This window comes from Cryptomeria japonica, chromosome 1 (assembly GCF_030272615.1).
Source record: "Cryptomeria japonica chromosome 1, Sugi_1.0, whole genome shotgun sequence".
Lineage (NCBI taxonomy): Eukaryota > Viridiplantae > Streptophyta > Pinopsida > Cupressales > Cupressaceae > Cryptomeria > Cryptomeria japonica.
In genome coordinates this window covers 442,680,036-442,824,214 of record NC_081405.1, presented here as the reverse complement: position 1 = coordinate 442,824,214, position 144,179 = coordinate 442,680,036, and positions in this window count along the sequence as shown.

Sequence of the window (144,179 nt, the reverse complement as noted above, 5' to 3'; positions counted from 1 at the left end):
TGAACGACAAAAGATACAAGACCATACGACAAACTAGGATTTTCACATGAAAAAGAATAGTCTCGTACGACAAACTTTTTTATGAACCATACGACTAAAGATTAATCTCATACGACAAATGACCAGTCAATACGACAAACTTTTCTAAACCATACGAAAAGATAAATGCCTCGTAGGACAAATAACAAAACAAAGGTAAATGTGTTTGTTTGGTCGAATTTTGATCAATGAGTTCTGATGTTTTGTTTATGTTTTCTAGTTTTAGATGTCTAATTTTTTGATTTAGGGATGAATACACAAAAAACACGTGATATGATAAGTGACCTCAAGCATGCTAAACTCTAAGGAAGTTGGCCGAGAGAGAAAACCTTTTCTTACAAGCTTAGGCACACACCCAATAGCTAATCAAAATACGACCGCTGAGTCTCATGCAATGGATTCTCAACGCCGTATTATCCGACTCCAAACACTAATGGGGGCACGATATGGCAAGTGTCTTGGGAGAGTTACTATCTCTCTTGCACAAATATTATCACCCTTTCAGAGGTGAATTGGGTAGCTCATCGAGGTATAATACTCAATTAAGAGGTCTCTCAGCCTTGAAAACCAAGGTTTGCTATACCTGAAGTTACGAAGGAGAGCTATTCCCGAGCACTGCCGTTGACTTGATTTTCATCAAATCACATTTATTTTATAGTGGGTTGGATTACTTGGCATTAGTCGTTCCCACTTTAGTCATTCCCCTCTCACCAGACTTAATGGCTAAGAGTTATTAGCTCCTCGGGAGGGCAGGCCCGCTAAAGATACGCACTAAAGAAAGTAAAAGATGAGTCTAGCTTTTTTATCACCTAAGAAAGGTGAGAGCATACTCGCTTATCATTAAAAACACAAAATACATGATTGTTCATTCCTTTAGCAAAAGACAAGTGTGCCTAGAAAAATTTAAGAAATACACAAAGTTTTGTTGACTTCTTCTTAGGCAACCTGCAAAATAGATCCATTAGTAATCATGATGTGTTTGGTTGAAATAAGTCTTTGGCTAGCGTATCTTCAACAATCATCCTACAAAACTAGTTAGACTGCCAAAAAGCTCCTAAACAAACCAAGGTTAGCATTAATAATGATCGGATTAAAACCTGAAAACCCTAAAATATAGTCTATTTAAAGAAAACAGAAGCAAAAATTCGTACGACATGCTTTACTAGATCGTACGAGAGAACTTTAGATCTTGTAAGAATGTAGAAACAGGCTCGTACAACAAAGAAATGAGCTAATATGAGTAAAGAATGACTATCGTGCCAACTCACAAAGAAGTTTGTATGAGCTAGCAAAGGAGCTCGTATGAAATTCTGATTCAGACCCAAGCAGAGAAGAATTTTGATGAAGCTTGAGAGGCCAAAAATGATAATTTCGGCCTCACGGTGGGTGCCAAAATGTCGTACCTATGAAGTGTGATACTTGCAGTTGCAACACAAAACACTCAATAGATCATTGCAAGCATGGTTAGCAAATTTAAAATAAATAAAGATAAAACCACGGCTAATCGATCTATTGCCTCCTAATAAATGCGAGTGTAGATTTTGCTCTCAGATCTGGATAAGTAAATTCCAGTGACTTGACTACATCTAGATGGAGGATTTAAGATGATAATGATGCATTGAAGCTAGAAAAGAGAATGATAAAGCTACATGATTCAACAATTATGCTAGAAAATAAGCTAGATCTAAGATGCAATTGCCTATAATAACAATGCTCAAATGATTTGCTAAGAGATATTATGCCTATAGTAACAATGCCTGAAATGCAAATGAGATGGGATGATTATTGCTCCAAAATGAGGGATATTTATAGGATTTCCAAGGCCAGGGGTGAGGTGGCAAGAATCAACAGTCAAGATTGAGTTTGAAGATATCAATGGTGAAATTGGAAGAGGTTGGAAAAGAGGTTGGATGAAAGGGAACATTTGCCATTTGTATGGTGACAAGTGTCAAGAAGCTTCTAGAGAGGTTGGATGAAAGGGAACATTTGTCATCTCTATAGTGACAAGTGTCAAGAAGCTTTGCTCATGAGAGAGCAAGTATCTAAGGAAAGGGGACATGTGGCCCAAGAATGCCATGTGTCTCAAGGGGAGAGTATCCACACCATAGGAGGTTAGGATAAGGAAGTTAGGATGTGCAAGATAAGGTAGGTTTAATTAAACCCAGGGTTAGATGGAAGGAGTTAGGTTTAGAAGTGGTTAGGTTAGGTGGTTAGAAGTTAGGAGGCATGTGGGTAATTTGAATTTAAAATTCAAATAAGACTAATTAATTATCAACAACTCATAAATTGATTTGTTTTAATTAATTAGAAGATTAGAAGAATTAATTGAAGATGGGGGGGCGGGGGAATTAATTAATCAAAGGGGATTATGAAAATGAACCTATTAAATAAATCCTTAGATTTATTAATAAGTAGATGAAGGGGGAATTTAATGAAATTGCTTAGTGAATTCAATTAAATTGGGGCGGGGGATTAATTAAATAATTGGTTATTTAATTAATTATCTTCAGACCATTTTTAGGTGTATATAGAAACATCCTGGTATCTCTGATGATATGATGATCTAGAGTGAAGAACTATGGGATTCAAAGCTTTGGACTCTGTCTTTTGTGCAAACAACACATGAAATCATCCATGTTTCATCTACCTCTCAAATGTCATTTTATGATCTCATTAAGCATGTTGACAATTGTTACAACCTGTAGTCTGTCTTATCCCACTTTCAAATGATGAAAAGCAACATTTATTTTTATCGTTCAACATCTAGCCCTTGAAGCATGGGCATGTTTGCAATGTCCTCTTTTGCGTACAAAGTAATTGCCCTAATATAGCTTCCATTTTCCAATACCCTACTCAAATCTCTTCCTTCTCCTCAATTCATATCACCATCTACTTGATTTCTTCTTTTCATAACCCTCAATTATAATTTGCATTAGCCAACACCAAAGGTGTGGCAAGATAAGAAACCCAACCAAACTCAATGCAAAGGCAACATTAAGAATAAATGCAAGAAACATGATTGCTAGAAGAAATAGACGTCATAAATAAATTTTATCTAATCATATTTAGTAATATGTTTCCTGTAAGAGACACAATTCTTCATGAATTATTTGTATTTATAGATCCTTGTGATCAACCTTTTGAACATAGAGCAAATCTATTCAATTATCAATTTTAATATTTGATATCAGAGCCAAGTTAGTTTAGGGAGATTGAGACAACAATTGAAATGCAAGCAATGTAAAGGTTTATTTTTCTGAGTTTTGAGCAGACGTTGAGGAAGAAAAGGGGCAGAAATATGAAGTGCAATTCATATTTATTTTAGAAGGAAGTCAGTATTTATGTTAGAAGGAAATATGTGCAATTACATGAAGAAGATATGAATATATTTTGAAGGAATAAATTGATATTGGGTGCAGGATTGTGTGTAATGTTGAAAAAAGATCAAAGCATAAAGAGATAGTGCTATTCAGACAAAAAGGTTGCAATCATAAAGTAAAAATTGTTGTCAAACATATAATTAAGGTGATTTTAATTATTTATTTTAATGGGAAAGAGTGGTAAGAAAACTAAGAAAGAGAATGAGAATTTAACGAGTGTGAAAAATACTTTGGAAAATGAATTAGAGAAAATTAAAAAAGAAAATAAAGACTTAAAAGAGGAAAACATGTTACATAAGGAAGAAATATTGAAATTGAGAGAAGAAGCTAATGTTTTCAATCAATTACAATGTTTCATGTGATACAAAGGATTTGTTTTATTCAATCGACGAACCATGTGATATCGTTAAAGAACTCTTTGATAAAAAATGTATTGTTGAAGATAACAACACAATTGAATCTACTATTCCTATTATTTGTGAGGTTAGTTGTGTGGATAAAGAACAACGATGTTTTTCAACAAATGTTGGGTTTAAGATAATGAAAAAAAAGGGATATGAAGGTAAAGGTTTGGGAAAATTTGGACAAGGGATTGTAGAACCCATTGAAGCAATAATGAGACTGAAAATTGAAGGGCTTGATATGTTGATAGTGATAAAAATAAAATCAATGATGCAAATATTACAAGTTCAAACAAAGAAGCTAACATAATGCAATACTTGCAATGTTTTCATTGTCTAGTTGAACTATGTGATGAAATAAAGTTTATGAGAGTGTTAGAAATAAACTTTATCTAATCATATTTAGTAATAGTCCTGTAACAGTGCATCTATTCAATTCCATCTTTGAAAAAATTAATGAAGTGCGGTAACAACACAAAAGTGTCCAATGTCGTCTCCAAAAATGTGTAAATCAGAAAGAGAAGAAAGAGCACAATTTTTGACTCACACCCAATGATGATCCATCTTTGCCTTGCCATTTGTATTTTGTTCCATTGTTATGCAGGCAGAAATGAGCGCAGGTTCATCCCATTTGCATTTGCTTAAAATCATCAAAATGACTTAAGGCATTTTGTCAAACACTTCACGCACCTTACCTGTGATTCATATTTCGCATGCATGGCTCCAGGGCAATTTTCAATATAAATCCTAACAAAATTTCCCCTTCTATTATTAATTGATGGACGTCTAAATCTGAACCACGACTCCAGTTTAGGACGGTGGCGTAAGTTTTGGAATTTGGTTTTGCACTTGCAGTTTGCAGTCACCATACACCAAGAATGACGGCAATAGCTAACTACAAGTCTTAACTACTTTTTATAAGATATGTCTGCAATCTGATCCGTTATTTCATGATTGCGGATGAAAATAAAAATGAAAATAGATCTTTTTTATAATATATGGTATTTGTAAGGAAGCAAAGGTGTGCGAAAACGCTTCCTACGCTAATCTTGAGAGGATGATTATGTAAATTTCAACTTAACTATTACAGAGATCATAAGAAGCACATAGAGTAGAAATAAAACAATAAACACATAACACAGTGATTATCGTGGGGAAAACCCATACGGGTGAAAAACTCCACACTCTAAAACCTGCATAATATATTAACAAATCAACAAGAGATTACAATACACTTGCAATGCAAGTTCTTACAAGAGCATCACCTCAACTCAAGCTCGGAGAGACTTCACTAGCATCCTTCTAGCACCCAGCCTTGCAAACCAAACTCCATCATACAAACTCCTCCCCAAGCCCTCATTATATAGGAATTTTACAACCTACAAACCATTTGTGGTTTTACAATACTATGGGCAAAACCTCCATGACACGTGTTGCCCATCCTTGACATTTGTTTTTCCAAGATAAGAAAACCAGGTTAAAAATAGTTACTCACATCCAAACTCTTATCCCCTATTGTTGACCCTCATAACTAACATGAAATGTGTCATATAATCTTTAAAAATGGCCCTCCTATATTATACTATGGACAAGGCATCTTTTGACAACTCATATACCTTTTTCCAAGGCACTGACACATGGGAAACCTCCCAACTATATTTGAAACTATTTACTGAAAATTGCAAGGTTGAGACACATGTATCTCAATAGTATTTAACAAGCAAAATGGAAAAGCCAAAAATTTGATATTAAAGAAAGGTTTGTATAATTACAAAAAAAAATTAACAATCTGAGTGCCCTTTTAGGTCTGCCATAGCAGAGGAGATTTTCCTGATTACGTCTATTATCAAACCACAAAAATTCGAAGAGTTCATCAAAAGCACCAATAGTCTAATATACAAGCTGTTGTTGAATTTATAGATTATTAGCCGATAGGCTATTTAACGTGGGCATAGCCCACCGGTATTGTCTCACGCTCCCCGGGAAATAGTTGATTTCAAGCCAGTGGTTTTCAAAATTCTGGCAGTTTGGTGGGTGTCTCTTTCATTGTTCACTAAATTAGCGAGCACAATAACACTTTGCCACGAGAATACATTTACACACTTTCATAAAGACTGAAACTTTCCATGGGGATGTTATAAAGAAAAGGTTTGGGCTAGCGTGACGCTTTTACTGCATCGAACATGACATACTTTTTAAATGACCATCGCCTGGGTTGAATCGTGCTTATATTCCTGGACTTAGGGAAGACTGGTTAACTACTGGAGAGAGCTGGAAGCTAAAAAGGTAAGCAAGGATCAAAGGTTTATTGTAGCATATCAGTGAGGTGAGTCAATTTTTGTTGGTTTTCAGTGATTTATGGTATTTAAGTTTCATATGAGAGTATAGTAATTCCAAGGTTGTTCTGAAATCCAGAATGATCACCTGCTTCTAATTCTTTGAAGCACTGCTTCTAAATGTTGCAGAATAAACTTAATGTGACAATTTAAAGGTAGAATGTTAGCATTAGGTTTTATTTGGAATACTACAGTTTTGTGAATTATGAGATAGGTTCTTCTCAATACTTTTTAGTTTTAGAATTTTCAATTAAATGTTGTAATTTTTATGGATTACATACTGCTAAGATTTAAAAAAAAATACTATTCTATATTATATTTATGAAATATAATATTATATGTAAAATTTGTAATTTTTTCCAATTTCTATTTCCTTTACTCCAGGCATTGTTACTACTGATATTAATTTATTCGAGAACACTTCTAACAGATTATAATATGTGAATTATCTTAGCCATATTTCATTCTTTAATTTTATAAAATTCAATGTTTCAGCACCACAAGTAGATAGAGTTTCCTATTCTAAGCCTGTAACAATAAGTATAAAGTTTGTACAAGATTTCTCCACCTCTTCCAACTACAATTGTAAAGTATTTAAAGGCATACGTTTTAAAGATGAATTTGTCCAACAAATTTCTCACAACCCAAATTTTTAATGAGACAACAACTACGGTTGCGAATAATATGATTTAAGAAGGGATTGTTATAAATAATATTATTTGAGATTTTTAACTATTATATGTTGTGTTTTTTATAGTATGTTGTGTTTTTAACAATAGAAAGAGTATTTCAAAATATAAATTCATTTTTGCAAATTCTAAAATTATATTTGTTTCTGTATTTATGTAATAATTTTTCAATTATATATTTGACAGAGTTCATATTTTATTTTATAGATTAAATTTGTGTTTATTACCGTATCCAAACAATATTCCTGCTACACATTTTACTAATAAATGCAACTTTTACATTTTATAATTTTGTACCAATATATTATTCAAGGTAGAAAATTATATATCTTAAAAACCAATTTATATGTGCATTTAGAACTTATTTAAGGGATTTATTCAATTTTATTTTAAAATGCATTTTAATTTTAAATAAATGCAATCAATCAATACACAATTATTCCAGAAGATTGATTTTAGATTAAGAATAAAATTAGAATATCATGATAACTTTTTTTTTCAATAAAAGTGGATTATTCCACTAAACTTTTTTTATTAATATTTTTTTATTTTTTACATAGGATTCAAAGAGCATATAGGAGGAAAGAACCCCCAGAAGAAAACCTCCGGTCACACCTCATAAAATAAACCTATAGTATCTAACAGATCAATTTATACATCCTACCCAAAACCACATATAAAATGCCGTCACAACACATATAATATGAGTTTTACATAGAGCCCATATGGCAATTTGCAAACCCATCGGATAATTTTCAAATGTAGACTCCACAACTACTATCAATGGAAGAAGACAAAATTTTCCAAAGCCCTGTGCCAAATCCCATGAGCCAAAAACCTTCCTGCCAAAAAAGAAAGTATCAAAAAACCTTTGGAAAAATACTATTGTATCAAATACCATGAGATCGAACTCTCCTCCAGACAATGAACATGAATACTTGAAATGAAAGGGAAAAGCGGGAATAATTATCATCATCAAATTTTACATCAACATTACTCAAGAAAATCACATAACTATTGCTGCAAACCTTCCCATACCCTAGAAGGAATTTCCTCAAAACCCACCTCTCGTTGATTAGCATTGCTATCAATGGCTAAATTTGCCAAATAATCTACAATCTTATTAACTTTTCTGTAACAATGTGATAACAAAAAAGATTCAAACAATTCTAATTTTTGTGAAATGAGATCAAGTATATATACTGCAAATTCCAACAATTCGATTTCTTTTTCATAACACATTGAATAATCACCATAGAATCACCTTCAATTATTAAGTCCTTAATTCCCAAAGAGATTGCCATATCCAATCCAAAAGACAAAACATGAAATTCCGCATAATTGTTAGTTTTAAAACCAATAGCATGATACTTAGCTCGAATAAAATTTACATTGTGATCATAAATTACCATGCCTACCCTAGCCGGCCCAGGGTTACCACGAGAGGCCCCATCAAAATTTAGTTTAAAGTGCCCCTGTGGAGGAGGTTTACATCTAGCAGAGCATCTTTTACCTATTGCATCATTGTTTTTTAAAATTGAACCATGAGAGGGTAAAACCGACAACATCTTCCAAACTCTAGTAACTCTACTATTCTAGTGCAAAAAAGAAGTAAGATTGTCCAAATTCTTATAAATAAACGACAAAGCAACCTCAAAGATTGAAGACTCAATTTTTAATAGAACCTCAGACACGGGAGAACTTGTTTTTTTAAATATCCAGTTGTTTCGCTCTAGCCAAACATTCCAAATCACAATAGATGAAAATATGATCCAAAGAAATGCATAAAAAGATGAGGCAAACATAAAGGGCCAAGATCTAAAATGGGAAATGAGATCCTTACCAATAAAAAAAGATATATTTAACTTCTCAAACAACCACTGCCAACATTCATAAGCATAATCACAATGTAGGAACATGTGTGAAGAAGATTCTAAATTTTTGTTACAAAGGACACAACGAAAAACAACAGTAATACCAAGTCTGTCTAGTCTCATACCTGTAAGGACTTTGCCCTAAACTGACAACCAAGCCAAGACTCTAGCTTTAGGAAGACAAGCCGAATGCCAAAACAACTTATAAGGCCAGGATGATAAATCTTTAGCAACCATAAGAGAGTTGTAACCATCTTTAACAATGTACTTACCGAAAATTTTCTTTGTCCAAATAAGTTCATCCTCAGAATCAGAAAGAAATACAATTCTATCCCCCAAAATCTTCTCAAAATCTAATTTCATACTTTGATCAACATCTAAGAAATCAATCGACTTCCATTTAGCTAGCTTAAGGGGTCCACTAGTCACAATTTCAAAATAATCTGCTACAAAAACACCCCAAAGGGAGGAAAGAATAGTGATTAGAGGAGAACAATCCCTAATATTCACCAAAGGTGTGTGTCCATTCCATACTTCATCCCAGAATCTGACCTTTCTATCATTATGAAAAATCCATGAGAGATGAGGCAAAATAATTGATCTACATTTACAAAGGAAATTCCAAATAGCAGAACCCGAAGACAAATTTGAGACTTTAAAAATGTACTCTCTCAGTCCATTATTTAAATATTTGGCAAACATAATCTGTGCCCATAAGGAGCTAGGCTTGTCATATAATTTCCAAACCAACTTAGCACCTAAGGCTAAATTCTGATTCTCCAGACTCTGAATTCCTATTCCCCCAAGTTCCTTAGGAAAACATACCTTATCCCATGCAATTAAAGGGAGTTTCTTCTTGCTATCTTTATTATTGTTCCAAAGAAAATCTCTAAGAGTGTCCTATAAACTAACAATAACTTCTTTTGGAGACTTCAAAATAGACATGAGATATATGGGAATGACATCTAAAACAGACTTGATGAGAACAATTTTACTCGCCAAAGTTAACCATCTATGATTCCATGAGAGAATTCTTTTAGAAATGACCGAAATAATCTTATCCCAAAAACCAATCTTATCATGTTTAACAAAGAAAGGAATCCCAAGGTAAGTACATGGAAGATTTCCAATCTCAAATCCCCAAAAGGATTGCAACCTATGCTGAACTAGTTGTGATGTATTAAGGAAGAAAATCTTTGATTTATCACCATTCATTTTCTGACTAGAAAACGATGCATAATTCTGTATTATTCCTTCAATCACTTTTGCCTCAACTAACGAAGCATGTCCAAATAAAAAAGTATCACCTGCAAAGAGACAATGAGAAATACTTTGAGGAATATTCTGAATCCTTATACCTTTCCAAATCCCCCCACTTTAGCAGCCCTAATAGCCCAACTAAAGGTTTCAGCTAGGAGAATAAACAAAAAGGGAGAAAGGGGATCTCCCTATCTCAAACCCCTGGAGGAAGTGAAAAACCACAGGGAGAACCATTAATTAAAACCGAGAATCTTGCAGAAGAAATACATGCACGGATCCATTTGACCTAGGCTTTGGAAAAACCTAACTTCTCAAGAATAACACATAAAGCCCCCCACTCTATCTATCATAAGCCTTCATCATGTCTAGTTTAAGTATCATGGTCGGGGTTCTTTGGGTGGAAATAGAATGTAGCACCTCATGTACTACAATTGCACCCTCTGTCGTCTCCCTTCCAGGAACAAAACCACCTTGCTCCAGTGAAATGATCCTAGGTAGAATTTTTGCCAACCTAAGGGAAATTGCCTTCGTAAATATCTTATACAAAGTGTTACATAAAGCAATGGGACAAAAGTCAGCAAAGTCTTAGTAGTCTCTTTTTAAGGAATAATTGCAATCATTGTAGTATTAAGTTCTTTTAAAACGGATCTATTTCTCCTAGCTTCCTCGAGAGCCAATAAAACATCATTTCCCACAAAATCCCAACATTTTTGAAAAATAAAGGAGTAAAACCATTTGGTCCCGAAGCTTTATCCAGATTCATGGCAAAGACAACACTCTTAACTTCTTCTAAGGAAAAGGGAGACATCAACATCTTATTGTCTTCCAAAGATACTAAAGGAGGAATATTAGATATAATATCATTGCTGAGATTTCAATTTTCCGATGATAATAATGACTTAAAAAACCTAACTGACTCTGAAGCAATGTCCTCCAACTCTGTCAATAAATTCTCATTCTGACATTGAATACAAGATATCCTATTCTTACATCTTTTAATCTTAGTTGAAGAATGAAAAAAAATTGTGTTCCCGTCACCATCTGAAAGCCATAACTCTCTAGATTTTTGTCTCCAATAGATTTTCTCTCTAGCTAACACCTCCTCAACTTGTAATTTTAGTGACTTCAATTCATCAAAACTTGTGGCACCATACCATGTTGAAGCACATGAGTATTAAGACACTCAATCATATCTTGAATCCTTTGTTTCTCTTGAAAAATGTTCTTAAAATGTGAGATATTCCATTCCCTAATATTCAATTTCAAATAACTCAACTTCTCAGCAATCTGAAACATACGGGACCTAGAACAAAAAGGAGCAAAATTCCACCATTTCATAAGCAGAGGCAAAAAGGAAGAATCCCTAAACCACATGGGCTCAAATTTAAATGAAAACTTAAAAGAAGCCCTATCCTCAATAACTGAAAGGGAAATTGGAAAATGATTAGAACCCAAGACCGGTAGAATAGAGGAAAATAATTCAAAATTTGAATCAATACAATTCTCAGATAACAAAAACCGATCTAATCTCTCAGCAATCTGAGGAAAATCCCTTCTCATGTTTGTCCATGTGAAAACCCTATTCTGAGACTTATAATAAAAAAGGCTCATATCAGAAATGAAATCTCCAAAGTCATCCATAATCCTTTTATTAGGGACAACACCTCCTCTTTTCTCATCTAAATCAGTGATAGCATTAAAATCACCCCCGAAGATAATAAATGAACCTTGTCTTAAGGGAGAAGAAATCCTCTTTAATTCACCCCATAACTTACTCTTTCCTTGAATTCCTGACGGAGCATAAATGTTAAAAAGCCAAAATTTAACCTTTGAAATCTTGCTTATAACTAAAGTCAACATCCAATTTGTATCAGATGCCACTAACTGTAGCTCAATATTATAATTATTCCAAAGCAGTGCCAAACCTCTTGAAGCACCACAAGCAGGAGAAGAAAGAAAATTCCACCTTCTCCAAGATGAAAAAACCAAATCAGCAGACTCCTTTGACAACTTTGTTTCTTGTAACATAAAAATATCACACTTAATTAAGTCCATCTATCTGGGACTTAATTAAGCGTCTTTTGTTAGGGGCATTTAAGCCCCTAACATTCCAAGAAATAATTCTCATTGTCCTCGAGGGGAGGCCGAAGCTCCCCTCTTCCCATTAATCGGAGAAGTTTTGCTTTTCCCAAAGCAACCTTGCAAATTATGTTTTACAGCCCCTAATCTTATCACAGGAGGACTAGTCACAGATCTTTTACTCCTCCTTCTTTTTACACTTACAGGAGTTAGGCATGTTTTCTTAGGTCTATCAAGAGAAACCGAATGCCTCCCTTGCCCACCAGCAGGAGAAAGGGACAAAGTCTTTTGAATTCTAGCATCAATTTTCATTTGAGTCTTAAGATTATTTGGGGGCCTACCTCTCCCAAGAGAAACCACTGATGGTGAAAAAACTAGAGTTGTTTGGACAATTGGTGAACTCTTGCATGACTTTGGAGAAGCCAGGATAATTGGATTATCTTCAAAACCCAACTCTATTGTAGCCAAAACTACAAAAGGATTAGCAGATGCAGAAATTGGAAGGGCCGAGTTTATACCCCCAAATCATTCTCAATTGAACAAACAACTCATATAAGGATAGAGGAGGGTCTTTATTTCAAGATTTGATTTTCTTTTAATAATGATAAAAATATTTCCAAATTAGTATCACATCTTACACAGTCACTAATTTATATTTACATTCTTTAATTATTCTACCCTTGGTTCTATACATTTATATCTTATGTATTTAGAATTAAAATGATGTTAAATAAAGTTTAATAGGTTGATAATGAAAATTACCTATCCAGAATTAATTGATGTTAAATAAAGTTGAATAGGCTGAGAATGTAGAGAAAACTGCTCATATGTGTTTAACAATATTATAAAATGATTTCTAGGTTTTACTCTTCATTCATTTCCATTTTCCATTTTCCAATCATATTTGATTAAGAGATGAAAAATAATGTTGATTATTAGTATAAAACTTAGATTTAGTTATTAGTTAAAAATGAATCTTAGATTTAACTTTTTAACATATATTACTATCGACTTTACCATTGCACCTCCATTTGATGCAAACGCTAGTTATAATATATGAAATGAATTTACAAATGATTAGATGCAGAAACATTAACTGTAATGTACATACCGATTTGCATTTATGACTTTTTTCCCTAAAGTAAATTAAAATAAGTAAGACAAAAGAAACACAACACTAACACATTGATTTGCAGGTCACTGTCTTTTCACCACCTGTGTGCTCAGAATTTGAAGAATCAATCCAGCTGTGTCCAAACAAATCCAGACAAAATTCAACATCAGGCTATTCCAGACAAAATTCAAAATTAGGCTAACCCAGACAAAATTCTATATCTGATTCAGCTCTGCAAAACTATAGCCTGTCAATTCTGCCATTGAACAGGTGAATAGGTACACTTTTCTTGTTAATATTCAACAGGTGTGCAACTATCAATTCCAATTTCTGCGGGTTGTTTTACGATAACCAAAACAAAGCGACATGGCAATTCTTGACATATTATTTCTGCTCCCTCATATAATAAAAATATCCTGCACGGAATCAAATTAAAATGTATAGGTAGGGGAGAGGGTCCCATTGTGACTGGATTATTGAATTTTATTAATGTCTACCAGATAAAGGGCTTTAAGAGATTATTTCTTAATATAGGAGTTGATGAAAGTGAAGTTCATAGTGGATTATTAATTAATAAAAAATATTTATATTATTTTTAAAAATTATATAAATATGTATTAATTATTGTTTAGAAAATATTTGTTTTATAATTAATATATATTTGTTGATAAAGGTGGTTGACATAAAAGTCTTATAGATTTAATAAAACATAATATTATTTGACACTTATCTTGATGATAAGATTTGGAATCTTTAGGATAGTATTCAGTCCATATATTAAAAATATAGAGTTTAATTATCCTAACTACATATACAATGACAAGTCATAATAAACAATTATTTTTTAAATACAAATTCTTTTGTAAACAAAATCCATGACCAAATATCCCATTTTACAAACATATCCATCCCATAATATATTACCATTTTTCAAATATGAAATCCTTCATAAACAAATGAATACCCAAGTATCTTATCCATCAAACTGATACTCCCAACTACTGGTCACTTCCTCCATCAATACTTGCATGTGACACATTCGAAAGTGTAAGACTCACCAATCAAGCTGTCAAAATAAAAAAAAAACGTCAAATAAAAAATTCATACCAGCAAAATTAATCAACTTTCAAACTTATTACCAAATTCAAATTTCTGAATGCTTGCAAGTAACACAAGTGATAGTGTAGAACTTACAAATTATGACAAAGAAACAAAAAGTTAAAGACATATAATAATATTATTAAAATCCAATTTTTTAACATCTATCAAATTCATTCATTTATCTCTAATGAATTGATCCACATTTTTCAGTGTTCTTGGTGGCAACAACGTAAGAGGCATAGAAGAGGAGGCCACAAAAGAGGATTGAGAAAAGACGATTTCTTCTTCTTTTTGTTCATAGAATTCATCTTACATGTGCAACATTTCTTCATTTAGCACGAGTATCCTTGAAGATACTTGTCCAAGCTTCTTAAGGGAATCTGCAACTATCCATAGGAGTGTTGAGTGCAGACAGTAAACAAATTTATGATCATCCTTGATAAGATTTTCAAGTTTGATCAGGAAAAAGTTTAGTAGCAGATTATCCATCTTTATCTCTACTTCTATGCCTTCTGTACTTTCACAGTTGTAACTTTACGTCCCAAAGCAACAAAAACTTCATTGAGATCTTTTGGTGAATAGTTTCCACCCTTGGGCTATATCTGGGTAAAGAACCTTGATAGCCACTGGGGTATGATCCAATGTCCATTTCTAGACAAAACCATATGATCTCTCTCCTATCTTAAGGGATTCTTGTTGACTCTTCATTGCCCTTGACGAAAAAAAAAAGGGTGACATCTTGAAAGGCATGTTGATAAACCATTGGCATATTTTTATTAATAATGCTATCGTGCCTCATCTGCATATTGTTCATAAAATTTTTGATGTGTACAACCACGTAATGACTTGGCATCAACTTACCTGACATTCTTGCACGAGACTCTATTGTGGACTTCAAATGTTTTGAAATCCCATTTTATATTTTGGTTTCTTAAGTGGTAAAAGAAAAACAATAAACAACAGTGTTTTATTTTGTTGCACAAACCCTAGAAGGTGCCGCCATGGGTAATTTGAAGGCTTTAACAATGATTTTTCTATTTCAAATTTTTACAAAGCAGTAAAAAATTGCAAAATGTTTTTCTCTTTTGTAAAAGGAGATGAGCAGGAATAAAGAGTTTGATGGTTCTTTTTTTTTTACAGTCATGTAACTATTTTTTTAAGATAACAAAAGTTTTACAAGGGTTTTATATGCTATAAACAAGAGTTTCGTTGTTCATACGGATTTCAGCTTTCTGGAGCAGATTTATAACTATTTTAAAATGTTATACAAAAATCATGTTTCTGTTTAGAAACCCTAACTAATACAGTTACCTTATTTTGGAAGGTTGTTTTTTCAAACAGTTTTGATTTAAAAAAAAAATAGTTCATTTCAGTTTTGGAATTGATTCTACATCTTTGGGCATTTATACATATCATGGCCATGACATTTTGAAAAATGTGTGAGTCTGAAGAAAAAAAATAAGGTAGGGAAAACTGTGCGTTACTTGCTGTGATCAGTGAAAAAGATTGAAAGGGTTTTTCATTGCATATTGTGAAAACTCTGTTTTCAGAAGTTCAGTGTGAATTTGATTTTGGAAATAAAGGGCAGAAAGGATTATTGTATTTCATACAAATAACAGAGTATGTGATTTCTCTGCACTTTATAGCAGTATATTTGTAAAAGGAAATTGTTTCAGTTGTACTCTTATAATCTCAAAGTTGCACAAGTATATTTCTGCAATTATGATGTGGTTGTTGCTCCTTGAAGATAGTGTACAGAGTTGGTTTTCATTGTTATAATAAAAAGGATCTTTACGAGTGGTTTTTCTACCCCAAGAGGGTTTTCCACTCATGAAATCTTTGTGTCATGTGTCAAAAGTTTTCCATTAGTTTCATGCTCTAATATGTTGGATTATTTCATTTGTTTTGCATTGTGCTAATTCATACAATTGTTGTTTTATATCTGCAAGTTCCATGTTACTGTGTCATTTATAAAATTAAATGTTATTTACTTCATTTTTGAAATTTCAACTTCTCTTTCAAAACTTCTTGTATGAGTTAAGTTTTTAGACTCTAATTCACCCCCCCCCCCCTCTTAGAGTCAATTCACTTCCAACAAGTGGTATCAGAGCGTAGGATCCCTCCATATAGGTCTTTCCTAGGGATTGTTCCTGGTTGTTTGGAATTTGAAATGGCTGAAAATCAAGAAGGTGCTTCACTTTCCAGAGCTCCTCTTTTTGATGGCACTGATTATGTGTTCTGGAGAATTCGAATGGAAACATATTTGATCTCTGTTGATCTTAATGTGTGAATATTGTTACAATTAAGTATAAAGTTCCTGATATTATTCCTACAGACCCTGATGATAAAACAAAATATGAATTAAATGCTAGAGCCAAACATGCACTCCTATGTGGTCTTACAAAGAATGTGTTTGTAAAGGTCATGCATTGTAAGTCTGCCCATGAGATTTGGGATAAACTAGAAACAATTTATCAAGGAGATAAAAAAGTAAAAGAATCAAAGATTCTCACACTCAAAAATCAATTTGAGGCATTGAGAATGAAAGATGATGAAACTATTGCAAGCTATTTTCTAAGAATTGATGAGATAGTAAACTCTAGAAGAGGTCTTGGTGAAACAGTGGATGAACAAGATGTTGTTAGAAAAGTCATTAGAACCTTATTGCCAAAATTTGAAACTAAGGTTTCAACCTTAGAAGAAAAGAAAAGCTTTTCTACAATGACTCTTGATAATTTGCAAGGTATTCTTACTGCCTATGAAATGAGAATTGGCAGCAATTCCTCTACTTCAAAATAAACAGCTTTTAGAGTAGAAAAGAAAGAAGAACCTGATAGCGAATCTGAACTTTCAGATACTATTGAAGCTCTAGTTGTTAGAAAATTGCAAAAGAAATATAAGGGTAAATTACCCTTCAAATGTTTTAATTGTGGGAAAACTGAGCACTTTGTTGCTCAATGTCCTCTAAGTGATCTAAATAGCGAAGAAGAAAAACCATAAAAATTCTACAAAAAGAAAATGTGGAATCCTAAAAAGAAATTCAATACCTTTAAGAAAGAGAAGAGTCTCTTCACAAAAGAAGACTCTGAAGGAGAATCAGATGATTCGCCTTGTGAAGGAGATGGGACACTATTTATGGCAGAAATAGAATCTTCTTCAACTAGCAAATCTGAAAATCAATCTGTTCTAGACCAAGGTGAAATTGATCTTGAGGGAGAGTTACTCTGTGCTCTCAGAGAAATAAAAAGATTAAAAAAATTAGTAGTCTCACATGAAAGTTCAAATCAAATTCTACGAGTTGAATTGAATGACTCAAATTTAGCAAATGAAAATTTAAAATCTCTTCTTGAAGATAGAGATAAGAAAATCAAAGTCTTAGAACAACAAGTTTCTTCTCTGCAAAAACAAGTTGGTCAATATGAGAGTACTATGCATCTAAATGATATTCTTGATAAACAAAAACATCACAAAGATCTGACTGGTGTTGGTTTTTATAAGGACAAAACAGAAAATCAGAATTTTAAGACAACAAACAGAAATCCAATATATTCTCTTAACAGATCTTTTAGATTTGGTTTCTTCAATGGATATTGTTTTTATTGCAATAAATTTGGTCGCAAGGTTAGTACTCGCAGATTTATAAAGCACATAACTCCTATGTTTGGACACAAACAAAATTATGGATTTTCAAATATGGTAAAATGTTTTAAATGCAACAATTTTGGGCATACTACTAAACAATGTAAATCAAAACAAAGTGATGAAAAACAATGGAAACCTAAGTTTGTGTCTAGTACCGAGCAATCCATGTTGGTACAAACTGCACTTCTTTCCAATAGGAGAACCATGTGGGTGTTGGACAGTGGATGTTCTCACCATATGACAGGTGATAAGGATAAATTTCTTCATTTGGAAGATTAGGATGGTGGACTTGTTAAATTTGGGGACAATTCAGGTATTCACATCAAAGGTAAAGGAACATTATTCTTAAATGATGACACTCCCATTAATGATGTATATTATGTTGAGGGTTTAAAACACAACCTTCTTAGTGTCAGTCAAATATGTGATAGTGGGTATAATGTATCTTTTAGTTCTCAAGGTTGCACTATCACAAAAAGTTCTGGAAGGGTTGTTGCTATTGGATTGAGAACCTCTGGTAATATTTATAATCTACTTGATTCCACTGATTATGAAAATCATAAAAGTATGTGTCTTGTGAGTCAGATTGAAGAAAATTGGCTTTGGCATAAACATCTGGGTCATGTGAATTTTGACAATCTTGTGAGAATTAGTAAGAATCAAAATGTCAGAGGTCTACCTATTCTAAGCAAACCAACAAATGTGATATGTAAAGAATGTCTTAAGGGCAAACAAACAAGGGTATCTTTTAAATCAAAAGAGCATTCTTCTACTAGGCCATTACAACTTGTACATATAGATTTATGTGGTCCTACAAGGACTCAATCAATCAATGGAGATAAATGTTTTATGCTCTTTATTGATGATTATACTAGAATGGTCTGGGTTACTTTTCTAAAACACAAATCTGAAGCATTTGATAGATTTAAAGTTTTCAAGAAAATGGTAGAACGTGAATCAGATTTGAAATTAAGATGCTTAAGATCTAACAAAGGTGGTGAGTTTACATCACAGGATTTGTGGATTACTGCGAAAAACATGGAATCAAAAGGCAGTATGCAACTGCACGAACACCTCAACAAAATGGAGTAGTTGAGCATAAGAATAGAACTGTGAAGGAGATGGCTCGTACAATGCTAAATGAAGCCAATTTGCCAGATAAACATTGGAAAGAGGTTGTTCATACATCAGTCTATATTTTGAATCGTGTGCAAATCAGAGTAAAATCTACTTTTACTCCTTATGAACTCTGGTATGGTAAAGCAGCTTCCATTAAATATTTCAAAATATTTGGTTGCAAATGTTATATTAAGAGGGATGAGGAAAATCTAGGAAGTTTTGATACTAAGACTGATGAAGCTATCTTTCTTGGATACTCTACTCAGAGCAAAGCTTATAGATGTTTCAATAATAGGTTGAAGAAAATTGTTGAAACAATAAATGTGAGATTTGATGAGCAGTTTCTGTTAAGTAATGATTTGCAGGATGTTGAAGAAGATGCTCCAATGAAGCTTGATCAAGTTCCTAAATCTACGGAAACAGAAAAGAAAAATGAAATGAGCAAATCAATCTCTAATGAAGAGGATTCAAATGTAGAGGATTCATATACAGAAATAAGAATTCCTCAGTATACTCCTTCAAGGATTATTACAAAGAGACATCCTCAAAATCAGGTTATTGGTAACATGGATGCAGGGATTTTAACCAAAAGAAGAGCAAAAACTACTGAACAAGCTCAAATAGTTGAGCACTATTGTTTGGTAACTGATTTTGAACCTAAAAATATTTTTGATGCTTTATCTGATCAATGTTGGTTAAATGCTATGAAATATGAAATTAATCAAATAGAAAAGAATCAAACATGGGTGTTAGTGCCTAGGCCAGATGATAAAAATGTGATAGGAGGCAAATGGGTGTTTAGAAATAAGCTTGATGAATCTGGACAGGTTGTTAGAAATAAAGCACGTTTTGTTTGTAAGGGTTATGCACAATAGGAAGGGATAGACTTTGGTGAAACATTTGCACCTGTAGCTAGATTAGAATCAATCAAAATATTTCTTGCATACTCTTGCTATAAAATTTTTAAAGTTTACCAGATGGATGTCAAAACTGCTTTTCTCAATGGCTATCTTGATGAAGAAGTTTATATGGAACAACCAGAAGGTTTTGAATCTGCAGATAAACCTGATTATGTGTATAAATTAAAAAAGACACTCTATGGCCTCAAACAAGCTCCAAGAGCTTGGTACTCCAAATTGGATGCTCATCTTACAGGAAATGAATTTACTAAAGGAGGAGTGGACAACAATTTGTATATTAAGGTCGTAGGTAATGACATTTTAGTTGTTGAAGTATATGTGGATGACATTATTTTTGGCTGCAATAATGATTCCTTGTCTAAAAAGTTTTCTAAAATCATGGAATCTGAATTTGAAATGTCCATGTTGGGTGAATTAACCTTCTTCCTTGGTCTTCAAGTAATGCAGCTTAAACAAGACATTTTTCTGTCACAAACTAAATATGCCAAAGAAATGCTTAAGAAGTTTAACATGACAGACTGCAAACCAGTTAGCACTCCAATGGAAACTGGTTGTAAATTATCTAAGTCTGATGACTCACTTGAGGTAAATCAATCAGAGTATATATCAATGATAGGCAGTTTATTATATTTGACTGCATCTAGACCATATTTGATGTTTGCAGTATGTTTGGTTTCACGTTTTCAATTTGCACCAAAACAATCTCATTTGAATGTTGTGAAACGAATTTTCAAGTATATTCAGGGTACTTTAGACTATGGTTTATGGTATCCTCGCAATAATGATTTCACTCTTGTTGGTTTCACTGATTCTGATTGAGCTGGCTATATAGATGATCGTAAGAGCACCAGTGGTGATGCCTTCTTTCTAGGTGATTGTCTTGTTGCCTGGCACAACAAACAGCAAGATTGTGTTACTTTGTCCACTGCAGAATTTGAATACATTGCTGCCACTGCATGTTGTACACAACTGATATGGATGTCCCACCAAATTGCTGATATGGGTATTTCTGTTGCTAAGCCTGTTTCAATTTTTTGTGACAATACAAGTGCTATTAGTCTTTCCAAAAATCCTTTTATGCATTCTCGCACTAAACATGTTGCTATCAAATTACATTTTTTGCGAGACCAAGTGTTGGCTAATGAGTTTTAGCTTTTGTATGTGCCTTCTCAGGCACAAGTGGCTGATATTTTTACCAAAGCTTTATCCAAAGAAACATTTGAAAGGCTTTGGGAAAGGTTGGGAGTTCCCTCTCAATCTGGTATTCTCACTTCGTGCACAAATTGAGGGGGAGCTTTGCTCCTCTAGCAGCCATCTGCTGCTTTGCCCTTTGTCCTTGAGACAAAAAGGGGGAGAAACAAACATCATTGATAGTTATATTTGGATTTCTTTATACATGATACACAATGATATTTATGGTACAGTGAATATGCTGGTTATGAGATTCAAGTCAATGATGGCTTGTTTTTTTTTGCCATCAAGGACAAAGAGGGAGTTTGTTGACTCTTCATTGCCCTTGACGACAAAAAAAAAGGGTGACATCTTGAAAGGCATGTTGATAAACCATTGGCATATTTTTATTAATAATGCTATCGTGCCTCATCTGCATATTGTTTAGTGAAATTTATGATGTGTACAACCACGTAATGACTTGGCATCAACTTACCTGACATTCTTGCACGAGACTCTATTGTGGACTTCAAATGTTTTGAAATCCCATTTTATATTTTGGTTTCTTAAGTGGTAAAAGAAAAACAATAAACAACAGTGTTTTATTTTGTTGCACAAACCCTAGAAGGTGCCACCATGGGTAATTTGAAGGCTTTAACAATGATTTTTCTATTCCAGATTTTTACAGAGCAGTAAAAAATTGCAAAATGTTTTTCTCTTTTGTAAAAGGAGATGAGCAGGAATAAAGAGTTTGATGGTTCTTTTTTTTTTATAGTCATGTAACTATTTTTTTAAGATAACAAAAGTTTTACAAGGGTTTTATATGCTATAAACAAGAGATTCGTTGTTCATATGGATTTCAGTTTTCTGGAGCAGATTTATAACTATTTTTAAATGTTATACAAAAATCATGTTTATGTTTAGAAACCCTAACTAATACAGTTACCCTATTTTGGAAGGTATATTTGGAAGGTTGTTTTTTCGAACAGTTTTGATTTAAAAAAAAAAACAGTTCATTTCAGTTTTGGAACTGATTCTACATCTTTGGGCATTTATACATATCATGGCCGTGACATTTTGAAAAATGTGTGAGTGTGAAGAAAAAAAATAAGGCAGGGAAAACTGCGCGTTACTTGATGTGATCAGTGAAAAAGATTGAAAGGGTTTTTCATTGCATATTGTGAAAACTCTGTTTTCAGAAGTTCAGTGTGAATTTGATTTTGGAAATCAAGGGCAGAAAGGATTATTGTATTTCATACAAATAACAGAGTATGTGATTTCTCTGCACTTTATAGTAGTATATTTGTAAAAGGAAATTGTTTCAGTTGTACTCTTATAATCTCAAAGTTGCACAAGTATATTTTTGCAATTATGATGTGGTTGTTGCTCCTTGAAGACAATGTACAGAGTTGGTTCTCATTGTTATAATAAAAAGGATCTTTACGAGTGGTTTTTCTATCCCAAGAGGGTTTTCCACTCATGAAATCTTTGTGTCATGTGTCAAAAGTTTTCCATTAGTTTCATGCTCTGATATGTTGGATTATTTCATTTGTTTTGCATTGTGCTAATTCATACAATTGTTGTTTTATATCTGCAAGTTCCATGTTACTGTGTCATTTATAAAATTAAATGTTATTTACTTCATTTCTGAAATTTCAACTTCTCTTTCAAAACTTCTTGTATGAGTTAAGTTCTTAGACTCTAATTCACTCCTCCCTGTTAGAGTCAATTCACTTCCAACAATTCTTCCCCTCTTAAACAATAGCAGTCGCAGCTTCTTCTCTTGCCTTTGCCACCTCTAGTTTGTTCGACGTTTGTATGTCTATTTCCCTAGCCTTGTATTCTGAATTGATTGCTTCTTCAAAAACTAGATTGTACATGTCCCCTGTTTCTTTTGGTTCAAACTCCAGGATTACTAATTATGTCCCAGCTTGTGACATGCTTCACAAAGAGGATGAACCTGAACGCATATGCCATGGTGTAGATGGCTTATCACTATCCTCTATGGTCATTATGGTTACTATTGTCGTATTCTCATTTTGGAAATTAACATCACCCCAATTTCTTCTTGAAGCCTCTGACATAGGGGCAAAACATGTAATGTCTCCTTTTAACGCATCATAGTGCTTTTATGCCTGTTTCTGCAACAGATTGGAACTTGTGCTCTAAATGATAATGAACTCCCCCCCTTTTGGAATTATAAATTCCTCTTCGGTTTGTATAATAAATGTTGGGAAAATGAACTTACTCACTTCCAGTTTCAGCCAATGAGTATGTCGAAACAAAAGAAAAGTGAGAGGACTGTAAGCTGGAATTATCTTCATTTGGCATTTTTATCTGCATTTATTTTACTATGTACTATGACTAGATTTTGGATTGAAAGATCCTCGTATCTCCGATGATATGACGATCTGGAATGAAGAACTACGGGATTTAAAGCCTTAGACTCTATCTTTTGGGTAAAGAATACATGAACTCATCCATTTCTTCCACCACTCAAAATGATGAGAGGTCTCATTAAGCATGTAGATAATGGTTACAACCTGCAATCTGTATTGTCCCACTTCAATATGATGAGAGGCAGCATTCACTTTTATCCTTCAACATCTAGCCTATGAAGCATGTTCATGTTTGCAACATCCTCTTCTGCATACAAAGCAATCAGCCAATATAGCTTCCATGTTCCAAAACCCTACTCAAAATTCTTCCTTCTGCTTGTCTCATATGCCCATCTACTTGATTTCTTCTTTTCATAAATCTCTATTAAAGTTGCATTAGCAAAAACCAAAGATGTGGTAAGATTGAAACCCAACCAAACTCAGTGTAAAGGCAACATAAGAATAAATGCAAGAAATGTGGTTGCTAGATTGGTAGAAGAAATAGAATGGTGTTCTCGATCTTTCAAGAAATTAATGAAGTGTGGTAGCACCACCTCGATAAAATGTATAAATCAGAAGAGAAGAAGGAACTTGCAGTTGCGAGCACCGACATAATTTTTGACACACCCATTTTTTATCCATTTTCAATATGTGTCCTTACCTTGTATTTTGTTATTTTATAAAGGTAGAAATGGGCGCTGGTTCATTCCATTTGCATTTGCTTAAAATCTTTTACATCAAATCCATTTGGTTAATATCCTGCCAGACATGGCACCATGAGACCACATCAACTTGAGGCATTTTGTTAAACAGTTCACGCGCCTTATCTGTGATTCACATTTCGCATACATGTCTAGGGTAATTTTCAATATAAATCCTTAAAAAAAAACCCTTCTATTATTCTTTTATAAAATTATATCTGCAATCTTATCTTTCATTTTTTCCTTTTTATTAAAACTCGTGTTTAAATTTTAATGACTTCCATAAAACCAGACAGTCAAGAGACACAACATTGGCACATTTTGAATTCCTTTAATTAAAAAAAAAAAGCAATGCAAAACCTGAGAAACAAGTCACAAATCTTTTCGCCAACTGTGTGCTCAGAATTTGCAGAATCAATATAGCTCTGTCAAAACGATTCCAGACAAAATTTAAAATTAGGCTACTCCAGACAAAATTCTCATATTCAATTCAGCTGTCATAAATATAGCCTGCCAATTCTGCCATTGAATTGGTACAATTTTCTTTATAATATTCGACAGATTGTACAACTATCAACTCAAATTTCTGCGGGCTGTTTAACCATAACCCGAAAAAAGCGACATGGCAGTTGTTGACATATTATTCTTGCTCCCGTCTTCTAAAAATATCCTGCACTGAATCAAATTAAAATATGCGAGGGAGAGAGTCCCATAGTGAATGAATGATACAAAGGAAATTTTTTATATTCACTATAGTGGAATCTATGGGGAGCGTACCCACGTCTTAATTTGCGATCCACAATCGGGCAAGCTAGGGCCAAAGCCCATACAAAGGAATTTGTATTTAAATAAATGGTTTATTATAGGTGGTTATTGGATATATAGTTGGGAAAATTAAATCTTATATTTGTTAAAATATAGAGGATTTTTCATTTATAAAGTTGTTTTAGTTATCTAATATAAGAGCACAAGGTTCAGTCTCATCCATTGTAATGTGCACTCAATAAGATTTAATCCTTGGTGGTTTCATAAAAAAAACTTTCAACTTCACTAAACCCTATATTTTTTAATATGTAGATTAAATATTTTCTTAAATATTTTAAATCTTATCATTAGTGATGCTCTGCAAAAAGGATTAGAAAATCTGTTTGATGGCAACACACACAAGAGCACAAGAAACAAACGTTAGTGTTAGCAACAAAAGATTATCCTAAACAGGCATATCAAGAGAGATATTAAGCATGAAATAGAAAGCATATAAACATAAAATGAAATAGCTAATCAAGATGCTCATAGTTGCTCCTCCCTTGTTCCTCTCCTCTCCAAGTCCCAAATGAGTGTAGCTCTCAGCAGCTTTTTGCACTATGGATGCTTATGGAGGATTGAGATTTAATACTAAGCTTCAAATATGAAATGAAAAGCTAAATACTATGCTAGAGTAGATAGTGATGCTATGAAAAAGCTCTATACTAATGCCAGTATAACAACAATACTCTAAAATGCTTCCTTTTGCTTGAGGAGAAGGGTTCTATTTATAGAAGAAATGGGGAAATGAAGGGTTAAGATTGAATGGTTTAATCAAGGGCCAAGCTTGAAAGTTGGGGATCCATGTGCACAATTGGCACCAATAAAATGGTGACAAGTGTCAACATAGGATTGGGTTGAGAGAAGAGGTTGGAGGCATTAAAGGCCTGAGAAGACCTCATGGTTATCTAGAAGGTAAGGGTCAAGTCTAAATTAGGATTACCCACTGGATTAGGAGTTAATGCAAGGATAAACCTTTGTGCAAATGATTAAGAGATAATCATGGTCAAAGCATTAAAGGCTTGATGAGACCCTTGGGTTGGGTAGAGGTTGAGTCAAAACAAATGTTTTAACCATGTGGGAGGGTTTGAGGTAACCATTAATGGTTATTGGAGACTTTGGGGATTAAGTGGTTGAAGGTTGAAAGCCTTCAATGGTTATCAAAGACTTTGAGCCATTTAGTGGTTGAAGGTTGGAAGCTTTCAAAGGTTATCCAAGACTTTGAGGGTTAATTTGTTGAACACACAAAGCATTAATTGCTTTTCAAAGACTTTGGAGTCTTTGAGAAGTGACTCCAATTTGCTTAGGTATGTGACAATATTTAGGGGATGGATTAGGCTAATTAGGAAGGGTTTAGAAGAATCTAGAAGGGGTTTAGGCATACAAGTGGATTTTGTAGGAAAATGCAAGTGGGAGAAATTTTGGTATTTTCAATTAAAATAAAATCATTTATTTCAATTAAATGGTGTAATTTGCATTTGGATAAATATTCAAATAAATATTAATTTATTTAAATGAGAAAAATGAAGATAAAGCATTAAAATGCTTGAAGACTTTGAGGGAAACCATTAAAGGCTTGAAGACTTTAAGGAAAACCATTAAAGTCTTAAGAAGACTATAGAAGGAAGCCATCAAGTTTGAAGACTTTAAAGCCATCAAGTTTGAATACTTTAAGGGAAACCATTAAAGGTTTCAAGTGGGTGAGGATAAATAGGATTTTAAATAAATAATTTATTTAAAATAGTTGTGCAACTTGCTTTGGTAGGAAAATACAAGTGGGTGGAGGATAAAGGTGATTTAAATAAATTGTTTATTTAAAATAATTGTGCAACTTGCTTTTGTAGGAAAATACAAGTGGGTGGAGGATAAAGGTGATTTAAATAAATGATTTATTTATTTAAATGTGAGAGGTGGGATTTTGGGGGATTTAAATAAATATTAATTTATTTAAATGTGAGAGGAGATTTAATTAAACAAATATGATTTATTTATTTAATTAATGGTATGAATTTGGTTAAGTGAATTAAATCAAATAAATTGAATAATTTATTTAATTAATAGGAGAATAGGGTTAAGATGAATTAATTAAATATTAATTTAATTAATTATTAATTGATGGTTAAATAATCAAATAAATACTAAGTATTCATTTAATTAAGTGGACAGATTTATGTGACTACATTTGCCCCTCTTTGAGACGGTGCGGTTTATCGCGTCGTTTCAAAGAAAGAAAAATAGGTGTGAAGAAATGCCCCATAAAATGTAAATTTAATGGGTGGTATGCCCCCTCGAGAGATGGGCCGAATGTTTTTTGAAAAATCGGGCGATCTCTCGAAAAAGAATGAAAAGCGGAGGGTAGGTAGAATAGAAGAAATTAGAACTAATGATGAAAGAATGGGAGAAAATGGAGTGAATATGAAGAAACAACAAGCCAACGAGTACCCTGAGGTCATGCAAAAGATACATAGTAGATGTAGTGTGGGGTTTGGATTGATGCTATACAATTGATCAAAATTGGTTGGACAATCTGGTGCAATCGGTTGAATTGCCCCGGTCAAGTCAAAGCGTGACAGTTGATGTCAGTTGGTCGCTTGGACATGATAAAGTCTGAGTAAGTGAATCAAAGTGACCTGATGGTGACTTAGACAATTGATGTAATTGTCCGATGAAGTCAAGGTATATGAAGCAAAATACTCGTTGAGACGTAGACAATTGATGTAATTGTCCGTTGGATTGTGTTTGATTGGTTGATCAATTGATAGTGTGTGCATGTGATGGATGGTTGTGGGGAATCATGGCAGCCCCGTTGAGACTAGGTCATTATGATAAATGCCTGCTGTAGTCTAGGTTTGCCATAATCAATTACCTGTTGAGACCCGAAGATACTGGATCAGAGTATCTGTTGATAGTCTAGGTGTGTGGGAGTCGATGTATCTGTGTAGATAGAGTAACTTTCTTGACTTATTGGATGACTTAGGATAGGAAACACAATCCCTCCTATTTAGAGATGGATGGTGATGAACGTGGCTTGATTAGGTTGATTGGGACATGATGTAGGGTATGTGATGGTGATTATCGAGATGGGGAGGGTGAGGGGGGATTCGATGTTAGATAGAAGATATGGAGGACTAGGACCGAGTCCTATGGAAGAAGATGAGTAAAATAGAGTATGCATTATTATGACTATGTATGCATGATATGCAGCTATTATGAATGTATGGATGGGTGGAATGCAATGAAATGCAATATATACAGATGAGATGAAATGACGATCCATAGTGCTTTATTTTTCATCATTGAGCTTTAAAATGTTGTAAGAAAATACAAGCAACTTGACATAAAGATTCAAGATGACCAGAGTATTTCTTACATGGATTTGATATAGCAAGTTAATACAAGCAACTTGATATAATGGATCAAGTTGACCTGAGTATTGCTTGCGGAACAGTCAAGGATTATCTCCGTTCATGCATGACTTGGATCGTCCTCCTTGATCTTAGGCTGATCATATCCTGAGACAAGTGCATACCGTACTAAGAAATAAAAACCTTTATCCAAATTGGATGAGGAGGAACCAAAGGAAGAGCATTGTACCTGCAAACAAACAGTATATACATAAAGAATAAAGAATAAGGATCCTTGGTAATGGTTCATGCTCATATGGTCGAGGTATACGCTGTAGTCAGCAAGCCGTAATGATCTATGACTACATTTGGCATAAGATCACGTAGCTTGGTGAACTTCCCACGTAGACACCATTAGTACATGCCCCAGAACTTCATCGGAAATAATGCGTAAATGATACAAAACAATGCTGCAAGATCCTGATACAGATAAACAAACGATTGTACTCATAAATCAACCAAGTATTTGATAGATTAACATAATTTTCTTGTCAAAGAAAATGTCATCTTGTCTTTGTTTTGATAAGGAAGGATGCATCCTTGTTTAAGACAGTTTGGATTGTTGATGTTGATTGTGTTGGTCGAGTGATAAGTGGTCATTTGTGTGAGTATTTTGTCAATGCTTGTTTTGGTATCGGCATGGATGAGTATGTACAATGTGTTGCCATGTTTTTGTGTGATTTTTGATGGGTTTTCTGATGTTTTTTTTTTTTTTTTTGGATTTTGTGAAACAATTTTGAATGTTTTTGGTATTTTGAGAGTCATTTTTGAATGTTTTTGATATTTTCTGAAGATTGCCTGAATGAAGAGCGTAATGAATCATATGAGACAATGTAGAATCCACTTCCTTCATGAGGGTAAGGGTATTGCCCCCAGTTTGTAGACCTGACTATGAAAAGGTGGGATGCTAGACGCATGGAGTATTTTCTTAATTGCAGATCAAATAACAAGCCATGGTTTGGATGGATGGATGTATGTGTGCATGAATGTGATCGCAACGAGCCTGAAAGATACTGGAGCCATTGCCTTTACGAGTGGCGCCTGTTTGCCAGGTTTTCACCATCGTTCTTACCCAAGGTGCCACCGGAGTGGTTGTTCACCGTTTGGATGCATGATTTTTCTTTACTTTTTTGAATGTTTTTATATTTTCTTCAGGACATTTTTCTGAATGTTTTTTGGTATTTTCTGATAGGCAGGGGAGCCTGATGCTCTGTACAGCTTATGTGTAAAACCGTTTGAGGTGCATGCTGTTGATTGGATCTGCGAGCGGTTCTCCGTCTGATGTAGCCAACTGATATGCCCCGGACCCAAATACAGCAGTGACAACATATGGGCCTAGCCAATTTGATTCAAACTTGCCTTGATGTTCTCTGTTTGGTTGGTTGCGAGGATTCTCTCGAAGAACAAGATCACCTACCTCAAATGTATGAGGTCTAACTCGGTGATTGTAGCTTCTACTCATGCGCTGCTGATAGGCTTTGAGATGGTTGTATGCAGCTTGTCGCTTCTCATCAAGTAGCTCCAAGTCCTGAAGGCGTGAGACTCTGTATGCTTCATCATCAATGAGATTATGCAAGGAAACTCGTAATGATGGTATCTCGACCTCAATAGGTAAGATAGCTTCAGCACCATAGACCAATGAATAAGGAGTTGCACCTGTAGGGGTTCGAATGCTAGTTCGATATGCCCATAATGCTGGATTCAATTGAACATGCCAATCACGACCGGCATCATTGACTGTCTTCTTTAGGATTCTCAATATGTTTTTATTGGATGCTTCGGCCTGACCATTGCCTTGTGGGTAATAGGGAGTGGAAAAGCGGTGTTGGATATGAAATTTCTCACAAAGTTCACGGACATCTTGATTTTTGAAAGGGAGACCGTTATCTGTGACAATGGACATGGGTACACCATACCGGCAGATGATGTAGTTGAGGATGAATGAGGCAATCTGCTTGCCGGTGACTTGGGTAAGTGGAACAGCTTCGATCCACTTGGTGAAATATTCGGTGGCGGTAATAATGAATTTATGGCCATTGGATGAAGATGGATGAATCTTACCCACAAGGTCAAGGCCCCATTGACAAAAAGGCCATGGTGTTGTGATTGGTTGCAGTTCCTGTGCTGGTGCATGTATCAGGTCACCGTGAACTTGACATTTCTTGCATTTTCTGACAAAGTAGTAGGAATCCTTTTCCATAGATGGCCAATAGTATCCAGCTCGCATGAGTTTCTTGGCGAGTGACGGACCACTTGAGTGAGTCCCGCAAATTCCTTCATGTACCTCTTCCAAAGCCTTTGTTATCTCATCTTGTTCCAGACATCGAAGGAGAGTACCATCAAGACTACGTCGGTATAAGGTTTCGGCAATAATGGTATATCGAGCAGTTTGGCGAATGAAGGTTTTTCGTTGGTTATTTGATTGGTTGGGAGGAAGGGTGTGATCGCGGAGATAGGTGTAGAACTCACCGTACCATGGGGATTCAGAACCAACAAGGCGACATATCATTTCAGATTCGGGGATATCATAAGTGGGAATCCAAAGCTGTTCTACCAAGAACTCGTAGCGTGTTGAATTCTGTGGAAGATCTAGGAGAGATGCGATAGTAGCCATAGCGTCAGCAGCTCGATTCTGATCTCTTGGTATCTGTTCAAAAGTGATAGTAGTAAATGACGTCTTTAGAGTGTCCACCATTTGCTTGTATGGCATGAGTTTATCATCTTTGGTCTGATATTCATCAGTTGCTTGTCGAATGACCAGTTGTGAATCGCCATATACTTGAAGTTCTTTTAATTTCCATTGTATGGCTAATCTGAGTCCCGTGATCAAGGCCTCATACTCTGCTATGTTGTTTGTGCATGGAAATGTGAGCCTGTAAGACTTCGGGATGCTATCACCTTGAGGTGTGATAAACAGAATGCCTGCCCCTGAGCCGTGCCTAGTGTATGAACCATCAAAATATAGTTTCCATGGTTGTACTTCTGTGATCATGAATATCTCTTCATCTGGAAAATTGGAAATGAGGGGATGATCACCTATGAGAGGTGCATCAGCCAACTGATCTGCAATAACTTGACCTTTGATAGCTTTACGGTCCACATACTCAATGTCAAATTCACTTAGAATCATTACCCATTTGGCCAAGCGACCTGTCAATGCTGCTTTGTTGAGTAAGTACTTGAGTGGATCAATTTTGGCGATGAGTTGTACCTTGTGTGTCAATAGATAGTGCCGTAATTTAGTGGCTGCTAAGATTACTGCTAGGCAAGCTCGCTCAATAGGTGTGTAATTGAGTTCATAGCCCACCAGTGTGCGAGAGATGTAGTAAATAGCACACTCTTTACTTTCTGCATTATGTTGTGCCAGTAGTACACCCAATGCTGTACTTGTCGCTGAGATATAAAGCAATAATGGTCTACTTGGATCTGGTGGCATCAGCAATGGTGGATTCATGAGATAGTCTTTAAGCGCCTGAAATGCTTGCTGGCATCTGTCATCCCACTGAAAGCGGATGTTCTTGTGTAGCAGGTGTGTGAATGGGTGACACTTATCGGCTAATTGTGCAATGAATCTGCGGATGGATTGAAGCCGTCCTTGTAATGTCCTTAGCTGGCTGATATTCTTTGGAGGTGGCATGTCCATGATTGCTTTAACCTTTGCTGGATCGACCTCAATACCTTTGCTTGAGACAATGTATCCTAGAAGCTTCCCGGAGGTTACTCCAAAGACACATTTCTTTGGGTTGAGTCGAACATGATATTGTTCCAGTCTATCAAAGATTTGATCTAAGATATGGAGATGTCCTTCTCTTGTGAGTGATTTTGCTAGTAAGTCATCCACATAATCTTCCATCATAGTATGCATCATGTCATGGAAGATGGTGGTCATTGCTCTTTGATAGGTCGCTCCTGCATTCTTTAGACCAAAAGGCATTACATTCCAGCAGTATGTGCCCCATGGACATGTGAAGGCTGTCTTATGTTGGTCCTCTGGTGCGATCTTTATTTGATTGTATCCTGAAAAGCCATCCATGAGTGAAAGCATGGCATGTCCTGCTGTCAAATCTACTATGATGTCGATATTTGGTAGAGGGAAGTCATCCTTAGGACATGCCTTATTCAGATCTCTGAAGTCTGTACAAATGCGGATGCCCCCTTTTGGTTTGCCAACTGGTACAATGTTGGAGATCCATTCTGCATAATCAATTGGTCTAATGAAACCAACATCTAGGAGTTTCTTGAGTTCTGTTTTGACTAGCATGGCAATCTGAGGATGCATCTTACGAAGCTTCTGCTTGACAGGTTTGGCTCCTTTTGCTACTGTGAGATGATGCATGACTAAATCTGGATCAAGCCCAGGCATGTCTGCATATGACCATGCAAAGTTGATCTGGCGCTGCTGGAAGAACTCGATAAATTGAGGCTGTTCCTCTGGAGTGAGAAGAGATGCCAGATGTATGATATGAGGGTTTTCAGGAGTCCCCACATTGTATTCTTTGGTCTCCTCAATGAGGATCGTTGATCGTTCCTGTTGTGTATTAGCAGGGAGAATGTCAAACCCTTCATCCTCAGGCGCCTCAGAGAGGTTTTCACCGTTGGATACACTCTTTCTTTTTACTTTTGTTGGATCAAACAGTGCCACAGTGTGGTTTTCACTAGAAGATCCATGTTTTAATGTTATATTTTTGCAGCTGAAGGATTTGGCATCCGCCCCGAAGTATGCTGCGCTATTAAGTTCAATGGCGAATCCAGCTTTGTGATCCCCGCTTGGTAGATTATCCCTTAATTCCAAAAAGTCAATGATAGCCTCATCGTTCTGGAAGAGGTCAAGACATGGGGGATTTGGTTGGTTCCATTCGATGAGTTCAGGGTGGATAATGGGCATTACTTCATCGATTAAGTTAAGTGCGGGAGATGTATCAGTGAGGGTTAAGACAGTGTGGTGAAGGTCGTTGATGGTACTCTCCCTGTCAGAATCAGGCGTAGGATGAGACGTAGGGTCTGTGGAAGATGTTTCCAGCTCAGGTACCCAAGTGGTCTTTATCTGTGCTTCTCCGTAAACAGGGATGTCTTTGCGGGGTGGAGGTGGTGATGTGTCTTCCTCATCTGAAGTGTTAAGTTGCACTGAATCGAATTCCCACTCATGTGAGTCGGTCTCTGAATCACTCTCCAGCATCCGATTGCTATACCATACTGGGATGTCTTTGGAGTTAAACACGGCAGGTGTGATTGGTTTATGTATCCTTGTAGTGATCGGTGTTGCAGGAATTGTGATGGGGTTTAATGGATTTGTCACTGGAAGTATCGGTAATGGTGACTCAGTGGCTTCTGCTGGAACTACTGGTGCCATAGATGCTGCTGCGGGTTCCAATATAGTTGCTGCTACAAATGGTGTTGCTGATAGGATTACTGGTTCGTTTGATGGGATGAGTGACATTGGTGATGGTGGATTTTTGAGCCTTGAGGGGGCAGTGGGGATAGTGTTTGATGGTGCTTTGATTATGAAAGGTATCCTCTTTGCAGTAGGTGGGCAAAATGGTTTGCTGGGTTTTCCTTTGAATCTGAGTTTAGGAAGGATCTCTTTTTCAAAGCCAAGGCCTGTATTACCTTTGGGCTTGAATTCTGGTAGTAGAGGTTCGTGTCGTCCTTGTTTGCAGTATCCCAAAGCACTCTGACCATCATATCCCATTCTTTGCATAATGAGGAGGCCTTTGCCATATTGTTCCGTAGGAAGTGTAACTTGCGGTTTGTCAGTGGTGATGGGATCTTTATAGATCCAGTCCGCCAAGTCCTCATCTTGTGTCTCTTCCTCTTGACTCTTTCCAAGAATGAAAGGCGTTAAGGCACATGGAGGCGTGATTAGTGGTTGCTGGAGCAACTGCTGTGGTTTACCATGTGTTCTAGGAGAAGTGGGCATTTGTCCCACACAAAAGAGCTGACTCAAGTTGTATTCTCCAGGACCTTCCTCTGCGATTTTCATCTTAAGCTTTTCTTGCTTGGGTATAGGGGTGTTTGAACTAGCAAGAGAGGCGGGATTTACATATGATGTGGAGGAAATGGCTTCCCTATTATTAGGAACAGTAATTTCTGGTTGATGGCTGATATTATGGCAAAATGCAAAGGGATTTGCATCGCCCAGGATTGTGATCTCTGTACCGTTATGTGGGAACTTGATACATTGATGGTAGGTAGATGGAACGGCTTGCATGGCATGTATCCAAGGTCTCCCTAATAATAGATTATATGGCAGAGGAAGGTCCAGAACCTGACAAGTGATGTGCTTTACCACGGGGCCTACTCGGATTGGTAGTACCACAGCTCCTTTGGATGAACGCTCTGCATCATCATAGGCTTTGATGGTGATCTTCTTACGAGGATCCACTGATTCTATTGCATATCCCAATGCTGTGACCAAATGAAGTGTGCAAATGTTTAGGCCTGCTCCATTATCGATCAAGACTCGCTTGATCCTGTGTTGGTTGACAAAGCCTTCAATGTGGAGTGAGGCGTTATGAGGTTGTTGGAAAGAAGAGTTGTCGCTTTCAGAAAAAGTGAGACAAGGTGATGACTTTAGATTTCCAACCATGGCTTGAAATTGGTCTGTATTCAAGTTTGCAGGGACTGACGCCTCTTGGAGTGCTTGATCCAAGATTGTTTTATGAGATGGCGATAGGCGTAACAGCTCTAAAATGGATATAAGCGCAGGCGTTTTGTCTAATTGTTCCACAAGATTGTACTGCTTTGGGATGGAGGTGGTGCCTTGTGGAGCTGCCTTGATGGTAACTTTGCCGCGACGCGTAACAACATTGCAATTTGAGGTGGGATTTTTGAAGGTGATAGTTGCAATTTGTTTACTGGCATCATACAGGTGATTGACAGTGTAATTATACGCAGCCTGCGTATAATCAGTGGTATCAGGACCTCGTCTGGAAGTGGAAGGACCCCTTTGATCTTGTGATGGAAGTGGATTCTTGAACATCTGATGATCATTATTGGTTGTTTTTGGGTCATGTCCTTCAATTTCAATTTCTCCTCGGTCAATAAGATCCTGAATGAGATCTTTCAATCGGTGACAATTACTTGTTTTGTGTCCTCTTCCTTGATGGAACTCACAATGTTCAGTATCTCTCCACCATGCTGGTTTGACTTGAGGCTCATAATTTGATAACTTAGGTAAAGTGATCAAATTCTGAGAAATGAGTTGTCGCATCACTGTTTCAATGGGTTCCCCTAAGGGAGTGTATGTGCGTTTTTGTTTTTGTGGACGAGGTCTTGGTTCATCCTGAGATGTGATGCGACCTTGATTAGGAAGAACATTTGTGTTATTTTGAGGTGGAGGATTTTGTCCTGCAAACCGAACCACAGGTTGTGCATTTTGGACAGTCCTGGCATCCACAACTCCATCATTGACGATATTCTTATTCTTGTTCCAGAAGTTCGGTTTATCGCTATTGAAGCGCGGGCGAGGAGCATCTTTGGGTTCATTAAATATTTTGATGAGTCCTTTTTTGATGAGTGCCCTTTCACATTTTATACCTTTGGTGATCATATCGTTAAAAGAATCTGTGTCTTTGACATCCAGGTGAAATTCCATTTCTTCGTTTAAGTTGGAAATGAAAATTTCCACTAGTTCTCGTTCAGGTAACTGAAGAGAACGTCTGCTAGACATTTGGCGCCATCGTTGCAGGAATACTGAGAATAATTCACCTGGTTTTTGTTTGGTGTTACATAGATCAGCCATGGTGATGTCGCGTTCAATATTATAAGAGTAATGAGATAGGAACTTCTGGATGAGTTCCTCAAATGTTCTTATGCCACCTGGTAGTCGGGAAAACCATGATGTGGTTGTTCCTCCCAAGCTTTGGGGAAAAAGGCGCATTAAGTATGTGTCTTCATATGCCACTTCAAGACAAGCGGAATGAAATTCTCGGACATGATCACGGGGATCCCCCTTTCCTCTATATTTTTCAAATTTGGGTGTTTCGAACCCGCGTGGAAAGGGTGGCATATAAAGATTCCTATCAAACGGATAGGGACAGATGTCGTTAAGTGAAAATAGATTGGTCTTAACACCACTATGAAGTTGTTGGGCGAGATTCACGACTTGTTGCCGCAACATCTCCATTTCATTTGGAGGAGGAGGTGGTGGGTTACCTCGAGGGATGTTATATCTGATGGGATCTCTACGCCTTTCCTCCTCATGGCGACTTTGTCTTTCTGATGCTTGTCTTAATTGGGCAAGATCAAAGTCTGAGGGGAGTTTGGCTCCTTCTTGAGCAAGTCTTAAGAAGTGAGCATCCGCATTGCTCCTGAGAATTTCATCAAATAATCTGTTAAAGTGAGGGTTATGCTGAACCCTTTCGATTGTTGAAGGAGTGGGACTACTTGGGTTTTCATCATTTACATTTCCTCCAAGTGCTTCTTGAAATTCATTGAGGTTGTCCTCTTCTTCCTCAATTTCTATTTCTCGTTGCCTTGATCGCGATCGGGTCTGAGCCATTTTGTTTGCAAGTTTGTGTTGAAGTTGATTGAAGATGATGATGAGTTGTTTTGAGGAAAGATGGATGATTAGTGGATTGTATGATATGTAGATCTCTAGCACTCTAAAGGTAGATGTAACCAGAATTCCTTCTTTGAATTGCTTGTTTGTTTTGATGATTTTTGGATGTGATAAGGTGTAGAGAAATCTGAGATGTGTTACAGATTTAACTACCTAGTAATGAGAGGATTCACTCATGAACTAGTTTTAACCTGCGTAGATGTGTCTCTTAGGATGAGCTTATCCTAGATGTAGAAACAATCTAAAAAGTGATGTGATGTGTTTGATTTCAAGCAATATCTAAAAAGAGAATTTGGGACAAGAACCTCTTAATGCTTTGAGAATTTTTGGAATGGATTGATGATGGAATAATGATGTATGAATGAGATGATGGATGTTTTTGTTTTCAACTTTCAATCTTTCAATAAAAACTTTGTGTCACAAATGGAACAAACTCTTCTTCTTCCCTTTCAGGTGTTGGTGGCACTTCTTGAGCTGTGTTGTAGGTGATACAAATGTTTGGGAAGAATTTGGGATTAATCTTTCCTCCTTGATTTTTGTGATAACTCAGAGCTCTATATTGCATAAAAGCTCTGCGGTTCAATGATTTGGAATCAAACTCGTTTGTTTTACCTTGAAGATAGAGACGCATGCGATGTAGAAAGACTCTATGGGAGACAAAGATTTGTCGATTGATATAGAAGAATTTCCTCCTTTTGATCAAAGCCTTTGAGCTTAATGGTCTCCTTTTCAAGTTGGTATTCTGATGACACTTCTTCTTTCGCAAGATGTGAAGAATGGTCATAAAAGTTGTGACTCTGTGTTGTTTGCACTTTGTTTTTGGTATTTTTGTTTGTTTTTGAGAAATGTTGGATGAATACTATGTTTTTGGGATTGATTTTCTAATTTTTCTTTGACAAGAAAACAAAGCAAGCACACAAACACAAGAATGTTGCCTCAAAAGGCACAAATGAGTATGGGTCTAGATCAACCCAATCCTTGGACTTGTTTTTGACCCTTCCTTTAGATTTATTTTAAGGTGTAATTCCAAAGCCTGAAGTCGGCTCAATTTGCACTAGGTCTGTAAAACGAACACACTTCAAACACTCTTTATCCCTAAGGTCAAATGGCCAGTTGTGATAAATTTAGCCCACATCTTGATATTTCTTCGACTTTGGTACTACATACCTTATGAATCCCGCCGTGGCAAGTAAGGATGTGATATACTAAGTCTTGCACGAGCATAACAAATAGATGATCCCTATGATGGGGGAGTCACCACTTTTATCAAGCCACAAGTGACCTTTCAAAAAGCTATGTTTCTACTCAAGGAAATATGTATGGTGAGTATCTTGGGAGCAAAACCATCTATGCTCTTGCACTAAATTATACCTCAAATATCCTCAATCAATAGAACAGGTGGGCTACTACTTAAAGGTGTTTAGTCATGTTCGATGGCTTTGGACATAAGTTCATTCTACAGTGACTCACTTAAGAGCCTTGTAACTGGTGGTGGGGCCCATTTGTCCTTTCGGCCAGTTACACTGTAGGAACAGCTATACCCAAGGCTACAGCTTTCACTCTCACCTGATTTCTATAGCGGCTCGAAGGATTTACCGCTCGAGGTCGTTCCCAAGAGTATCGATCCCTTGGCAGGCCTCTCTTAAAAAGATAAAATTTTGAGTGTTACTAACACTTTTCTCTTGCACCTAGGACCACGAAAGCCAAGGGAGAGGATAGTGTGTGTTAGAAGTAGGACCACTCGAGCAACTCTTTGCACAAGTGTGCCAAGCACAAAAAACACTTGTTCTTTTTAATCTATCATTGCAATGTGATCTAACTATTTGGAGATGTTGCTCCAACAATCATGGTGTTCTTTTTAATTTTCAAAGGCAATTGTTTGAGTAAACTAGAATTTGAAAATCCTGGTCAACTTAATGAAAAACACGTTTGCATGAAGTAAAATTGCTTTGAAAATGAGACAAGTTGATTGTGAATTTTATTTGCACCAAAAATGGAAGTGTGGATTGTGAGTTTTATCTTGATGCAAGAAATAAAATTTGCCTTGTTGATTTTAAGCACCAAAACGAAGTTTGTTTTCTAACTTGCAAAAAAAAATAAAGTTGTTTTTGTATAAGTTTGTGGTTCTTTTTACCTTTGAACAATGAAATTCTTTTTAATAGCCCCAAACAAATGTGTGATTCTTTTTCAAAAGCCCAAATTTGAAATGTGAAGTTAATTTTAAACCAAAATAAAAAGTGAATTCATTTTTAAAACCAACTTAAAAAACAAGTTAGTAAAAAATATAAATCTACTCTTTAATCTAATTTAAATCTGCACAAAAGAGAAAAATAGTTAGTAAAATCCGCCTATTTGGTGGGCTTCTACAAGCCTAAATTTTTTTATTTTTTTTGGTTTTTTTATTTTTTTTGGTTACAAAGTGATTTGTACAACGTTTTGTTACAATAGCGCTAGTCTGCGTTTGAACATAGGCACTATTTAACACAAACGTATTAAAAGAAAGGGAAAGACAGAGAAGGGAAAAGCACTGAAACAGGGGGAATAGCGCCAAAATAATGCCAAACGCACCAAAACAGTGTCAAAATCGCAACCTGTGTGACATTTTCAACATTCAAACATGTTATTGGTTAAAAAAAAAAAAAAAAAAAAATTGATCTTTTTGGTGTTTGGATTCACGTCGGGTTCACCAAATGATGCTCTGCAAAAAGGATTAGAAAATCTGTTTGATGGCAACACACACAAGAGCACAAGAAACAAACGTTAGTGTTAGCAACAAAAGATTATCCTAAACAGGCATATCAAGAGAGATATTAAGCATGAAATAGAAAGCATATAAACATAAAATGAAATAGCTAATCAAGATGCTCATAGTTGCTCCTCCCTTGTTCCTCTCCTCTCCAAGTCCCAAATGAGTGTAGCTCTCAGCAGCTTTTTGCACTATGGATGCTTATGGAGGATTGAGATTTAATACTAAGCTTCAAATATGAAATGAAAAGCTAAATACTATGCTAGAGTAGATAGTGATGCTATGAAAAAGCTCTATACTAATGCCAGTATAACAACAATACTCTAAAATGCTTCCTTTTGCTTGAGGAGAAGGGTTCTATTTATAGAAGAAATGGGGAAATGAAGGGTTAAGATTGAATGGTTTAATCAAGGGCCAAGCTTGAAAGTTGGGGATCCATGTGCACAATTGGCACCAATAAAATGGTGACAAGTGTCAACATAGGATTGGGTTGAGAGAAGAGGTTGGAGGCATTAAAGGCCTGAGAAGACCTCATGGTTATCTAGAAGGTAAGGGTCAAGTCTAAATTAGGATTACCCACTGGATTAGGAGTTAATGCAAGGATAAACCTTTGTGCAAATGATTAAGAGATAATCATGGTCAAAGCATTAAAGGCTTGATGAGACCCTTGGGTTGGGTAGAGGTTGAGTCAAAACAAATGTTTTAACCATGTGGGAGGGTTTGAGGTAACCATTAATGGTTATTGGAGACTTTGGGGATTAAGTGGTTGAAGGTTGAAAGCCTTCAATGGTTATCAAAGACTTTGAGCCATTTAGTGGTTGAAGGTTGGAAGCTTTCAAAGGTTATCCAAGACTTTGAGGGTTAATTTGTTGAACACACAAAGCATTAATTGCTTTTCAAAGACTTTGGAGTCTTTGAGAAGTGACTCCAATTTGCTTAGGTATGTGACAATATTTAGGGGATGGATTAGGCTAATTAGGAAGGGTTTAGAAGAATCTAGAAGGGGTTTAGGCATACAAGTGGATTTTGTAGGAAAATGCAAGTGGGAGAAATTTTGGTATTTTCAATTAAAATAAAATCATTTATTTCAATTAAATGGTGTAATTTGCATTTGGATAAATATTCAAATAAATATTAATTTATTTAAATGAGAAAAATGAAGATAAAGCATTAAAATGCTTGAAGACTTTGAGGGAAACCATTAAAGGCTTGAAGACTTTAAGGAAAACCATTAAAGTCTTAAGAAGACTATAGAAGGAAGCCATCAAGTTTGAAGACTTTAAAGCCATCAAGTTTGAATACTTTAAGGGAAACCATTAAAGGTTTCAAGTGGGTGAGGATAAATAGGATTTTAAATAAATAATTTATTTAAAATAGTTGTGCAACTTGCTTTGGTAGGAAAATACAAGTGGGTGGAGGATAAAGGTGATTTAAATAAATTGTTTATTTAAAATAATTGTGCAACTTGCTTTTGTAGGAAAATACAAGTGGGTGGAGGATAAAGGTGATTTAAATAAATGATTTATTTATTTAAATGTGAGAGGTGGGATTTTGGGGGATTTAAATAAATATTAATTTATTTAAATGTGAGAGGAGATTTAATTAAACAAATATGATTTATTTATTTAATTAATGGTATGAATTTGGTTAAGTGAATTAAATCAAATAAATTGAATAATTTATTTAATTAATAGGAGAATAGGGTTAAGATGAATTAATTAAATATTAATTTAATTAATTATTAATTGATGGTTAAATAATCAAATAAATACTAAGTATTCATTTAATTAAGTGGACAGATTTATGTGACTACAATTAGTATATTAGTATATGTGCACAATCTTTGTCATATGGTATTATGTTTAAAAGATTTGTAAGATTTTTATCTCTACCTCTTTTTAGCAAATAAATACTAATTATAAATAAATGTTAAAGGATGAGATGCAATGTTAATTTATTTTCTAATTTCTTTTGATGCCAATTCTTTTATTATGTATCTTGATATAATAGACGATCGAAGTGAAATTCATAATGGATTATTAAGTAATATAAATATACATATTATTTCTAAATACTATATAAATATGCACAAATCATTGCTTAGAGAATACTTATTTTATAAATAGTATTTATTTGTTAAAAAAAGGTGGGAGACATAAAAGGCTTACAGATCTAATAAAACGTAATAACACATGCCACACATTGTACACATATTTTGATGATAAGAATTGGAACCTCTAAGGTAATATTCAGTCCACATATTAAAAGTATAGTGTTTAATTGTCCCAACTACATATACAATTACCACCCATAATAAACTACTATGTTTTGAATACAAGTTCCTTTGTAAACAAAATCCATGTCCAATTGTCCCATCTTACAAATAGAGACATCTCATAATACATAACTATTAAATCCAGATATATAATCCTTTGTAAACAAAATGCATGGTCAAGTGTCTCATCCATCAAACTGATACTCTCAACTCTTGATCACTTCCTCCATTAATACTTGTGTACAACAAACTTGAAGGTGTAAGACTCACCAATCAAGCCATACAAAAAAGAAGACAAAAATTAAAGAGTTCATACCAAACAAGCATTCAACCAAATTAATCAACTCTCAAATTTATTGCCAAATTCAAATTTTTTAATACCTGCAAGCAACAAAATTTATAGTGCAAAGCTTACGAATCATCATAAAGAGAAAAAATTTAAGACTTCAAACCAAATAAGCATTTAACTAGATCAATCACCTCTCATTAATAAATTAATAAAAGTCGTCTAGGGGGCTAGTGGGGTGTTGCCCCTCAACCCCGTCCTGTACCACAACAAAGAGTATGCTAGGGGCGTTGCCCTTGGACCTTGAAAGGGGTGTTGCCCCTTGAATCCCGTTAAATGATTTGGGGAGAAATTGGGCTGATAGAAGTGGAGAAAATTTAACCTCTGAGTCTGATTAGGTTCCATACAACAACAATGACTCTTGTATCAGAAGCGACCCGACCCTTCAATGAAGAGTTTGGTTTGGTGATCTCACAATAATAGCCTTATGAGCATAGTGTTGTGTCCTACATAACTAGAGCTACCATACATTGGGTACAACCTACATGTATGACGTTCCATGCCTAGTATGTTAACCTAGACCATAGTGAACCAACAATGTAGACAATGGCAACCTACACTGCTTTGGCCCCAAGATTTCATCACCCAATACTTTGAGTGAGAGTTGTATGTCCACTCGCTTCATTGCCCTATTTGGTAAACTGACCATTTAGTCTATTCTCATACCTTTCCCACAAGGTTAATAATAGAACGACTATCTAGGTTATTCACATCCATGGATTGCCCTAATCCTAGGATTAACCAAATCAAACATTCCTATATAATAAAGATACATATCATAGCATAACACCATCTTAGTTATTACTTACATTTACATAAATCTAGTCATAAAGATTGTCAAGTTTCTATCAACTCAAGAATGCATATCCCACAAATAACTCAATTTCAATCATCACTTTTAATCAAACTTATACAATATCATAATCTATATATAACATATCTCAATATAAAAGAAAAGGTAGAATCCTCATGCCTGGATTATAGATTCCATGCAAATATCGATTCCTTCTCACAACTTATCCACTAACATAGAAATTCACAAGCTCTCAATGATAACAACTAACCTACTCTCTCACTATATATGAGCTATTCTATTTGAAGCATTCACCAGTGAGGAGGGACCTCAAGGAGATCAATCCGGACCACACATCAAGAGTAAACACAACGGAAGCACACGGATATGATGGAGGTAATGCAGAATAGATAGTTTTATTGCATGAAACTTGATTACATCCAACCGGTATCAACCTACTGACACACATGCCTGATAGAATAGGTCACAACGAGACCTTGAATCGAAAGATCTACCTTCTAGGCACAATATATCTATCTGATACTCTGATTGATTCTAATTGATTACATTCTAAAGCATGATTACAAATATATATATATATATCGATCCAAAGGATCCAGTCAGCCCAAAAAGGACCAAAACCTGAAGAACAAGACCTGACGTGCAAAATGAATAAGGTCAGCCTCCACTAAGAGATTCCTCCGAAAAATCCAAAGGATGAAACATAGAAGGTCGGCCACACACCAAGAAACATCAAGATCAACGCTCAAGGCTCCACAAGCTTCGAAATGGGTTCCGGTAGATCACCAGAATAGGTCTCAGGCTACTGGTAACAAAGGAACAACCGATAAAAAGAAACTGTCATGGGAACTAGTGGCGATATCTTGCTGGTAAGTAATCCAAATGAGATGCGGTTTGAAAGAAAGAAAGATGATCAAGTCTTCAAGTAGAATCCAACTCCACAGGATCCGGTGAGCCAAAACCAGGACACACAGAAATGAAAACTGAAACTACAAACATGAAACAAAATAGAAAGGAAAATGTTTTTGGTTGATGCAAGATTGTTGTGAACTGGGGATGCTCCTGCATCATACATCCAAGGTTAATGAAAAAGTGAGCCTCTCACTTTGCTGGGGTCAGAGGGAAACCAAGGTAGTCCACCTTTGTCTGAGAAATAAAAGATGAATCTTCAATTGGTCTGCTCTTCCACTTCACAAGATAATCTTTGTACTGACTGTTCTGGGTACTATGCCCAATCCTACTATCCAAAATCTCTTCAATCTAATCCAGTTCCTTCTGGGGCAATTATTTCTTCAAGTTTGCAACACTGTCCTCACTGAATTCTGGTTCATGGTACTCATGAAGATTTGCAATGTTGAATATAGATGAAATACTTAGACTATCTGGTAGCTCCACTTCATATGCATTTCCAGAATTGAACTTCCTCAAAATCTTACAGGGTCCAAACTTCTTCATCTACAACTTATTATAAGTTCCAATCGAGAATCTCTCTTTTCTCAAGTATACTATCACTTCATCGCTAAATTCAAATTTCCTATGTCTCCTCTTCTCATCTTCCTTCTCCTTATATTTGTTGTTCATGTCTTCCAAATGTTGTTTAACCTAAATATGCAATGCTTCCATGTGATCTGCAAAATCTTCTGCTTCTGAACTCTTTTGATCTTCACTGCTAATGTCTCTTAATTCTACTATTCCTCTAGGATGCACTCCGCTAACAATCTCAAAAGGTGTTTTTCCAGTACTTCTATTCACTGAATTGTTATAGGCAAACTCTGCTTGTGCAAGGATCAAATCCCAACTTTTGGTTTTATCTCCCACTAAACATCTCAACAATTTTCCCAAACTCTGGTTAACGACTTGTGTCTGTCCATCAGTCTGTGGATGAAAAATAGAATTGAACTTCAAATCTATCTTCATCTTCTTCCAAAGTGTTCTCCAAAAATAGCCAACAAACTTGTTGGAATACAAGGAATCCAAGAACACTGAGAGGAGGGGTGAATTAGTGTTCTGCCGGTATTATAAGATTTTACCTTATTACAACATACACATATAAACCGGTAAATGAAGAAACATATAACATGAAGTAAATAAATCAGCCACATGAATGAACACCATAACACATTGAATTTTATACGTGGAAAACCTCAAAGAGGAAAAACCACCATGGGATTTGTGACCCACAATATCAATTCACTGGCCATATGGAAGATATTACATAGCATGGGGGCCTGCACATGTAGGAAGGTACACTACCTAGAGCACACTGCTCAACACAAAAGAGTCTCACTAACTACAAGCTTCTTCTGATATAAAACAATAATGGTGAACTCACAAAATGCATCTGCAATGCCAAAAAGAGTTCCGGTTATAGCTTTGTCTTGTACCGGTTCATAAACCCTAGACCCTTTTACTAATATCTCCTTTCTTCCAAGAATGCTTTACAAACCATCTACTAATCATTGCATGAATTACTTTCGCATACAAATGATCTACATACATATCCTTCGCATCACACTATTCTACTTCCTTGTCATATCTCAAAATGACCTAATAAACCGGCTTATATACCCTTTACAAACAACATGCCTTATGTCGGCTTACAATACAAAAGATATTCAATGTCGGATCTATACAATAATTAAAAAATGATTTTACAAATAAAACCTTTCGGATCCCAAGATGATGTCGGCTCCACTGAAGTGTTGGATGCCAATGCCGGTGCTGGTGCCAGTGGTGACCTTGATTACTCCAATGCCAGTATCTGTCGGTGTACGCCTCCAATGCCAGTATCTGTCGGTATATACCTTCTAGAGAATCTTGTTGCCATCAATGACAACATATGAATCCAATGAGTGTCAATTGCCAACAATCTCCCCCTTTGGCATTGATGCCAACACTCATGTGAAAAATGGATTCCTTGCCGATTCAACCAAAACATGCTCCCCCTGAGCTGATTGACTATGTTTGCAATATACTCTCTGTCTGATATCCTCCCCCTAGGATTATATACATATACATATTTTTCACATACATATACTCTCCCTTTGGCATCAATTCCAAAGATCGGAGAAAGAATTGTTATAGATTACTTTACCAGAGCTTGACCAATTTCAAGATTTTCGGATAAGCTTTCTCTAGCAACTGTATATAGGTATCCTAGCCAGTTTTGAATGTTTCAGATATGGATACAAGTCCACTCAGTAAATGTGCAAGTGTTTCTTTCTCAGTGACTTTTGTCAGTGTGGGCTTTGCAAGCATATCCATACATTCCTTCTTATGTACACCAAGTGAATCCAATCTTGGACTCACCAACTCTCTGAGACTCCTTGCTCTCCAAATGATCTTGTTTCTTTCCTTTTCAAAAATAAAAGTTTTGGTTCTCCAAAGTCAAAATTTGTCCATCAATAGATGTTGTAAGTGAAGTTAGTCCATCAAAAGAATTAGCAATATTAGCAATCTTTTCTTGTAACTCCTTTATCCTCTTATCTACATTTTCTATAAGAATCTCTATATTACAATAGACCATGTAGATGCTAGTACATTGTTTCAAAGAATTTTCAATAAGTATAAGTTTCTCTTTAACCTTCCTCTTTTCTGTTTCGATAGTCTGGTCAAAAGTGACTTTCTTAGCCAAAGTAAATCTTTGAAGTGCTTGTCGGTCAGAACTCTATTGTAATGATTGAAAGTTTTTAGATACGTGCTCTGTCAATACCTTACGATTGCAGGAAGGGCTTGCTTCATTTTCAATCATACATTCAAGAATCAATCTGTGCAAAACTATTATTGATTGATCTATTATTCCTTTGTCTGCAGATCCCTCCTTCATTAGCTTTTGAGAAGCCATCATCATTAGCTCTGTGGGACTCATCTCTCTGATTGATTTCTTCTCAACTTGAGAAGTGTCAATTGCCAAAAGTTTTGCTGAGGAATCAATTGTCGGTTCAGTCTCCTTTTCCTTTTCTATCTTCTCCTTATCCTCTGTCGGTGTATCCCTTATCTCAGCCTCTTTTTCACTTGTGGCTTCACCACTTGGTGCAGTATCTGGTACTGTCGGTGGATCATTATCCACAATATTATCTCTATCTTGTACATTACCTTGCTCAGACTATATAAATGTTGTCTCTGTCTGTATAGTCTGTACACTCTCATCAATTTTAGGTTTATCTCTCGGTTCATTCAAAATTTGATCTGAGATTCCCAAAATTTATTTTCCTTCAGATCTGTCCGGAATGGTGGGAGTTGTTGCCTTAGCAAATTCTTCTTGAGAAGTAAGGAAAGCAGGATTCTTTTGGAAGAATTTAGCCCAACCATCTCTGGTCTCATTTATTATTTCATTGACTCTGCCCATCATTAAGCTTATTTGTCGGGGTTTTCTGCAAAAGATTGTTCTATTTGCAACTTCTATACATCTTTTCATTTCCTCATTATTTAAAGTACCGCAAATGCCTAAAAGTTCAACTTCTTTAATCTCTCTGTCCCTCTTGATTGCATCTAATCTCCTTGCATCTAACTTATTATACAATGATAAAGGAATTTCCTTCAAAATTTCTACCAAAGCCTTCTTATATATGTTTAAATGTAACAAAATTGCATCTTTCATTTCATTTTTCTCATTATCATCTAAATCTTCATAGAAATTTGACACATTCTTCAAAATTCCATCTTTAGTTACCTCATCTATCAATTCTGCACAAGTCATTAGGGGGATGATGGTAACATTACCAGATTCAATTGCTTTATCTATCACACTCTTTTTCTTCTTGTTGGGGGTTGCAGGAGCGAATGGAGCAAGCTTCCTCTTTTGAGTAGGTTTTCTTGTTGGAGGTGTGGATGTTGTTGTTACCTTATTTACTAGCTTCCTCCTTGGCTCCACCTTCTTTTCTTCTATCGAAGGCTTGTCAACTTTCTTCCTCTGTACCCTTATGAATGCAAGAGGTTGATTATCCTCTACATCAGAGTCAGAAGTGATAGGAGATATGAAAGTTGTTGGCCTCTTTACCTCAAGAGCACTTTTCACTTCAGTTGCTGCAGCTGCCATTGCTGGTTGGTCTACCAGTTTAGATCCAAAACCTAGTTTTGTATCTATCCTATGAATTACATTATGAACGAAGGCAGACATTTTGTCTATTTTCTTTTCCCTCCTTTTCTTATTGAAGCCAATTTTAACTTCAAGAGCCTTCTCCTTCGTAGTACCAAAGTGTTCAGCCTTATCATCCAAAGGAGCATCAATCAACATTTTAGCATATAGTTTTAAAATGTTGTCATCAAATTTATACCCCAATTCAGTGACCCATATTATTCTAGGTTCCACCACTTCCATGAGAGTCTCATCTATTTTTACCATGAAACAAATTTCAGTGGAGCATTTCTCCACAATGTGTTTGGAGATTCTCTTCCTCAGTCTCATGTTCTCTTGAATTTTTTTAAAGAAGCCCTAAAGCTTCTAATCCCTATTGCTGCCAAGACCAGTGATTGCATCTTTAATCTACATGCCTATCGGTATGTCATGAGCCCATTGTTTCTTTCCGAAACCTGGTAGCTCATTCATGAAATACACCATTGAGAAGACAATAAGATTGCCAAGTCAGAATGTTCCTTTCTTGACACCTTTAATTTTTCCAAGATTTATCATTAATTCACTTCTTAATCATTCACACAAATCATACTTTCCATTATTCGTTATCATTTGATATGCAACATGGATACAGGAACTGGCAACAGAGCTCAATCAACTTGATTGTGTTACCTTGTAGCCAATGATCATGTTGGCAAATTTCACATCTGTATCTTTAATGGTGCTGACCCTCATTGACCTTCCATCATGGGTTGTGTTGGTGAGCTTTTCAACCTTAGTGTTGGAGATCTTCTTCCCTGGTTCCTGCCTAACTTTGGGTAAGCCGATGACCGCCTGAATTGCTTCTTTGGTGATCATGTGAGGCCGATCTAGCCAGATGAATTCATTATGGATCCTTCTAAGAACATATCTAATCATTTCATCCTTGAATTTTGGTATATACATGATTCCAGTTAACCCTAGGTCTTCAATGATTTGATATTCCAGCTTGATTGTTTCGGAGCTGCCTATTATCATAGATTGATACATTCCCTTGATTTACTCAGTGTGTAAATCCCCCAAAATGCAGTGAATATAAGTTCTAACATCTTTCACATAAACTACACCATCGGGAACCCTCGAGAATGCAGCAGTAGAGTCTTCCTTCATTGCAATTTGAGGAACTTTCTTGAAAACATGTCTAAGCCTATCCTTAACCTCAACAACAATGGGATCTACAATGAAAGTAGGAGAAGATGATGATCCAGATGCCATTTCAAAGAAATACCTAAATAACGATTGTCAGTTTAAAGATCTTGATTACTTCTCAGATAACTGCTGGAAATCCTTTAGAATGCCTTTGCTCACTCTTGATCACCTATGATTCACCTTTTCTTTGCTCTGGTTTTCTCGAGTGCTGGGTGAGTGAAAATGAGTCCATTTTCCCTTTTTATCAGCGAGTAAACCCTAATTCATCACTGTCATAAATGCTTAGCGGTGCGCCCCATCAGATGCTGGTTTCAAAGTTTTATGCTGGATAAACCTCCATCAACGATCAATACCATTCTCCAGATCTCTTCTAGGGAATATGCAAGATTTGCAATGAATTTTCCAACCCCTAAGGTGTATGCTTTAGTTACCAGTTGAATTTCTTGTCGGTGCAAGAATGCTTTGTTCTACCGGTGGAGTTACTGGTGTAGTTGAATCTCCACTTGGTTCTTCAGACTTTCTAACCCATCTCTTATTGTGATCTTGTTGTAATTCATCTACCTTTTTCTTTCCTTTCTCATTTTCTTTATCATTGCTAACCGATTTAGTCTTGCTTCTGTAGTACTTAGCAATATGACCTATTTTGTTGCATGCATAACATGTAACATTGTTCTTTTGAATTGCTTTGACACATTTGGTGTCATTCCTTTATCTACATTGATTAGCCAAATGTCCAAACTTTCCACATGCATGACACTTAACATTCATTTTGCAATCTTTCGACTTATGACCATATTTCTTGCTATTTGTACATTGACCGGGAACTGAATTGTAGTTTTGATTTGCTCTATTTCTACATTTTTTAGCTATATGCCCAAATTTATTACAAATAAAGCATCTACCATTGAATTTGTAAGCATTAGATTGCCTTACTGGTTTCCTTTGTTCTGATGAGTTCTGCATACCGGTTGTCTGATCTTCATTTGCAGTACCAGAGCTTTCACCTTGTACAAATCCAAGTCATCTAGAATCTTCACTCTGCCTTTGTCTTTTCAATAAATCATCCAACTGTGCAACACTAATCCTGAATTTTTCTATATACTCACTTGCAGTAGTTAGATCATCTCTCAGAGTTATTATTTGTCTGTCAAGCTCTTGTTCATTATTCCAGGATTGTACAAAATCAATTCTCAACATATCATTCTCATGAGCCAATTTGCCACGTTCTTTAGATTTGTTCTTCAGAGATACAACAAGATTTTCTTCCTTCTTCTTTCTGTCCTCAATATCTTTTGACATCCTCATAGTCAGGTCTTGCATTTCATTCTTCATTAGCATGTTTTGTTGACTCAGCTTCTGACATTGTTCCTTAAGTGCATTTTTCTCTTCATCATCCTAGTTTTGCAAAAGTTCCTTCCTCCTAGCTTGAGCTAATGATAACCTTTCTTGTAGAACAAGAATGAATTTATTAGCACAATTCAATTCATCTTGCAGTTTTAAGTTCTTCATCCTTTCAGCATCATAACCCTCAAGTGCCATCTCAAGTTACTTCTCCATAGCCATGTTCAATGATTCCGGTTTCAAGATTTTCCTCAAGCTGTTAAACTTCCTTCGAGGTACCAAGCTCTGACACTAATTGTTGGAATACAAGGAATCCAAGAACACTGAGAAGGGGGGGGGGTGAATTAGTGTTCTACCGGTATTATAAGATTTTACCTTATTACAACATACACATATAAACTGGTAAATGAAGAAACATATAACATGAAGTAAATAAATAAGCCACATGAATGAACACCATAACACACTGAATTTTATATGTGGAAAACCTCAAAGAGGAAAAACCACGGTGGGATTTGTGACCCACAATATCAATTCACTGGCCATATGAAAGATATTACATAGCATGGGGGTCTGCACAAGTAGGAAGGCACACTTCCTAGAGCACATTGCTCAACACAAAAGAGTCTCATTGACTACAAGCTTCTTCCAAGATAAAATAGTAATGGTGAACTCACAAAATGCATCTGAAATTCCAAAAAGAGTTTCAGTTATAGCTCTGTCCTATACCAGTTCATAAACCCTAGACCCTTTTACCAGTATCTCCTTTCGTCCAAGAATGATTTACAAACTATCTACTAATCATTGCATGATATTAATTTTGCATACAAATGATCTACATACATATCCTTCGCATCACACTATTCTACTTCCTTGTCGTATCTCAAAATGACCTAATAAACTGACTTATATACCCTTTACAAACAATATGCTTTATGTCGGTTTACAATACAAAAGATATTCAATGTCGGCTCTATACAATAATTACAAAATGATTCTACAAATAAAACCTTTTGGATCCCAAGCTGATGTCGGCTCCACTGAAGTGTTGGATGCTGATGTCGGTGCCGGTGTCGGTGGTGATCTCGATTACTCCAATGCCGATATCTGTCGTGTATGCCTCCAATACCAGTATCTACCGATATATGCCTTCTAGAGAATCTTGTTGCCATCAATGACAAAATATTAATCCAATGAGTGTCAATTGCCAACAAAACTTAGTGTCTCTGTCTGAAACTATGTTCTTAGGTAATCCATGCAATCTCACCACTTCCTTGAAAAATAGGTCTGTTGCATGTAATGCATCTGATATCTTCTTACAAGGTATGAAATGATCCATCTTTGAAAATCTATCCACTACCACAAATATAGAATCATTCCCTCTTGGTGTCTTAGGCAATCCAAGTACAAAATCCATGCTTATATCCTCCCAAGGTCTTACCGATACTGTCAGAGGTTTATACAATCCCACATTCTGACTACTACCTTTTGCAACTTGACAAAATCTATAACTCTGCACATATCTCTTAACATTCTTATGAATCTAGGGCCAAAAGTACTTCTCACTCACCAATGCAACTATTTTATCAATGCCAAAATGTCTGGCTAAACCTCCACTATGTTTCTCTTTGATTAGGTTCTCTCTCATGGAACTCTTATGTATGCATAACTGATCTCCCTTGAATAACATCCCACCCTGAATGAAATAATCCAACCATTTTCTCCTATCAACCATAACCAGTTCTCTACATGCTTTCCAAGGTTCTGCAAAATCTGGGTCTTCATCATACAAGGTCTTCAAATCTTCAAAGCCTAATACTGTCACTCTCATCTCTGTCAGCAAACTCCTTCTCCTACTCAATGCATCAACAACTTTGTTAGATTTCCCACTTCTATACTTCAACACAAAAGTGTAACTCTGCAATAATTCTACCCATCTCATATGTCTTTGATTCAACTTACTTTGACTATTTAAATACTGCAAAGCTTGATGATCTGTATATAGCACAAACTCCTTAGGTAACAAGTAGTGTCTTCATTTCTTCAAGGCTTGAATTATGGCATAAAATTCTTGATCATACACTGAATATCTCTTCCGGGCATCATTTAATTTCTCACTGAAATAGGCTACTGTTCTCCCTTCTTGACTCAAAACTGCTCCTATTGTTGTTCCACTTGCATCACAGTCCACTTAAAATACTTTATTGAAATCTGGTAAAGCTAACACAGGCTACTCAATCACTTTCTGCTTCAACAATTCAAAACTTTTGTTTGCTCTAGTGGTCCACTTGAATTCCTTTTGATCTGCTCTCATGGTCTCAATCATAGGGTTACGGTCTGGACTGAAATTTTTGACAAACTTTTGGTAAAAACTAGCCAATCCATGAAATGATCTTACCTCTCCAATGCTTTCCGGTGTAGGCCACTCAATAATGGCTTTCACTTTCTTAGGGTCCATTCTCAAACCATCCTTAGATATCACAAATCCTAAATAGACTAACTCATCCTTCATGTAAGTACGCTTCTTGATATTGATCATCAACTTCTCTTCTCTCAACCTTTGCAAAACATGTCTTAACTGCAAAAAATGCTCCTCTTTTGTTCTATTGAAAATCAGAATGTCATCCAAATACACAATAACAAACTTACCCAAGAATTTCTTTAATACCTCATTCATCAGCCTCATGATCCTCAGATATCACAAATCCTAAATAGACTAACTCATCCTTCATGTAAGTACACTTCTTGATATTGATCATCAACTTCTCTTCTCTCAACCTCTGCAAAACATGTCTTAACTGCAAAAAATGCTCCTCTTTTGTTCTATTGAAAATCAGAATGTCATCCAAATACACAATAACAAACTTACCCAAGAATTTCTTTAATACCTCATTCATCAGCCTCGGTCGATTAGTCAATCTAAAAGGCATCACCAACCATTCATATAGTCCTTCATTTGTCTTAAATGATGTCTTCCACTCATCACCTTCTTTGATCCTGATCTGGTGATATCCACTCTTCAAATCTATCTTTGTAAAGTATTTTTCTCCACTCAAACAATCCATTATGTCATCCATCCTAGGCAAATGAAACCGGTATTTCATCGTGATCTTGTTTATTTCTCATGAATCAGTACACATCCTCCATTCTCCATTCTTCTTAGGTGCTAATATGGCTGGTACTGCACAAGGTCTTAGACTCTCCCTGATCCAACCTTTCTTCAATAGCTCCTGCACTTGTCTATTGAGTTCTTCATTCTTTGCTGGTGTCAACCAGTGTGCAACTTTGTTAGGCAAACTAGCTCCGGGAACCAAGTCCATGCAATAACTAATACTTCTAACAGGTGACAATCCATGAGGTACATTATCTAAAATGATGTCCTCATATTCTCTCAGCAAATCTCTTATCTCTCTCGGGTGTTCTCCTTCTAGTTTTGGTCTCTCGATCTTCTTAGGAATTAAGGCAAAACACACATTCTCATGTCTCAGTCCATCCATGAATTTCCTTCCATCTACTAAACAGATTCTGGTATTTGTATAGACTTCATTCTTTAGAGGTTCCTCCGAAGGCAACAAGGTTTGCTTCATCCCATTGGCCACAATAGTGTGTGTATTCTTCCTCCCATCATGTATTTCCTGTCTATCAAACTGCCAAGGTCTTCCCAACAAAAGATGATAAATATCCATAGACATAATATCACACAAAACTTCATCATGATAATTCCCAATTTTTAATTTTACCAAAAACTGTTTACTTACTAACAACTTATGTTCATCCTGAATCCATGCTATCTGATAAGACTTAGGGTGTTCCAATCTCTCCAATTTCAACTTATTCACCATCTCTTCTGAAATAAGATTATCTGAACTACCACTATCAATAACAACTTTACAACACTTACCAGATACCTTACATCTGGTCTTGAATAGGTTCTTCCTCTGCAAGGGTTCTTCATTTCCTCTAGTATGACACAAAGCTCTCCTCATCATCAATAATTCTCCATCTTCCGGTTTATTGACATTTGTCTGATCTGGTGGGGTTTTCCTCCACCACTGCTACTCTTCTAGTAGCCTCTGCCTTCTTACATTCAAATGCACGGTGTCCTTCTCTTCCACACTTAAAACAGGTTCCTCTAGATGTCCTCTTGTCTTGTCTTCCAAATTTCTCATTCCGGTAACCATCTGGTTCTCTCCTCCGGTAGAAATTTCTATCATCCTTCCGGTATGAATTACCTTCTTTTCTCACTTCCTTGTCCTTGTTCTGATGTGTACTAGTTCCTCTTCCTCTGGTATATCCTCTTCCTCTTTGAAATATTCCTCTGGGAAACCTTCCACCTCTACTTCTTTGTCTCTACTCATGTCTTTTGTTCAATTTTTCTTCAGCCTTTAGTGCATACTGGTAAGCCTCTTCAAAACTCTCCAATTTGATCATACTAAGTTCATCTTGTATAGACATTGACAATTCATTCAAATATCTTGTAGTTTGTTCAACTTCATCATCAACATGTCTGGATATGATGTTCAACTTGTAAAATGCTTCAGTGTACTCCTTCACACTAGATTCCTTCTGTCTTAGGTTCTGCAATTTTTGGAACAAATCCACTTGATAATTTGCCAAGACAAACTTTGATTTTAACTTAGCAATCATCTGATCCCATGTCTTAATCTTTTCTTTATCTCTTCTTTGTCTATCAACTTGCAAATGCTCCCACCAAAGAGATGCACGACCTTTCAACCGGGTACAAGCATATTTCACCTTCCTCTCTTCTGCAATGTTTTCAAAATTAAAATACTTCTCTATCTCTGAGATCCAATCCATCAATTCATCTAAATCTAACTTCCCATCATATTTCGGTGGGGTAAAATGAGGTTTAGTGTTCGCCCTACTCAAAACCCTTAAAAACCTTTCTTCATCCGGATCAACTATCGGTAGGTTTACTTGTTTTGTCGGGGCTTCTTCTCCTTCATCTTCACTTACATCTTCAATATGTTGGCCTCTTCTTTGGGCTGTTTCCATGGCTTCTAATCGGGTTGCTATTCCTCACAACATCTCCATCACAACAAAGTCTACATTCCCACACACTCCATCATTCCTAGTTCCTCTTTGTGCCATAGATTCATGCTAGTCCTTTGTAATTGCAGGTTGGATCTGCAATCCGCCAGCCCACAACAAAATTCAGGACACGCAACCTCCAGAATAGAACTTCGCTCTGATACCACTTGAAGTAGTCACCAGTGAGGAGGGACCTCAAGGAGATCAATATGGACCGGTCAGCAAGAGTAAACACAACGGAAACACAAAAATATGATGGAGGCAATGCAAAACAGATAGTTTTATTGCATAAAAGTTGATTACATCCAACCAGTAACAACTGGGTTACAACATACCGACACACAAGCCTGGTAGAATAGGACACAACCGGGACCTTGGATCGAAAGATCTATCTTCTAGGCATAGTATATCTATCTAATACTTTGATTGATTCTAATTGATTACATTCTAAAGCATGATTACAAATATGTATATTGATCCAAAGGATCCAGTCGGCCCAAAAAGGATCAAAACCCGAAGAACAAGACCTAATGTGCAAAATGAATAAGGTCAGCCTCCGCCAAGAGATTCCTCCAAAAAATCCAAAGGATCAAATGTAGAAGGTCAGCCACATGCCAAGTAACATCGAGATCAATGGTCAAGGCTCCACAAGCTTTGGAATGGGTTCCAGTAGATCACCAGAATAGGTCTCAGGCAACCGGTAACAAAGGAACATCCAATAACGAGAAACTATCATGGAAACCGGTGGTGATATCTAGCCAATAAGTGATCCAAATGAGATGTGGTTTGAAAGCAAGAAATATGATCAAGTCTTCAAGTAGAATCTAACTCCACAGGATCCGGTGAGCCAAAACCAGGACACACAGAAAGGAAAATTGAAACTGTAAACAAGAAACAAAACATATAAAGAAAAATGTTTTTGGTTGATGCAAGATTGCTGTGAACTGGGGATGCTCCTGCGTCACTATTTCTCTCAATGAAGCACAATGAAAACAATAAACAATAAGCAAAATTATATTATGGAGAGGAAAAAGATGAGAGTGAAATGCAGGAGATGCAAGATGCTCAAGAAGATAGAGAGCTCCTCTATTTATACATAAGTTTGAGAGACTTAATGCTATAATTAAGTTCTCTTAATTTCCACCTCTCTCTCCCATTGCCACCGCTAAGACTATGTGGCTTCTCTTCTAAGTACAAAGTTGACACATAAGTAGTCCTACAAAGTTCTACTATGAATCACTTAAATTTACTAAGTCAAATATGATTAGTCATACCTATAACTACCTAAACAAATAAGTTTATAACTCTTATTAAAATCAAAGAATAGAATTTGCATTATATTTATTCTACTTGCTAAGCTTACAAAGTGGGTCGACCTAGTCAAAATCCACATGGTTAGTAGGGAGTACTTATACCCAAATTGATAGGGTGCGCATGGTGTTATATTTCTCCCACGACGTTCACATTTCCCTCCCATGCATTTGTTAAGGGTGGCAAGTTTGGTTACCATCGCCCTCCCCCTTTGGAGTAGGGTGTGCCACCTTTTATGGTGGGCACCCCCTATCATCCTCCTCCCTCTTTCCACATAGGTATAATGGCATACCAACGGGGTGCTGACTGATTCATGTGGAATTCATAAAATTCAGGTTGATTCAAATACACACACACATATATACATATATTAATATATATACATATATACATATATACATACATATATATATATATATACATACATACATATATACATACATATATGCATATATATATGTATATATATATATATATGTATGTATGTATGTATGTATGTATGTATGTATGTATGTATGTATGTATGTACATATTGTTGGCAAGAGACATTGTTCTGGTGAAGAGTGCTGCATGAGAGATGTTTAGGAGTTGTCATTAATGGCAACCTAGTTCAGAAATCATATCTAGTATGCGTATATTTGATTTATCGGAAGTTGTATTATCATTACGTATAAGTCTGGAAGGTAAAATACAGTATTTGACAAAGTATGAAGTACAATGTGTAGATCTTGATTTTGGTTGCATATCTTTGATTGTGGTAATAGAAGCAGATGATTCGAGGTTTGAGGCAACTTGTTTTGTAATCCTAGTGTCCATTGTTGATTCATGAGCAAGATTGAAGGTCTGATAACTGGTAATTTAGGAAGAACAAAGCTATTTTGATGTAACATTTGATCCAGAATCCTTGGGATGATTTCGGTGGTTGTTTCAATTTTTAGGAGATTGAGCCGATATGCGTGATGCTTTTTATCAGCTTGTTTAGGTCTACATATGGATTTATGGACGGATTGAGCCACCTTGTTGGTTACACGTTTCATGTTGTGTGCTATGCAATATTTGGAAGCGGACATGAGAATTGATTTATTTTGTTGATGTGAATATATAAGACCGATTCATTTGATCATTTTGGCATGACAAATGTATGGTAAATGTGTGAATTTTGTTGTGTGATGAGCGAATGGGCATCAATAAGAAGATTTGGTGCTCCGGTATACGACTGTGTAGAAAAACAGTTTAGACAAGTAGAACAGAGGAAGACAGTCAAATTGTGCCTAACCGAAACTGCTATTTGGCATTAGTAGATGCTATTCTTCAGTTCAGTCACTATTGTAATCATTTGTAGGATAGTGAATCCTTTGGGGTTGTTACCCTCTTTTATAATTAAGCAGTGAGCTCTAGGCAGTGTGCATGGATGCAAGTGCATTCCCCTCTTTGTAATATTATCATATTCCTGATCAAAGTATAATAATATTGTGGGTTCAAATCCCACTGTGGTTTTTCCCTTTCTGGGTTTCCACGTAAAATTTTTGGTGTTATGGTTGATTGGTTTATGTTTCTGTACTTTACTTTCATTCTTATGCATCCAGTGGTTTAAGAATTAGTTTAATAAATTTGTGAATTGTAGAACACTAAGTCACCCCCCTCTCAGTGTTCATTGATTCCAACACATACATACATACATATATCTCTCTGTGTGTGTGTACTATTTAATATCATCGATTAATATTCTAGATAGATATGAAAGCATAAAGATTTAAACCTATCATAGAGATTCAATCCATCATTCCAAACAAGGACATTCAAACCAAGATGTCACAAATCATCACCAATTCGACAGAAGGGAACTTACCACTATGCCCACTAATTTAACGTGGCTCAACCAACTAAGATGTGAGTGTGCGATAGCTCAATAAGGCACATATATAAGATTACCAAACCAAATTCCTCTCCAGAGTGATACTCTTTCTCCCATCTAGAGGCTTGTTCATTTCCTACATCCAACTTAGCACATCACAACAATAGTCAACTGTTATTAAAACACACACACACACACACACATCATACATTTAATCTTTAAATATTAAAAATATAAGAATGATTACACATTCATTCATCTGATTTAAAATCAAGATAAATATATTCAAAGCATATTCATGTGCTTAAAGTATTTTAACTAAAACAAGTAATAGTAAATAACATCACAATGGGGTGTAACGACTATAACTGCATATATGTTATTTTTAGTTAAATTAGTAAATGCCTATCTTTTATATAGGATGTAAATGATGTAGACACTATTTTGTAAGTGTAATGGGTGAAAAATTAAGGTTTCACTATAGAATGTAGTAAAACTACTAATTTTTGCTTATAGGACCAATACATTAAGGAAATATGGGAATTTGATACATCTAGCCATGATAGATCTAGATTCTGATTAGATTCCTGGCTTCATAAGTGGAAATTCTTCTTTCTCTTAAATTGAATTGAATTAATTAAAGATGCTAAAATCAAGATAAATGTATGAATATTAAAATAATCATGCATAAACAATGAGCTATAGTTGTCAAATGGAGCCACAAACCTGGATCTGAGCAGTAGATGAAGGTTTAGATTAGTTCCTAAAAATTTGGCCTGAATTGCAAGGACCATGGTGGTGGTCACCTTGGTCCTCCAAAATTTTCACCATCCAAAGGGGGTCTTGTTCATCTTTGCGAATCCTATCAATCATCTGAAACACAACTCTGTACCTATTCCTGCACACAGTGAAAAGGGGAAAATGGTTGGGAATAGAAGTTTGTCTTAGGTTAAACCCTATTTTTGGAATTAACCATGAAATAGAATTGAAATGTAAATGAAGTATTGTAATGGAAATGCTTTCCTTTTGAGGGAAAGGCTAAAAATATCTAGAACACCAATAATATACTTTTCAATGAAGTTTTGTTTGTCTTCACAAGGAATTAGGGTTTCATGTAGAAAGTCTTCATAAAACATAAAACATGAATGTCATCTCCATTGCTTGAATATTGACTTTACTTCTGCTCCAATGCTTGATAGAAGACTAATTGCTTGCTCACTTGAATGTATATCTCAATTTTGCTTGATGATGAATTTGAATTATGAATGCGCTATATCAAAATGAGAGGGGTGGGCCTTCTTTTATTCTTGATGGTCAAAAAATAAATTAAATTTTTGACATAGGCTGACGTGGGATCTAGGTTCCCGCTCAAATTGAGTTACTATTATGAGGCCCCAAGATGGACCATTTTTAAGAGGAATATGGACCTAGGCACCCTGGTCCTTGCGAACCATGGCACCCAGTGCCCTAGTCCTAGACATCAAGGTCCCAAGATTAAGAGGAGAAAAATGCAGATGGTGAAAATTTGGGTTTGATATATGGTGTGAGCATAATCAGAGCTTTAATCAAGCCTTAGAGAAGGAATGCCAAAGTGAGGTCCCAAGTTAGGACAAAATTGTAGATGATCACAATTTAGGATGCCACAATAAGTATGTATTTTTATTTCAAATTTGAACCTATTTTTAAATCCTAACTAAGGTCCAACCACTAACCTATATCTACAAACTAATTAAACAAAAAAATAGTAGAGAACTATCATGAGATGTAAATAAACCATAAAATAAACAAAGATTATACCTTCACATTCATGATAGTCTTGTTTCCATTGTTCTCCTATCCTCCATGATCTTGTATTTGATGTTTTTGCTCTCAAGTTTGTGTTGCACTTCCACAAGAGCTCAAGGAAGAATGGATGTGGTTGTGATGATACAAAGCTATGGTACAAAGATAATGTGATGCTGTATGATATAATGACTTTTAAAAAATACAAGTATGCTTCAATAAAAGATGATGAAAAGAGAGAAGGAAGCCTCTTTTATAGAGAACATCGTAGAAATGGAGGATTAGGATTAAGAGGTTAAAGATGAAATGAAGGGATAGGATTAATAAGTAGGCATTTTAGGGAGACGTGTTGTCATGTGGATAAGAATAAAAAGGTAAATGAATTAATTAAATAACTAAAAGTATTTATTTAATTAATAGAAGAAAGGGCTTAGATAAATTAAAAAAATAACATATTTATTTAATTTAGGAGAGGAGGTGGGATTAAAAAAATACTTAATATTTATTTAAATTATAATGGTGTAATTTGGAACTAGGGTTTTACCAAGTAGGATAAGACCACTAATTAACCAAATTAGCCAATACGTTGAAAGAGAGGTGAACCTAATAGATCTAGCCTCAATCCAAATAAGGAAATGACTGAAATTATAATTAGATTCACTGGTTAGGGTTTGGTTCCCTCTTTCTAGATTGAAGTGGATTTGTAATTTGTGAAATTAAGGTAAAATAAGGGATTATTGAAGTAATTTGACAAAAGGTACAATGTCCCATAGAGCCACCGACTTGGATCTAGGAAAAACAAGATGTCTGGAACCTATTCCCAAAAGTTTGACTCGCTTTTTTGGGATCAGGTAGCACAAATCCGCCCTGGTTCTTCAATTTTTTCTTTGTTAAAAGATGACTTGTTTGTCACTGTCAACTTTGTCGGAATTCCTGAGTACATCTCCCAAAGCCTTTTCCTGCACACATAAAAAGAATGAGAGATATTGTTTATAGGGGTTTGCCTTAGGTCAAACCCCAGTTTTGGAATTAACCATGAATGAAATACTACAAATATTAAAAAAAATGCTAAGAAAATATATCTCAAATCAAGAATTATTTATGGTGATGCAATTCTCTTTGATTTTAATCACAAATGTTGAATGTAATAGAATGACAAACATGTGAAATTGAAAAAACCCTAGTCACACATGCATGCTTGCATGAAGATTGATGTAACTTTGCTCCACAATGATGAATAATGAATATACAACCTTGAATATCATAAAATGCTCAATGATGAATGATTCACAAATGCAAGAATGCCATAGATAGATCCTAGATGTCAAAATGAATTGATAAGATGTTTTTATATAGGGTTCCCTAGGTATTTATTGATTTGGCTGAGCTCCAATGGTCATGTGTAGCACTAGGGATCAAATTTTGTCAAGGAGATATAGCACCCCCCCATTTCAAATTGGGGCCCCTTTAAGAGGGACCAAGGCAATTTGGGGAACCCTAGTCCTTCTACAAAGAGGAGAAAAACAAGCAACTAGAGAAGAGGGCATCTCATTGTGGGACCCACCACAGGGTCTACATGACATCAAATTTGGATAATCAGGCTTGAATGGACCTAGAGAGGAGATGAGGATAGGAAACGCTAAAGTGGAAGCACAAACATGAGGTGTAAATTGGACCAGTGACAATTTACGATGCTACATAAAAATAAAAAGAGAGGTTTTGTAAGTTAATTAAATAAATTTTATTTAAAATATTTATTTAATTGATATAGTACATAAGACTACAACAATTAATGAATATTAAATATTTATTTAATTAAAGGACAATTTTAGGTGTCTACATTTTGCCCCTCTTTGAGACAATGCAATTTATCGAGTTGTTTTAAAAAATAAAAATTTAATTGATATGTGCCCTAGTTTGGAAGGTGATATGTGCCACCTCGAGAGATTGGTGAAAATTTGGAAAAGGAGGCCAGACAAATTTTCAACAGAAAGAGAGGATAGGGTAGACAAAGAAGCAAAATATGTGGGCTAAAACAACAAAGAATGGACCAAGATAAGGTCACTAGGGATACACGAGAGTGTGGTGGGGTAAAACAAGCAACTAGGGTTTCAACACCTATAAATAGGAGCTTGGGGGAAGGATCTCAAAAAATGTATGTTGGGTTGCTAAAATGTGTGCCTAGCAAAGTTGATAAAAAGGCAATGGCTAAAGTTTCAAATGTGATAAGCAAATGTAGCTGATAGGACTAAAGTTGCAAATTTGATAGATAGATGCGGTTGATAAGGATGACTACTAGATTTATAGAATCAGACAGTTGCCCTAGTATGATTAACTAATTAAGATGTTGTTGATATAGTGATTTCTATGATTGCAGGCTGATTTAGCATCATTGGAGTCACGAGAGAGATTTCAATGGACACAACAATTGAGACCAAAGATGTCCAAGATAAAGCACTCAATTCTTAGCTAGATAGGATTATGGCATGTGACCTTTATGCCCAATACAAATCTAGGGATGTTGTCAATGTTGGCTGAGAGATGGTAAAACAAGAATAGCTCATTCCACTTGCCTATAAGAGAGATGTTTGTTACCTTAGAGGATGTCCATAGGATAGTGTGGATATTTATTGCAAGAGAGCATGGGATTTACGACATGGATAGAGATCCCAGTTCTCTGTGTTGGGTATTTAGAGATGACTTCCAGTAGATTCGAGGAGGATATACTAGCTAGGACAAGATGATCTAATCTGGCAAGATACTACCAACAATTGTGGGTGGGGTGATAAGAGGATTTGTCCGAGAGTCGAATTGCAGATTTCCTATTGGAGATGATTATAAGAGGCAATAGTGCCTCCAGGTCAAAGAGTAAGTATCTTTCAACATACTTCCTATGGGAGGTCTTGATGGTAGAGGATAGAGAGTGAGTGAGTTATAGGGCCACCATGAGCACCATTAGGGACAACAGATCAACATGAGGAGAAACACGCCCACTTAGAGGGATAAGAGTGTCAAGGCCATCAAGAGCTCAGATATCTTTGAGACCTCCTAGTTCCAAGGGTGGGAGTTCATCATAGCTCCATCTAGTCCTTATGTATCAATTTTTGTATTTAATATATAGACACCTTATGGGACATGATTTTGGGGACCCTAGTAGCCATTTTATGATATATGACATCATTGTATCAAACACCTTATTTGTTTTTATTATATATATATGAGATGACATGATTTATTGTAGTGATTATATGCATTTGTTCTCTGTGTGATGCTCTTATGACATTCTCTATGATGTTATCATAGATTATTCTATGATTTGTATGATCTATGTGACTGATTATGCATTATATATTATGTGATGCTATCATGATTTATGTTATGACAGGTATGATGAGATACATTTTATGGTATGTGTTGGAACCCTAAAATTTGCAATTTTTAGAATTCCAAATTCCAAGACAAGGAGCAAGAAAAATTCTAAATATATATATATATATATATATATATATATATATATATATTGAATAGGTACAAGTAATATATTTTATATTTGTTGCACAATATGAAACCATAACATACACACAATAATGGGCATAAAAAATGAGTGTGAAGCACCAAAGGGGGTATTTACATCATTTAAAGACCATTTATCCATTATATACCCATAAAATAGCCTTAAAATACCTCTAATATGCCCAAACAACTTGTAAAGTGACAATTAATTACATAAACTAAGGCAATTTCGGGATTTGGAATTATTTTTATTTAAAAGGGGGGTGTCTTTTCACCCAAAGGGGTATGAAAACCATTCAAACACATATATATGTGTGATGTAAATGTAAAAAAAAAAAAAAAAGAGAGAAGAGAGATACAAGAGGTGGAGGCAAATTTTGTACTTTTAAACTTTTTATCAAAAATAACCAGTTGCATTTTCTTTCTCATATGTGTTGAGAGTTAACATATTTTCAGAAGGCAGTTGCTTGTGATATTATCTAAAGGAGATAAGCTTATTTGTGTTCTTCCAGTAAAGTTTTGTGTTTCATATTGTAGATTTAGATCAAAAGGATTTACTTGTGAATTATAATTGTTCCTTGTAATTCTTCCTTGGATGGTCTCTTAAAGTTAGGGTTAAACTCATTCAAGTGGTTTACAATATAAACATCAAAATAGAGCTCATAAGAAATAGTAACTGACAGACTTACCAAAAGGGGTGGGTTTAAAAATTGTCTCATAAGTTTACACAATAAGTCCTGAAGAAATATAAGACTCTGTAGCCCAAATAAGAGGAAAGGCACTGGTCATTTGTAAACAAACCCTTTAACCATACCAGTTACCCTTTAATTTTAAGCATTAGGATTAGTAGAGTAGGTATAGTAGGTAATTTAGCCAAAGTGTAACATATATACTTTTGTAAGATACATAGATCAATACACACATCTGAAATTAGTCTGTTTAAGAAACTTATGCCATTCTGAGAATAGGAGATATTAGATTAAGACACTAAATCTGCTATAAAAATCATTGGTTGAAGGAACAACTAGTGAGTAGGTATACCCGCCTAGGTCCTGCAGAGCCTAAAGTGAGAGAGTTAGTAACCAAATAGGTTCACTCTATAAGTTGGCCAAGTCAATTAGAGGGTTTGATCATAGGAGTTGGCATTTCCTTAGAACCTATCCAATCTATTGATTTGAGAACCAACAGTATGATTGCATATGATGATTTTATATGCTTTCTATGATATATGATGTATATGTATGCATGTAATATCATGATGGAATTATGATGCATAATGATCTTATGTGGATATGTACATGGATCTATGATTTTACACAATATTGATGATTAATGATGCATACTATGATTTGATTATTATCTAACCTATTATGGATGCAGGACATGATACTATATGAAACGATATGCTTATACATGAAATGCTAACCATGTGGTGATGTAGGATGGTTCTAATGAAATGCATGCCCCTAGTATTTTTGGTGTGTCAGTATACTCAGTCGATCGATACGAAACTACCAGGATGAGGTAGGGGAACAATGAGTGATTGGCCATAAAATAAACGAGCAACGATGAAATGATGTGAGATGGAAAGATAGATGGTTGGTGAGCTCTTATGAAAATTTAAAGTGCTTATATCATCATTGACCTTATTATAAAAATTGGATGTGATTGTTTGGATATGAGTTAGAACCAGACAATCCACATATCATTTGCATGGAAAGAAGATAGTCATATATAAGAAATGCCTTTTTGCACACTAGACTCATTAGGTCCTTGATGGTCATAGGCCATCATATTCTCAATCAAGCCAAAACATTACTAGAGAACAATCTACAAGCAACAATTAGGTGACCATGCCCCATCCCAACTACTTTAGTCCATAGACATCCTTAAGAAGAATAGTAAGCATGTCATAAATATCAAATCAAAGAAAAACAATACCTAAACCAATAGACAATGAAATTATCATGCCACAAATATTTCTTTCCATAGTTTAAATTTTCATTTGGTTAGATATTCAATAACATCTTGATAAAGGACAACTTGTGCTGAGGCAAACAAGATCATCAATCATGCTAGGATCTCAGTCTGATCGAAGGATTGATTTGGTTGAAGCTTAGCACTGCATAGGTCCACCTAAAAGTCTCTCACTCCATGAAATTGATGTTTTATTATGAAGAAAGATAGAAACTTAATTGCAGATTGTGAATGTAAGAATGATGGTAGGAAAGTGAAGTTCCTCATAACATGTGCTGCCAAGGATCCAATTCCATCACTAGGTCAAGGATATGCTCCCAATTAGAGATAAGAATTGATTATTATGGATGAAGCAAGGGTGAGATAAAGGTTTATTACAGAATGTGTGTGACCTTACTAGAACAATAGCAAGCCATGATGGGGATGAAAAGTTTATTATGAACTGATGTGTGTGAGTGTGTGCAAATTGAAAGGATAATGTGGAATCCTCAAAGAGGGAGGAGCGAAGTTCCTAAACATGGAATTAGTTTCTTAATTTTCACCGTGGTACTTGCCCAGGGTGCCACATAAGTGGTTTTCAGCACTAGACAAATTTATTTCTCTTTAATTTTGTTTCGATATTTTAATTTTTTTTGTGTTGCACAAGATGCATGTTTGCCAGGTTTTCATGAATGTGACGATTTTTTCATTTTTTTTTAATTTTTAATTTTGTTTTGTTGGGTGAAAATTTTGTAAACTTGTAAAGGGTTACAAAAAGAGTGTTTCATGACAACACTCGGGATAATATCTCTCAGAAGGGAAGATACGCCCCCCCTAATTGTAAGGGAAGGCTCCCCCTTTCTACTGCAATTATTCTACTTTCTTCTACCTGATAACTTTAAACTAATCAAAGGTACAACAATAAATTAGTTCTCTTTTTTTAGAACCAGTTCCATCTAATTATCTTTTAAGAATAGACTTTTCCCTTAATTTAAATAACTTGAAAACTTGCAATAATACTTAAACTAATTATTTTGGAAAGTAAAGTGTCCATGAAAGAAGAAAGTCTCCCATTACTTTCCTTTTCTAAAAATGACCCAGGGACAAGAACTCACACACTTAAAAACTCAAAGATTCTCTTTATGTGTTATAACTCCTATCAACCACTATAACCCAAATATACCGCTTGCTCAAAGACTAACAAATATATTGAAAGATATTCTACTCTAACTAGATAGTCTGCGCATCACAAAGACTTCACTTTCTATCTTTTCAAATTTAACTCGAGGGATAATTTGCAAAAGCACAAAGACTTGAAATAATATTATCTTAAATAGATTCCAATTATTAAATCTTCCAAGTAACTCAAAGATTACTTGTAAAAATCCAAAGTTCTTCAATATATATCACCAATAAATTTCACCAACTTTAATCGATTGAGAGAATATGATACTAAATGACATAAGAACATCAATATCACACAAAGATTGAATTCAAAACAAAGTTTGAATGCCAAGCTTCAATCCTTCTTGATTAAATTGTAAATTCACAAAAAGAACACAAAGTCTCAATTTGTTCCTCACTTGGGCAGAGTTTTGTTGCATAAAATAAAGATGGAAAAAGATCCGTATTACAATAAAAACCTTCATATATATAGAAGAGGGGTGCTGCATGAAAATAGGAAAATATAACTAATTCTATGACAAAGTCTAAAGAAGAGTTCAATTTGACTTAGGACTTGTGTACTGAATAGATGTATAAGAGAAATTACAAAAAGACACTTGAAGTTTCACTGGATAAAACAAAAAGCCACTGGAGAATCATGAAAACGACTAAGTGTCACTTTCCTTAGGTAGAATTGTTCTTCTGAATTTTTTAAAATTATATGGGAAGCATGCTTCAACTGAACTCCATTAGGTCCCTGGGTATTACAGGTGGTGATCTTGACTCTAGTAATGGAATCCTCTAAATCAATACAACATTATTTATGCTTCCTCAGAATAGTATCTAAGAAATCCATGTAAAATTGAAGGTCAACCAATTTGTCAATCAAGGATAAAGAGAAATCCTCTTTGTCAACTTCAATAGTTACAAGTAAACTGAATTCTTTAATGATCTCATCTACTGGTAGCACTTTCCCATCTTGATCAAGAAACAGACATGGGATTTTTGAAACCTTTGTAACAATCTCTTCGTTCTTGTCAACGCATTCCTTTAAAGCCTTCCTCATACCATTGACTGACGCTCAAGAATGTTCATTTTGTGTTCTAAGGGTTCTCATTGCTCCACATACACGCATCGTGAAGGAATAACATTATTCTATATGAGTTCATCAGGATTATAATCTTCAAATTTCAAGCAAGCCTCAAAGTCTCTTTTTTGCATTTCAAGCTCTTGGGAGAAGACCTCTATAGTGCTATCTGTAGACATCTAAGATTATCTTGTCTAATTAAATAAATATTTTTATTTATTTAATTATTTTATCCTAATTATTCTATTAATTAAATAAATCTTTATTTATTTAATTAATTCATTTATCCTCTTCTAAGCCTTTTCCTCATTTAAATAAATACATTTATTTATTTAAATTGTCTTTCTCCTAAATTAAATAAATATTTCATTTATTTAATTGATCCCACTTCTTCTATTAATTAAATACATTTTTATTTATTTAATTAGTTCATTAGCCTTTTCTACCTATGACACATGTCATTCATCTCTTAATTCCTACACTACCTACCCCTTTTATTATTTTCTTATTTCCTCTACCTACCCTTTAATCCTAGCCGACCATTTATCTTTACACCTCTTAATCTTATCCCTCCATTTTCTAAAGTGTTCTCTATATAAGAGGATGCTTCTTTCATTATCAATATCCTAAGCACTCCTACGCATTCAAACTTTCTTATATAATCAAGCTTATTTGCAACCACATTTCCATTCTTTGTTGAGCTCTTGTGCACACTTAAAGTTTGAGAGCAAATATATCAAGAAAGATCAATGGAGATAGGAAGAATGGAGATTCAAACCCTAGTGGAATGTGATGGTATAATATTTTTATTTTGTTGATTTGCATTGTCTTAGGTAATTTTCATATGTTATGGTGGATCTTTGTTGTTGTTAGGTTAGGGTTTTGTGGTTGAATTCATTTAGTCTTTCAATATTGTTGTTTCCATTATTCACTTTTCACCATACACACTAACTATCTTTGTCTTAACGGTATCAAGGTTATTGACGATGGTACTAGATGAACCTATGAGTCGTGTTCCCTGACTCAAAATATGATCCATCCATTCTGTTGCAACTCTACTACGAGATGCCACTTGCTCAACACTTTTAACAACCTGCTCATCCAAGGAAGAAGTTATTGGTTCAATAGTCTCAGAAGACTTATTTACCTTGATCAAGATTGAAGTGAGATGCTCAATCCTTGCTTTGAGTTGATCTTTCTTAACCTTGTCTTCATCATATCTAGAAACAAGATCTTCCAAAGCTGATATTGCATCTCCTGAAGAAGAATCATGAGTCTATTTTCCCAACTCAACCCTCTAAATAGTATAATCAATATCATTTACTTGACCAATAATTGCACCTTGGGGAGGAACAATAATCTTAACATATTTATTCTTATCCTTATCAACCTTAACTCTTGGCAGAGTCTTATCTTTCTTGGTAGTTTTGGATTTGATAGGAACAAGTTGACTGAAATCAAAATCTTTGGGGGAAACATCTTTCTTCTTCTTTTTTGGGGCATGAGAAAACAACCAAGGTGGCAAGGAAGAATCATCTTCCCCACCAACCACCACATCCTGGGAAGGATTGATAGAATCCTGAATAGTTGTAGTCACAAAAGGAGGGGCTATGGTGATCACATTGGTGGGATTTTCTAATGAAGATTTATTTGACCTAGGAGCCGACTTATTGATAAACTTATCAAAATCATCTAATGTAGATGTAGACACTTCGAACAATGTGGGAAAAGCCAAAAAAACATTCTCAATATTATCACGGGGTGTGTCTAGGGAAGACTCACTAGCATTTATGGAAGATACATGAATAATAATTGATGGAACAACACTTGCAAATATCAGAGGCTTAGGATCAGAAGTAAATACAGGAACTTGCAATGTAGATGCAAGAGAAGATACCTGGAGTAAAGGTTCGTCTATTTTTGGCAACTCTTCTACCTTCAAATCATCTTGTTCCTGATCATCCTCCTGTTCGTTAAATAACTCTTCATCGGGAAGTTCACCCTCCTCTTGATCATTTGGTGCATCCAATTTTCATATCTCGTGAACATTAGAACTTGAAGGCTCTCCTGAGATTTACCTTTCTTGGATCCAACTGTGAATTTCAATTTAGGATCTTTTGCTGGAACCACAACATCTTGTTGGTTCTTGGTTCTTATCTCAGATCTCTTTCCCATTGGATCAGCAATGTCATCATCAGATACAAAGGAGAAAAGTTTTAGGGGAACACCATGCAAAGATAACCAAATATTAGTATTTGTGAGAATACTCTGAAAATGTGCTCTAATGGAAATACACTCCTTTTACAACCATTAAATAAGAGGTAAAGGAGTAGATGAAACCCTATTCTTTTCATATAAAGGATCCAAGATATCACCATCCTCTTCTAGATCATCAAGAACATCAACAATACTAAAGTTCTCAATTTGCTCAATTGTCAAGTGACAATAATCAATTTTCCTTATATCATGCTCAGATCTACAATCAACCAAACATCTTTGATCTAATGGACATGCACATAGGCCTTCTTTAGTTTGTTTCTCATACCCCTATAGTCAAAATATTTCCTGGCTTTGAAGAATATCATAATGACTCTTCTCATCTCATCCTCCATGGCTCTGGCCTTGAAAATAGAATTGATAGAATATCTCCCAATAGAGATAGAGAATTTCAAACCTGTCTTATGAGAACCAGATTGGGAATCATGTATTGCATTCATCTAACGAGAAAGCTCCATTCACACAATCTTGTCAGAAGGATATCTAGGAAGCATGAAGGGATCACTATTGAAACATCCAACCCTAATATAGGTAAAAGTTGGAAATTGAAGAAACATGCATCCATATTGATTAAAAACTTCCCATGCATGATTAGATGCCCTCTTATTATATAGATTTATAATAACCAAAGAAGGCATAATTGACTCTTCGAAAATGACTATAACTTTCTTTCAAGACCAACTGGGTGTAGTATTCATGTACGTCAACTTGCCTTCTATCACCAATAGTAGTTAAGCCAGTAAAGTGTCTCTTTGAAGCCACAATGTACACCAAGTAAGAATTCATATAGAACTTAAGAGTAGTAGGAACCTTGGCGAGCTGCTCAGAGATGGCATCACTAATTTGCTTTCCCTAAAATATCTTCTCCTTATTTTGTTTGATCAATTGGCACATCCACTTGTAGAAAATATTAGAAATGGGAAGTCCTTTAACTCTACTTAAAAGAGTTATCAAGTCATTGACTTCTTCAATGAAGTTGCACTTGGGAAGAGTTTCTGGCCATCTGGAAATAGTTGGTCTTGGAGTTTTAAGCCAATGGCTATTAATATTATGCCTACACTTGTTACAATTCCTATCAAAGTAGGCTACAACTAACTACATAGTGATATCTTAATATCTCTCAATACTGGACATTTGAACACTGAATCAAAGAACTCTTCATCAAGCCTAATTAATTTCTTTCTAGATTCATCTTTCACACTTCTTCTTTCAGGATCAAAATGCTTCGCCACTGCCATCACAAACTCAAGATCCTATGTTGACATGGGAAAAGTTGTAACTAAGTGTATACCACTATTGATAACTACTTCCATATCTCGGTTTGAAGGTGGTTTCTTCATTCTTTTGAGAAATTCTTCTAGGTCAACATGACCTATCTCTGTGTCTCTAATATGATCAATATTAGAAGTAATTGAAGAAGAAGAAAAAAATAGATGTAGGTCTTGCTTTTAGAATTTCATCCCTCTTTTGTTTGGAGATACCTTTGTTATTATACCAATACTGAGAGAAAGAGAAATTCATTAGTATCAACATGGTACATCTGATCAATCCATTTTTGTTCATATGAATTTAAGACACTCTGACAATAGTACATTTGAGATAATTAGGTATTCCAAAAACCTACTTAATATTTCCAAAGTAAATGGAATGAAAATTTGCCATTTAAGTGTGTGCAAATAAACGAATTTCAAATAAAAATATTTGAAAAGATTCCATTTATGAAAGTGTGAACGAAAAATGTAATTGGAATTTATTTAAAAAATAATCTAATTACACTTAGAAAAATCCCCCAAAACAAGTGTAATTTGGATCCATAGATCCAAAATACACATATTAAAGAAAAAACATCAAAGTGTTAGTCAGGTCTATAGACCCGCCATACACTTATAAATTGTATGAAAACCATATAATGTAGGGTGGGTTTATAAGCTCACATTGCGCTTTCAAAAAATATATTGAAATGGTGTCGGGTGGGGTAGTAGACCCGGCGTACACCATTTCATGGTGTATGGAAGGCCTATGGCCCTTCCAAACACCGTGAAAGAATTGCAAGAAAATTAGGGCATGACGAGGTATTGCCAGGGTCTTTGATATGTCATACACCATGTTGTGGTGTATGGCAGGCCGAATGCCCTACCAACACCATAAAGAACTGCAAGATAGAAACAATGTGGCGGGTCGGTGACCCGCCACACACCACACTATGGTGTGTGTTAGGCCACCGGCCCTCCACAACTCCTCAGTGATAAAAATACAATGCGTTGGTAAAAATTGGTGTCATTGTGAGGTCCCAGACCCGCCATAAACCAATTAATGGTGCGTGGTGGGTCTACCACCCCATCACGACACCACTGTGTTATAAATCGATAAATCAAATAAAAATGAGTAAAATTTATAATGAGTAAACTTTTGTGGGTTACCCTCATTTTTGTTAACGCTAAAAATGAGGATAATAGGTTTTTTTATTTATTTTTTGTATTTTTTTATATTAAGGGATTCTTTGAAGGACTTAAGTGTAGAACTTGCGAAGGTGCATGATGTTGATAGGGTCTTCAAGCAGTTCACCTTCATGAGTAGATAGTTGATATGCTTCAGATCCATATATTGTTGTAACAATTTAGGGTCCTAGCTAGTTCAGTTCAAATTTACCCCTTTTCTCTCGATCCTATTGATTCTTAAGATCTTCTTTGAGAACCAAGTCACCTACCTCAAATGTAAAAGGTTTAACCTTATGATTATAACTTCAACTCATGCACTTCTAATATGCTCTAACATGATTGAAAGCATTTTGTTAATGCTCGTCCAATAATTCCAAATCTTGAAGTTGGGAGACTCAGTAATCTTCATCATTGATAAGATCACACAAAGTGACCCGCAAAGATGGTAACTCAACCTCAATGGGTAAGATAACTTTAGATCTATAGACAAATGAATATGGCGTGGCTCTAATGTGGGTGCAAACACTTGTATGATAGGCCCACAAGGCAATATAAAGTTGTATGTGTCAATCGTGACCAACATCATTGATTGTCTTTTTAAGGATTTTTAGAATGGTTTTATTAGATACCTCAACTTGACCATTGCCTTTTGGATAATATGGAGTGAAAAAATGGTGTTGAATATGGAACTTCTCATAGAGCTCACAAACATCCTGATTTTTGAAAGGATGCCTGTTATTTGTGATGATGGAGATAGGGACACTATACCGACATATAATGTAAATGAGGATAAAAATGGCGATTTGTTTTCCATTGACTCATGTGAGAGGAACAACTTCAATCCATTTGGTAAAATACTTAGTGGTAGTGATAATGAATGTATGGCCATTAGAATATGGAGGGTGCATCTTACCCACGACATCGAGTCCTCGCTGACAAAAGGGCCAATTTGTTGTGATTGGTTGTAACTCTTGTGTTTGTGCATGTATCAAGTCTCCATGAATATAGAACTGCTTGCATTTCTTAACAAACTAATATACATCTTTTTTCATAGTGGTCCAATAGTAACCACTCCTCATTAGTTTCTTAGCCAAGGTTGGGCCACTAGAGTGAGCCCACATATACCTTTGTGTACCTCATGTAACGTGGTTTGGACTTCTTCATGCTCTAGACATCTAAGGAGAGTACCATCAAGACCTTTATGGTAAAGGGTGTCAGCAATGATTACTATATACGGTGAAAATGAATGATGAAAACAATAATATTGAAAGACTACCAAAGATCCAACCACAAAATTCCTAGCCTAACAATGAAAAGCATCCACCATACACAAATGAAGATACCTAAGATCATGCAAATAAACAATAACAAAACAAGATATACCATTCACATGTCAAGTAGGGTTTCAATCTTCATTGATCTTGTTTGATATTATTGTTCTCAGATTTTATGTGTGCACAAGAGCTCAACAAAGAACGGATTATGGTTGATAGCTTGATCGCAAGAAGGCTTGATTGCATAAGATTGATTAGGTCGTTAGGTTTTTGAAAGGAAGAGGGTATCCTCTTATATAGAGAACACTGTAGGAAATGGATGGATAAGATTGAGAGGTCTAAAGGTAAGTGGTCAACTAGGATTAAAGGGTAGGTAGAGAAAATAAATAAATGATAAAGGGTAGGTAAGAGAAGAATTAAGAGATGAATGACATGTGTCATGGGGAAAAAGCTAATGAATTAATTAAATAAATAAAGATTTATTTAATTAATAGAGGAAGTAGGATCAATTAAATAAATAAAATATTTATTTAATTTAGGAAAAGGACAATTTAAATAAATAAAATTATTTATTTAAATGAGGAAAGGCTTAGAAGAGGATTAATGAATTAATTAAATAAATAAGAATTTATTTAATTAATAGAAGATAGGATAAAATAATTAAATAAATAAAATATTTATTTAATTAGACAAGACAATTTTAGGTGTCTAGAGTTACTAACAAGATATTTGGCAAATGAAGGTTCGACATTAATTGTTGCAATGGTTTGGTGGAAGGGCCTTGTTGTGAAGGTATGAGAAAATATTACTGTACAAAGAGGAACCATAACCAATAACACCTATAAGCTCAGATGGAGGGATCTCATATACGGGGACCAAGAGATTATCTACCAAGAACTCACAACAGGTTGTTTTTTGTGACATATCAATCAAAGAAGCAATGGTAGCCATAGCATCAACAACTTTGTTGTTGTCTCTCAGAATTTTCTCAAAGGTGAAATTTGTGAAGTACTTCTTGAATTAATCAATCAACTTCTTATAAGGTATCAACTTTTCATCATTTGTTTGATAATCATTGTTTGTTTTCCAGATGACTAACTTGGAATCACCAAAAACATGAAGTTCTTGGATCCTCCATAGACTTGTAATAATTGCCTCATATTCTACTATGTTGTTTGTGTAAGGGAATGATAGTTTGTAAGATATTGGAATACAATCCCCTTTTGGTGTGACTAAAAGGAATCATTATTTTGCTCCATATTGTGTGAATGGGCCATCAAAGTAGAGCTATCATAATCTTGAAGGTAACACTAGTAGGATGGATTCATCTGAAAAATTATGAAATCAATGGGTGATCATCTATCATTGGTGCATCTACTAGCTGATCTGTAATGACTTGTCCTTTGATGGCCTTTATTTCAACATATTTAATATCAAATTCATTTAGAATCATTACCCATTTTGTTAGTCAGCTTGTGAGGGCTGCCTTGTTGAGCAAGTACTTTAGGGGATCAATTTTTGCTACAATCTTTGTTTTGTGAGTGAGCATGTAATGTCAAAATTTTTGTGAGGCAAAAACTACAACAAGACATACATGTTCAATAGGAGTGTAAGTATGCTTGTATCCCATCCCACCAATGTGTGATTGATGTAGTAGATAACTCTTTCTTTTTCATCTTAGTCTTGTTGAACTAAAAGTGTCTCTAGTTTTATTGTTGTTGCTAATATGTACAAAATTAGGGGCTTTCCTTCAATCAGTGGCATGAGAATAGGAGGATTCATGAAATAATCCTTGAGATTCTGAAAAGCTTATTGACACTTGTCATCCCATCTGAATGTGATGTTCTTGTGTATAAAATATGTAAAAGGATGGCACTTATCAACAAGTTGTGCGATGAATCTTTAAATTGACTATAGCTTTCCTTGTAGTGACCTGAGTTGACTAATATTTCTTAGTGGAGGCATCTCTAAGATATCTTTGACCTTCATTGGATCAACTTCGATACCTCGTTGTGACACAATGTATCCCAGGAGCTTCTTGGAGGTTACTCCAAAGACACATTTTTCGGGATTCAATCACAATTTATACTTTTCCAACTGAGTGAAGATCTTATCTAGGACATCCAAATGGCTTTCTCTTGTTAGTTATTTACCCAAGAGGTCATCAACATAGTCTTCCATTAAAGTGTGCATCATATCATGAAAAATTATGGTCATAGCTCTTTGATACATAACACCTACATTCTTAAGGACAAAAGGCATGACATTCCTACAAAATGTTCCCCAAGGACATGTAAAAGTTGTATTATGCTGATCCTCAAATATGATCTTAATTTGATTGTAGCCGGAGAATCCATCCATGAGTGATAACATTGTGCGTCTAGTTGTAAGATCAAAAATTAAGTCTATATTGCATAATGGAAAATCATACTTAGGACATGCTTTATCGCTAGCTTTGAAGTCTATACATACTTTGATGTTTCCATCTAGTTTTCCAACAGGTACAATGTTTGAAACCCATTCTAGATAATCTATGGGTTGGATGCAACCAATGTCAAGTAATTTATCAAGCTCAACTTTGATCAAAAGTACCACTTTGGATGCATTTTTCTAGGATTCTATTTTACATGGTTTGTGCCTAGAGCCACCATTAGATGATGCATGAAAATATTAGGATCTAAAACAAGCACATTAGTATATGACCATGCAAAATTAATGTGATGTTCCTTAAAAAATCTGAAAAAATTGGGGCACTCTTGTTCTGTCATTGATGTTGCAAGATAGATGTTTTGTGGATCTTTTGCAGTCCCAAGATTAGTCTTTATTGTCTCCTATACTAATACAAGTGATCACTCATGATATGATGTTAAGGGGAGAGTTTAAAGACTTCCATCCTCTAGCACCTCAGAGAGGTTTTCACCATCAAATGCATCATTTCTTTTTACTTTTTCATGGTCTAAAAGAGTCGCAGTGAGGTTTTCAGCTTAAGGCTTTAATTGTTTTTTTTTTTTTTTTTTATATTCTTGCAATTGAAAGGATTGGCATCCTCTCCAAAAGAAGACGCACTATTGAGTTCAAAGACAAATCTTTCTCTATGGTTCTGGATAGGAAGATCATCTCAAAGTCCAAGGAAACCAATAATAGCCCCATCATTTTGGAATGTACTAGTTGTGGAGACCCTTGTTAGTTGCAATTTGTAAGTTGAGGGTGAACATGTGGAAGACCATCAATATGATCAAAGTCGGAAGCAGTAAGGGTAAAGATGCATGAGTCTTCATATATGCCAATGGTATCATCAAGGTCATTGTTGGTAATCTCCTTGTCAGTTTCAATTATGGAGGTAGTTTGACTAGGTTCTCACCTTTCGTGGTTTAGACCTTAAGCCTTGATATGTAGAGGGTTTGGGATCCAAAAACATTTTTATCCATGCTTTTCCACTTACATGTTTATCTTGGGGTATCAAATGGTCCATTCTTGGAAAGATTTGTGCTTGTCTAATTCTAAATGTTTCTTTGAATTTTACTTCAAAAGTAGGTTCACCAAGTTCTCTGAATGTTTCCTCAAGGTCATAATCGCATGTACAAAAAAAATGATCTGTATTAATTGGTAGACACCTTACAACATCATGCACTTAATAACACTTTTCTTTTTGCAACTAAGAATGAATCAATATACTTCTATAAATATAGGTACACAAATTATAATAGTGCATATAGGATATTACATTTTTGCATACCACATATTTCTCTTCATAACCACCTATCTTGCATGAATGACCATCAATGTATATCCATTCCTTAATGTTATTGTCATCTTCAAGTTGACTTAGAGTCATTTAACATCATCTGCAACTTATAAGTCGGCCAATAGTTAATCCTTAATTCAAAATAACATGTAATTCAAAATGGGGAAAGGGAATCTTATCCAATTCTGGGATGATTCTTGGTTGCTGGAGTCCCCTTTGACTGAAAATCTTGAGTGGAGTAGATTTCAAAGCCAATGCAAGGAAATATTTGGATCTATGGTGGGTGATTACTGGGAAGATGGATAGTGGAAGGATTTATCTCAAGTGGATCAATCCTTGGGAAGTCTAAACAAAGTTATGAACTCTATGGTAAGGGTTGATGAGGAAGACCAATTAATTTGTAAATTCACAGCATGTGGTACATTCACTATGGATTCTCTTTATTATCAACAATACTCTAACATGGAAAGCCCATGCTAGGCTAAGGCATGGATGAAAGGCCTCACCCCTAAGATTAACATTTTTCTCTGGACAAACCTTCAAGATAAAATTCTAACAATTGAGAATATCAGAAAAAGAGGTATGAGCATGCCTAGTGTTTGTATTCTTTGTAAGTAGAATGAGGAGACCATTAATCATATGCTCTTTCATTGCCCTTTCTCTGCTGATGTTTGGGGAAGATGTCTGGACCACTTCAAAATTAGTTGGGGCTTCCTAGAGTCGATTCAGGAGGTTTTCAACTCTTGGCATCATCCTTCAAGGAATAAGTCTACTACTTTATTGTGGAAACTTTACTTACCTCATATGTGTTGGGGTATATGGAAAGAGAGAAATGATAGAGTTTTCAGAGAGAAGGTTTCTAAGGCTAAAATAGTGTTTGAGAAAATAAAAAGAAATATAGTGGAAAATATGAATATCATAGGAGGCATTGATAATCCTCAAGACAAGGATGATCAGTTTATCTACAATAACTGGAGATTGAAGGGTTGAGAGCACATTCAGATCAATCCTAGAGAGGGTGTGATATGGGTCAACTCACCCAATGGGTGGAAGAAAATTAATTTTGATGGTGCTTCAAAGGGTAATCTGGGTGTTGCAGGATGTGGAGTGGTCCTTAGGGACGAATGGGGAACATGCAAAATCATAAAATGTATCCCCATAGGAAACCAAACAAACCATGCAGCTCAAGCTATGGTGGCTTATCATGGGATGATCCTCGCTAAGGAAGCCAAATGCACTAGAGTCTGGTGTGAAGGAGATTCATTGAACATAATCATTTGTTTAAATATGAAATTCCTGCCTTCTTGGTCAATTAGCAATGCTATTAAAGTGACTAAGAAAATTAGTGAGGAATTTGAAATGTGTGTTTTTACATGTGTATAGGGAGGCTAATTCTTGAGCTGATTGGGTTGCCAACCTGGCTTGCCAATTAGAAGACATCATTACTAGTTATGGCAAAAGTGAGATTGCAAGTGAAATGAAATCCCTGCTTAATTTGGACTGCAACTAGGCTAGGCAACATGGTACTTTTAATCATAGTTTCTAATACCTTTACCACTTTTTTTGATGTAGGGTTATTTCAGAGGTAATGAGCATTTATATAGGTGTCTTATCATAATTGTTTGGCACAAATTCTGGGCATTTTTACAGGGCTTCCATGGAAACCAGAGAAGAGGTTTTGAAGCCAAGAGAAGGATTTTTAAGGAAAGGGCTGAAACAATGGGAGGTAATAAGAAAAGATTCAAACCCACCTCTTGTTCAGATTGGAGAAAGAACAACTAAGTGTGGGATATCCTTTAGCAGGGGGGTCTGAATGTGTTCATGGAAAGGCTAAGTGGGAAAGATCCCACAATTACCAACTATTTCATCAAGAACTGGAAAAATGGCAAAATCTTGGTCGGGTCCTAGATGATGAATGTTGATGAGGAGGTCATTGTTGAGGCTACAGGGATGATTACTGAGGGCATGAAATTTTATAGGGACCACAACATATATGATAAAGCAGCGGACAAGTTCCCAGTCACGGATGATGAGAGGAGAAATATGGTGAAAATCGACAATTCCTACCTTGCCCCAAAGAGGATTTGCAGGCCATGGAGGTTTGTTTTATTTGCTTCTATTGCCTACATTACTTTGGATGGTAGGTTTACTAGAGCCTATGGTCATCACTTTGTCTTGCTCAAATATTTCCGAAATGGGGAAAAGGTGAGCTTGTCTTATTACCTAGCCTGTTCTATGGACCACACTATCAAGGAGGTTCAGAAAGATCCCAAAGGTGACCATGCCCTCCACCAGAGGCTTATGGTTCTAGTTTATAAAATGATTAAGGGGAAATGCATTGAAAAGCCTATTAAAGGAAAAAATGCAAGAGATGAGACTACGGAGAGTGAAGCCAACGGATTCAACTTTGATTCGAAGACTCAGGGAGATTCAGAAGAGACTAGTAAAAAAGAGAGGAATAAGGCTAAGAGGAAAAGGATTGTGGTGGATTTAGACATTTCAGAGTCGAAAACTGAATCCTTTGAGAAAAAAAATATTAAAAAAAAGAAAGGGAAAGCAATTGGAAAGCAGATTCAAAGGAAGAACACTAAAAAGGGAAACAACAAAGACATCAACCATGTTCTGATTGATTCTGAGGAGGAAGTTGAGGAGAACAAGAAGGATGAGGGTCAGGATAAAGAGGGGGAGGAAAACCCGATGATGGGAAACATTGAGGGTTTGAACACTATAAGTATGCAAAACTAGGATTAAGGGGATAAAAGTGATATCAGTGAGAATGATACTATAAAATCTTTCTATGATACCATCGGAACCATGGTGAAGGATATTAACAGTTTGAAGACTAATATGAAGGCTATTACAAGAGTTACGGTTGGTGATAAGCCCCTGGTGGAACATGTTAAGGAACTGGTTGCTATACTTCACAATGTGGAAGCTATTGAATGTATGGTGGGTAAAATCATAGCAATGAAAACAAGGTCAATGAGATGGAAGATAATAAGGAGATTAAAGGAATGGAAAATAAAATGAACAATCTAGGTAGCATAATCGATAGACTGGAACTCAATGTTAAGAAGATAGCAAATCAAAAATTTTAGATCCTCAAAGCTTCGGTGGATAACATGAATATCTTGATCAATAGATTTGAGAACAATGCAGAGAAGGATGGTGATACAGATCAACCAGACAAGAAGGGTCATGATAAGAGGACTAGAGCTATTACAAGGACCAAGGGTGACATCAAAGGTCGTGAGCTGGAGGAATTAAAGACCTCGACGAACAACATGAAACAAATGGTTGTCCATTGCGAGGATATCATGAAAAGTATTTAGGTCTCTATCTCTGTATCTGTAGGGGTTCTTGGTTCTGTCTTTTTGTTGTCGTTGTGTTGTCCTTTTGCTGTTTGTTTATGGTTTTTTATGTTATGTAAGTTGATCCCTTTTTGTTCAGGTGAGATCTTTCTATTTTTTGTAGTGATCAGGCATGTTTCTTTCATGATCTTCTAATCTCCTGGCTTGTACAAGGTTAGGGTACCTTTCAAATACCTGCTTTTACTTAATCAAAACATGTAATGTATGTAGTCAATTCGACATCAAATCAAAATCTAAAACATATGAGTAAATATTGGTGTATGCATATCATAAACTCAATGGTCTTAATTTACCTTCACACCCTTCCTCCAACTGGTGGGCATTTCCTCTTGTTGGCATATCCATCAAAATATTTTCATAGTCACATAGTGAACACAATCTTCACTTTTTCACTTCTATAAGAATCATCTATAACTCAAATATTCTTCAACTTGAAACAATAATATTTCCTAAATATCTCAACTTATATACCAAATAGGAATCACATATAATGAACTATTTTAGAATGTGGTACCAAAAATGATAACAATACAACCTAGTACAAATACTAGCTTTGAACAACAAACCTCAAAATACTAGCACATACTTTCCCATTCTCCAACAACATTTGTAATCATTCAAGAACTATTGAATCTGGTACACATCTCCATATTTAAATAACCAATCAAAACTCTTCACAAAGTTCTTTTAGCTGAGGTTTTGTAGCATTGGTTCATAGAACTCTATTTGTGGATCATCTACAACATTAAATGCTAACCTTTCCAATTCTTGACAATTGTGACAACATCTATAATTGTGTGTATTCCAAATTGAAATCAATGAAAATGATATTCTACTAACTCCTAGATAGTTTGACATTAATGATGACCTCTTACTATTTTCATAATTTTCCTTGACAATGAGTTATAGCTTTGACACTCTTTCTTGACATCAATGACAAAATTTCCAACAACTATGACATTACACTTCATGAAAGTATTGTGCATGTTTAGGAGACTCAAGAAAAGCATGTAAACATTTGATTATTGCCATGTGGCAATCATATCTTTTCTCTTATGGAATTGTATTTATTTGTTACTTGTTCATTTTACAAAGAGTATATGTTTGAAAATTTTGTATCTTTATGTTTTTGGAATCACTCGAAAGGATTGGGTGTTGGATTGAATGGCCAAGGTTTTGATAAGTATATATTTGATATTGTTTAGTTTATTATTAACTTTTACATTGATACTACTAGAAATTAAGACATATCTTACCATCATGTGTTTTTCTTTGCCTATTTATTGATTCTTGTTAAAATAAAGACACTAATTATGAACATTTATTCAATTCTTAATTTTTTTGGGCCTATTTTGTTATGTTTCCTACTATCTTGAATGGAGCTATTTTTTTGTAATGGAACTATTTATCTAATAAAATGAATAAAAATATTGTCTTATATTATTTAGAAGGCTAGTTTTAAGGGCTACATACATATAAAATCTCATTTTTGGGTGATTTTCTTTGGCTTGAAAATACATGATGTGAAGTCGATTATTTTGACAAATAAAATTGTAACATGTGGATACAAGAAGAAATATCCCCATAGGGTGTGATATGAGTAGGTTCAATTGAATTGAGTTTGATTGAACCTACTCAATTGAATCCACTCATTTTTTCCATAGAATGTGGGGTCAACCAACTATTTGTTCTGGACTACCTATTAAACATTAACTTGATAATATAAATGGTTAGCAAAGTAGATATTGCTATAGATTAATACCATTTCTTATCTCATTGGACTTATCAAATTGGTTAAAAAACTACCTAAGTTTTTTGTGTAATGTTGACAAATTTAAGGTAATTGAGAGTCTTGTTGGTATTACACAATATGCTTAAGAAACAGTGTGATCAAGTTGGAATTTTCTCAATTTACTATCAAGGTCAAGAAGCGTAAAATAGGAAATAAATTATAAGTTATAATCCCACCATTAGACAAAGCATAGAGATCTAAATACAATTCTTATTTGATCCTTGAGTCTTCATTTATAACATAATCTTAAAATATTATTATAAAATTTATCCTAAATTGTTTGCTTATGGACTGTTGGTGGGACACATGTCAGTCTCTTGTTAGATTCTTGCTATGACTTTTGTGTTTTACTTAACTATTCATAATTATGTTGAGAAGAACTCTATAATGATAAAGGGTAGATATCATTTTATTGTGATTTGTACAGAGAAACTAAAATATAAATAACATATATTTTTTTACAAACTTAAAAACTAAAAAATCAACTCTTAAATAAATAAAATTACTATAATATGATTCTTAAATAAATAGAATAAATTAACTTCTAATAAATATATTTTAAATTAAAAAAATTCAAATCTAATATCTCTAAATAAATCAATTTAAAATATATATACTAATTATTTTATTATTTTCTATCACAATATTTCAATAAAAATATTACCCTTTTAAAAAGTTATTTTGTTTTGTCTCTTCATTAAAAACAATTGCGTAATAAATTAATATATATTTAATGCTTTTAGCATCTTATTGAAGATGTGTAATATTCTTTGAATTTAAACATACTCGCACTTTGGTAAAGGAATATTGTGTAAGTGCATGGGTAAGTGCACAAAGATGGTGTGCAAAAAGGGGGTATAAGTGGACACTTTTTATCTGAAATCAGGTGAACCTGAACTTGGAGGCGAAAGTTGAAAGTCATCCACTCAAGATATGAAGATAGTCAAATAACAAATATTATAGTACTCTGAATCTAGTTTCCAAACTACTTAACTTTTTCAAAATTGGATAAGATTAAGGGGGTCAAATCCTTCACGCACGAAAAATAGACCCTGATTTTTTCTGAAAAACATAACATAGTGTCTGACGTGCGCATCAAAAAAGTCATAGTTAGATTTAGTATTTTGAGAAATCCTTTGGAAGAAAGATATTTAAGAGTGAGCACAAGAAGTTGTGTATTTTTTTGTTGAGTATTTTTTTTTTATGATTTTTCCAATCGAGCACATCTTGAAAATCAGGTACCTATTCGTGCGTGAAGCATAACTTGCACCAAAACAATCGAAAATACAATTATTTTTTTAAATTGTAAAGAATCAAGTGCACTACAATAATATATAAAGTTATTTAAATTTGGATAAGTAGATCAAAATTTATTAAAAAAATGGTACACGTATGTCTCTAAGAACCATAGAGACAGTAGTAAAAGAAATTCAATAATAATGTTATTGTTGTTCAAATTTAAAAAAAAATATATGGTTAGAAATCTAAGAAGATGGGTGAAAATATGGTGGCAATTTTAGAAATACCCACTTCATGAAGTGTAAACCTGATGATGACGAAGTCGAGAAACCAAGTTGATAAAACAAAACACATCAAAAAGGAGGGAAACAGAGGGAAATCAAACTTCCAACCTACAACTTTGTCATCCAGGCCTATTCACAAGCCTAAATAGTCAAAATCACGTATGGGCTCCCTGTACTATAAACAACGCGTATGGGGTATTTTTAAAACAAAACCGTGTACGGGGTGTATTTATAATAAGCAATGTGTACGCAGTGTTAAAGCTAAAACAACACGTATGTGCTTCTACCTATGTTTAAAATGTGGGTGTGTGCATACATATATGTATAATATGCAAAATATGATATTTCATGTATATATATATATAATACATATATTTTATATATCTATATAACAAATATAATATATTATGTATATATACACACATATGTGTGTATGTGTGTGTATTGCCTTTTGATATTTTATGTGCATTATATGTATATGTGCATGTACGTATATTGATATATATTGTCTTTTGAGTTCTTATTGTATTGTATTTTATTCCTCTCTCTCTCTCTCTCTCTCTCTCTCACTCTCCTAGGACCCCACATAACATCTAATGACCTCTTCGGACCATGTATGATATCTCAAGGGGTCAAACGGTGTCTTAAGGGGTCATATGGTGTTTTAACACGTGTGGCTCAATTAGGACCCCATGTGACCCCTAATGACAACATGTGACATGTCTTCCTCTCCCCCCATCTCCCTCCCCCCCTTTTCTTTCCCTCTCTCTCCCTCCCTCCCTCCCTCTCCCCCCTCCCTCTGGACCCCACATAACACAACATGACCCTTTAGGAGCATATGATGTCCTAAGGGGTCATAGGGTGTCTCGAGGTGGCAAGATGAACCATTATTACAATATAAAATGCAGTGCCAATATTGCTTACAAAATTAGACACCTAAGGGGTCATAGGACACCATATGACCCCTTAGAACACCACACGACACCATATGGTGTCTTAAGGGGTCATATGTTGTCTTAACTAGTGGCAGGACATAATATGATCCCTAAGGACACATTACACGACCCATAACGACACCTAAGGGGTCATATGGTGTCCTAAGGGGTCGTAGGACACTGTATAACCCCACATAACACCACATGACCCTTTAGGAGAATATGACATCCTAAAGGGTCATACAGTATCCTAAGGTGGCAAGATGAACCATTATTACAATTTAAATAGTAGTACCAATACCGCTTAAAAGAATAACAAACCAACATGATCCCCATCTCTCCCTTCCTCCATACCACATCCCTCTCTCTCTTCTTCTCTCCCTCCCCACTCTTTCTCTCTCCCTACCCCCTTTATCTCCCTTACTTTATATTGTTGTATTGCAATTAGGGTTTCCATGTAGTGGTCACCATTTGGATGAACAATAGACCTAATAATCCAAAGGTCCAAAGTTTGAGCAACAGAGCCTATGATTTCCTTGATATTATCAGCATTTGAATCAGTGTACAAAACACATTGTGCATCATGCCTCAACTACATTCCTCTTGTTATTGGGCTTTGGGAAATATTTGGTAATGCACATTTTTTCCATCCTCTCTCTCTCTCTCTCTCTCTCTCTCTCTCTCTCTCTCTCTCTCTCTCTCTCTCTCTCTCCCCCCTACCCCTTTATCTTCCTTACTTTATATTGTTGTATTACAATTAGGTATACCATGTAGTGGTCACCATTTGGATGAATAATAGACCTAATAATCCCAAGGTCCATAGTTTGAGCAACAGAGGCTATGCTTTCCTTGATATTCTTAGCATTTGAATCAGTATACAAAACCCATTGTGCATCATCCCTGAACCACACTCCTCTTGTTGTTGGGCTTTTGGTAATCTTTGGTAATGCACATTTTTTCTTTCCAATTTGTTCCCCTGCAATTCTCAAATCAATATACAAAACCCATTGTGCATCATCCCTCAACCACACTCCTCCTATTGTTGGGCTTTGGGAAATCTTTGGTAATATACATTTTTTCTTTTTAATTTGTTCCCCTGCAATTCTCAGAATACTAAGAGCCACATGACAAAGTTGTTTCCAAGCCAACGGTCTAGCTAATAGTCTCAAATAAATATTCTCACATTTTTGCAGTCATGTCAAATAAATATTCTCACATTTTGCAGTCATGTCAAATAAATAAGAGTTCTTTAAAAGATGTGTTTATAGATATTTTATTAATGAAAATTAAACTTTAATCTCTCTCTCTCTCTCCCTCTCTCCCCCTTTTCCATCCTCTCTCTCTCCCCCTCTCTCCCTTTTCTATCCTTTCTCTTTCTCTCCATCTCTCCATCTCCCTTTTCCATCATCATCTCTCTCTCTCTCTCTCTCTCTCTCTCTCTCCCTTTTCCTTCTCATTTTCTTTACTACAAAAAGCACGTATGGGGTACTGGGAATATTAACGTTGTTCTACAAACATTTTTAGGGCCTAACAACATGTACGTGGTACTGGGAAATATAATTTTAGTTTCCCAACCACCTCAATGACCTCAAAAGAAATTTTTGAGGTCGTTGAAGGCCCCACTGCAATTGTGTTTGCGCTTCTGTGATTGTTTTATACATAGAAGTAAGTGAATTTTTTTTTTTGCACGATTTCAAATTATTGAATTATTGTTCTTATTATTTTTGTCAATGTTATTGTGATTGTTTAATAGTTTTGATTCAAAAACAATGACAATTCTCAAATTTATGGCTATTTGATTTTTTATGAACTTTTATTTACATATATATGTAATATGATTCTATTTAGGACAATCGATATCAACCATGGAAAGAACAAGCGAGGAACAATGGAATAATGAGAGGCTAAATAGGAAAGACAAAGGCAGTGTATGAAGAAATATGTGACATAAGAACAATGGGACAACAAGGTATGTCATCCTCAACATCTCAATTCGATTTACCAAACGAACATAATGCACCTAATGCAATTGAAGAAGAGACATTTGATTTACCGTATGAACCTAATGCAATTGAACAAGGGACCACATTGAATAATCAATTAAATGATGAACATACACCTACTCTATTTGATGAATTGAATGTACCCAATGCATGCAACACACCGATGTTAACACCTCCTAAAATCATTCGTAGGAAACTAAAGTATATAATTGACATTGATGAGAATATATTGAAGCCAAATGAACAAACTTGTAGGAGCATGGTTAAAATAATATGGCAAAACTCTTTTGAAAATTTAAATCAAACTGAAAGATGTCAATTAATTGTTCAAATGATTAAAAATTTTAATTTTAGAGAGATAATGAAAATTCTAGGCCTAATATCATCCAAAAGTAACAAGGAAAGAACTATTGTGAGAAATCTATTCGATGCATATCAAGCTATTGGTTCAAAATCACGTACTAAAGATTCTAATGTTACTCAATGTGTCATTACATCAACCATAAAGAGAAAGAAAATAAAAAAAGATCATTTGATAAGAAAAACAAGCAAGTCATTAAACATTAGTAGAACAACATTAAGTAAAGCATTACAGAGGCGGGAAAAAATAGAGGAACCTAACAATAATTCTCTTTGGGCATTCTCGGGTAGACTACCATGAAAAGACAAGGTTGTTGTTGATGCACTAAGAATGAACATTAATTGAAATTTTTTGGCATGACAACACAAGAGTTTCGCCCAACCAAAGAGATGTTGTTAGAAGGCAAATTAGGTCTACAATTTGTGAGCTAAATGCCAAACACTATTTGGATATGACAAACAAAATTTTATGAAAGATTCCTTGAAAAGTTTCCCCAAATAAGAATTTGTCAAAGATTTTTTGAAATGGAAAAACCTTTTTATATTAAGATTAATCATGTATGCACCATGTGTTGTTGTAGGACGCATATTGAATTTTCCATGCACTATGATATTTTTCATCATATTTGTTCTACTTTGCACACTAACGATTTTTTGCAGGAATGCAATATACAAGCACCTTCTAAGTTGGCAAGAGAATTTATTGTTGGCATTGACAAAACTGGTCAATCTAGAGAACCAATATATGCAGATTTGTCATTGATATTTAACACTGACCAGTGAAGTGGTATCAGTAAAGTGGTGTATTTCAGTATGCAAAGGTGATGACCTACAAAACACATGGAAACAACATTGGAAACAGATGACCAAAAGTTCAATCAACTCAAGGGAAGATAGACTAAGCCAACTGATCTTTCATTCAAGAAGATCAGTCATTCTGATGATGATGAAGTCACAAAAGATGACTCAGTCAAGAAGACTTGAGGTTGTATGTAAACTGGAACCTCATTGGAAAAGAGGGAAAGAGACTTGATGCTAGCACAACAAACTGGCAATCAAAGGATGAATTGGTAATATAGAAGTGTAGTGGTATACTGGTACAGTGGTATGACAGAAGGAAGTTAGGTGATCACCATAAATCTCAGAGCAGTGTCGATTATTCAGAAGCAGTGGAAAAGGTGGGTTGGTGAGCTTGTGTCTATGCCAAATCACAAGTTGGTAAGGTCAACTTTAGTTATCATGCAGTCAAGCCATGATTACCTGCAGGTTTTCTGGTTCACACTTAAATGACTAAACTCGACCTAGAAGTTACTACTTTTGGGAGATGCGGTAGCAAAATTCATTGAACACTTGGCAAAATTGTTGTAGGGTGCACAGAGAAAGATTGGGAGATTTTGAATTTGAAATCTTCCAAAATATGTGATTGCTTTGATTGAGGGAACACTTGAAGGTGTCGACAGAAAATACATAAATTATTTTTGAGTTCATTTAGAAAGACTTGATCGTAAAATTTGCAAAAAGAAGATCTTGTAGAAGGAGATCCAAATTGAATAACAGAGTGAGAGGAAGTGCTAAAAAGATTTAGCAGAGCAGAGGGTGTTTGAGGTAGACCGGATGAGTGCAAAGCCGAGAGACAAAGGACCAACAAAGTGTAGAGTTGAAGGTCACAGGATTGGTAGAGTGTACAGTCGAAGGTCAGAGGACCGAAAGAGTGGAGAGCCAAGGGATAGAGGACTGGCTGAGTGCAGAGCTGAAGGTATAAGAAGAAAAATGGTATGGATAGAGTGTGATTCTCATTGTGATCTGATCAAGCTATCAATAGCTAATTCAACAGATCATCCATTTGTTGCTTTCTAACCATTACAACTTAAATCCCTTAACCGGGTGGACTTTAACAGGTCCCTTTTGTAAAATCCCTTAACCGAGTGACATCTTAATTGATGTTCTTAAGTCCTTTAATTAGGCTACCTTTAACAGGGTAAAGGCACTAACTGGCCTTAAACAAAATCCCTTAACCAGGTGACACCTAACAGTGTCTTTGTAATCTCCTAACAGGATGGATCCTCACCGGGCTTACTCCAGAAGAGTACAAATTTTGTGAGTTCCTACTCACACCATATTTTTTTCCCATTTGGGTTTACATGAGATAAATCTTGGTGTCATTGTCAACTTTTCATGCATGCATATTCTACTTCAGTGATTTAGTATATTGATGAATATTAAATAAATCCAGATTAGAGTTAAAATTTTTAATTGTGAAAAATTGATCAAGTGTTGATTCACCCCTCCCCTCTAAGCATTGGTTGGGACTACCAATTGGTATCAGAGCATCAGGTCCTTAGAATCAGAAGAAGCTTAATTAGCTTAACGAAAGATCCAAGATGATGCAAAAGGAGGGTCCTAAGTTCTCTAAGGAGAATTACACCTTATGGTGTGGAAGAATGTAACTTTATCTAAGATCCCTAGGAGAACATTACTGGAATCATGTAATCACAAAGTACAATGAACCTTCAGGGACTCTCACTCCATATTAGATCAAGGAAAGGCAAGATAATATTGTTGTTATGGATCTGATTGTTAGCACTCTTTTTGATAATGAATTTGCTGAGGTTCAAGATTTGAAAACAAGTTTTCATATATGAGATAAGCTGAAGATAGTCTATGGGGGAGATCCTCATGTTCAAAAAGAAAAAGTAGATAGCCTGAGAGGCAAATATGATGAGATGAGGATGTAGGATGGAGAAAACATAGAGCAATATAGCAAGAGAATAAAGGATGTAGTAAACTCCATTAAAAGTGTTGGAGGAAAGCTTGAGGAGGATGATGTGGTTAGTAAAATCCTGAGAACCTTGCTACCACAATATTTCATAAGGGTCTCTGATATCCAGGAACTCAGATCCTTGGGAACAGTTAATGCATCTCTTGACTCATTGATCGGTAAGTTGACTACTTTTGAATTGAGAAATTATGATAATAGCGTACCAAAGATTGATTCTTCTTTCAAAGCCTCCATGATGCATGCACCAACAAGAAGGAAAGAAACCAAAAGTAGTTCTACTACAAGAACTGGTCATTCCCATGAAAGTGACAATTTTTTAATCTGAGGAACAAGAGAAAGATGAAATTGAAGCTCTATTGGCAAGAAGATTGCCAAGAGGAAAAGGAAAGTATAAAGGTAAATTACCCTTAAAGTGCTTCTCTTGTAATAAGATAGGTCATATTGCTTCAAGATGTCTTGACAATGATAGAGACATGAAGGATAATTTTAGAAGCTACAGGGACAAGAGTAAGAAGGAGTGTTATCTTGCAGAAGAAGGAGTCACTGATGAAGAATCAGAAGGATCTGATAGAGATGGAATTGCATTTGTGGTAGTCAAGGAGGATAGCACAAAAGAAGGAGACATGGCATTGATTTATAGTACAAATCGATGTGGAGAATGGGTGATTGATAGTGGTTGCACTCACCACATGATTGATACAGAAACAAATTCCTTAGCATGAAGGATTGCAATGGAGGAACTGTGAGATTCGGAAATGATGCTCCTTGTGCAGTAAAAGTTAAGGGATCTATAGCCCTAAATGATACAACAAATTGTGATGATGTCTACTACGTAGAAGGGTTAAAATATAGTTTGTTAAGTGTTTCACAACTTAACAATAAGGGTTACCAGTTAGAATTCAATGAAGGAATATGCAAAATAAATGACAAATCAGGAGGCTTGATTGCTACCGGTAAATAGTCAAGAGGCAATCTATTTCACCTAGACACCACCATAGGTAGTTGTCTAATGGCTAAGGTAGAAGAAAGTTGGTTGTGGCAAAAAATATTGTGTCATGTTAACTTTGATAGCATAGAAAAAGTTAGTAAGACAAATTCTATTAGAGGTATGCCTAATATAGTGAAACCTGAAAAATATTATGTTCAAAGAATGTCAACTAGGAAAGTTGACCGGGTCTAGTTTCAGCAGTAAATCCTTTTCATCTGAAAATGTGTTGGACTTAGTTCATACAGACCTGTGCGGTCCTATAAGAACCAGGAGTTTCTATGGAGAATGATTTTTTATGTTGTTTGTGGATAACTTCTCAAGGATGATGTGGGCTGTATTCTTGAAGGAAAAATCTGAAGCCTTTCACATGTTTAAAGTTTATAAGGATCGAGTAGAGAGAGGAACCGGTAAGAATCTGAAGTGTCTGAGATCAGATAGAGGAGGAGAGTTTACCTCTTAAGATTTCATGAATTACTACAAGGAACGGGGGATTATGAGACAAATGTCTGCACCCAGAACACCTTAGCAAAATGGGGTTGTTGAAAGAAGAAACATAACTCTTATTGATTGTGCAAGGACTTTGATGATACAGAAGGGCATTCCACATATTTTCTAGAGAGAAGCAATAAGCACTATTGTATACACCTTGAACTGGATACAGGTAAAGAAAGGAACAAATAAAACTCCTTATGAATTATGGTGTGGATACTCACCTAATGTTTGTTACTTCAAAGTATTTGGAAGCAGGTGCTTTATCAAGAGGGATGAGTACACTGGAAAATTTGATCCCAAGAGTGATGAAGGAACCTTCTTAGGTTAGTCCACAAAGAGTAAGGCATACTAGTGTTTGAACAAAAGGATCGACAAGATTGTGGAAAGTGTAAATGTCAGAGTAGATGAGTACTCTAAGAAAAATGAACATGATAGAAAAAGTGAACTAGATGACTCTAAAGGGTTCAAGTACAATGTACCGATGGAACCTACTGAAGAAGATCCTATTGAAGTGGCAAATGAATAGGCTTGTGAAGTAGAACCTACACAACCGGTAGAAGAAGCTCCTATAAGTGAACCGGTATTGGCTAAGTATGTCAAAAACAATCACTCTACAAAAAATATCATCGGTGACAAAGATGCAGAAGTTCTAACCAGAAGAAGAGAAAATGAGAATGGTTATATGCTCTCCATAATTGAGCCCAAAATAACAAAGGAGGCTCTAAAAGATGATTACTGGGTCAAAGCCATGGAAGAAGAACTGAAACAAATTGAGAAAAATGAAACATGGACCCTACTGCCCAGACCAAAAAATAAAAATGTGATAGGCACTAAATGGGTGTTCAGAAATAAAATGGATGAAACTGGTAAAGTGATAAGAAACAAAGCAAGATTTGTCTGCAAGAGCTATGCTTAGGAAGAAGGTTTGGACTATGGAGAAACCTTCGCACCAGTGGCCAGGATGGAAGGGGTTAGAATTTTGCTGGCCTATGCTGCTTACAAAAATTTCAAAGTATATAAAATGGATGTCAAATTGACATTCTTAAATGATGTGTTAGAGGAAGAATTATACAAAGAGAAACCAGAAGGGTTTGCATATGAAGGTGGAAGAAATATGGTATGAAGGTTACAAAAGGATCTATATGGGATGAAACAACCACCAAGAGCTTGGTATGAGAGGCTGCACTCATATTTACTAAGCATAGGGTTCAAAAAAACCAGTGATAACAGTACCCTGTATCTGAAGAGTGGAGTTGAAGGAAAACATCTAATTGCTGAGATCTTTGTAGATGACATCATCTTTGGGGGAGATGATGAGATGAGCAGAAGCTTTACAGAACAAATGAAGCAATATTTTGAGATGTCCATGATTAGCGAGATAAAGTTTTTTATTGGCCTGCAAGTCTCATAGCTAAAGAATGGCATCTTCATTAGTCTGACTAAGTAGGTAAGGGAAATTATAAAAACTTTTGGAATGGAAGATTGCAAACCTATTGGAACTCCAATGGTTATAGGTTGCAAGCTCTCTAAATATGATGAGGCTGAAGAAGTGAATGAGACACTTTACTGGTCCATGATCGGTAAGTTGCAGTATGTAGTGCATAGTAGACCGGACATAGCACAAGTTGTTGGCTTGGTTGCCAGATTTTCTACAAATCCAAAAGAGACTCACATGGTGGCAGTCAAGAGAATATTTAGATACCTAAAGCGGACTCATGAGTATGGTGTCTGGTATCCACATAAGGGAGACTTCAGCTTAAGTGTCTTCGCCGATTCAGATTAGGCAGGAAACATTGATGACAGAAAGAGCACTAGTGGAGGTACATTCTTTCTTGGAGATAGGATTGTATCTTGGACAAGCAAGAAACAAATTTGAATATCTCAATCCACAAGTAAGGCTGAGTATGTAGCGGTTGCAATTAACTGCACATAGATAGTTTGGATCAAACAACTGTTGGAAGGTATCCAAGAAAAGGTGATTGGACTGGTAGTGATTCATTGTGACAACACCAGTGCCATTGACATATCCAAGAATCTAGTGATGCTTTCCAAAATGAAGCATACATCTATCAAATATTACTATCTAAGGGAACAAGTTCAAGAAAAGGAAGTAATGTTGGAGTATATACCAACAAAAGAGTAGGTGGCTGATATCTTCACTAAGCCACTACAGAAGGACACCTTTGAATATCTTAGAGGTAAGTTGGAGGTTATGCCCCTACTTGCAATAAAGTAAGCAAAATGGGCTCTATATCAATCTGGTATGATTACAATTTTTTTCTAAGACTAGATTGATAAGTGTGGACTACTCCGGTTAGGGGGAGCAATCTTGTAAGTGTACTAAAATGAACTTTGACATTGTTGTCAAAGGGAGAGATACGATTATAGTGTTTGAGCATTGGTAAGTAGTGATTGAGCTGAAGTTGTTGTATCAGAGTATTACCAGTGTTGGGGGGAGATATTCATTACTCAGGGAAGAAGTAATGAATGGTACAAAAAATGAAGGAAGAACATACAATTGATAAGATAGATTTTGAAGTGTTTCCATGAATGCCAAAGGGGGAGATTGTTGGCATTGACAAAACCGGTCAATCCAGAGAATTGGTATATGAGCTAAGATTTGTCATTGGTGTCTAAGACTGACCGGTGAAGTGGCATTGGTAGAGTGCTATATTTCAGTAAGAAAAGGTGATGACCTGCAAACACATGGAAACAACATTGGAAATATATGATCAAAAGTTCAATCAGCTCAAGGGAAGATAGACTAATCCAACCGGTCTGTCATTCAAGAAGATTGGTCATTCTGATGATCATGAAGTCACAAAAGATGACTCAGGCAAGAATACTTGAGGTTGTATGCAAACTAGAACCTCATTGGCAAATAGGGAAAGAGACTTGATGCTAGCACAACAAACCAACAATCAAAGGATGAACCCATAATATAGAAGTGCAGTGGTATATCGGTACACCGGTATGACAGAAGGAAGTTAGGTGATCACCATAAATCTCAGAGCGGTGATCAGTTATTCAGTTGCAGTGGCAAAATGTGGGTTGGTGAGCTTGTGTCTACACCAAATCACAAGTTGGTAAGGTCAACCTCAATTATCATGTAGTCAAGCCATGATTACCTATGGATTTTCTAGTTCACACTTAAATGACTAAAATCAGCCCAAAAGTTACTATTTTTGGGAGATGCAGTGGCAAAATTGTTGTAGGGTGCACAAAGAAAGATTGGGAGATTTTAAATTTGAAATCTTTTGAAATCTGTGATTGCTTTGATTGAGGGAACACCTGAAGGTGTCGACAGAAAAGGTATAAAGTATTTTTTAGTTCATTCAAAAAGACTTGATCGTAAAATTTGCAAAAAGCAGATTTTGTAGAAGGCGATCCAAAGTGAAGAGAAGAGTGAGAGGAAGTGCTAAAAAGATTTAGTAGAGCAAAGGGTCTTTGAGGTAGACCGGCTGAGAGTAGAGCCGAGAGATAGAGGACTGACAGAGTGTAGAGCCGAAGGTTAGAGGACCGACACAGTGCAGAGCCGAAGGTCAGAGGACTGACAAAGTGGAGAGCTAAGGGACAGAGGACCAACTGAGTGTAGAGCCAAAGGTGTAAGAAGAAAACCGGTGTTGTGCAGAGCAGACACAACCGGTGTGGATAGAGTGTGATTCTCATTATGATCTGATCAAGCTATCAGTAGCTAATTCAACAGATCATCCATTTGTTACTTTCTAACCATTTCAACTTAAATCCCTTAACCAGGTGGACTTTAATAGGTCTCTTTTGTAAAATCCCTTAATCGGGTGACATCTTAATTAATGTTCTTAAGTCCTTTAATCAGGCTACCTTTAACATGGTAAAGGCACTAACCAACCTTAAACAAAATCCCTTAACCAGGTGGCACCTAACAGTGTCTTTGTAATCTCCTAACAGGGATGGCTCCTCACTGGGCATACTCTAGAAGAGTACAATTTTTGTGAGTTCCTACTCACTCCGTGGTTTTCTCCCATTTGGGTTTCCATGAGATAAATCTTGGTGTCATTGCCAACTTTTCATGCATGCATATTCTACTTCAATGATTAAGTATATTAATAAATATTAAATAATTGTAGATTAGAGTAAAAAGTTTTAATTATGAAAAATTGATCAAGTGTTGATTCACCCCTCCCCTCTCAGCACCGGTTGGGACTAACATTTATTTCAAGTGTGCTATGTAATAGACATGATGGTTGCATTTATTACATGATGCCTTGTTTGGAATGTTCTTGTTCTATATGTGGTGGTTTGCAACGTTTACCAAGATGTGTACATTTGGAGAGCACACATGAAATTGGTACGAAACTAGTTTCTTTTGGAAAATACAAGACAGTCACATATGGAGTTAAAGATGGAAAAGATTTGAAGAGATGTGGGTTAGTGAAAAATGATATATGTGTAGCTGAATTTATGAAAGTGTTTCAAGAGAAACTAGTTTATGAGTACATAATGCATACACATAGAGCTCAATGGTTGGATGAGCAATTCAAGTTATGTAAGGACACATTTCCTCTTGGCACCATTGTCTCTATCGTTGATTTTGCTGAAAATTATACACTACAACCTCAAAATGAAATGCAATCTATGTATTATCATTCTACATAAGTTTCTATTTTTGTACACATAACACTCATGCATGGAGATGATATCATAGAGGAGGATAGAAAGGTTGTAAGAGAGTATCACTTCTACATAAGTGATGATCATAATCATTCATCATAGTTTGTATAAGGATGCTTTAAAGTTTTCTATGACAATTTAAAGGAAAGAAACATACAATATAACCGACACTTAATATTGTCAGATAATTGCACCATAGTTTGTATAAGGATGCTTTAAAGTTTTCTATGACAATTTAAAGGAAAGAAACATACAATATAACCGACACTTAATATTGTCAGATAATTGCACCACACAATTCAAGAATGCAAGGATGTTTTATTGGTTGACAAGGATGCATATGAAAAGTGGTGTACAAATTTTTTGGAATTTCACTAAGGATGGACATGGAAGAATTGAAGTACGAAGGTGGTGTTGAGCTGATAGATGCAAAAACAATTGTGCGATGGTGTAACTCTATGATGGGTCCATGTTGCAACAAATATTCATTTGATGAAGTATCGTGGTAGACCTCATAACAAGATTTTATGGAAAGGTTGTGAATCTGACTATGAGGCAATACTTGACACAATATGGGTTAGAGTCGATCCTGAAGGCTCACTTGATTCATTCTACGGTTCAGAGTAGAATGATTTTGAGAATTTTGTATATATCGTTGGTGAATTGTTCTATATTTGTTTTTTGTATATATAAATGCCCATGAGCTGATTTGTACATGTTTAGGGGCATAATTATGTATATTTAAATGGCCATGAGCTGATTTGTACATATTTAGATGCCAAATTTTGTATATTAAAATGGCGATGAGCTGAATCACACATATTTAAATGCCAAATTTTGTATAAAAGCCCATGAGATGATTTGTGACACATTTTTTTGTATATTTAAATAGCCAAGAGCTGATTTGTCCATATTTAGAGGCAAATTTTTGAATAATATGTGACAATGTTTTGTGACTATGTTTTGTGATTATGTTTTGAGTTTATGTGATGTGATAAGATAAATCATGACCATTATTGATAAGGTCAATAATGAGAATTCTTGATTCTTGTATAATCATAGAGAATTATTTGAGTCATTATTGGGTCATGGGAGTCATAGATTTAGTCTACATACAATTTGAGCAAAAATTATTATTATTGTCAAAAAAGTTGCCAAGCAACTTCTACATTGTGCTGGTAGGGTATGGCTCTTGACATTCCGACGCATTGGGAGGCACAACATGAGCATGCCTAGTGTAAACCTTCCCACCTAGATGCACTTGTGATGTTTGTTTGTGCCCATGATGAACGAGATCAAATCTAGCCTATCTTGCAACTTTGCATTGCATGCCACTGACGGTTTTTGCAATAGGTGAAAAAATCATACCATTTGAAAATGGTTCCGAGTCATGAGAAACTGAGATAGGTCATAGTATATGAGCCTCACATGAACCTAAAGGTTCAAACGGATCGATCATATGCATCCTAGATTGTGATTAATAGTCCATCAAATTTTGATATTTTTTTGGACTCGGGGCACTTGAGAGATCGCGTCGGTAGGGTATGGCTCTTGATGTTCCAGTGCATTGGGAGGAACAACATGGGAACACCTAGCATAAAAATTCCCACTTGGACATGCTTGTGATGTTGGTTTGTGCCCACGATGAATGGAATCAAATCTAGCCTATCTTGCAACTTTGCATTGCATGCCATTGACGATTTTTGCAGTAGGTGAAAAAATGCTACCATTTGAAAATGACTCTAAGTCGTGAGAAATCAAGATAGGAAATTATATAGGATCCTCACGTGACCCTATACATTCAAATATATCGATCATATGCATCCTGGATTACGAGAAACAATCCGTCAAAGTTTAACAATTTTTTGGACTCAAGGCACTTGAGAGATCGCGCCGATAGGGTATGGCTCTTGATGTTCCGATGCTTTGGGAGGCACGACAGGAGAATTCCTAGCATAAACCTTCTCACCTAGATGTGCTCATGATGTTGGTTTGTGCACACAATGAACGAAATCAATTCTAGCCTATCTTGCAACTTTGCATTGCATGCAACTGACGATTTTTGCAGTAGGTGAAAAAATGCTACCAATTGAAAATGGCTCCAAGTATTAAGAAACTAAGATAGTCCATTGTATTCAAGCCTCATGTGACCCTATAGGTTCAAAAAAATCAAACATATGTGTCCTGGATTGGGAGAAACAGTCTATCAAAGTTTGACAATTTTTTGGACTAAAGGCACTTGAGAGATCGCATCGGTAGGGTATGGCTCTCGACATTCTGATGCTTTGGGAGGCATGATAGGAGAATTCCTAGCATAAACCTACCCACCCAGACAGGCTCATGATGCTGGTTTTTGTACATGATGAACATAATCAATTCTAGCCTATCCTGCAACTTTGCATTGCATGCAACTGGCGGTTTTTGTAGCAGGCAAAAAAATGCTACCAATTGAAAATGGCTCCAAGTCGTTAGAAACTGAGATAGGCCATTGTAGATGAGCCTCACATGACCCTATAGGTTCAAACAGATCGCACATACGTGTCCTAGATTGAGAGAAACAATCTGTCAAAGTTTAATAATTTTTTGGACTCAGGGCACTTGAGAGATCGCACATGTAGGGTATGGCTCTCGACATTCCGACGCTTTGGGAGGCATGATAGGAGCATTCCTAGCATAAACCTAGCCACCTAGACATGCTCGTGATGTTGGTTTTTACACATGATGAACTGAATCAATTCTAGCCTATCTTGCAACTTTGCATTGCATGCAATTGACGATTTTGGTAGCAGGCAAAAAAATGCTACCAATTGAAAATGCTCTAATTTGTCTGAAATCGAGATAGGCCATTGTAGAAGAGCCTCATGTTACCCTACAGGTTTAAACAAATCAAACATATGTGTCCTGGATTGGGAGAAATAGTCTGTTGAAGTTTGACAAGTTTTTGGACTCAAGGCACTTGAGAGATCCCGCCGGTAGGGTATGGCTCTCGATGTTCCGATGCTTTGAGAGGCACAACAGGAGCATGCCTAGCATAAACTTTCCCACCTGAACATGCTCATGACGTTGGTTTGTGCACATGACAAACATAATCAATTCTAGCCTATCTTGCAACTTTGACAACAAGTGAGCAACTTTGACAACAACTGAGAAACTTTTACATCTTTTATCTAAATGAGCCCAAAATTTGACAACTTTGACAACAACTGAGCAACTTTTACAACAATTGAGCAAATTTTACATCTTTTATCCAAATGACCCCAAACTTTCACAAATTGCTTCAAATGATCATTAATGGTCCCAAATTACCTTATTTAGATAAAACAATGGTAAAACAAGATGAGAACCAAAATTTGACCACTGCGAGCATGAGGGTGCTCTAGCACCACACACATTGACAAATATAAATGAAAGGAATCAAAAACATCCACTGATCATTACCATGGATCAAATCTAACCATTACCATTGAATTTAATTTTCATTGAAACAAAGAGTTTTGTAGGGTTAATTCAAATGAGCCCAAAATTTGACAACTTTGACAACAATTGAGCAACTTTTACAACAATTGAGCAAATTTTACATCTTTTATCCAAATGACCCCAAACTTTCACAAATGGATTCAAATGATCATTAATGGTCCCAAATTACCTTATTTAGATAAAACAATGGTAAAACAAGATGAGAACCAAAATTTGACCATTGCGAGCATGAGGGTGATCTAGCACCACACACATTGACAAATATAAATGAAAGGAATAAAAAACATCCACTGATCATTACCATGGATCAAATCTAACCATTACCATTGAATTTCATTTTCATTGAAACAAAGAGTTTTGTAGGGTTAATTCAACATTTTAGAAAGTTCATCAAATTATATTCTACGATTGCAATGTTTTATATCATAGATTTTTGTTGTTTATATTCATATTATTGATTACATAGGCAAATATTCATTTAACTTTATAAAACGAAAGCCACCAAATACAAAAAATACACAATAATGAACTCAATACAAGGAGTTTTGTAGGGTTAATTCAACATTTTGGAAAGTTTATCAAATAATATTCCATGATTGCAATGTTTTATATCATAGATTTTTGTTGTTTATATTCATATTGTTGATTACATAGGCAAATAATCATTTAACTTTATAAAAGGGATGCAACCACAACAAATACACAATAATGAACTCAATACACATTTATTGGATCAAATATCAACATTTATATATATCAAAAAAGGCATGTATGCCAAGTCAATACAAGTATTACAAAAATGTAACATACGCCATGTCCAAATCGATATACAATAAAAATGTAGAATATATCTACATGTATTTGTCATTCAATGACCACAACTAACACTATATGATCCTATACTTGTGGTGGATCATCAAAATCGAGCCTCTTTGATGCAGTACACAGCTTTGTAGATGGCTGTAAAACCACAATTCAAAGCCAAGTTAGAATCCTTTTGTAGAAAATAGTTCACAATTATCAACATAACTACATATTTAACTATAATTTATTTGCAATAGAAATGTATATTACCTCATTTGTTGATCTAGGATCTACCGTCTTCTCTGTCTTCTCCTTGTTAGCCTTAGGAGTTCTCTTGAATATCTTCTTTAAAGGCTCCAAGTTATGGCCGAACCACGAAGGGGGCTATTGTCGATTAAATACAATTAATATAATTTACTAACATATATAAATCAAAAACACTAAAAAATTATAATATAGAGAACAAAAGTGTACCAGAGCATAAGATGCTTCTCCAATAGACCGAGGAGGGCTCACCATTGATGGAGTAGCTGTCGCTATTACCTATACGAAAAAAGATCAAAGATTAAATACAATTAATCTAATGATAAGTATTGTAGGTAAAAAATAATTAATGTAATATATCAAACAAAAGTGTACCAGAGCCTGAGATGCTTCTCTAGTACATTGAGGAGGGATCACCATTGATGAAGCAACTATGGATATTTCTTGTATGAAAAAAATGATAAGATTATAATTTATCACAAGTTCACATGTACACGTGCGTATAATCATAAAATCAAGAAAATAAAGTAGAGATACATACCTTTTCCCTCTCTCGATCCTAGGGCATATCAGGTGCATTCAAGATATCTACATAGCTCAATGGTCATTGTACATATAAAACAAACAAAAAACACTAATCAATCTACAAATCCCAACTAAGACAATTTTAACTTTTTCAAACAATTGTACAACTAAAAATGTGTTCAATTACCTTCTTCCCACATTTTGGCATCCTCGAGTATTTCTTTTGTTGAGGACAAGGCCTAGACATGGAGGGGGTACCCTACAAAAATAAAATTAACATGAGAAATTAGTACAGATAATATTAAAGATAATTTAACAAATCTAAAATGAAATGACTTGCATATTCCATCAAAAGAATACATAAAATAAGGTGTACAAAATATGATACCGTATAGCCTTGTAGGCCAAAATTGATCACTATGAGTGTGACATCATCAATCTGGGATATTTGGTCCCTTGACAATGCCTACAAACAAAAAATTGTCAAGCATTAAAGAGAGTTAGAATATCTTGTAATTTTTTTTGAATTCAAAGTGTACTATTCTATTTTAACATGTTACAAAATTTATCTCAGACGTCAAAGTTGTTGTTGAAGTAACTACGGGAGGAATATCAAATATCGTTGCTACATCCTGAAATGCATATTATTTGTATCAATTTAAATTGATCTATAAATGAAAATTCATTTACAATTACAAATTTTAAGTGGTTGATAAATAAAATGCTATGAATTAAAATCAACACACCTGTGTCTGCGGATGACTGCCAAACAACATGTCGATCAACTCATCCATCAGTGCGACATCCTCAATCATGTGGGCCTGACATCTACTCCTACAAATCATGTACAAATGGGATGTGGATCCATTTGTAGTGGCCTCGTCATCCATCCTTGTGCATATCCTTAAGCAAGTGGCACACACATGTTGAATGGGCTCACTAGTGCCACCTGTAACAACTAATGGCTCATCATCTGGTACAAGAGGGTGTGCTAACTGTGTCCCATACTGGATGATCACATCAATCAATGTTGTAGCCTCCTGAAGAGTCCGTAGCTCCATCAAATCTTTCAGGTCTACTGGGACAGTCAAGTGTACCTTGGGTTTGGGTGCTAGGGGGCAATGACTCTCCTAGGCTAATCGCCTATGGGCTCCAAGTCTATCTTGGGTATAGTCATCACCTCTACCATGGAACTCTCTCATGTCAAAATAATTAGGCATCACATTGAGGACAAACTCACAATATAATTTCCTCAAAAAATAAAATGGCACCTCAAAATTATTACAAGGTGGTTCGTCAAAGACCATCCACCACCTCTGCCAAAAAAGATTCTTCATCTGCACATTGGTACACCAATGTATGGGAAACCTCTTTGCATTAAGAGGTAACAACTCACTAGTTCTAGGATCAACAAAATTGGCACATATTTATTGTTTACTAATGTTTTTGTTTTTCACTCCCCCATATGATAACCCACTAGCATAATATTGACGACACCTATCCCTATAGTTTCCCCATTTTGTAATTTGAGTGGAAACTACAATGGCACCACTAGCTAATGTTTCTAGGCTAGTGGTGAGGGATTTATGATGCTCAAGCTCATATGTTTTCAATTTATTAATTAATATTTTGCCCTAACTGATTAAGCAATTGCTCCTATGTATTAGGTGTACGACCAAAAGGAGGATTTGGAGGTGTATTATGTGGGTTTTGTTTGGGGTTTTGAGGAGGTGAATCTCATTGTTGTTGTTGTGGATTTTCAGAATCTGGTTTGTGTAACAATAAATAAAAAAAACCTAATCAAAATAAAGGAATTTAAATTCAAAACGTAAAAAAAATTGAACAAATGCGAAAGAAAAACAAAAATCAAGCAAAAACAACCTCGTGTTGGAAGTTGACACTCAATTGGTTGGTTTCAATATGTTGTCATTGATGGCAACATGACAACTTATTTCGGCTTCATATTTTAGTTCAGTTGTGTACCGACAAGCACTTCACAGACACTTCACCGACACCAATAGGTTGGATAGATTTCTTTGGTTACCGACAATGCAGGCCGACATGGTTTAGAATCAGGTTATTGGTATTGGAGGCTGACATCTTTTGGATCCGACATCTGCAATTGTTTTTGATATTCATGTATTTATGTTATCTAGCTGACATGTATATTCATATTGTAAATATCTTTGTCACCTGGCATAAGGCATGATAATTTGTAAAGGGTATATAGGTCAGTTGGTTAGATCATTTTGATATATGATATGGCTGAGATAATGGATTGAGAGGAGAATAAGATAATGTTATGTAATGTGAAACATATCAGAGAGATCATGTATGTAAGGATATTTATGTAAGGGTTATTCCAGTAAGGGTTTAGGGTTTCAGACTGGAACAGACAAAGCTTAACCAGAACTATATTCAGGCATAGAAGATGCTATCTTTGTAGTTTAACTATTTCTTCGGATTGTAGTCTGGATTTGTATGTAGTCAGTGAGGCTCCTTTTGTAATTGAGCAGTGTGGTCTAGGCTGTAATCCTTCCTACAAGTCCAGGCACCTATATTTTGTAATATCTCTTCATATGGCTAGTGGATTGATGTTGTGGGTCACAAATCCCACCGTGGTTTTTCCTCTTTGAGGTTTTCCACGTATAACTTTGTGTGTTATGGTATTCATTTATGTGATTGGCTTATTGGTTGCTTTACTTCTCCTAATTTTATATGTACCGATATACCGATTGGTGTATGCATGTTTTAATAAGGTTAAAATTGATCATTTTGGTAGAATACTGATTCATCCCCCCTCTTAGTGTTCTTGGATTCCAAGAATTGGTATCAGAACCTTGTGTCTCAGAGGAATTTAACAGCTTCAGGGAGATCTTGAATCCGGAATCTATGGATATGAGTTTGGAAAAGCAACTTGAGGTAGCACTTGAAGAAAACTTGAAGTTACAAGATGAATTGAATTCTGCTAAGGAATTCATCCTTGTCCTACAGGAGAGGTTGTCATCTGTTCAAGCTAGGAGGAAGAAACTTTTGCAAAATCATGATGATGAAGAGAAAGATGTACTCAAGGAATAGTGTCAGAAGCTGAGTTAGGAGAACATGGTCATGAGAAATGAAATGCAAGCTATAACTATGAGAATGTCTAAGGAGATTGAAGACTAGAAGAAAAAGGAAGAAAATCTTGTTGTATCTCTGAAGAACAAATTTGAAGTATGTGGTAGGTTGGTTCATGAGAATCATATGTTGAGAATTGATTTAGTATAATCCTAGAGTAATGAACAAGAGCTTGAGAGACAAATGATAATTTTGAGAGATGATCTGACTATTACAAGTGAGTATAAATAAAAATTCAAGATTAGTTCAACATAACTAGATGAGTTATTGAAGCGTCAAAGGCAGAATGGAGATTCCAGTGGACTTGGATTTGAACAAGGAAAGAGTTTCGGTACTGCAAATGAAGATCAAAAGCATAAGGCAGTTTAATGCTTATAAATTTAATGGTAGATGCTTTGTTTGTAATAAATTTGGTCACATGGCTAGGCAATGTAGAAATAGAGCAAATCAGAACCCTGATTCTGCTCCCAGTCAATGTTCTAAATGTAATAAGTATGGACATAAGACAAAAGATTGTAGAATGAATGTTAAATGTTATGCATGTGGAAAATTTAGACATATGGCTAATCAGTGTAGGTCAAGCAATTATACCGGTTTTAGCAAAACAATTAAAAAGAACAATGTTACATGCTATGCATGTAATGAGGGTGGACATATTGCTAAATTCTGTAGAAGCAGAAATCCACTAGTTGGTAATGGAGGATCAAATGAGAAAGGGAAAGAAAAGGTTAATGAAATCTGGCAAGATCATACCCAGAGATGGGTCAAGAAGTTAGAGATCAATCTGTAGATGAGAATGCTCCAGTTACTCAATCGACAGAGGTGGTTGCTCCTACACCGGCAAGAAGCTCAACCGGTAATTGAGGCAAATGGCTTAGGGGTAGGCAAAATTCATGAACATGCTGCATATGGCCTAGGAAGAAGTTCTGGAAGATGTTCGAGACATTGGATATGCTTATCCGACATGGAGATGTTTGATCAAGATCTGGTATCTTTCACCATAAGTCATTGATGTCAATGAAAGATTAGGGTTTTTCTTGGAGGATAAAAGGTCGAATTCATTTCATTTCTGATCACTTTGCATTCAAATCAATTCAGAGCAATTCAGAAGAATTTATAGGCGAATCAGTGTGATCGATATCATCTTGGGCGATTTCACTAGCAATTGGAAGAGGTCTCTAGGAACTTTCACCAGCAGTGATTCACAAGTATTTATCTTCAATCATGGAAGTGAGATCATCATCTGTATCTATCTTTGTTACAAATCCGACTGTTGTTGAGGTCAAGGACCGTCCCAAGACAATTTTCAAGTGATATCCGCATGTCACTACCCTGGACAATTTGGTTGGCACTTTTTCCCGTGTTCTGAAAGGAGTCATATATGTTGAAGATGTAAGAGCCTACATTCATTTTCATATTGAGGATTTGGGAATGACTAATATCAAGAGCATGTACATGAATGAGTTAATGGGAGATTCTGGAAAGATTAAACCTGAATATCGACATATTGTTGATCTAGGGTTTACCGACATTTTGGATATTCCAGAATTTGAAGATGAAATTGTTAGGTATGTTTTGAGCAGAGTGCATGGAGAGTTTATCTGGTTGGATATACCATATAATATTACAAAGGAGGCCATCAGGGCAATCACCAGTTTACTGCAGGTTGGACAATGTCTAGAGAAGAAAGTTTCAAATGATCAGGTTAACAATATTACTGACACAACATTAGATTGGTGATCAATGAGAATCAGTACTATCACCGACACAAATATTAGATTTGGTAGCATGGTCATTGGTTACAAGGTAACACAATCAAACCAACTAAATTTGATTTCTATCTCCTACATTTATGCAACTCATAAAATGATGAGGGAGAATGTGAAGTTAGATCTATGTGGTTGGATGTTGGATGAATTGTTGATAAACCTAGGAAATATTAAAGGAGAAAAGAAAGGAGCATTCCGGTATGGTAACCTAATTGTCTGTTTAATGCTATTTTTCATCAATGAGACTCCCACTTTTGGGAAGAGAAAATGGGAATTTTATATCCAGGTAGGGAGGCAACTAAAATAGTCTATTGCTACATTGGGTAGTCAAAGAGATGAGAAAGTGTGGGGTTACTTTAAAGCATTTCAAAAGGCTATGAATTCTAGGATGGGGGTTCCTAAGCACATTGTTGAGAAGTATTCAACTGACATATGCTTCATGGTCAAGAAAGATGAAAGTTTGATGGAAGTTGTTAGGCGCTAGAACATTTGGATTGAGGAAATGGGTTATGAAGTTGATGCACAGATTCTTGATGCTTATGCACAAATGCTAATTGATGCACCGATAGATGAAACTATCAAACCCTTTGGCACTGGTAAATAAAAGAAGCAAGAGGTTGAAATCAAGTTCAACTAGAAGAAGAGAGAGAAGCAGGAAGGAAAGGCAAGTAAATTTGTTGAAAAAGTTTCACAGGACATCAAAGCATTTATTGACGCTGTCTCAGAGAAAGATAGGAAAAGGAAAGAACCAGAAATATTCATTGAGTCTATTGCAGCAGAGTTTAAATCTGAGGATGACACACCCCTGGCATTCAAAATGGTAATAAGGAAGAAAAATAAAGAAACCAAGGTAGAGGCTAAGAAGCAACCGGTTAAAAAAGTTACTATCAAGGTACCGACATAGAAGAAAGCACCAAAAGAAACACCTTCAACCCCATCCAATAATGGAAGAAGGAAGAAGAAGGATGAAATTGATCTAGCAATTGAATCTGGTAATGGAATTATTATTCCACCAAAGACTTGTGTAGAGTTAGTTGATGAAATTACTAAAGATGGTATGTTAAAGAATGTACAGTTTTTTTATGAACATTTAGAAAATGATAAACAAAGAGAAGTAGAGGAACTAGTTTTGTTATATTTGGATATTTATAAGAAATCCGTGTTAGAAATTGAAGACCAAATACTGGCACAGTTGTACGATATGTTAGATACTAGAAGACTATCAACAATGCAAGAGGACAATCATATAAAGATTCAAGAGTTGTTATGTGTTTGTATTTCTATTGCTCCAGAGGAGATGGATAAGACAATTGAAGTTGCAGATAGGAAAATCTTTAACATCAAGCATAGAATAATCAATCTTATGTTAGGAAGGGTCAATGAGATAATCAAGGAGACCCACAATGCATGGGCTAAGATCTTTGAAGAGAACTGTGGTTTTTATACTTCACCAGAATCTAAGAAAGATATTGCAGACATCCTGGTTGAAGGGAAGGGTGAAGGTATTATGGGTACTTCACCCTCAATTTTGAAAAACATTAAGATAGTGGAAATTGAGACCCTGGTAGATACAAATGTATAGACAAATGTTGAGATACCGGAAAATACAGAGAGTGTAAAGGTTGATAATGAACAGGTTACTAATGTTGAGGACAACAGTCCTCTGGATACAAATGTACAGGATGAGGATAAAGTTCCTAGGGAGGAGCCGACAGTTACTTAGACTGCACCAAGTGGCGAAGCCACCAATGCAAGTGAGAAAGCTATAAAGATTAAATCACTAGAGGAGAAGAAAGAGGAATCTGACAGGGAACCGGTAGTGAGTCCATCATTGTTATCAATTGACACCTCACAGGTTGAAAAGAAAAGCATAACCGAGATGAGTTCTACTGAACTCATGATGATGGCTGCACAGAAAATGCTGAAGGAAGGATCTATGGATAAAGGTGTTATTGATCAGTCTATCACTATTTTGTATAGACTTGTCCTAGAGTGCAAGTTCGATAGAGAAGCAAGCCCATCCGAAAAGCTTAAGACAATCACAGAGCACATTTCAAAGGATTTTCAGTCCTTGCAGCAGATTTCAAACCGACAAGCACTAGAGAGATTCACATAGGCAAAAAGAGCTACATTTGATCAAATGATTGAGTCTGAAAGGAAGGAAATCAATAATAAGTTTAAATTGATAGATAATGCATTGAGGCAATGTACAAATATCTAAAGAGTATGCTATAATATAGGTTTACTCATAGTTGAGATAGATAAAAGGATTAAGGATATTCAGGAGGAGATTATAGGTATAGCCAATTCTTTTGATGGATTGAATTCATTGACTACATCCATTGATGGTAAAATTTTGGTTTTGGAAGCCCAAGTTTTTGCTCTTGAGAAGGAAAAAGATAAAATCATAAGGAGAGCAAGAAATCTTAGAGGTTTGGTGAGTCCCCGGTTGGATTCATTAAGTGTACATAAAAGAGGAGTGTATAGATATGGTTGGTAAGTCCACACTGGCAGAGCTTAATGGGAAAGAGTCATTTTCCCATATGCTAAATTGTAATGCCCAAACTTTTGGGCAAAAACACAAACAACAAATTTTTTTTGACACTTTAATATAAGTAACCCTAGCTTAATTAGTTTTGACAACTTAACAAGTTGTTCCAATGAAACCTTAATTGACATTAAAAGGAAAATGGGTTTCTAAAGTGAGCAATGAATTAAAGTTTAACTAGAAGCCAAAAGTTTCGATAAAACTCCTAGACGATAAATTTAAAATATTACTTTCGTAACAATTACTATAACTCTTATAATCAAGCATATCAAATTAACTTTATATGGACACTAATAAATTCACTCAAATGTCCCTTTCATTTCAGTTATGTTTCATAATAATAATTAGGTCAACTTCTACTAAGTAGAGATTAATATATTTACTCGATTCAATAATATTCATCTAGGTAAAGGTATATCAAGAGTTTCCCGATGCATAGATATTATAACCTCTTCATTAATAACTTAATTAATTCTTAAATCTATTAATTCAATATTAATACAATTTCAATGTATTGTCTAATTGAATAACTACAATTAAAGTGCCTACCACCATTACGATAATTAAATTATCTGATGAAAGGCTCCACTTTGGTTAACAAGGTTCGCAAGATTTAGTCCATTTTATTTTAGAGAAAATATATTACGCCACTACAATATCCTCTTAAATTAAATATTTAATAAACTATATTAAATTATTCCATTTAATTATAAAAACCATTAAGATTTCTAAAGCGTAATTATATAACTTAAATCAAGTTGTCATATATTACTCCATCAATATTAAATATTATGTATTCAATATTCACATTACCTCTTGGTTTAATTTAATAAATTAAACTTTACAGAAAAACCCATCAATGAACTTCTTTAAAAGAATTTACTAAAAAGAGTATATTACTCTTCTATAACTAAGTAATTTCCAAATTTAATAGATATTAAAATTCATGTTAGACATTAGAAGGAATACTTCTTAAACTATATTTTAATCACCATACTATCTTTTCATTATTAAACTTCTCAAATATATTTACCCAAATATGGTAATGATAATGTTATAGAATAATTCATTAAATTCCAAACTAACCTATTGAACTAAATAATAACTTAATGAATATCTCCATTTCAAATCTTAGAGGAATATTTTCCCTCCCCTTTTCACTTTATTTTTTTTTGTATCATTTTAAAACCCTAACTAGGGTTTGTTTGCTTATACTTTAAAGCTTATCCTTTATTCTTATTCCCATTAAAAAAACTAACCCTAACCCGAATTTAGGGGTTAGGGCATCTTATCTTTTCTAACCTATTTTCTTTATTCCATAAGAGAGCATACAGGAAAAAAAAACCAGGTGGCGGAGATAGGCGAAAGAGGAGGCAGAGGATCTATGCCGAGAAGGGGGGCAAAAGTATGAGAGGCAGCGCCACTAGTCGTAGGTAGTGCCGAGGGGTGGTGATGCGTGGCACCGCGGTGGGGCTCCCCACAGGGCGGCTGAAGCCGTGCTTGTGGGTCGCGGCCCACAGTGGGGGGCCGAGGCCACTACTATGGTACATGGCCCACATAACGGTTGGGGTCGCTTGTGGGTAGCAGCCCATAGTGAGGGAGCTGAGGGCTCCTCCCTCATGCCAATCCCCATTTTAAAAAAAAATTTCTCCTTTTTTTATGTTAAGAAAACAATTTTATTTAATTAAATTTTATTATTATTATTATTATTTTGTTTTTAAAATAGTAATATATATATATATATATATACTCTTTTTTTTTTTTAATGTATACATTTAAATATTCAACATTAAAAAATAGTTTGACAATCAATAATTAGTTCATTTCTCATGTATAATTCATCAATATATTTAGTAGATATTTGATTTATATATATATATATATATATATATTAAAACATATTAGATTAGTGCAAAGATAATAGGTATTGAAAATGTAAAACCTGCATGTATAAAAAAATACTTAAATCTACTATTGTTTTCCCTTAACTTAGAGCTAGTTATTTCAATAGAACAGAATTAGGATAAATATTATTTCCTTTCAATACATTTAGATTTCCTTTGAATTTAAAAGTGACAATATTTAGATTTATGTATTTTCTACTAACATGCTTTTACCTAAAGGAAAAATAGAACAAAATTATTTTTATCCACAGCTGCAAATAACATTTTCTAAAGTTCATTTAAACAATAAACAGATATAATGTATATTTCAATAATAACCCCTAAAATATCTATTTATGCTTTCTTGAGTTCAAATGGTAAATGTAGATCAATATTTTTTATTTTTTATTTCTTCAAAAGAGGCTACTTTATTAACATTTAGATTTACACCATATTTTTTTTTTTTGCACTACACTACTAGCTTCTAACTATTTTCATTTCTTTTCAAAACGCTTAATAAAACATAAACAAATTTCTGTCCTAATATATTGCAACAAGTAGTTTTTTTTTTTGATAAAAATTACCTCAAATAGCTAAATGGAAATAACCCTATTTCTTTATTGTTTTCCTAGCAGGAATATGTTCAAGTAATTGTTACATCTTTACTTCATAATGACACTAAAATAAATAGTATATTTGATACATTTGATAACTTTTGAAATAGGTAGATCTCAATCTTAACCTCTCATTTCTACTAATGAGGGCTTCCCAAACATATACATTTTGCTACTAAAACACAAATAAATTTATGATCCACTCAAGCCTTCTTCTTTCCTTCTCTTCCAAGCCACTCGCAATATAAATTTATGGCTATGACCATGGAGAGCTCCCCTCCCAGCCTAGGCTTACTAGAAGCCACCCCCGAGCTTGGAGAACCAAGCCCTAGACATGTTACACACATGCAAACACATCAAGCAAGGGAAAAACATACAACAAACACTTTCCCAACCAAGGCTACACTTCATCACAAAATGTTATGTTTTTACATGGCTGGTAGTGGACCAAATACCTTGAGGAGACTGCAAGAATAGTAGATCACAAAGCCACCTCATGGAAAACAAAGATATATCATAAGTTCATTAACCCCACATTCCTTATGCCCCCCAAGACATTCATGCCATACTTTCTCCCTTATGACCCCCAAATGCACAAACTAGGCCATGCAGCAAGGGTCACATATAAACCCCTTGAGTTCTCTCTCATAATGAGTGTCTCTCACTTGAGGGCTGTCAAACTCCTATCACCCGCAAGACCATCCTACTCTCCCAAGAGTAGAAGGCCTTGGTTACTCCCAAATCACAAGAAATGCTTAAAAGAATAAAAGAAGGGTAGCATATTAATCTTTACAAAAGAAACTACAAGACAACAACCTTTTCATTCAAACAATCTTTCCAACATAAACATGCAACTTAAAAGAAAATAAAAGAAGTGGATGAACCAACCTTCAATATGCCCAAAGGTGTGCTAGACTTCGTTTGAGGATGAGCAGCCCAAATCCACAATCCTCCCTTCTACACTTAGCCAAATTTTGAATCCAAAAAAAACCTCTATTCTTTCAAAATTGCATAGTCTCCAAAAATGAAGAGTGGGTGATTACCCACAAAGTCTCTCATTCTTGCCTAAGAAGACCTCAGTGAGAGTTCTCACAGGTTTCTAAAACTGAAAAAGGAAAAAGTAAGAAAAAGATCAAAAAGGATCTCTCATTAAAAGGGAAGGTTATCTAACCTAGATGGCACCTTCTAATTTTAAATTTTCGCACATCTTAGAAAACCCACTTTTTGGGGTGACTAAACAGTCACATAGAAGTAGACACATGCCTAAAAATACTCCTAACCCATAGGTATACCTTATGGGCTTTAGGAAACACCTTTAAACTACCCCTGGGAGTCCATTTGACCTCTTTTAAACCCATCTGAAGTTTATTTTCGGGTCAAACTTGAGTTGACCACTCCAAAGATTCTCTACCCAAAGAAAATTTAGAAATACATTCAAATGTTTGAAAAATCTATTGTTGAAACAACTCCCTCCAAGAGACAAATCAAAAATCAAGACATAAATCAACACGTGTCAAGTGACAATAAAATACATTACGAAATTACACATGGAAATTGTCTCTTGTTGGATTTAAATAAATCAATAAATAAAATTTAACACACATGCATCATTTACTATTACAAATAAAATACGATACATACGGGGTGTTGTCTCTCCAAATAGACAACCCTTGGCTTTACGATCGTACATAGGTCTAGGTTTGGTTCTCCATAATATTTCCATGGTCACATGGATAATTTTCCTACGCATCTCAATTGCACATTAGTAATTCCAAATAACCTCATATAATATTAAACACATGAATAAGAATACACATCAAACACTCTGCATACAATTTACATTTAACCAAATCGATATATCTTATATCCAAATAAATCCACATAAGCAATTATCATAATCCTCATAATTTTGATCCATACATAAGACATGTGCCCTATTTCTATCATCATAGTAAAGTCCTACAAATCCAATAATGACATACATCATCTTAAAGTTATCCTATTCTAGAATCATATAAAGTTATGTATCCATAACACATCAAAAAGTACACTGCAAGGTGAAATGATCCCGTAACCTAGTTCGATTACTTTTCTCACCAATCTATCTATTTAACATAGCCCATCCTATTGAATTATAGCATTTATTAGTAAGGTCAACCATGGTCAACTAAGTTAACCAGAGCTTGATTGGGGAGGGGCTCTACATAAATGGACTTGTATCTTTTTCTGACACTTTCAAATCTGGTTGGGATACCTATCTTGAGCTTTTGGAGAAGGCTTATCCGGATATTTACAAATATATTCAGCTTCAGTAAGATATTTTTGGGATATTCATTGTACAGTATTTTTCATTCTTCATCACGGTTTTTGGTATTCTTTTTGGAATTTTTGATGGCATTGATGTCAAAGGGGGATTGATATAGATGTGAAAAGAAAAAAGGGAGTTGTATACATTAGGGGGAGTATAGGTGGAAAACTATGGAAGTACGAAGTATTTTGTATTGATGGATATTTAGCTCAGGGGGAGCAGGTTCAGGATGAAACCGACAGTTGGAAACTATGATCATCTTTCACATGAGTGTTGCCATCAATGTCAAAGGGGGAAAGTTTTGGCAATTGACAACTTGTTTCGGCTTCATATTTTTGTTCAGTTGTGTACTGACAGGCACTTCACAGACACTTCACCAACATCGACACCGACAGGTTGGATATATTTCTTTGGTTATCGGCAATGTAGGCCGACATGGTTTAGAATCAAGTTATTAGTATTAGAGGCCGACATCTTTTGGATCCGGTATCGACAATTGTTTTTGATATTCATGTATTTATGTTATCTAGCTGGCATGTATGTTCATATTGTAAATATCTTTGTAAGCCGACATAAGGCATGATAATTTGTAAAGGGTATATAGGCTAGTTGGTTAGATCATTTTGATATATGATATGGATGAGATAATGGATTGAGAGGAGAATAAGATAATGTTATGTAATGTGAAATGTATTAGAGAGATCATGTATGTGAGGATATTTATGTAAGGGTTATTCCAGTAAGAATTTAGGGTTTCATACCAGAACAGATAGAGCTTAACCAGAACTGTATTCAGGCATAGAAGATGCTATCTTTGTAGTTCAACTATTTCTCTAGATTGTAGTTTGGATTTGTATATAGTCAGTGAGGCTCCTTTTCTGATTGAACAGTGTGGTCTAGGCTATAAGCCTTCTTGCAAGTGTAGACCCCTATATTTTGTAATATCTCTTCATATGGCTAGTGGATTGATATTGTGCGTCATAAATCCCATCGTGGTTTTTCCTCTTTGAGGTTTTCCATATATAACTCTGTGTGTTATGGTATTCATTTATATGATTGGCTTATTGGTTGCTTTATTTCTTTCAATTCTATATGTACCGATATACTGGTTGGTGTATGCATGTTTTAATAAGGTTAAAATTGATCATTCTGGTAGAACATTGATTCACCCCCCCCTCTGAGTGTTCTTGGATTCCAACACCCTGATCGATGGCATTTGGGTGAGAAAAGAGGGAGCCCATGCATGGTTTAGTGGGAAAAAACCCAAGTTATCAACTTGTGGCTGCATGAAAAATAAGACAGTCGGCCAAAAATAATAATTTATTCACAGGGACCATGTATGTGGTGCTTTGGGACTTAAAACCACATACGTGGTCACTTTTTAAAGGAACCCCATACGTGCTTTTATCCCTTTAGGGTCGGGCACAACGAACTTTAGCGCGTACGAGGTGATTTGAATTTTAAGTACTACGATCGCGGTGCCTGTTTTTTCAAGTTTTTTTAGGTGTGTGTCCACTTTTCTGCACACCATCTTTGTGTACTTACTCGGATAATGTATATAAAATCAAAGGTTGTTAATAATTCTTTCAAAAATATTAAAATTAAAAAAGACCTACATCTTTTAGAAAAAACAAAGGTTGTAGTTGGTGGCCTACGATTAGACCCCACACTTGTCCAATGGTCATGATCACTACAAGTAGTTAACAAGTCTCAAGCAAAAAAATATTTTGAAAATAATTCTATAGAGTATTCCAAATGCATTGGAGTATAAAAGAAAAAAATAAAAAATAAAACAAGCACTTGCACCTGGGTAAGGTGCAATGTGTAACATCGATAGTAGTTTAAGCATACAATATGGAAGGAAATGGTTAAAAGCTATGGACCAACGTAATCAAGAACATATTAATAGTCAATTGAAGCTAGTGGATGATCTCCTTAAACTGGTAGCTATTCATAGGAGATTATCGAAAAGAATTATCGCTCCCACTCAAATAAACTCGATAGGAACCACACATCACCTAAAATTATCTAAGTACTAACAATAAATGTTGTAGAGGAGCACAAAATGATGTAAAATGTACATTGTAACAAAATACAAAGAGGAAGAATTATGTTAGGACCCATAGAATAGGATAATGGCTACAACTAAAAGCTGGAATCTCATATATTATAGATTGTAATTAAAAATTACAAGATGACTGTAGTGGAGCTTGCACAAAGTGCAAGAATGTTTTAACATGTAATATCATCCAACATATCTTTTATTTTTCATTGTTAAAAAGGTTTCTAAAGCCAGTGAAAATGGCAACAAACTCTACAATCAATCCATCACTGTTTTCAAGAGAATAGAATATGTGAATAGAATCTATTGCTTCAATGTATAAACTAGAACTGGTAAGTAGTTGTTGCTACTGGATATGTGTCTGGATTGATATGGTGTGTGAGTGTGCATCTGTAGTTATGATCATACCAAGTGAAGTTAGGAGAACATTGTGTTTAATTGAAGCAAAGAAAACAATTACTATAGATTAGATAAACTTACATGGCTCCCTTTCTCCTATATTGAAATTGGGAATGTTTCCCAAATTATGCCAAAGGATGAAATGAAGTGGATTTGCTGAAATGCTAAATGTGGATTAAATATTTAATGGTTCTAAAGCAACTAATTAATACTTGTTAGAAGAAATTGAGCAATTAGATATAGGAAGCATTAGATGTCAGTCTTTTACAAACTATGCTCATTCATTGAATCATTAAAATATCAGTTTGAAATAGTACAATAGGATAGCACAAAGTTGAGGCCTACAATCAAACACATTCAGTTTGACTTGATTCAGATGAGATAGTTGATTTGCTTGATCAACAATTTTTTATGTGTCCTTTGATAATTATTTTTTATAAGTATCCAAAGTTATTACAGTACAACAAACTATGACCATGTGTCCTCTGATAATTTTTGTCCTTATTGCTTATCATCATAACAGTGACCAGAAGCTACAGGTATAATTAATTCCATATAAAAAGTGAAATTAAATACAAATTTGAAACTAAATTGTAATTTGCTTTTGGAATAGCCTGTATGTAATATTATCAGACCTGCAAACTGTAATTTTATGCATTGAAATTCCAGGCATTCACACTTTGAGACCATTACTGCCGACATTTGATAGAAATGAGTGAAGATCAATATAAAACTGGAATGCATTTTTTGGATTAACTAAACCCAATCCCAGCAACATCATGCTCCATCTCAGTAATAGCATGCCAAACATAAACATACTTGACGAATTAAGATAAACATAAGATGTATGAACAGATACATACTTGAACCATGGAAAAAAGCTTATCTATATCTAGTATAAATCTATAGTAGTTGTATTTTCATATTTAGTTTTGAATGTACAATCTTGGCAAAGTATGTCTTCCCAATCCCACCATAGCCATAAATGACATCAAAAGGAAGTAGGAGAAGATTTTAAAGGATGCCCTCCCCCACTACAACTATGGAAGAGCAAATTGATTTCACAGATCAAGAAGAAGGTAGGAATCATTTAAGAAGAGCTCTTCAAGAAGATAATAAACCTATATTTCTATTTATTCACAATTCTCTGCAGGAAAAAACCTAACAAAGTTTTCTCCACAAGGCTTGAAACTCCTTGGCAAGCATATCAAACTTCTTTTAACAACAATAAACGTGAATGCCATCCTTAGAAAAATGACATCAAAAGGAAGCAGGAGCAGATTTTGAAGGATACCCTCCCTTTCTAAAACTCTGGAAGAGAAATTGATTTAAGAGATCAAGAAGAAGGTAGGGATCATTTAAGAAGAGCTTTTCAAGAAGCGAATAAGCCTATCTTTCTGTTGATTGACAATGCTCATCAGGAAAAATACCTAACAAAGCTTTTCCACAAGGCTTGGAATTCCTTGGCAGGTATATCAGACTTATTTTAACAAAAAATATTAGATTCGTATAACTATGGTGGAGGAGTTTAGATTCTCTTGGTTTTTTATATTGTATTAAGCTATTTTTGTTTAAAAAAATCAAAGGACACAGATTGACCAAATTAGCAGTAATGAAGCAGAGGGTAATTGGCCATAATAGTCATACATGACAATTAACCATAATAACAAAAATAGAGTTGTATTATATCACTTTATATTAATTGGGCATAAGGGGAATAAATTTAATATTATACTAAATAAAAATTGATAAATAAGAAATCATAAAGGAATTAGTTAAAGTTGTTGTATGGAGAGATCACGGAAGTGATAGAGAAAAGAAATTATAGGTCAGGGTTTGAGAGGGCAGAGCGGCCAAAACTTATGACTGTCCAAAAATGATAAGAGGAGCTTTGATAGAAAGTAAATACCACATGGACATCCCTACCAAAAATGCTACAAAAAAGGCATTGTAATAGTGCTAGTTTCACATAGATAAGAGAGATGATGTATGTTGAGACATTCTGTCAAACAATTCACATCTCTCCACATATACATACTGACAACCATTTCCAAATCATTGTATTCCATGAGACAACATCTCTTTGAGGAATTCAATCACACAAGCTTCATGTGATTAAAGTATGTGCATCCCTCATCTACTAAATCTACGTTGTTGCAAATTCCATAATCACTAACCACCGTGAGACCACGCTTTCCTAAGACATTTTAACCATTGCAATCACAACATTTGGGGTAACTCTTTTATGTTTTGAGGAATGTCCATACAATGTGCACAAGACTTGTTTGAAGATTCAAATGCATTTTAACAAACCTCTTTTTCTCATAACCAAAGCATTGGATGATACTTGATTTCTTTGAGCAATTCAATCAAATAGTTATGTGCCTCTATTTCCATGTTTTACATGTGTATTCACCAAAGCATTTACAAATACTCGTCTTGTTTGCAACCCCTACATTGACATCCGTTTGGGTACTCAAGTGTATTGTCCCCAGACTTCCATTTTGATATGCATCATTGTCAAGCACTCTGTCAAACAGTTTAAATGCTTGAGTTTTTGTATGCAAAATGTGGAAGTAATTTTCCTTGGTGTTCATTTATATTAAGATGAAATATACTTTTTATTTATCAAAATATTTAAAAAATAAATATATTTATAAATCTTTATTTTTTAAAAAAATAATTTTTAGTTGTAGTTGATGGTTAATTATCTAGGGTAGTACTTTAGAAAGGAGTGTAGACTTCTTTTAAATTTATAAATGTATAGAAGTGTTATAATTATATGTGTTGACTTTGATTTTGTTAAAAAAATATATGTAGGCAATTTGATGAATGAAGTAGGTTCTTAAACATAAGTTGTAAACTTAAAGAAAACTAAAAGGACAAACCTTGGATTTTAAATTGACTAGAAACAAGTTGTCATTTGATGGTTAATGGACCCATCATTGATCTCATTTGCTTCCCTAAGACTTTGAGACAAATTCTAAGGTATGAAATGGAAAATAATATTCAGATATTTGCTAAAAATGGAGACCGCAATGCATTTTCTATAAGGAGATATACTTTTCTCCACAAGGAAACATATACATATGAGGCTTAGGTTGAAAGTATTTGGCTAGAGCACTAACTATTTGTCTTGTTTAGATAGGAAAAGGAATCCATATATCATCTTTAGTAGTTGAGTATAGAATATAATTTATATTTATGTTAAACTTTAGATTTGATGGTTACCTTATGTGTATTTTATTCTAAATTATTTTTTTATAATCATGTTTTCAACAATGATCAAGAGGGTTATTACATATAATGTTGCAAGTGTAGCAAGAGTCTTCTTAGATGATATTGTAAGGTTTAATGAAGTCCCTTGTATGATCATTTATAATCATAGTCTGGTGTTAAATTCTTTATTTTGTACACAATCATAGCATACATGGGTGAATTAGGGGCTAGAGGACATGTTTTATACGTACACAATGGACTAGTATTCCAAACAAAAGGATTACCTCTTGTAACGCATGCTAGAATTCATTCTTCAAATAAACAAAGCTAGCAATTAGAAGCACAAGGGAAATCACGAATCCCTATCTAATCAACAAATCTAACAAACTAGACAATGAAAAGATACAATCAAGCTAAAATAGGAATTATAATTTCAATCTATAAAAACTCCCTATTCCGTGACTGTGTATTGCTTCCATTGCTCTTCTCCTCTTTGTGGTCTGATGGCTCTTAGATATTGCGTAGGTAACCTGCAAGTGACACAAAGATTCAAAGTTCGTGATTATTGAAAATGGAGATTGGATGCTCAGTTTATAGAAAATTGGAGAGGATTGATTGAAAGGTGGAACAAAATGATCAAGAGGTGTGAACTCAAGTGAGCTCAAATGCAAGTTGATAGTTGAACTGCTGATTGTAGGAGTGAAACTCAATAAATTGAATAGATTAATTGAGTCAACTGATTGAGAAAAAGTTGACTGAAGGAAGAAAAAGAATGATTGGTGGAAATAAAGAGGACGACACAGAGAGCTAAATTTAGAAAAAGCTAACTGAAAGATGGAAATAGAGGTTGAAGAGATAAATGATTTAATTAATTAATTTAGCATGTGCTTGCATTTAGATTTAGATTATTAATTTAATCTTTGCATGAGATATTATTCAAATAATTGAATTTATTAATTCAATTTAGCATTTGAATATATTTAGAACATGACTTTGACTTTCAATTTGGTTTTTGAAAGCATGCACATGTAATTTGAATTTGGAAGAAATTAGAAGAATATGAAATTAAATGAAATTAGAATTTGGGGAACTAGAAGAATTAATTAGTTAATTAAATAATTTAAAGAAACTATTTAATTATGTAGAAATGGAATTTAATTAAATAATAAGGATTATTTAAATTAAAGGATTAAATCACAATTAATTAAATAATAAATATTTAATTAATATTTAGAAAAGGGTTAATGATTAGAGATAGAAATTGAGAATTAATTTATTTAGATAATAAAGATTATTTAAATTGGGGAATTAAACATAATTAATTAAATAATAAATATTTAATTAATATTTAGAAAATGATTGAAATGATTAAATGATGATAGAATAAGAAATAGAATAATTAGTAAGATTATGAAGAAATATGAAATTAGAAGAAATTAGAAGAATAAGATTAATTAACTTAATTAAATAATAAAGATTATTTAATCAATTAGAGGAATAATTAGTACATGATCAATGAGACATTTTTAGGTGTCTACATTTGCCCCTCTTTGAGACGATGTCGGAATGACATTGTTTCAAAGAAAATGAAAATTTTTGCCCTAGTATGCCTTGGTATTGCTATATAGTGTAAATATGCCCCCTCGGAAAAGGTGGTCGAAAAATTCAAAAATTGAGACCATGTTTTCGATACCAGTGTAAAGAGCAAGCGTGTGAAATTTCTTGTCATTTTGAGATCATTTGAGTAGGCTACAAGTTGTTTGAAGCTGGTGGGGACCACGGGCGTCAGAGTGTCATAAAACCCTAATTTTTTGAGCTATAAATACAGAATTCTAGGATTTCATTTGCTCATTTGTGATTTGATAGTTCCTTGTTATCTTTGCAATTTCTGTGCTTGTTTCTGAGTATTTGATCATCATGGTTGGGTATAGAGCTTGTTTGCACTTGTCGGACCAAGTACGTTCATATCAGAGACCTGCTGGGACTTGTGGCATTGTACTTTTCCAAATTTTTCCTTTTTTTTTGCCTATTTTATGCCTATTTTTTCAAAAACAATCCTTGATCATTTTTTGCTCTCCGTTACACAATCGCTTGTTGATTTTTATGCAATAGTATTAAGTGTACCGCATTCACTGTAAATGCTACGCATGCGTTGTAAGTGTCACACAATAGTGTTAACATGCCGCATTCATTTATAGCTTCACGCATAAGTGTTTTTTTGTTACGCATGCACTCATTGTGTCACGCATTAGCTTTAATTGTCACGCAAGAGTGATTTCTGTACCGCATAAGTCATAACTATCACACATTCATTGTATATGTAACTTTTTGTCATGCGTTTGAAAATTTATAGGTTTTTTCTGGATCTGATATCTGATATTGTGATCATTTTCTCGTTGCAGGAGAACATTGGAGTGTTATACTGTCGCCAGAGTAGACCCAGTGGTCTTGATCTTCAAGCGGATTTATCGAATGATGAGATCGAGCATATCTGTCAGCTTGGTCTATACCATGTTTTGCATTTGCCAGAGATTACGGCCAATAGGGCCATGATTACAGCTTTAATAGAGCGGTGGCACTCTGAGACTTGTTTGTTTCATCTTCCGACTAGTGAGGCATCCATTACCTTAGAGGATGTATGGCATATATTACGTATTCCCATTCATGGTGAGAGAGTTGTATATGACCATGATGATGGCATTGCCAGACTATGTGCACTTTTTGAGTGTGAGATTCAGGATTTGCAGATCAGTGGCCGTTATGAGATCCCTTGGGCTCGATTAGATTACGATGACCCGACCATTGTATTATGTGGTATTGTCGGTGGTTTACTGATACCTGACAGACGAGGTCATGGGTTTCCTATTGGATGGGGCAAATTTCTTCATGATATGATTGTGCATCGTCGATTGTATGCTTGGGGTCCTTGTCTACTTGGCATGTTGTATTATCAGATGCATGGTATTGTGTATTTGGGATACTGTTCTATCAGTTGTGGTGTTACTTTGCTTCAGACATGGGCATGGGAACACATTTCTATATCTAGGCCTATCATTCATGTAGACTTGTAGCCGGGTGAGCCTTATGCTTTTAGGTATACAACAGGTATTAGACATAGGGGTTCGGGGAACACCTTGTACTGGAGACATCAGTTCGATATATTGCAACATTTTATTTGGAGACCTTACTTAGATTGCCCTAGTTGGCCTGATGATGTAGCGCACTTGTCTTTCTGTTGACAATAGAGATATCTCATTGTGAGGACCTTTGAGACTCAGCGGATCATAGAGATGTATCTTCTTGGGAGGGTTCTCAGACAGTTCGGTGAGGTACATGGGACACCTGTGGTTACTACATATTTTGCTCGTGTTTCACAAGAGGTATCTGATTGGGGTGTGTGCATTCAGCCAGATGTTGCTTTTGTGGAGTTTGATTCTTTGCAGCCATTACTTTGGGGTTGGGGAAGAGGTGGAGCGGATCCGGGGATGACAGTGGAGTATGATACATGGTTTTCTAGGCACGGGCCAGTGCCTTTGACCGATCCTGTTGTTCCTATTACAGCACAACAGATTCGCCATTCGAGACAGTGGTTGAGGATAGACATAGGGGAGAGAGCAAGAGGAGATGGTGGAGATGGGGGAGGAGGTGGTGGAGATGGAGGAGGTGGTGAGGGAGGAGAGGGAGATGAGGACATAGACATTGGTAGAGACACCGAGTCTATTAGCAGTGAGGACAGTGATGATTCTTCAAAGTCATCGAGCAGTGATGGTGGGGATGATGATGAGGATATGCCAGAGTTGGAGGATGCACTTGTCGTAGAGGGTGGGATAGGATAGGTTGATGATGAGCTAGAGACTCTTAGAGTATGGGTTCAGAGTTTGGAGGATGAGGTCACCAGATGAGATATCGAGCGAGATTGTCTCCAGAGGGAGAGAGATAAGGCAGTGCGAAGATGTCAGATTACTATGGATGCCTTCGATCAGCTTTTTAGAGCAAGTACAGATGCGTGCGACAAGGTAGCTAGGTATTTCACTACTACGCAGGAGTCTATTTATTATCGGCAGGCATATGAGAGAGCCATCCCTGAGGGTTAGAGAGAGCCTAGCTTTAGTGCATACATGGGGAGGAGATTGAGTAGATCTACTTCATGACATACCAGCAGTGGTGGTGTTATGGGACCACCTCGACATCCTGGGGCAGGATCTAGTGGACAGGATCCACCTGCTGATAGAGGCAGTGTTGGATGATCATGTTATCTGAGCCTTCGGGTTTATTTATTGTATTCACACACATTATCATTTTTGAGTTATATATATCACATGCGGGTTTTTTTGGAAATGATATATGTATATTACTTTGCTTTCCATGTATGCATATCTATTTGAATTCTATATGATTATAAATGCAATGGTAATACATGTATGTAGTAATGATGATTTAAAAGAATGCAATAATGAATGTAAATGAACCCATAATGAATGAAAATGAACCTATAATGAATGCAAATGAACCTATAATGAATGCAAATGAACTCTATAAATGAATTTGCAAATGACTCTATAAATGAAATACAAATGAATCTATAAATGAAATGCAAATGAATCTATAAATGATTGCAAATGAATCTATAAATGAATGTATTTTTGTATGATAATGGTTGAATCAATTTTAACTCAGATCCTCCTTGAAGAAATTTTAGTCAGATGGTAGAGAGAAAAATTGATGATAGAAAGAATGTTAGAAAGAATGCGATTTAGATGGCAGATGAGAAACCAACAAACTATCAATAAGCAAATGAGATGAAAATGATAATGAAATTGAATAAATCATGAACCTGTGTCACAAATTTTATTGCGTCAATATATATTCATCACTGAGCCTTATTATTTGAGCAATGAAACTTTAGCACATCAGGGTATAAGGAACCAAGATGCAAAGATATCTCATTGTAGAAACAAACACGTAGTAGACAAGGAGTGAACCCCCTCCATTCTGGGAATTATGTTAGGTGTCGAGGTATGTGTGGCGATTTCACCTTGATGTGAAGGCTCTTATCATAGACACCCACTAGAGCAATTTCCCTAGAATTTCATCGGTTCACACCATAAACAACAAACAAAGAAAAAGATAATGCTCATCATAGCTCCTCTAGTCACTTGTGGACATCCTTGAGTAGCATAGAAACAATATCTGTCGCCAAATGATAAAAAGATAAAGACTAACCCAGACAAAATTCAGCAGCTATACTGACCTTGTGCCTTCGTTCTCAGTTGTTTGATGTGATGGTTGATAATGTCTGATCTTAGAAAGTTGTGGACCCCGTTTATGACTGACTTGTCTAATTTTGAGTGTATCCTCTTCTGTTTAAGACAAGATAATGATCACGTTGATATGGATATGATATGATTGATAAGACAGTTTGATTAGTTGATTGCAGATGTTTGACTGGATAGTTGTATCCTTTGTTAACTTCGTGTGAAGTGTTTGCTAGATATCTACTAGGGTATTTGTTTCTCACAAGACATTTTATTGCAAGTGTTTTGATTGATTAATTTTCGATTTTTAGTTTTTTCCAATAGCTTTTTCGATGTTTTTGGATTATGTAGATCGATATTTGAGTGTTTTTGGTTGATTTTTTCAGGACTTTATATGGATGTTTTTGGATGATTTTTTCAGGATCGTATTTGATTGTTTTGGTATTTCATGATTTTCAATGTTTTTGGGTTTTGAGTTTTTCAATGTTTTTGGATTTGTTCAAGACTTTATATGGATGTTTTTGGATGATTTTTTCAGGATCGTATTTGACTGTTTTTGGATTTTTTCAGTTATGCCCCCAGTGTGCCGACCTGTATGACATGATGATTTGTAGAATGCATATGGAGACAAATGAATTTTTGACATGACCTAAGTGAATGCAACGTGCAGGATGAAGATGCATTTCCTATTCGAACAAGGTTGACTATGTTAGTTTTTGCATTTGAATACACCAATTGAAATGGAGGTGCAAAACATTTCATAGATAAGTGGTCAATCGATCTCTAAGGCCCTTCGGAACATTCATCTCAACACACTTAGTGACTAGGTTTTACAAATGGAGACGTGGAAAACTTCCCCATTGGTTCTTGAAATTTTGATCTTCTTTTGCCCATGTGTGTGCAGATGAGTTAATTCCTGCTCTTGTGTTCACTAAAGATCCTTAGCATCCTATACGACTAGCTACATGGATTATTCTAACTTCAAAAGCATCCCGAATAGAGCCTCGCTGCCAACAAGCCTTGAGAGCTCCGACGAGGTTATAGACTATAATTTCTCAAATATTGCTCCATTGCCAGTAGGCGTTCATAGCCCTGATGGAGTTACTTGCATGTTCCCATAGTCAAGCTTTTTTTATCACATTTGTATACATGATATTTTAGTTATATATCATTGCCCTTTTTGCCTTTAGATGGATATTTGGCATAGCTCTTTTTCTTTTTTTCTTTTCTTGCCTTGACTTGTAAGTAATGAAACCTACTTGGGTGTGACAATTACGGCGGCGCTGAAGTAGAATTTTAGATTTTTCACTAGTCATATGATCAACTAGGTATCTAGAATGAATTAGAGATTTTGTTAAGGTGTGAGATATAGCAATTGATAGATTGTGGGTTAACAAGTCTCAAATAGTGAAACTACAACCCAACCATAAGTAAAGCGTTGTCACAGGGTAATGTTGAGAATGAATGACTTTAGAACCCCCAAAACTTCATGTCCAAATATCTAAGAAAGGCGATGACCCTTGTTTTCTTTAGATGCAAACGAATGATAAACTTGAATAGTTGCCTTGTTTTATTTGATGCTTCTATATAAGAATGCAGAACTTTAAGAATGCAATGTGTCTAAAAAGGAAACTATATGTTATGCAGTGTTTTAAATGATATGATATGCAATGTGGAAAGCAAAACCTAAACTACACAACCCTTAGGTATAATATCACTTAAGGTGCATGTTGTTCATAGGGTCAGAGATTGGATCTCCCTCCATGGTAGCCAAATGATAGGCACCATTGCCTATGACCCTTGCTATAATGAAAGGACCTAGCCAATTAGGTTCGAATTTCCCTGGCCTTTCTTGTTCTGCTAAGTTCCTTTGATTCTCTTTAAGTACTAGATCTCCCACTTGAAAGGTTCGTGGGCGGACCCTTTTATTGTAACTTCGTCTCAGCCTATTTTGATATCCTTGTAAATGATTGAATGTTGTTTGTCATTTTTCATCAAGGGTTTCTAGTTCTTGCAACCTGGCTACCTTGTAGTCTTCTTCTGATATAATGTTTTGCAAGGATACTCTTAGAGGTGGTATTTCTATTTCAATTGGGAGTATCGCTTCTGTACCATAGACCAAGGAATATGGTGTTGCTCTTGTAGGTGTGCGTACTCCTATTCTGTAGGCCCAAACAGTGGGATTCAACTAGAGATGTCAGTCCTGTCCTGTGTCAGTGACTAATTTCTTAAGAATTTTTAATATTGTTTTATTTGTAGCCTCTGCTTGCCCATTACTTTGTGGATAATATGGTGTGGCAAATCTCTATTGTATGTGGAATTTGTCACACAACTCTTTCACTTCCTAGTTTTTAAATGGATGCCCGTTATCTGTAACAAAGCACATTGGAACTCCGTATCTACCTATAATGTAGTTGAGCATGATTTTTTCTATTTGCTTTCTAGTGGTGTATGTTAAAGGAATCGCCTCAACCCATTTTGTAAAGTATTTAGTGGTTGTCAAGATAAACTTGTACCCGTTGGACAAAGTAGGGTTGATTTTACCTACTAGATCTAATCCCCATTGTGAAAATGGCCATGGTGATGTGATGGGTTGAAGATCTTGTGTTGGTGCATGAATAAGGTCTCCATGCATTTGGCATTGTTTACACTTTTGTACATACTTGTAAGCATCTTTTTCCATGGTTGGCCAGTAATACCCTGTTCTCAACAGTTTCTTTGATAATGGCGGACCACTTTGGTGAGCCCCACAGATTCCATCATGGACTTCTTTTAAAGCAAGGTGTGCTTCATTCTCATCCAGACACTGGAGAATAGTACCATCAAAACCCTTTCTATATAAAGTATTAGTTATAATGGTGCATCTAGATGCCTGACAAATAAAGGTCTTCTTTTGATTTCTAGACAGATCTGGTGACATGTATTGGGTATGCAAATATCTATATATTTCATTGTACCAAGGTGATTTTGAAACCACAATTGCACATACATAGTCTGATAAGGGAGTCTCATATGTAGGTAGCATTAACTGTTCTATGATAAACTCAAATTGAGTTTCATTAGCAGGCATATTTAGAAGAGATCCTATGGTTGCCATTGCATCTACTGCCTTGTTTTGTATTCTGGGGATTTGTTCGAAGGTAATTTTTCTAAAATGCACCTTGTAATCTTCGACCAACTTTTTATAAGGAATGAGTTTGTCATCCTTCGTATTGTAATCATCATTGACCTAGTTTATAATTAACTACGAATCACCATAGACCTGTAACTCTTGTATTTTCCATTGCACTGATGTACGAAGCCCTATGAGGAGAGCTTCATATTCTACCATATTGTTGGTGCATGGGAAATTGATCCTAAATGACTTGGGTATAACATCCCCTTGAGGAGTAATGAAGAGATTACCTGATCCAGATTCGTGATTTGTATATGACCTATCAAAGTATAAATTCCACATTACTGAGGTGGTTAGTGTAAACATGGATTCATCTTTAAAATCTATCAGCAATGGGTGACTGTCTTGTATAGGAGCCTCTGCTAATTGATCTGATATGATTTGTCCTTTGATATCTTTTCTGTCTATGTATTCTATATCAAACTCGCTCAAGATCATAACCCACTTAGCCAATCGCCCAATCAATGTCGCTCTGCTCAATAGGTATTTGAGTGGGTCAAACCGTGCAATGAGTTGTACCTTATGACTCAACATGTAGTGTTTGAGCTTTTGGGATACAAAGATTACTACTAAGCATGCTCTCTCTATGGGGGTGTAATTAAGCTCATAGCCAATCATAGTCCTACTCATATAATAAATGGCTCTTTCTTTTCTATTTTTTTCATGTTGTTCCAATAGAGCTCCCAGAGCTGAGGTCGTCACTGATATGTATAACAATAGAGGTTGTCCTAGAGTAGGAGATATTAACACTGGTGTGTTCAAAAGATAATCTTTTAGAGCTCGGAAAGCTTCTTGGCATTGTTCTGTCCATTTAATAGTAACTCCTTTCCTGAGTAAATACTGGAATGGATGACACTTATCTGCTAACTGTGCTATGAATCTCCTTATGGATTGCAATCTTCCTTGTAACCCTCTGAGTTGTTTAAGTGTTGATGGAGGTTGCATATCAATGATTGCCTTGACCTTGACAAGGTCTATTTCAATTCCTCTGTTTGATACTATAAACCCTAATAGTTTACCTGCTATTACCTCAAACACACATTTCTTTGGATTTAATCTGACATTATACTATTCCAACCGATCAAATATCTGTGTAAGAACTGCAAGGTGACTTTCTCTGGTTTGTGATTTAGCCAATATGTCATCCACGTAATCTTCCATTATGTTATGGATCATGTCATGAAATAATGTTGTCATGGCTCTTTGGTATGTTGCCCCAACATTTTTAAGACCAAATGGCATCACATTACAATAGTACGTTCCCCATGGGCATGTAAAGGCCATTTTATGTTGATCTTCTGGTGCAATTTTAATCTGGTTGTATCTTGAAAAACCATCCATTAAGGATATCATCTCATTTCCAGCTATGAGGTCAACTATCATGTCGATATTAGGTAGCAGGAAGTCATCCTTAGGGCAAGCTTTATTTAGATCTCAAAAATCCGTACAGATTCTGATGCCTCCCATGGGCTTATTCACATGTACCAGGTTGGATATCCATTCCGCGTAGTCAATAGGTCTGATAAAACCTACATCCAGAAACTTTTGTAATTCTATTTTAACCAGTAATCCAATACTTGGATGCATCTTTCTTAATTTTTGCTTGTAAGGTTTAACTCCTGGTATCAATGGTAAGTGATGCAACACTAATTCAGAATCTAAGCCCGGCATGTCTAAATAGGACCAAGCAAAGTTGATAGGTCTTTGTTTGAAAAAATGAATGAATCTGTCTTTTTCTTCTTTGCTCAGTGATTTTGCCAGATGGATGTTATGTACAACTTCCCCTTCAGCTATATTTACTTCTTTTGTTTCCTCTGTAAGTAATGCTAAACTTTCTCTTTCCATAGGAAGATTTCCCAAGTCATTAGGGGTAGTTTGATCCTTATCTTCTATTTGAGAAGTACTTTCTTCTCCGAAGTATGTCATTCTATTTAGGTCTATAGAAAACCCTGCTTTATGATCACCTTGTGGAAATCCCTTTCTGACTCCTAAAAATTTTGAAATCACTTCGTTGTTTACAAACCAATCTAGCGTTGGTTTTCCTTGCCCCCAATCAATCAAGTGTAAATGTACTAGAGGTAAATGATTACTCCCTTCTTTAGTAGACTTGGATAACATGAAGACTTGATTGTTTGACTAGCTTTCTGTATCTTCATCTTGTATAAGCCTTATTTGATTCCTTAATATTACACTTTCTGGTGGGCTAGAATCATGGAGTGATAAGAATTCATAGTCATGAGAATCTGTCTCATTGTCAATATATGTTTCATCATATGGGCTATCATCACTTATTTCTTCTTGTTCCTATCCCTGGTTCCTTTGTAGATTGACTGGTCTTATTTGTGCATTAGTGACCCTTCTTAAGCCATGTATAAGCCTTTGCAATCTTTCTTCATCTGTTTCATCTGGTTGAGCCTGAGTTGCTTCTCATGGTAAAAGTAGTGATAATAACCATGGTTGGGAATCAGGTGGTGGGGGTAATCCTACATCTGTTGCCACATTAGCCTGTACTGTTGTGTCAATAACTGCATCATTTTGTAACTCCACAGTGGGTTCTTGCAAGAGTTGTCTCATGTCTTCCCCATCTGATTCTACGCTTGGTGATGTAGGTACCCGATTGCTTGTTTGAGATGAAGATGGAAGAGCCTGTGTGGACCAATTCCTTTGTGATATGTAATCTGATGGTTTGCGTCGATTTAGTATATCAAGGGTACGTTGTCTAGCTTGTGTGATATGTTGTACATGTTTGTATCCCAATCCTTGATTTCCTAGATTGTCATTAGGAACAATAGGTTCTAGTCTTCCTTGCTTTTGTAACCCTAGGCCTGTGGTACCATCATATCCATGTTTTTGGAGTATTTTGAATCCATTGCCATACTGATATGTGTGTATTCTGGGTGTCGTCATATGATCTTCTTCTCTATATATCCAATGGTTAACATCTCCATTCAAGGATTCTTCCTCTAAGTCTCCCCATCTAATGAAAGAGAATGAGTCTGAGTATCTGACAATTTCTTTTCCTTTGTCTTTCTTTTGTACTGTAGTGTGAGGTTTCCCAAAGGACTTAGGAGAAAGATACAACTGTTTCCCATTTAAAGTATTTGCAATAGAGTACTCTCCACAACCCATATCCTTTATTTGTAAGGAGGATGCCGTAGGCATATCTTGTTGTATTTCTATGATTTTTAATGTTTCCAACTGTGTAGTGAGAGGTGCAGCCTGATTGATAGGTACCTGATTATCGACACTGTCTTTTAGGTAATTACAATGTCGAAATGGATTTGGATCACCCTTTATGGTGATTTCAATACCATTGTATGGGAATTTGACACACTGATGAAATATAGATGGTACTGCTTGCATAGTGTGGATCCATGGGCAACCCAATAACATGTTATATCCCAGCTCTTTATCCAGGACTTGAAAAGCAACCTCTGTCGTTATTGGTCCTATTTGTATAGGTAATGTTACAATGCCTTTAGATGGATGTTCTTCATCATCGTAAGCCTTGATGTTTATCCTTTTGGAATAATCAATGTGAAGTTCAGAATATCCCAGTGCTTTGACCAGCTTCAAGATACAAATGTTCAAACCAGCTCCCCCATCTATAAGTACTCTTCTGATTCTTTTCTTTTGAATGTAAGCTTCTAGATGTAGTGGGTCATTATGGAGCAATTTATCACTAGGAATATCTTGTTCTGTAAATGCAATATGTGTACCATTTGTCAGATTTCCTATCATAGACTAGAAGGCACGTTCATCTATATCTTTTTCCACTACTGAATCTTGAAGTGCTTTGTCCAGTATAGCTCTATGATTGGGTGAAATACACAATAGTTCAAATAAGGATATCTGTGACAGAGTTTTCTTAAGTTTCTCAACTACATTGTAAGTCCCTACTGCTGGTGGTTGATTTTGTGGTATCCCTTGCAAGCTTACCTTTGAACTGCTAGTAACCACTGCACAATCTCTATCTCTGGGAGTAATTGTGATTGTAGCAATTGTATCATTTGTATCATAGGTTGTCTTATCTAAATTTATATTAGATCCTTCTTCATAGTCCCAATGTCTATGTTTGACACTCATAATATGTTCAATGAGTTCATCTTCAAACCAATCTGAGTGAGATGGTTGATCCTGCCCCCAGTCTTGGAGACAAAGATTCGTATCATCATTGTACTTTGGTCCTTTAGATATCATGCAAATTTGGTTGTTATCTTTATGAGTGTCTTGATATTGGTCCTCCTAATCAGGTGTTTCTTGTGAATCATCATTTGTTGTCTCTCCTAAGCTAATGGCATGAATAGTGTAGTCATATGAGACTTTCGTGTAATTAGCCATGTTGTCTTGGGTACCTGATGTGGAAGCTTTTCCCTTGTCATGCTTAACAAATGGATCTTTAAAAATCGTATGATTCATGTTTGTTGAGGTCTTATCCGTATCAATTGTGATATCCCCTTGGTCTATCATATCTTGGACCAAGTTTTTCAACTTGTAGCAACTTGTCATTTTGTGACCTTTAGTCCTATGATAATCATAGAAATCATTGTCATTCCACCATGTGGGTTTGAAAGGACCTGGTTCATATACTCTTACTTCAGGTAGAGTGATCATGTTTGTCTGTATTAACATTTTGAGCACTGACTCAATAGGTTCTCCTAAAGGTGTGTAATTTCTTCTTGGAGCATTTACTCTGGGGTATCTTGTGTTTGTATTTTGCATAGCATTTACATTGGTTGAGGTTGTGTTATTCGTGGTATGTAGATTTGTTGACTAACTCATTCCAAGTGATAAAACGGGTTGAGTTCTGTTTATTGTTCTGGTGTCTACAATACCATCATTGGTCACATTTTTGTTTTTTGACCAAAACTTAGATTTGTCATTGTTGTTGGTATTGCCATACTTAATAAGACCTTGTTCTACCAAGCCCTTCTCACATTTGAGAGCCTTTTCTATGATTTGTTTGAATGTGGTAAGACAATGCATTTGTATTGGATATTTTATCTTAGGAATCAAATTTTTTGTAAACATATCCACTTGCTCTATTTCTGGGATAACTGTCTTGCATCTCCTGTAGAGAGCCCTCCATCATTGTATGAAGGTTGCAAATGTTTCATTCTCATATTGCTTAGTGGCACATAAATCCATCAAAGTAACCAGGTGTCAATGTTGTGCGAGAAGTTTGCAATAAATTGTTCAGCTAATTCCCCCCATGACGTGATGGTTGGTGGTAGATGTGAAAACCACTCTAAAGCCGGACCTCCCAGACTTTTAGGGAATAGTCTCATTAGGTAAGTATCTTCTGAGGCAACTTCTATACATGTCATAAAAAATTCTCTGATATGATCTCTAGGATCACCCTTCCCTCAATATCTATCAAATTTGGGCATTTCAAAATGTTGTGGGAAAGGTGGCATGTATAATGTGTGATCAAATGGATAAGGACGTAAGTCCTGCATTATGTAGCTCTTTTTATCGTTACCAGTTTGCATGGTTGTCATCTATTGTCGCAAACTCTGTACTTGCTGTGTCAGAATATTTGTTGATGTCAAAGGTATACCTTGTGTGTGTGTGTATCCCACAAAAGGATTCGTGGTTGCATAACTAGGAGGTTGTTGAAAGGAACCAAGATTGTAACCTTGTGTGTTGTGTGTTCCAGTAGGTACTGTGAAATAGGCGATATGTGAACCCATGTTTGGTTGAGTTGTACCTGTTGTATTATTAATACCTAGATTTGCATTTTGATAACCATATGTGGATCCCATAGAATAAGAAACTGAAGGTTGGGTTACACTTGTTGCCTACGTTAGAATAGGTGCTGAGATACTTGACATTATTGGTATGCTCTGTGATGGTATAATAGCATTGATCACTGAAGATGACATGCTTGTTTGAAAGTTTGCATTTGTATTGACATTTGTTGGGAGAGGTACGTTTTGAGGAAGACTAGAGGTCATTGCTTGTATTTCCGTCAAGGGTGGTGTTTGACTATTATCTTGACCTAAAGTTTTTCCTGGTGGTAAAGTCTTTGTGACATCAAAATCCTCAGGTAATTTCGCCCCATTTTGTATTAACAATGAAAGATACTTGTCCCTGTTGCTATGTATAAGTGCATCTAGGATCATGAGGACATGCGGGTCTTGCTGTGCGGACTCAATTTCTTCCTTTGTTAGATGTTGTTGTAATTCATTTATGGTGGACATTGTCTATGTACCTGAGTGTTGACCTGTTGACATGTCCATGTTCCAAGTAGGGTTTATAGACTGTGTGTTGTTCACGTCCATTATTCCTTTTGCTTCCTGGAACCTTATGACGGGCATCTAAAATTGCCTATATGATGATGGTTCTATGCAAGATGATTACCTAACACTAGATAGTAGACGTAAATATGAGGTATGCAATACTATACTAGATGCTCTATTGAAGATTTTGATCTGAGACCTTTTTAGCTTTTCTAGCTTTCTCTAATGCAAGTCTTTCCATTTGTTGACAAAGTTGTTCAGCCTCAATCTCTCTGTCAATCGCATGGGCAATCCTAGACTCAATATCTCTCTCATATATAACTCCCATATACTGGGGTGCGTTTCTTCTTAAATCCCAAGCTAAGTTAGCTAGACCATCAATGATTTCTCATTGACTGCCGTTTGGAACTAGATTAGGTTGCTCGAAGGAGATAAAACCATCACCTAGGAGACCCATGAAGGCACATGCTATGAACCTATAAATGGACTTAGACGTATATGATAGATGATGGACTATGCAACTAATATAAATGAGGACGTAAATGGGACTATGCAAAAGACTATGGACGATAATGAGGACATAAATGGGACTATGCAAAAGACTATGGACAATAATGAGGACATAAATGGGACTATGCAAAAGACTATGGACAATAATGAGGATGTAAATGGGACTACCTATGGTCACAAGTATGTAAGGATGTTTTGAGAATCAGTTTCAAAATGGACTTTGTTTTTGGTAACTTCGTGTGTAGGACAATGTTTTGCAGTTTTCCAAATCTGAGAACAATGGTTGGTAGGTATGTATAGCTGACTGACTCAAATTTCATACAATCTTAGAAAATTTGGAGATACGTGGGATAGGGCCTGGAATAGCCCAAAGGACTGACTCAATACTGGTCTATCACAATGATACATAAAAAAGCACATAATACAATCTTAGGCTGGATAGTGGACACCATTCAGTGAGGCCCCCGCAACAAAATACCGAAACAAGATGGACAGATAGAGAGTCTGGCAGCACTGGCTCCACTCCACGACACACACTTCTCGGGCATGCTAGTCTCTCTTACCCCGAAGATCTAAAGATCTTATCACCGAGGGATTTCTATCTCATAATGTAAGGTACATGAGGGGTATCTACGGGGTACGATCCACACTCCTGGAACCACTGAATGTAGGATTTTTGGCAACTAAATTGGTTCTTAGTATTAGGTTTCGAGGGAACCCGATCCAATGATAGATTCTCACAGCAAGCCACTTAAGACTTTAGTTGAGCTTATCGGTGCAGGGAAGGCCCCCACATACATCGAATTCACTCAACACTCTAGCTGCTTGACCAGTATATTTATATAGCGGCTCAAAAAACCCGCTCGAGAGTACACTGGGAGAGATGATATCCCCAACGCATCCCAATTCAAAGTACCTCTATGGGGTGATGAAATTCCTAGTTAAAGATACTGCTCACTACGTAGAACAAAAAGGAAATTTGGATGTCATTGTCACCTTCCTTCTTTCTCCCATGGGCCTGATGGCAGGTAGAAAGTTAGTTAGTGCAATAGTAGGTCCACCCCAGACACAGTGAAAAGTTCTTTTCCTTTAAGAAAATGGAAAATGATTAATCTAATGTAGCCTAATTCATGTTCATTTTATAGCCCAAATTTAGGTGTTAGATCCGCATGTGCATGTTAATTTTAAACACCAAATCCAAGAATGAAGGCATACATGTCAAATTTAACCATTTGTTTGATTTTTAAGCACCAAAAACCAATTGTGAGATACACACATGTCAATTTTAGCCCATGTTCATTTTAAGCACCAACAACAAAGTGTGAGATTATCCATGCATGTCAATTTTAACTGTTGTTGTTTTTAAGCACTAAAATTGAAGTGTGAGATGTGCATGCATGTCAATTTTAACTGTTGTTGATTTTAAGCACTAAACTTGAAGTGTGAGATGTGCATGTAAAATTACTAATCTAATCCTCTCTGCGAATCCACCACAGGTTGTAAAGAGAAGATTAGTAGCCAAAATAAACCAATAGAAAATAGAAACTGAGAACTTGACAGAGGCGTTTGCGTAATACTACCTGAGCGATTGTGTGATACTTACTAAGCGAATGCGTGAATCTGACAGAGCAAATGCGTAAATCTAATAGAGCGAATGCATGACTTTATCTGCTCGAGTGCATAGCACTAATAGGTCGATTGCGTGATAGAATACAGACAACAACAAAAAATTAGAAAAATACAAGAAAACTAAACCCGATCAGGAACCTGTGAAACCAATTGTGAAGCCCTAGCCAAATCCCTCATCATCCATTCAATATTGATTAGATCATATTTAACTATATAAGAAAGAACTAGGCTATTATATCTGTCTAAGGCGAGTTGTTGTTCTAAATCCTGTATCAAATTTTCTGCTTGGAGAAATTTTTGATATCGTTTAGCTTCCCTCCTTTGTTGTTTCGTCCTTCTCGCACCTGAATTTTTGAACTGAACTTTTCTTGCCATAAACTTTGTTAATTAAATCCTGAAGTAAAAATAAATTTTGATCCCGAATTAACCAAATTTAAGATAGAATTATACATAATTAATAACAGATAGAAGAAAAATAAAACAACAATTAACCCTGCGGATGTGTGACTGAGAAAGGGCGATTGCATGATCCTGACAGGGCGAGTGCGTGACCCTGTCTAGACGAATGCGTGACCCCGAAGGGTCGAATGCGTAATTCTATCTATGCGATTGCGTGACACAAAATCTTTTCTCAAAATTCATGCAACCTGCAAAAAAAAATGAAAAATCCGCACAATCTGCAAAAATCACACAGAACATAGAAAAAGGTTAAATTGTTGTTAGTTCATGTCGGGTTCACCAAAATGTAACACATGCTAGAATTCATTCTTCAAATAAACAAAGCTATCAATTAGAAGCACAAGGGAAATCATGAATCCCTATCTAATCAACAAATCTAACAAACTAGACAATGAAAAGATACAATCAAGCCAAAATAGGAATTATAATTTCAATCTATAAAAACTCCCTATTCCGTGACTGCGTATTGCTTCCATTGCTCTTCTCCTCTTCATGGTATGATGGCTCTCAGATATTGCGCTGGTAACCTGCAAGTGACACAAAGATTCAAAGTTCATGATTGTTGAAAATGGAGATTGGATGCTCAATTTATAGAAAATTAGAGAGGATTGATTGAAAGGTGGACCAGAATGATCAAGAGGTGTGAGCTCAAGTGAGCTCAAATGCAAGTTGATAGTTGAATTGCTGATTGTAGGAGTGAAACTCAATAAATTGAATAGATTAATTGAGTCAACTGATTGAGAAAAAGTTGACTGAAGGAAGAAAAAGAATGATTGGTGGAAATAAAGAGGATGACACAAAGAGCTAAATTTAGAAAAAGCTAACTAAAAGATGGAAATAGAGGTTGAAGAGATAAATGATTTAATTAATTAATTGATTGAATTAATTAATTTAGCATGTGCTTGCATTTAGATTTAGATTATTAATTTAATCTTTGCATGAGGTATTATTCAAATAATTGAATTTATTAATTGAATTTAGTATTTGAATATATTTAGAACTTGACTTTGATTTTCAATTTGGTTTTTGAAATCATGTACATGTAATTTGAATTTGGAAGAAATTAGAAGAATATGAAATTAAATGAAATTAGAATTTGGGGAAGTAGAAGAATTAATTAGTTAATTAAATAATTTAAAGAAACTATTTAATTATGTAAAAATGGAATTTAATTAAACAATAAAGATTATTTAAATTAAAGGATTAAATCACAATTAATTAAATAATTAATATTTAATTAATATTTAGAAAAGGGTTAATGATTAGAGATAGAAATTGAGAATTAATTTATTTAAATAATAAAGATTATTTAAATTGGGGAATTAAACACAATTAATTAAATAATAAATATTTAATTAATATTTAGAAAATGATTGAAATGATTAAATGATGATAGAATAAGAAATAGAATAATTAGTAAGATTATGAAGAAATATGAAATTAGAAGAAATTAGAAGAATAAGATTAATTAACTTAATTAAATAATAAAGATTATTCAATCAATTAGAAGAATAATTAGTACATGATCAATGAGACATTTTTAGGTGTCTACACCTCTATATTATATAGAGTTTGCATATAAAAAAGCATCATATTCCTTTAAACTTAACACCATTTCAAGCTTTGTATTATTGACCATGTAAAACATATTTGAGTGGGGATAGAGATGAGGATATAGTTGCCATTGGAGTTGAGATGCTCAAGATATGTAATAGTAGGTGGTTCATATTTAATAGTTCTTATTAGAGGTACATGATCATCAAACGGAGTATGGAAATGCCAAGAGAGTAGTAGCCTAGAAAGGGATGCATACTTGGATTAAATTTTGCAAACTATGTGTGTGGTAGGAAACTTTGCAAAAGAAGGAATTTCTCAAACATATATTTGAAAGAGTGGTGTATCAATACTCTTTAATTAAATAAATATTGTAAATTTAAACAAAATAGAAAGGGGTGTAAATGTTGGATTTAAAAGTTATTTAAGATATGTTGAAACTAGTGCTTAATTGACCCCTTGTGGATATCATTTTCTTTCCCAATCATCTAGGTCAAATTATAAGATAAGATGTAAATTGAATATAAATATATTCATTAAAAATGGAGACCTTGGTGAATTCACTATAGATAGATGTAGCTATCTCAACAAGCAAACCTAGATTAGTGGGGCCTAGGTTGCAAGTATCTAGCAAGAGAACCAACTACTTGTCGTCTTTAGATAGATGAACATGTGGCTCATCCATGGTACTTGAGTATACAATATAAATAATATTTATAATAAATTTTTGATTTGATGGTTATATTAAAAAATAAAATTTGTAGTCATGATTGTGGATTTTTAAATATCAAGGCCAAAAGGGTTATTACATATAATATTGAGATGATAGTAGGCATCTTCTTCGATGATATTTTAAGGTTGCAATAGGTTCCTTGTAGGATAATTTGTGATCATGATATAATATTCACTTATTTATTGTGTACACTGTTACAACATGGATAGGTGAATTGGGTGTTAGAGAACATGGCTTATATATGCATATGATAAATTAGTTTAGACACCTAAAATTGTCCTACTTAATTAAATAATTTATTTATTTATTTAATTATTTTATCCTAAGTCTTCTATTAATTAAATAAATTTTTATTTATTTAATTAATTCATTTATCCTCTTCTAGCCCTTTTCTAATTTAAATAAATAATTTTATTTATTTAAATTATCTTTCTCCTAAATTAAATAAATACTTTTATTTATTTAATTGTCCCCTATCTTCTATTAATTAAACAAATCTTTAATTAACTCATTCATTAGCCTTTTTCTACCCATGACAGATGTCATTCATCTCTTAATTCCTATACCACCTACCTTCTCATTATTTTATTATTTTCTATACCTACCCTTTTAATCTTAGCCGACAATTTATCTTTACACCTCTTAATCTTATCCTTCCATTTCCTATATTTTTCCCTATATAAGAGGATACTTCTTTCATTATCAACCCTAATCAATCAGTCAATCAATCTTATGCAACCTAGCCTTCTTGCGATCAAGCTATCAACCACAATCCGTTCTTTGTTGAGCTCTTGTGCATGCATAAAATATGAGAGCAAATATATTAAATAAGATCAATGGAGATAGGAAACAATGGAGATCGAAACCCTACTTTACATGTGAATGGTAATAGCACTTTACTTTGTGAATTTGCATGATCTTAGGTATCTCTATTGGTGTATGGTAGATGTTTCATTGTAGGACTTAGATTTTTTGTGGTTGGATCTTTATGGTTTTACAATAGGTTTTCATCGTCATATTTTCACCATATACATTTTGGCACGCTCAGTAGGACTCTTGTCCTTTTTATTTCTAACATTTGTTTACAGATCTAGCTTTTTTGTGAAGTTGCAGGTCTGATTTGTGATGATTCTAATTTATTCCGCATTTGCGATTGGTTTTACCACGTCTATGTTGTGTTTCCGCATCTATGCTTCATATTTTTGTATTTTTGTTTTTTTGTCAGTTTTGTAGGTCTCAGATCCTGAAACAACGTCTTTGCATTATATTTTCACGTCTGCGAGCATAAATTATGTCTATGTAGGATATCTTTGCGTTTTTGTATTTTTTGATTTTATAGGTGCAGGTTTATCAAAAATCACGTCTATGACTTATGTTTCCATGTTTTTGCCCAGAAATCGTGTCTACGCATCTTGTTTTTGCGTTTTTGTTTTATATCTATTTGGCAGGTTCCATATCTCTATTTCCACATTTGTGACTTACATTTATGCGTCTGTGATTACAAGTTGTGTCTGTGTTTGGTATAATCGTGTTTTTATTTTCAACTTTTTGCATCTCTTTCATTTTTTTAGGGTTTTTTATTTTGGTTTTGACCTTACCCCTTGCATTGGGCTAACAAAGTGGTGCAACTATTTTGAAAAAGAGCAAATATCATATTATTGAAGACCCCCTTTCACATTTGGATTTGGATTTATAAAATTGACCTAACTAGTGTGCTTGCAAGTGGGGGTAATGTATCAAAACTACTAATCATTTGTTACAGGGGTAATCTAGGTGTGTGTCTTTGGATTTTTAGTCTAATTAGTGTCACATCTCTTTTCGTTTGGGGTTAAAAGAACTTGTTTGAAGTGTTTGGTGCATTTTGCATATTTTATGTTTATAACCCTAGAATTGATAACAAAAGTATCATCTCTCCTCGCCTTCCATTAGACCTTGGGTCTAAGAGAAATTATTAGCATCTTCTATTTAGGTAGGAGGGCTTGTCTCCTAGGTAGCCCATAAGGCCAAGTGAGAGAGCATGAACCAAGCGATACTTCTTCTACCCTCTATATAAATTAATACGTTAGGAAAACATCGTGATGACTTGGTGACGTATATCTACATCGATGATACTCCCTAGTATCTACATTGTGTACGTACTTGTGTGGAGAATGAGGAGTGGGTTCTTAAATGAGTTTTCACCACATGGGTAGACACCAAGTACTGCAGAAGTTCCCCTACTAAACATCTTTTTTGTAGAGGCCAACAATCCTTACATTTGATGGTTTAGGGAGTGTGGATCGTACCCCATAGATACCCCTCATGTACCCTTTCATGTTGAGATAGGAATCCCTCATTTGATCTTTTGAGGTAAGAGAATTCGGTATGCCCGAGAAGTGAGTGTTGTGGTGGGGGAGCTAGTGCTACTAGAATCTCTAGTTGTCCGCTTGTTTGAGTATTTCTATGTCGTGGGGGGGCCATTGAATGGTTTCTCTTTCCAGCCTAGGTTGTGCATGTTTCCAAGTGTCTTCAATTTGTGTTATACCAGTGCAAATATTTTCAACATACACAAAACATTTTGGATGAACACACCTTCAAACATTATCTTCATTGTTTGTTGTGTTTTCTTGCCACAAAAACATTCAACATAAAGATTTGGTCACATTCAACAACTTCACATTCAGACAAAATCAAACATTTTATCAGAAAATGCATCTATGAGAGCTTAAACCATGTTTGTGTTCAGAAACTGCATCTACGCAGGGTAGAATCACATCTTTGTTAGAGAATAAAACAGTCAGGTCAATAGATTAGAAACCGTGTCGTTGTTCCTTAAAAAAACTTTTGTGTTTAGAAATAGCATCTGCATAGGGCATAATCATGTTTTTGTCAGAAAGTGGAAACATTGTCAATGCAATAGTTGAAATTGCATCTTTGACCAGAAATCACGTCTGTGCAAAATAGTCTGCGCCTGTTTTTCAGAACAACATTTTACAAAATTTGAAAAAAGAGAAAATGGGCTTAATTTTTAAGATCTAAAGAGATTTTAAGGAATTTCCTATAGAGCTTCATCATTTTCAGTCAACGAGCCTTGGTTTTACATTTGTTCATCATTTACCTTCATTTTTAATCCCTCATACAATTTTTTTTCCAAACTAGAGTCAAAAGGTTGCCTTGTTGTCCTTATCATATCTTGGAAACTTTCTATAGCATATCTCTAAGTGGTTCTCATATCGAATCTATCATCTTAGGGTCCCATTTGGTCATCTTTTATCAAGGTCAACTTACCTCATCAAAAGATCTATCATCTCTTTGGAAGCCACACCTTACTTTAGACCTCACATATCTTGGATTTATACTTTTGGACATTTCAAGACAACTCTAGATTCATTTCATCTCATATCCTTTCTTGGCCTTCCATAGTCTTCCCATTTCCTTCCATCTTTCATTTTAGCTAAGGTCAAGTTCATGGTTGAAACCCATTTCCAAAGGTTTAGAAGAGAAGCCGAAGAAACTCTAAGATCTCTCAGCATGAGTACCTATGAGTTTGATGGAGACAAATTTTACAACCCATTTGACAATCGCAGTAATATACCTGACAATGATAATGAAAATGCATCTATCACTTCCACAGACATTGAAGAGAATATCATAGATCCAAGGTTCAATAGATTGGTTGAGGAAATCATGAGAAGAGATAGACAATGCTTCTTTCAAGTCATGGTGCAAAGTGAAATGAAGCTACCTCATGATTTTGATGTGTCATAAATTATAGAGGAGGGCCATAATCAAGGAAATCAAACAAATGCAAATCCTAGAGGACATAATGGTGGTAATAGGAGAGAGCGTTTCGTTCCCAAGTCACCTTCATCCTTATTTCAAAAACCAAAAGTTCCCAATACCTATGCTCATGCTAGTTTTACTAGGAACTCCATGAACAACCCCATAGTCATCCTTTCCCATGGAGGAAATCTACCACTACACATGCTCCTGATGATACCTAGGATCATACCAATGCATACAGTTACACCCAAGCAAACATTCAAAATCATGACATGAGGAGACCCCATGTCAAGTTTGGGGGAAATATCCAAAATCACTCTTATGATACCTCCTATCCTCATGGTCATGACATATATCGACCTAGACCTAGTGCTCCTCATTACAATACCATATCAAGTGGTCCATATCCAAGCTATAACTATGTTTCTCCTCCATATGTGCACATCTATGATCAATACCATCCATACATGCATTATATCCCTCCTCCTCCACCTAATGGATTAGGCATGGGACTAGCTCAAAGAGAAAAGACACTACCAAAGAATGACTTGCAACAACAAATTAAGGATTTGCAAAATAAAATGACGGACATGAATACAGCAAAGAAATAGTACACAATGAGAGATATATGTCCTTACCCATTTGATAGAAGTATTCCAATGCCTACATTTCCTCCACTTTTCGTGACACCAAAATTTGATAAGTATAGAGGCAAATGGGATCATATAGCACACATAAGAGAATTTTTCACAACTTGCATTGAGGTAGC